Source organism: Pleurodeles waltl, chromosome 1_2 (assembly GCF_031143425.1).
Source record: "Pleurodeles waltl isolate 20211129_DDA chromosome 1_2, aPleWal1.hap1.20221129, whole genome shotgun sequence".
Lineage (NCBI taxonomy): Eukaryota > Metazoa > Chordata > Amphibia > Caudata > Salamandridae > Pleurodeles > Pleurodeles waltl.
The window spans coordinates 1,146,673,348-1,146,817,526 of record NC_090437.1 but is presented as its reverse complement, the minus strand read 5'-3'; the positions used below and the strand labels follow the sequence as shown (position 1 = coordinate 1,146,817,526).

General features: G+C 44.2%; 1 protein-coding gene across 1 annotated transcript; it reads left to right on the top strand.

Moving 5' to 3' along the window:
* The first annotated feature begins 47,691 nt into the window (after window positions 1–47,691).
* Window positions 47,692–117,940, top strand: ZNF518B (zinc finger protein 518B). The gene is made up of 3 exons (XM_069202808.1): window positions 47,692–47,837; window positions 72,504–72,576; window positions 112,494–117,940. Exon 3 carries the CDS (start codon window positions 112,661–112,663, stop codon window positions 116,927–116,929), a length of 4,269 nt encoding a protein of 1,422 aa, XP_069058909.1. The 5' UTR covers window positions 47,692–47,837; window positions 72,504–72,576; window positions 112,494–112,660; the 3' UTR covers window positions 116,930–117,940.
* The last annotated feature ends 26,239 nt before the right edge of the window (window positions 117,941–144,179 follow it).

Below are 144,179 nucleotides of genomic sequence, written 5' to 3'. Positions count from 1 at the left end.
CTCTGTATTTGCTCCATTTGTGTAGAAATCAGTACCTACATTTCTGTTTTTACTGGTTTTGCATGGGTCTATGTCTCTTTATTGGTGAAGGTGTGTATTTGTGCAATTGAGAGACATATGAGAGGTTCTATTTATTTATTTTCCATAATGGTGGTCTATTTCATTAGCCACTTCAACCTTTTCTGTATGTGTGTTTGTCTGGAATTACTTTGTGGATCGGGATGGGATTTAACAGTCTTTATTCTTAATCTTTTTTCTTCATTTTGGTGAATTTTGGAGATAGGGTTTATGAGTTAAGACTTGACAGTGGATAAGCTATATTGAGATTCATTTAGGATTTTTGTTTGTAGATGTGTTCGGCGTTAGGACCACAGATTCCTTTGTGCTTTCAAATCATTGGAGATTGTTGTGTGCCCTGAGGAAGGTGCGTGACCTCGAGGTCACTGAGCATTGAACCACATGTCGGCACAATATTGGCTTGACATCATTACTTCAACTTATCTTCTCTCTAGTAAGATCCATGTAGTTTGGACAATGTCGAAATGGATACCCCCGTTAACAAAATTATGGACTCACCATTTCTGGAAGATATACATGTATTAAGATATATATTACCAAGTCTAGGTTTTGAATATTGTGGCCTCCATATAGGAAGAGTATATATATATATATATATATATATATATATATATATATATATATATATATATATATATATATATATATATATATATATATTGTATAATAATATAGATTGATTTAGTGATAGATTTATGGGGATCTCCTGGAGAAGAAAGCCTTTTTGTATATAAAATGTTATTAGAGTGATGAGTGGGTATATGTGGTTCCATTGTATATGCTGCAGGTAACCCTGGGAGTAATACCCAGTCAATAAAACCAATATCGGCAGGGATGTCACTATGTGAGATGCATAGAACTGTATATTCAAACAATTCGGAGATGGATAGGACAGCTACTCTTATTCAACCTTTGATCCATACATAAATTACAGACCCTAATCAGATGCTAAATCAAGCAGAACCAGTATTAGATGGAAGATGTCTTCAGGGAAGTCCACTTCCTTACATAGCCACACCAGATCAGATCATAAGTGTACATTGCAGTGCCCCGCAAAACATGCCCCAAAGAAACAATATCAGTTTGAAAAGTTTTTCAGCAGAGCAGTTAACTGAGTGGTTAGATAATGCGACCCCGAAAGGAGCAACAGTTGCAGAAAATGGTAATGTTACAACATAAGAGACACCAGAGAAGGACAGAACAGTGAATGTGCCCAAATTAAAAACAGAATTAAAAGAATTGATTCTGGAAATGCTTGAGATGTCGCAATTAGAAGCACCTCGTCAAACCCCTTAAGAAGAAATTACAAGTTAGAGTTCAGTACCAAAGACATAGCAAACATGTGATATCTGGAATGAGAATGCACATTAAAGAATTAATTACAAACATCCAAACATAGGATGCATTAGATAAATGGGAAGGCAGATGGGCAAAGAAAAGAGATTAAAAAAAGCAAAGCACAACTTGCCTCATACTGTAGCAAATCAAGCTGATAACAAGTAAAAATGACGCCAATGAGATTCCAGGTGGAGGTTATGTACACGTCCCATGGAGCAGAAGTGACATACTGTCATTCACAAACGATTACCAGAGATTGAGGGAGAAGCCAGTGGAGTGGTATAAGCAGACAGAAAGATTTGTGAAACTTTCAAAATGTCTATGGGAGGATTTGAACACTTTATTTGAGATTGTGGTTCCAGTTGATTTGTGGGTTGAATGGGAGCAAAGTATTAATTGGCCTAATTGTGAACTGCCAAGAGATCCTTTAACTGGTGCGCCATCTGAGGAGGAGGTGAAAGGGTATTATAAAGCGATTGAATTCCTGAAAAACTAAGTTTCCCCAAAAGATGTTGATTAGCACAAGATTGATAGGACAGCACAGGAAACAAGAGTCGATTCATGCCTATAATGAGAGATTGTTGCAAGCTTTCAAACAGCACATTGGTTCTGAAACCATTGAGCCAAAAGATATGAACAATTCTGTATTCAAATTCATGCAAGGTTTGAAGCCTGAGGTTAGCACCATGATACAGCTGCATTTAATTTGTCAGAACAAGCTCATTGATGAAGCAAAGCCGTACGAAAAGTACTCTAGTGACGAAATTGAATTGAAGCAGAAAAAGTTGAAAGAGAAATCAATGGTGATTAAACTGATATCTATTCAGACAGGAAATCAGAGCCCGCAGATGATGGTACATACTAGTGGAATGCAAGGTGTACAACAGCAGGTTAACAGCGTGCCTCAGTCTAGTGGTAGAGGACGTGGTGTTTGGATCGATCAGAGTGGTAATGTGATTGATGTGCAAAGAAGAAAATGAGCCATGTCATGCATGCAAACATTTTGGACAGTGGAGACGGGTGTGTCCTTACAATAATGTGAATAATTTGGTGCAGAATGGTGGTGTTGCTCAGACTGTTAGCATTGATCAAGTTAAAATTCAGAGAATTCAAAGACCCGAGTTCAAAATGTGGCTGTTCCTAAAGGAGCACATCAGATGCAGGTCCCGCAGCAGATGCAGGTCCCGCAGCAGATGCAGGTCCCGCAGCAGATGCAGATTCCACAAGCCCCAATGACACAGCAGCAAGTGATTGTTCCTCAGCAAAGCACGAATCAAAGAGAAAATACGAATGTAAATCAGTTGGTGACACAGTTCCCCTTAATTGATTTGACTGATGAGGAGTTTTTAGAAACAGTTAACAGTGATAGTTCTGATGATGAGGATTGCATGCTAGCAGCATCTTAAGAGATAGATCAACATGGCCCTTATGTAACGCCAGTGTTATGGGACATGATGTTTCATTCTTGGTCGACACTGGACCTTTGCATTCCATTGTGAGAACTGCAGAAGTACCAAATGTGCGCTTGTCAGGAAGAAAAATTCAGGTGGTAAAGTAGCAAATTAACAATTAACAAATCCAATCACAGAACATGACCCAGTTAGGATAGGGTCATTTGAGCACCAGCACCAATTTGTGGTTTGCAATTCAAGTCCTGTTAGCCTGTTAGGTCGTGATCTATTGTGTAAGCTAAATTGTTCCATTAGCTGCACACCCAATAGAATAGAAATTCAAACAAATAATGATGAAGACGTGCCCTGTAAAATTGAAGAACAGTACCCACTTATGACATTGTTCCCCATAATGACAATTAAATATTTACCTGATGAGTTGCAAGGAACAGTTTTGCCAAGAGTTTGGGATTTTTTCAGGAAAAGAGATAGGACTCATAAAAGGGGTTGAGCCAGTAAAAATAACAGTGAAGCCAAATGCAGTGTATCCTAGAATACCACCTTATAACATGTCCCCAGAAGTTACTGCAGGAAAAACTCCCATAACTGAAAACTTTATTGAATAAGGTGTTCTAAAAGAAGTCTTGGGAAGCCCATATAATTCCCCTATTTTAGGATTGCGGAAGCCCAATGAAAAATACAGCATAGTTCAGGATTTGAGAAAAGTGAACAAGATTGTTGTTCCTTGTTGTCCTGTGGTACCGAATCCAGCAGTGATTTTGTTCCCGATTCCTTGTGAGGCTGAATGGTTTTCGGTCATTAACTTGTCTCAGGCATTTTTCTCCATTCCCCTTTATGAGGACAGTCACTTCTTATTTGCTTTCAAATTCGGACACCGTGTTTTCTCATGGTGTCATACACCTCACGGGTATAGAGTCACCATAAATTTTCAATCAGATTTTGAAAAAGAATTGGAGTCCCTTAAAATGGCTTTTCATTCCCTTTTGGTGCAATACATTGATGATTTGATGGTTGCATCAAACACGCATGAAGCCTGTAGGAGGGATACAATTGCCCTGTTAAACCATTTGGAAGAAAATGGACATAAAGTTTCCCCAGCCAAGTTGCAGTATTGCCAAAAAGAAGCAAAATACTTAGGTCACCACATAGAGAAGGGTGCAAGGAAGGTATACCAAGAGAGAATTTCAGTAATCATGCAGATGAACCCACCAGCGACACAGAGAGATGTCAGAATGTTTTTGGGAATGGTTGGCTATCGCCGGCAGTGGATTCTGAATTTTTCCCTTCTGTCCAAGCCTTTATGGTTTTTCCTTGTTTTGTTGCGAAAGAGATGGTTGTGCGCTTTCTGTTTTGACGCAGTTACATGGAGGTGTCAACAGGTCCATGGCTTTTTTTTTTAACCACACTTGATCCTGTAGCTGCTGCATTGCCTGTAGCTGCTGTGGGTGTCAGCAATAGACAGTGCGAAGATATTGTCAGGTCTCATACCTGAATGTTTTTGTGCCCCACTATGATAAAGTTCTTTTGACCCAAACAAAGACCCAGTATCTGACTAATGCCTGTTTAACCTGTTATGGACAGGTTATTTTAGGATCCCCCAATGTCCTGAATTTGCAACACTCTTACCAATTACTGTTGAAAATGTAAATGACCGAAAGGATGAGGTAGAGCATGACTTTCTTGATGTGATTGAACTATGCACCTAACCAAGACCTAATATTCAAGATACCCCACTAGACGAAAATGACCATGGGCCTGATTACAACTTTGGAGGAGGTGTTAATCCGTCCCAAATGTGACGGATATACCACCAGCCGTATTACGAGTTCCATAGGATATAATGGGCTCGTAATACGGCTGGTGGTACATCCGTCACTTTACCGTCACTTTTGGGACAGATTAACACCTCCTCCAAAGTTGTAATCAGGCCCCATGTCATGTTTGTTGATGGCCCCTGTTTAAGAGATACTGATGAGACGCTGAGAGCTGGTAATGCAGTTTGCACAGTCTCAGGAGCGATAGAAGTTTCAAGTAGTCAAATTGGTTGCTCTTACTAGAGAATGCTGTACTTCAGAACAGCTCAAAGCAACCATTCTTACTGATAACCAGTATGAATTTAATGTTGTTCATGGTTTCGGACAGTTATGGTCCCAGAGAGGCTTCATGACCTCTTCTTGATCACCTATCCAAAATGGTGACAAAGATTATCAACTATTGAAAGCATTACAGTTACTGGTAAAAATTTCAGTTGTTAAATGTGCAGCACATCAAAAGTCAAATGGTTACATCTCTTTAGGCAATGCCAGTGCTGACCAAGTGGCACGTTATTGTGCTTTCCATGGCACATCCTTTAATGAGGAGTGGGGCGATGGAAGCAGCACCAGAGAGACAAATCAAAGTGTCCATATGACAACAATTGATTCTTGGGAAGAAGTTAAAAGTTTGCAGGAAGAAGTGACAAACGAAGAACGAAGGGGATGGAGTAGAGCAGGTTGTGTTCAGAGAGACGAGGATGATGTTTGGAGTTCCATGGAAGGAAAAGCAGTGTTGCTCCATAGCTTGTTTCCTCAGATGGCTAGATATTATCACAGACAAGCACACACAGGCAGAGATGTAATGATCAGAACATTCAGACAAACATGGTACAACCTCCGATTCAGATTGGTTGCAGAAGCAGTGTGTCACAGATGTGTAACATGTCAACAAATGAATATATGGAAATGCACTGTGGTTAACTTGAGTCACACAGGTAGAAAAGGAGGTCCTTTCAGCAGAATGCAACCTGATTTAATTGAAATGCCTGTGCATAATCGATTGAGATATGTTTCGGTGGTGATGTGTGTCTTCTCACATTGGATTGAGGGTTACCCAACTTGCAGAAATGACAGCCTTACAGTTGCAAAACTTCTTTTGAGGGAATTGATTCCTCAATTTGGATTTCCGACTTCTCTGGAGTCAGACCAGGGAACTCTTTTCAATAACGAGATCATAAAATTGTTGTGTGCAGCTTTAGAAATTGAGCAAAGATTGCACTGCAGTTACAAACCAGAAGTCTCAAGATTAGTCGAGCAGATGAATGGAACTTTGAAGTCTCGACTGGCAAACGTTTGTGCATCTACAACATTGAAATGCCCGATGCCTTACCTCTTGTCCTGATGAGCATGCTCAGCACAACCGACAGAAAGACAAGATTGTCCCCTTATGAGATCATTATGGGGCATGCTATGACATTGCCAGCTGTGCCTGCAAATGCACTTGTAAACATTAAAGAGGACTCTGCGCTGGATTACTGCAAAGGACTAGCTGATGTGGTTTGCTCTTTGTCTCATTAGGTTGAAGAAACAACTGCTCAACCACAAAAACAGTGCTACGACGAGTCCTGGAAACAGGGTTCTGGTGAAGAACCATGTCAGAAAGTCATTGTTAGACTGTGTTAGACTTGGCATCCTTGGAGTGGTCCCCCCTAACTTTTTTGCCTCTGTTTCCTAGGTTGTTGATGTGTGCTGGACTCGGTTTTTGATACTCTGGGTACTTTACCACTGCTCTCCCGTGCTAAAGTGCAAGTGCTCCTATGTACAATGGTATGTGTAATTGGCTTTCCATGATTGGCATATTTGATTTACTAGTAAATCCCTAGTACGGTGCACTAGAGGTGTCCAGGGCCTGTAAATCAAATGCTACTAGTGGGCCTGCAGCACTGGTTATGCCACCCACATTAGTAGCCCTATAAACATGGCTCAGACCTGCCACTGCAGTGTCTGTGTGTGCAGTTTTAAACTGCCAATTCAACTTGGCAAGTGTACCCACTTGCCAGGCCTAAACCCTCCCTTTTCCTACATGTAAGGCACCCCTACGGTAGGCCCTTGGTAGCCCAATGGGCAGGGTGCAGTGTATGTTAAAGGTGGGACATGTACTTATGTATTTTATATGTCCTGACAGTGAAATACTGCCAAATTTGGTTTTCACTGTTGCAAGGCCTATCTCTTTCATAGGTTAATATGGGATCTGCCTTTAAATGTTATTAAAGTGCAGATTCCCTTAGGGAGCAGATAAACATATGGAGTTTAGGGTCTCTGAGCTCACAATTTTGAAAATGCATCTTTTAGTGAAGTTGGTTTTTAGATTGTGTGTTTCAAAATGCAACTTTTAGAGCTCAGGCATTTTGTTGCTTAAACCATTCTGTGACTCTGCCCGTTTGTGGATTCTGTGTCTGGGTCAGTTTGACAGTTGGTCTGTTTGCACCTCTCTCTAGACAGGACACAAAGGGAGCTGGGGTGTAGCCTTCATATCCTGATGAGCCATTTGTGTTGGGAGGAGTGGTCACTCACACCTAAAAGGGCTGTTCCTGCCCTCACACAATGCAGTCTCCAACTCCCTGGTGTGTGTATGGGGCCTGGCCTGGGCAAGGCACGATCTCATAAACAAGAGAGACTTTCCTTTTAGGCAGAAAGAGTTATGAGAAATGCACCCAAACCCCCTGAAAATTAGATCACTTCTGGAATCAAGAGGAACCTCTGCCAAGGAAAAGAGCTGAGGAGAAGTGCTGCCCCTGCATGTGACTGTGCTTTGTTGGGCTATCTTGCAGTTGCTGCTTCTGCCTGTGAAAGAGGACAAAGACTGGACTTTCTGGTATATTCCTGCTTGTGAAGAATCTCCAAGGGCTTGGACTGAGCTTGCCCCCTGTTCTGAAATCTTAGGGCCATCAAAGACTTCCCATACCAGCATCTGGACTCTCTGCTGAGACTACTGCCCAGACAAGTGGTGCCCTACCCAGTCCCTGGGCTCTTGAAAGAAGAAGCTAGTGAAAATCCAAGAACACAGAATTCGGACGACTCTGGCTCGACGCTGTTGCCGAATCCCTTGGCGATGCCCGCAACCGAGACTGTGGTCCTCGCTGGAGTGCGATGACCCTCGTAGGCCTGATACTGCTGCAGCCCAGCTGATGTCCGCGACTACGTGGAAGTCGCCACACCACGTTGTGACTGCTGGATATCGACCCTGCCCGTAGTGTGCGGATTTAACGCTTAGCACCGACGCTGCCTCGCCTCCACCGCTCCGCAGCAAGGGCCTGACACCTCTTTGTGATGCACCACGCCTTCGTCCCGCAGCACCGGAACCGACGCCGCCTGGGATCCAGCGATGCCACGATCCCTGACTTCACGCACCAGCTTGTTTTCACACTTTACTAAGGTACTGTACCTCGGGGTCTGCGTGACGCCGTACCCAGCGTCATTGGCGTCATATTGATGGGAACAACTGTCACAATGCTGTTTTATCACCTCATCAAAGCATTTTCTGTTTCTAAGCGCTATTTTTGAGTTTAATGTTTAAAAATTCATGACTTGTGTGTGCTGGATTTTTGTCGTTTTGGTCTTGTTTTGTTTAGATAAATACTGGCTATTTTTCTAAACCTGTGTTGAGTCATTTTGTGGTGTTTTTACTGTATTACTGTGTGTGTTGTTACAAATACTCTACACCTTATTTCTGAAGTTAAGCCTACCTGCTCGTGCGAAGCTCCCAAGGGGGTGAGCGTGGGTAAACTGAGTGTGATTTTCCTCTACCCTGACTAGAGTGAGGGTCCTTGCTTGGATAGGGGGTAACCAGACTGCCAACCACAGACCTCAGTTCTAACAGTCATTCTTAGAGTTGTGCTAGAAAGGGCCATTACAAGTTGTTCTAGTTACCACCACTGCTGTGAAGTGTGCTGGCTGGGTTCATGCAAGCCACACAAAGTTCCAAGTCCTCTTGATGAAAAAGTTCCTGTCCCTCACGGGTCGGATAAAGTGAGAGAAGAGGTCCAGGTTAGCCAAGCTGTGAAGACTGGATAAGTGACTATCACAGAACATGCATAGTCTGGTGAAAATCTGAGCGCTTCAAAAGCAATCAAAGTTGCAGGCGAGTCAATTCAAACTCCTGCTAGCTCAGAGAGCACTTAAATCCCAGCTGCACCTGAGAAAAGAATTGTGGTTGGAGACCAGTGGACCGCAAAAAGTCCAGACCCAGTAGTAAATGTGCCTCCTACGATTGCTGAAGTAACTGAAGAATCTCATCAGAGCGACAGTGAAGATCATGCAGCAAGAGGTCAAAAAGAAAAAGAGTGCCCAGTCAAAAATACTCAGCTCCTGAATGGACTTATTATGCATCTGATGATTGGGAAAATGAATTCATTGCCTTTTGTGTTGAGAATTAAAATCGAGCTGAACATTTTGGAACTTGAAATTGTTTTAGAACTGAACTTTGGAATTTTATTGCCGCTTGATGAACAGAGACATTATTTGCTGGAAGTGCTAATCAGTGATTACCAGATGGCTTATTAGAGACATTTGATCCTTTGCAAGTAGAAAGTCTTGATTAATGTTATAGAAGATCAAGAACTTTTTAAATAAATGCAACAACTTGAGAAGAGATTTTTGATTCGCTCACACAAAGAAGACACTGTAAAAATAGAGCTGCTTTTGCATTTTTTATTTTTGAATTTGATATTTTGCCCTGAATCTAGACAAGCAATGAAATCTGATCACGGTAAACAGAGTAAATGTAAATATATGTGTGTGTGTATAGGATTAGCAAGTGTGAGTGATCATCTTTTTGATTGTTGGATTAAGTCTGCCAGTGAAAGAAAAGATTGAGAGCACAATTACACTGATGTTAGGAGGTTCAAATACAGAACAAGATCCCCTGTATGAGGATGAGAGAATGTTTGACACAGACTACTCTAATGAAGATATGTCATTCAATGTATATCATAAGCTACTGTATGAATACATTGAAACAATGGAGGCACATGACTGTTATGTTTGTACACAAATCCCTTCATCAGCAATGGAAGGAATCACCTACCAGAGCTCGCCACTAACATGGAATTTTTTGCAGTCTGTTACTAGCACAGTTGTATCACCAGGAGTATATCCAATACTTCTATTCAAATTATGATCTTGTGTTTTCTTTTGTCCCTATTAATCAGAGTAGTATTGCTAAAGTGAAAAACATTGGCATTGTGTGAAGTTTCTTTGAACCAACCCTGACTTTTGGAACCGCAAATGTACACAAAAACCATTTAACATGCATTCTTACAATAGTACAAAAGGAATTCGCTGGACAAGTAGATGACAGAAGGAACGCAATAAAAAAAAAAAAATAGAAAAGGGAGTAGTTTTGCACGACTGGCAAAGAGATCCCGCACATGCTACAGGTAGTAATACACAAGGACACAGCCTTAGACTGGCAACATGTAGGTAAACTGTGTATATATAGACCTAAATGGCAGACAGACACTAGTGAATGCAGACATGTATTTTTGTTTGACCGTTTGGACTTATGCTCAATGGACAAAACTCCGCCATACCAGGTGTTTATTTAATTTGTGGAAATAATGCCTATTACAAACTGCTGAAAGGCTGGTATGGTACATGTTGCCGGAGAGTAGTGTTTCTGAAAAGGTATCATGTGGACCATTCTGACAATCCAGTCTGCAGAGAGAAACCCAATTCCAGATTTAAGCGAGGACTAGGTTGGACCTATGCTTTTAATGGATACAGAGATGGTTGCTGTGAGATCAATGGTTTTACAAAATTGTCTTGCGTCAGACATATCTGTGCAGGAGACAATAGTAAGGAAATAAGGAAGGTTATCTCTGACATCACAAATCTGAAAAATTACCTAAAAGGATTAGAAGTCACTGGTGCCTGGGAGGCAATAGGCAATGTATTTACAACCACTATGAAGTGGTTTGGAAATCTGCGAAAGGAAGTAGTAGGAATGATTTCAAGACCTGTGTTGGTTGTGGCTTTGTGTGCCTTAGTTGCATGTGGATCAAGCAAACTATGGAAAAAGAAAAGAGTTAAGAGTAGACAGAGGAGGGAAAAGAATGAAATGGAGAAGTGTTCATTATTCAAATTTCAAGAAGACTGAGAATTCCTATAGACCAAATTGTCAAAAGACATCAAGGCTTTGAGTTGTCTCATTGAAATTAGTGTGTGTCCTTTTTGTGACAGCATAGATTGGCAGTCAGAGGAGGGACTACTAGAGCATGAATTTTAATAATGCTTTTAGTGACCCAGACATCAGCTGAAGTTGACAAATTATGTTTCATGTTTAACAGCATAACGTAGAAAGCTGAACTGACACGTAGTTTCAAAGTGTTCATGTTTTCATTTGTGGTGGTCACAATTGTGCCTACCGGATATAACAATGTGCTGATAAGATATAAATAATGCAAAAGTATATTTTAGACATTAGGTTAACTGCTAGCATTAAAACGAATTAGCATCTTTTATGTTTAATGAATGATTTAGGAGTTTAAATAGATGTGCGCATAAAATTAAATGCACTTCTATGTTATATCTAATGTGATGCATTAACAAGTTTGCAATTTATAATTAAATGTTTTATTCTTTCGAATGGTATATTATTAATGTTGAACTTATAAGTTTGCATATTATGTGGGTTTATTAACAAGTATATTAATGAATTAATATTTCCTGTGGTAGCTTAACTAGGCCTGAAGAGCTTGTATTTGCAGTCATGTAAAGTGATGAATCATTGTTCTTTCTAATGTGAATTTTTCTACTAGGTTCCGTTCCCATGAGTAGATTCTTTGTTCAATTGCACAGAGACTTTTAGTTTAGTCACCTTGGTCCGTAACGTTTAGACTTGTAGACTTAACGTGAAATAAACTGTTTCAATTGACAAATGGATTCACATGGTACTGTGATGAGCATATTGTAAACCCTGGGAAGAAATTGGATTGTTCCAATCAAGAACAAATTGTTGCATGACTATTTGGAATGACACGGAAAGAAGAGGTGATCTCAGGCTAGACCTGGGAATTAAACTGACTGTTGCAACCTGAAAACACACTAATAATTTGACTGGACATTGCCCCTTTTGTGTGATGTGGTTCCACGGGATCAATGAATCAGAGTATAATGTTTTGATTAGGAGTGGACTTTGTAATGTTTAGTCAATCTTTCCTTGACTCTCAAGACCCCTCGACTATGTGCAGCTCCCTTTGCACCTTTCCTGATGATGCTTTGGACTAGATAGCTGCTGATCTACTTGTTCTGCTGATGAAGAATGCTGTCCCCTGTAGAAGTATATTTCTCCCCTGACATGTCTCTTCTTGAGAGTAGAAGCTGGCATGCTAACACTCACACTTTTCTATTTCTTTTTATTATTTACCTAGTTAGTATTCTGTAGTCCTAGAAATATTATTTTCCAAAATATTTGTGTCTCTTTTGTGTTGTGTCCACATATGTTAGCCTGTCCCCATACATGCATGCCCTGATTCGGTTAGCTGTAGGGGGTGACCCATGTCGATCCCAAATTGTATATTCTGCCTGACAAATGCTAACACAGTCTGACCTGAGATATGTATCTGTGTCTCAAATTATTTCCTTAATATTAACATGTCTTATTCGTCTTGAATGCCCAATTGTGTTGATGCTAATTAAAATTGTTTCGCCGCTTTGGACAACCTATGGTGTTTATATATCTTAATAACTTGATTTTGCACACAGTGTTCATGCCATTAGTTTTGTGGAAGACACCTGGATGCCAAGACCATTCTTGTCATACATTATCATGGTCTGTTTGCTGAAGGACATGCTTTGTTCCATCAGACTTCTGTCTCTGTTGTTTTACATATAACACTAGTGACACACTTGAAATGAGAGGAACAGGATGGCAAACACTTCTTGTGTATCCACTCTTTGGTTGCTGGGAAACCCTGTTTTGTTCTTCCAGACTACTGTCTTTGGTTATAGTGATGTGTACAGTGACTGGCCCAAACCAGATATTTGTGTTAGATGTGGGAAGTCAGTAAAATTACTTAGTACACTCCCAACCCTCAAACCCAAGTTTAGTGTGGTCGAAGACTTCTGACACCTTAAAAATGCCAAAAGTGGGTAGGCTTGGCCCTAGGAAATTTGGTCCTGTTGGTTAGGGTGTGGCCAGGAGTCATTCTCACGCACTAGTTCATGCTAGGCCTAAATGTGACATCTCCAAGCATCCAACACAGAACACCCTTGGACCTGTGGAAGTTGAGAAGAGGACTAGACCTGGACTGGACTGGACTGGACTGGACTGGACTGGAGGCTCAGTTTGGATAGTTTTGTGGAGCTGGTAGTCAGAGAGTGTTCAAGTTGTTTGAAGTCTGAAAAATCCTTGAAGACCTTAAAACCTTAAAACCACCTTTGTGTAAGCATGAATGTCCAAAAGCCCTCTGGGAAAGTACTGCTGTAGATATTAGTAGGTGCTATGCACAAGTTCATTACAGTAACAATAGATTATTTCTCGAGACTAGTACCAGTGGTGACAATACTTGAACATTGGGGGTCAAACCCTTGATGGGTAGGAACATTGCAAATGACCCCTTTATAAATTATTATACAGCAGCAGAATTGTTACGTGTATATTGATAGTACAATGCTAGCCCAACAATAGTGCAGAGCCAGAAAATTCGATGCACATCTTATTTTTAAACGCAGCTCATCCTCTGCTGTCTCCGTGCACCGTTAGTTTTGGCGCAAACCAGGTACTGTGTGTAATAAAGAGACAACTGTTTACTTTTAAGGTTTACGACTCTTTTAAACATTTCAAAAGTGATATTTCAACTTGTACTTATTGGATCGTTGTCGTTTTTACCTTATTTTATCAAGAAAAATATTATCTATTTTTCTAAACCTGTGTGGTGTATTTTTGTGGTGTTTTCACTGTGTTACTGTTTGATTTATTGCACAAATACTTTAAACATTGCCTACTAACTTAAGCTTGACTGGTCAGTGCCAAGCTACCCGAGGGTGGGCACAGGATAATTTGGATTGTGTATGGTTTACCCTGACTAGGATTGTGGTCCCTACTTGGATAAAGGTGTATACCTCTGCCAACTAGAGACCCAATTTCTAACAAAAAAATATTTCCTAATGTTACGGGGGAAAAAAGGTAACAGATTAATACAACATTCTTCACATCGGCTGAAACATTTAAGATACATGGAGGCAAGTGCTATTATTACTTTTCATGACTGGATATAGCACTCCTTACTTTCCATGCAGGCCCTAGACCATCCCTTAGCTGGAGTATTGTCTGTTTCCCGCTTCTTAAAACTCTTGAATGACTCATTCTAATCCAAGTAAGGATGCACCATTTGAGGCAAAGGTTTGTTGGTTACTTCAAAAACACACAAAGTCCAGCAGCAACATCTATCTCACTGGGAAAATGCAGTTTTCTTAGAAGGTGGACTGAACAAGGAATACTCACACTACAAGTAAGGTAATGAAAAATAATCTATCCTTTTAATTCTATTTTCTGGTTACAAACAGTGGAAAAGTAACAATGTGAAACAAAATGGTCTTATGATTCCTCCAATGTTTCAGTTGGCCCCCTCATCTTTCCCAAAATTGATACTCATCATTGTTTGTGCCATTTTTCAGGACCTGATGTGGTGAGCAATATAGCATAGCCAGTTTTTCACTATATATTTGCTGAAATTAAATCTCTGAATATTCTCACTTTCCCCGATTGCACAGCAGGCTTTCCCCACTAGCTCAGCCTGCTGCCTCCACATGCAATGCACAAAGCTGGAGCTTAGCGAACGAAGCCAGAAAGCCTGCAATACTCAATGCAAGTTCTCTCCCACAAGAAAACTTTCAAATCATGGCATCGACAAACCGAATTTGCACCTTAATTGCTTTAAAAACTATAAACTAACAAAGATCACTTTCAAAGGGCACTCAGGGAAAACTCTAGTACTTATATGGTCCCTTTCGGAGGAGGGGAGGGCTAGAGGACGTGAAGAGTTGCTTTATCCTTTTTTTATATTAGTTCAAATAAAAGATTAACCTTAGGCATCTATAATGTGACCATACAAATGAAACCAGGGTAAACACATTGAACAGTTAAACTGAGTGAAATTAAATGGAACATTTGTAGGAAAGAATCAGTTTCAAATTCATAGAGGAGTTGCTGTTTTGGTGGTGGACTCCACCTCTTTATTAATGCTTATGACAATGATTAAACAAATTAACAGTAATACGGATCACTGGTAACTAGTCAGCTCTTGTGTTGTCTTCTTTAATCTCCCCAAGCTTCTAGGCCCATTTTCTCTAGTGCTTTTTAGAAGTCACTACTAACATTTACTATATGCTGGTGTTCTATTGTGCGACTAGTATTGATTGGAGTTCAGGGGTACCGCACCATACAACACACGGCTACTTTGGGGCTTTCACCACAGTTTTCCACATGTTCAGTCATGGCCCACCAGCCGTGCCTGCCCCAGGATTCAAAACACTCTCTCTGAGACTCTCCTGGGCGTTGGATAGTCCAGCAGGGCTCTCTTTAACAAAGAGGCCACATCAGGCATTCTCCCCAACCTGAGATCTGGCAAGGGGGTACGAGTTGGTCCAGACAATCAGTCTGTTGGGTAGTGTACCCTTACAGGTAAGGCTACCATTCAGGGGACCAGCAGCCACCTCCTGTGCAACAGGCCGCCTCTGCCACTTGTGTTTGGCAGTACGGTGAGCAGTAGGGAGCCCTGTCCTGTCCTGTAGGTGTGGAGCTCCTCTCTTAGTAGTCTCTTAATAAAAGGATATCACCCGGAGAGGGCACAAGGGCTCATTTCCAGAGGGCCATGCGGGCCCAAAAGGTCTGCCCATTCAGGTTTCCCACACAGCGACATGGTGGCTCCCTTTATGCTGCCCCTCGCAGAGACTGCCCAACCAGACGCGCAGTCCATGGGTCGCCCAAGATTGTACTGCAGTTGCAGCCCCAGGTGTGCCCTTCCTTTCGTTGCTGTGTGGGGCTCACAAGATGGATGTGAGTAAAAAATTTGTCAGGCCCACACAGCTCTCAAAGAAGCCGGCATGACAGCTCCAGGATTCACTAGTCAGGCAACCATGCGCTGTGCTGCACCTCATACCTCTGTGAACATTACTGCAGGACGCTTACAAATAGACTCCCACTGGGGCGCTCCACAATACATTTACGGGGTGGAGTACCCAGCACACAGGTTCCTTGAGTGATCAGCACCTCGCAGAGAAGATGCTCCGCAGCCAGGCCACTCCCCTTGAGGCAGGCCCCGGTCCAATACACAGCAATCGCTTGTCGGCCTGAGCCAAGAGGCTCAGTTCACTTACTCTAGACCGACTGACCAGCCACAGCCTGCTCCGTAGCACAGTCCAGCTCAACAGCACCCGGGGGTGCAACATCAGCCCCACCACAGTCCACAATTCCCTCACCGGGTAGGCAGGAACAAAAAGATCTGCACCGTGCCGCCACAGAAATTGACCCCAGTGCGTCCATCACCAAGTGGGGCAGTCAGCGCAGGCCGCTGAAATCTACAGTGGCGCCTCAGGCGATGTCATCAGACAACAAGGCCGGTCTGCTGCTCCCCCGAAACCAAGCAGGCAAGGGGCGGAGGGAAAGATGTTCTCAGACGAGGGCGGATTTCACAGGATTCTAAAGGGACTGGTAGGAGCTCTGTGAAGAGTGACTAGTCGCCATCTTGCTTGGCAACCCACCGTCCACTACTGACAGTTGCTCTGCAAAGCAAAGGGCAGCTGCTGGTGACAAGGTGATTGCTTGACTAGTGGACAGATAAAGGACCTCTGGTAAAGATTTGACTCGAGGGGACCACAGGGCATTGTAGCACGGGCCCAGTGAGGAACAGACTCAATGATAAAGGGTGCCATTTTGGTGGGTGACGGTCTACACATCCTTCTAAGGATGTCTCCAGTGACATGAATGCAGTCCTCACAAACAGCTTTTGTTCCAAGTACCCATACTGCGGAACTGCACACTTTTCTTGTGAAACAGTATTGACTGGGAGGGAATGTGCTGGACTGTGGTAATTCCTCTCAGTCCCCTTTTCTTGTTTCCTGCACCAATAGGAGTAGTCCTGTCTGCATTATCGAGCCAGGTCCCTCTGAACCGGAACACAAACAACCCAAGACCCGGTAGTTTTGCCCCGATTGTGGCTCATCATGCAGGTGAGACTTGGTTACAGTGTCAAAGTGAGCAAGAGACCCACATCTGGGCATACCCATGGCCATTTAGGGTTTTTACATTAAACACACAAATGTTGATGGGATGAATGCTTTATTTGTCTAACCACTGGCAGTGGCCTGAGTAGTGTTCCAAATCGTTGTTCTTTTCCCCACCATGCCATCTCAGATTAGACACAGCCATATGCAAATCAGCATCGACCCTGCTCCAAAAAGAACAGTCCAGCCTGAACTGCCAAGACAGGGCCACTCTGAACAAGAACAAAACAACCAAAGTCTAGTTTTGCTCTGATTTGGCCCATCAGTCGGGTACAGTGAACAAGCTACCCTATACCCCAAACCTTAAACCCTATATATTAAGCCACTTACTTTTAACCTTATGCCCTTAAATACAGCTTTAAACTCTACAGCACTACTCTATACCAATAAAATGTGACTCCAATTAATTAAACCTACAACCTAAACTCATAACCCCTGCACTCATACCCCAATACCATAAACTCCTAGACCCCAATTCTTAACCCTAACCCCCAAATCCTTAACCCTGTTGCCCAATCCCGCATCCCTAAATTCTACGTCTTACACTTTAATCCTGTCACCACACTTTGACCCCTTATTCATATACCCCAATCATTTAACCCTATATATTTATTTTACATATAATGTATTAGTTGTCATATTTACTCATCACATCTGATCTCATTTGCATTTATTCCGTGCTTAAGATTAGTGCAACAAACCACATGGTCTACAGTCTTTTTTGCTCTATCAAATAACTCACAGATCTCTCAAAACTTCCTAGCACCTTATGCTATAACTCAAGATCCCTATATCCTAATCACCCCTATACCTCAAACACTTGACCCTACGATCCAATCCATATACCTCTATCCCCAACTCTAAACTCATACCCACAATATCATTAACCCATTTGACGCCATCATTACTTCAGCAAGTTCTGAGAAGAACACTTTGAGAAGTGCTCCCTTTTTTGAGAACTGAGATTTAAAAAAATTACTTTTAGAAATGTTGCTTTTGAGGCAATACTGCTGATTGATTCTTCAACAAGGACATTTTGGGGGTTATTACAACTTTGGAGGAGGTGTTAATCTGTCCCAAAAGTGACGGTAAAGTGACGGATATACCACCAGCCGTATTACGAGTACATTATATCCTATGGAACTCGTAATACGGCTGGTGGTATATCCGTCACTTTACCGTCACTTTTGGGACGGATTAACACCTCCTCCAAAGTTGTAATAACCCCCTTTATGTTAAATGCTGTTTACATAATCTAAAGGTATTTCTTGGCAAAATCACCATCTGACTGGGCACTTGGAGGAGATGCTAAAAGAACATCCAGATCTTTAACTGCCTCCATCTCATCATGAGTACTCCCTAAAAAGAAGGAACATTCTGGCGAGTTGGAACTTGTATCACAAAGGACCAGCAAATGTACTAACACAACAGGCTCTGATTTTGCCATCAGATGGTTCGAGTAGTGATATAGGTAGAGGAGATGGCCATAGCTGAGGCAGGACCAAACGATGGCTGCAACAGTGGACCACTTGCCATCATTCGTCATATATGGTAAGATTTTCTTTAGAGGCTACTGATGCAATTTGTGCAGAGAGCAAGCAATCAAATCTGAAGTCAAGATTATTCATTATTTAGTCTGGCTTTGAGCAGTCAAACAAAACAAGCAGGCCAAGGCCGTTGCTAGCACCCACTACCCGTGGGTGCAGTCAATGTCGACTCCATTTGCCATAACCTTAAAAACCTTGAAGGGAGAGTTCTGAGAAAAACCATGCCCTGTGGTGTTCAACGTGCAATGCTTGAGTGCATGGCAGAGTTTTAGTTATTCTACTAAATGGGAGGGATCAACGTCGGGTATGTACTATGGCTAGGATAGAGTGGACAGTCAATGTACTTCACCTTGAGACTCCGGAAAACATATAGTGAAATATAAGAAGGTGGTGTTTGTTCTGTAGCACGATAGGTATTAAGAAGGTATTGTGAGAGACTCTAATCTCACAGAAATCATGTAAGATATGTTGGGTACTAGACATAAAAGGTAGAACAGAGACTAGCTATACACAGATGGAACAAAGGAGGCTAGCCATAATGCTACCACACGGATACCAGCTCTTGCTAAGTAGCTGTCAAATTAGTATGGTGTCAAAAGCAATTGACAAATCTACAAGCATCCAGTCACTAAACCCAGCATCAGCAACCAAGCATGGCCATCGTCTGGACAGGTGGAACAAGAATGAATATGGTGCTCCGATTAGGATAAAGACCATCTGGGCTTCCTTCAGCCTATTCTATTCTTAGATAAAATGTTCTTGACTGACCATCCACATTACACTGGCAACCAAGAGTGTGCATCATCAACATGGATTGAACTAGAAACAAACATGGTGCTATGTGGCTGCAGAAACATATAAGCTCAGGAATAGCAGACAGCTGAAGCAGAAACTCTATGTCAATTGTACTGTTGGTTAAAGTTACTCCGTTGGAGTGTTGAGCTTCAGAGCCTTGCTTTTGGGAGAAGGGGAGTCCTGTAATGACAGAGAAAAAACATTTACTAATTTGGATCTCAGCATGCCACTTTGAAATCAATCACTCTCCACACATCCAGATTTTGGTTTCATCAGAGAAAGAAGGGCACAGACATAGGCTTTAATACATGGAGAAATGCTAGTCCTTCTCAAAGGTAAACTAGTATGTCCAACAGCTTGATCTGTGTGTTTGTATTTTTAATCAATTGGCATTTTTTGCAAATACATTAGCCATTAAGTGTGTTTTGACATGTGCAAGAGCTTTCATCTCTAAAGTCATTGTTGAAAATATTAAACCACTTCCTTCAACTCTAGTAGATCTCCAGTGGCAGAATCCTAAAATTATTACTATTCCAGGTCTACATGGTACGAAGCGGCAGCAATTAGCAGTCACAACTTTCTTTTGTCAAGGTCATTCATAATAGTCAAAACAGTCACAAAGGAAAGATCCTAATGCTTTAATCTATGTAAATCTGTTTTTTATTTTCATTTTGGATTCTTCAACAAAACATTAAAACACCAAATGCGGGGGCATGGTCTGGCCACGATTGATGATGGCTGCCTGACTCCGTAGCAGAGAAATTGCTGTTGAGCCTGGCTAGTGACTTCAACATGTGAACATTAGACACAGTAAACAGGTGTTATGTCAAAGACGGTGTTTTCTGCCCTGGGAAGACACACCAAAATTAGTTTGTGGGGCGTAATGTTGTCTCTGGAGCCGGGATTACCTATTACAAATAGGACCCAATTCAGAATCTGTAATTGTGCTGTACTGAGTATCTTTAATTTTGGATATCCCTGAATGTTTATACATATCACATTTGAATTGCCTCACCCCTGCACTTATGAGCACTGTGCCATCTGCGCATTTCTTCTTTGGACTGACTAAGAACCTACTGGAGGGATAATAAACAAAATTGTGATTAATGTTGATAATCAACATTGGAATACATTTCAACTTTACAGGACAGTGTGATTGAGGCCTACAGAACCATTTATGTTTATGCCTTTAAATAAAACCCCCCACCAAAACAAAAAGAACCCCACCACAAAAAGGTCTCTGTGGTCGTCAGAAGAGCCACTGTGCAGGCTGCTTAGGACACAGTTCATGCCCATGGAGTGCAACAGACAAATTAAGACCCACTGGATTCATTTCTTATTTCAATATAACAGACTGTGTATTGAATTAGTGTTCACTACAGACTCTCTGAGGTTACCCACAACTTTCTGGTCCTATAACTAAAAGTCTACTGGTCATGGTTGTGCTTTGCAGTAGCACAGTCACCCATTGGATTCACTGGTTTCCAATGGAAATTGGATGTAGGGTCAAGGTCTCAATTTTGACTTTAAGATTTAGAATTTCTGATGGTTCGAAATATATACTGGAGCGGTCTTCACCTCAATATTACTGGGGTCACACGCGGCCAATCTTTTTAGCCCCAGTTGAAAAATTTTAATTTTCAGAGAAAAAGAGAATTGACCAGTGTCTCTCAGTCCTCTTCTACTGAACTATGGAATAGTAGGAGTCAGACAAACTTGTCAAGATTCTCTTATCTGCAGGTGATGATAAAATGAAGGCCCACCCATGTACCCCCAAAATCAGAATAAGCGTATGCACGCACACACACAAAATGGTTGATATTTTAGAATCATGTCATCATTTATTTTGCAGTACTCACCTACAAATCATGTGTCCAAATTATTATTGTAGCTATAAATTATTTTAAACAACCAGGCAGATAACATACAATTTAGAGCAAATGTCTGACACGCCCCAACCATATTCATCACATATACCTAACTGGTTAGTTGACTTCCTACCAAAAGTTATGATCTATGTGTTTGTAACACGCACTGTCACATACAAGGGTATCCTGTTGCTGAGCAGGAGGCTGTGCCTTGCCCTGCCTGTGGTAGGTTTGTTAATTGAAAAAACAGTCTTCAGTTTCTTGTGGAATTCAAGAAGAGTCAGACTGAGCAATGAACCTTAAGGCACTCCACAGATGAGTTTGAAGGCTGTCATCAAAGAGGCAGCTTTTGTTCTATCCATTAAGGAGGAGCAGATCCAGTGGGAAGGAGGACCTTGGATACCAATCTGAAGTAGGCACCTAATGAGGTTGGCATGTAAGACTGTGTTAAATACTGCAGCAGTCCAGGAGAATGAGGGCTGCAGTGTTTCCTCTGTCAAGAATTATGTTGTTGTCCCCCGTGATGGCGAGGAGTGCTGTTTCTGTATTGTGATTGGGCCTGAATCTAGACTGCATGACATTGAGGAGATGGTTGTCGGTGAGGAGTTCGGTGAAGCATCAGTTGATCAGTTTCTTTTAAGACATTTTCTGGGTATGTAGGAGGGAGACCATTCTGTAGTTTGAAAGTCCTTACACAGGACGGTCATTGCAGCCTGCGTGAAATAACGCACAGGTTATTTCACAGCCATTTTCACTGCACATAAGTAACTGACCATAGAATTGTCCCCACATTCCAAATCTGGTATTGGGGAGCCAATTCCATGCATCCTGGGGGCTCCACTATGGACCCCAGTACTGCCAAACCAGCTCTCTGAGGCTTGCACTGCATCTACAGCTACAGCTGCTGCCACCTCACAGACAGGCTTCTGCCCTCCTGGGGTTTGGGCAGCCCAGTCCCAGGAAGGCAGAACAAAGCATTTCCTCTGAGAGCAGGGCATTTCACCCTCTCCCTTTGGAAATAGGTGTTACAGGCTGAGGATGGGTAGCCTCCCCCAGCCTCTGGAAATGCTTTGAAGGGAACAGATGGTGCCCTCCTTTCATAAGCCAGTCTACACCGGTTTAGGGAACCCCAGTCCCTGTTCTGGCGTGAAACTGGACAAGGAAAAGGGGAGTGACCATTCCCCTGTCCATCACCACCCCAGGGGTGGTGCTCAGAGCTCCTCCAGTGTGTCTCAGACTCTGTCATCTTGTTTTTAGAGGTGTGAGGAAAAAACACTGGAGGCCTCCGAGTGGCCAGTGTCAACAGGGGATGTCAGAGACCCCTCCTGATAGGTGCATACCTGGGTAGGTAGCCAATCCTCCTCTCAGGGCTATTTAGGCTCTCTCCTGTGGGTTTCTCTTCAGATTACGACTTGCAAGAATCCATCAGGGCTCCTCTGCACTTCTCTCTTCGACTTTGCCAAGGATCGCCCGCTGACTGCTCCAGGACGCCTGAAAAACTGCAACAAAGTAGCCAGAAGACTACCAGTGACATTTTAGCACCTAATCCTGCCGGCTTTCTCGACTGTTTCCTGGTGGTGCATGCTCTGTGGGCTGCCTGCCTTCACTCTGCACTGGAAGCCACGAAGAAATCTCCTGTGGGTCGACAGAATCTTCCCCCTGCTTCCGCAGGCACCAAACTACAGCTTCACTGGTACTCTGGCTCCCCTCTCATCCTGACGAGCGTGGCCCCTGGAACGCAGGTGGTGGAACCAAGGGACCCCGACTGTCCAGTGGCCCAACTGTCTGAATTTGGAGGAGGTAAGTCCTTGCCTTCCCTCCCCAGACAGTAATCCTGTGCACCGTGTGATCTGCAGCTGCAAGGGCTTCTGTGCACATTTCCAAGAAATCATGCATGCACAGCCGAGCCTAGGGCCCCAGCACTCCGTTCTGTGATGCTCAGCTCCCTCAGTTGACCTCCGGTATCGTGGGACCTCTCTTTGCAGTGTTGAGACGACCGCCGTGTTCAGTCTTCTTGAACCCGTGTGCAAGGACTTCTGTGAGTGGTTCCATCCTTCCAGTGGGCTCTCTAAGTTGGTGAGGGCCCCCTCTGTCTTCTCTCCTGAGTGGCGACATCCTGGTCCTGCCTGGGCAGCACCCTTTTTCTTCAACCGTGACTCTTGCAGGTAGCAAGGCTTGTTTGCGGTATTTTGCCAAGGAAACAACTCTGCATCCACCAATACACCGTGGGACATCTTCTGCACAAAGCAGAACCTCCTTTTGTTGGTGCAAAACCAGCATCTTCTTCCAACCGGAGGCAGTCATTTTACACCTTCTTCTGGGGTTTAGTGGGCTCCTGTCCTAACTTTTCGGAATCCCACAGTCCCAGATACTTTCTTGTGGACCCAGGTGCAGAGCCAGCGGTCCATCTTTATTGCAAGCCCCCTGGGGGTCTGAGCTCACTACCCACTAAGTGTTGGTGCAGCTCTGCTCTCTGTCCATCAAAATATATAGCCCCTTGTAATCTTTCACATCGGTGCCCTTCATCCAGCCATCCGATGCCATGCAAAAGTGATCCACATAATGCACCAAGCACTGGTGGGGCAGCTTCTGGTTGTCAATAAACTTCTGCCTCTGCTGCTCATAAGTGAGTCCATACTTCCTGACAAGGGTGTCCTTCATGAGAGGATACCTCATTCTGCCCCCCACCCTCCCACTTCTGTGGGGCCAGTAATGTAGTCCTTCCTTCATTGGGAATGTGCCTCCAGAGACTGGCACCTCAATCCTCCTCAAGGACCATGTGCATCTCCAAGGCAACTTCGTAAGCCTCATACCACTTGTCAGTATCATCATCCACAACAACACTAGGCACCAGATCTTTGGGGATGTGTACGCTCATGCCTCCAATGGGTATTGCTACCATCACTACTGTTGGACTCTGAGGCTTGTTTTGCTATTAACTGGATATTGAGATTGAGGACCCACTTAAATAGTGTTGTAAAGATAGTACTGCATGATGAAAAATTATCAGCAATCCAAAGTTCCTCCAGTCCATCAGTTGTGATTCAGATGAACAAGTTACTTACCTTCGGTAACGCCTTTTCTGGTGGATACATTAGCCACCTGTGGATTCCTCACCTAAAGAATTTCCCCCATGCGCCAGCATTCTACGGACATTTTCTTCTAGCTCTGCACGTCGACGATGACGTCACAATTGCCCGACTCCCACGCAATCCCGTATGACGTCATCCAGGCAATAAGAGGTCCTCGTCGACGTGCAGACGTCCGTTATCACCATTTTTTATGTGCCTTTGAGGCGAACAGGAGAACATTGACACAACAGATGTGATATGAACACATCAATGAAACCTATATACCAACATTTATTTTCACTAATATGAAACATAACCAATAGAAATAAACAATACGAAATATATGCATAAATATATCTATATATATACACACGTCTTTTTTTTTTTTTTTAATATAAATATACAGAAACAAATATATATATATACACATATATAAATCATTGCATCAGTATATAAATATGTACAACATACGGGTACTCACCCAAGGAATTCGTGGTAAGACCAGTCAGGCAACAGGGAGGCGGGTGGGACCGTGAGGAATCCACAGGTAGCTAATGTATCCACCAGAAAAGGAGTTACCGAAGGTAAGTAACTTAGGGCCTGATTCTAACTTTGGAGGACGGTGTTAAACCGTCCCAAAAGTGGCGGATATACCACCTACCGTATTACGAGTCCATTATATCCTATGGAACTCGTAATACGGTAGGTGGTATATCCGCCACTTTTGGGACGGTTTAACACCGTCCTCCAAAGTTAGAATCAGGCCCTTATTCTTCTGATGGATACAACTACCTGTGGATTCCTCACCTAAAGAATAGAGTCCCAAAGCAGTACCGCCCCCAGTGGTGGGTGCCTGAATGGTCAAACCAAGAAATCCTGCAGCACTGAGCGTGCAAAATGGCCATCCCTCCTAACTTCAGAGTCCAAACAATAATGCTTGGCAAAAGTGTGGCCGGGTGCCCAAGTTGCCGCCTTGCAGATGTCAACCACAGGAACACCTCTAGCTAAGGCCGATAAAGCCGCCTTAGCCCTGGTGGAATGGGCACGTAGCCCCACAGGAGGTTCTTTCTTTGCTAAAGAAGGACACAATTTGATGCAAAGAATGACCCACCTGGAAAGCTTTCTCTTGTGGACAGCTTTGCCTCTCCTCTTCCCCACGTAACCGACGAAGAGCTGACCTTCCTGCCTGAACTCCCTTGTCCGGTCGACGAAGAAGCTCAACGCTCTTCATGGGTCAAGTCGGTGAAGCCTCTCTTCCTCTTTGGATGGATGAGGTGGAGGATAGAAGGAAGAAAGTGTGATGGACTGTCCTAAATGAAAGGATGTAACAAACTTCGGTAGGAAAGCCGCCTTGGTCCTTAACACCACTTTGTCCCTGTAAAAGGAAGTATATGGGGGTTCCACACTAAGAGCCTGGAGCTCACTCACCCTTCTAGCCGATGTTATGGCAACCAGAAAAACAGTTTTTAAAACTAAAAGCCTCAATGGGCAAGAATGCATCGGTTCAAACAGTGAACCCATAAGAAAGGTCAATACTAAGTTCAGATCCCACTGTGGCATAACGAATGGAGTGGGCAGAAACTTGTTAGTGAAACCCTTAATGAACTTCAAAACAATACGGGACTTAAACAAGGAGGGTTGATCTGGAAGGTACAGAAAGGCCGTCAGCGTGGATAAATAACCCTTTAACAGTGGCAACTGCACAACCCCTCTGTGCCAAGGATAATGCAAACAACAGTATGTCAGATAAGTGGGCACTCAAGGGATCAATTTGATTCTCTCCACACCAATTCAAAAATTTAGCCCACCTGCTTGCATAGATAGATTTGGTGGAGTGTCACCTGGCCGATAATATAACTTTTACCACCTCAGGCGGGAGAGAAAAAGCACTCACTCAGATTGCCCTGGCAATCTCCGGGCATGCAGGTGCAGGCTCTGGAGGTGGGGGTGTAGAACCTGCCCCTGTTGACTGCGAGAGGAGGTCTGCCCTTTGAGGGAGACGGAGCAGAGGGCACAGAGAGAGTTGGAGAAGGTCTGAATACCACACCCTTCTTGGCCAATCCAGAGCTATTAAGATGAATTGAGCCCGGTCTTGGTGAATCTTCCTCAGGACCCGAGGAATCAAGGTTATGGGGGGAAATGCGTAAAGCAACTGACCGTTCCAGGACATCTGAAACGCATCCCCCAAAGCTCCTTGCACCGGATACTGGAGGCTGCAGAACGACGTGCAGTGCGCGTTCTCCCGAGTGGCAAACAGATCCACCTGAGGAAACCCCCACATCTGAAAGATGAAAAGGACCAGGTCTGGATGAAGACGCCACTCGTGATCAGTCGAGATGTGCAGACTGAGAACGTCGGCACGCACATTCAGAACTCTGGCCAAATGGTTTGCTTCCAAGCAAATCCGATGGTCCTGAACCCAGGACCAGAGCCGTAGAGCTTCCCTGCAGAGAAGATACGACCCCACTCCTCCCTGCTTGTTTATATACCACATTGGGGTAGTGTTGTCCGTTAGGACTTGAACCGACCGACCACGAATGGAAGGAAGGAAGGACTTGAGAGCCAGACGGATCAGCCGCAATTCCAACAGACTGATGTGAAGCCTCTGTTCCCCTGGAGACCAATGACCTTTGACCCCCTAGGTCCCCCAGATGAGCACCCCACCCTAAAGTGGAGGCATCCGTTATCACTGTGGCCACCGGAGGGGGCAGCGAGAACGGTTTTCCTTGGGAAAGGTTGCCGTCCGCAGCATCTCTGGAGATCTTTATCGATTCCTCGAGATCTCCTTTGTGTTGAAACCACTGCCTGCAGATGCGCCACAGAAGAGCCCTCATGTGCCAGCGTGCATGAGTGACCAGCAGAATGCAAGAAGCGAACAGACTGAGCAGACGAAGGACCTTGAGGACTGGAACAACCGCTCCATTCTGGAACATTGGAATCAATGCCTGAATGTCCTCAATCCGCTGCGGCGGAGGAAAGGCCTGATTCAATGTTGTGTCCAGTACTGCCCCTATGAACAGGAGGCACTGAGAGTGCTCAAGGTGAGATTTGGGCACGTTCACCGAAAAGCCCAGATCGAACAACTGAGTCGTCGACTGCAGGTGACGCCACAGGAGCTCCGGAGACTTGGCTTTGATCAACCAATCGTCCAGATAAGGGAAAACTGCTATCCCCCTCCTTCTGAGCTCTGCTGCAGCCATCACCTTTGTGAAGACTCAAGGTGCCGAAGTAAGACCAAAACGGAAGGACCGCAAACTGATAGTGTTGCGACCCCACCACAAACCGGAGATACTTCCTGTGCGACTTGAGGATCGGGATATGAAAGTAAGCATTCTGCAAGTCGACAGACACCATCCAATCTCCTTTGTTCAACGCCAAAAGAACCTGCGACAGGGTCAGCACCTTGAACTTTTCCTGCTTGAGGAACCAATTCAAAATCCTCAGGTCCAGGATTGGCCTCAACCGACCATCCTTTTTGGGGATCAGGAAGTATCTTTAATAGCAGCCCTGACCCCTCTCCTGCTCTGGAACCAACTCCACTGCACCTTTAGACAAAAGGATTAGCACTTCCTGTTGTAGTAAAAGAAGATGGTCTTCCGAACAGAAGGATGGGCGGGGAGGTATGGGAGGGGGAAACTCCCGAAAGGGAAGAGTATAACCTTTCCCCACAATTTTGGTAACCCAGGAGTCCGATGTTATTGACTCCCACATGTGAAGAAATTGAGACAGTCTCCCCCCTACAGGAGATGCATGTAAAGGGAGTGATGGAGGACTAAGGCTGCTTTCCTTGCTGCAGCCCTCTGGAGGAAGAGGAAGAGGCAGAGTGCTGCTGGGCGGCCCCTCTAGTACGAACTCCACCCCTGCCCCTGAATGATCTATAAGGGTGAGCTGCTGTAGATTGCTGTCCTGTTGCCTGGAACCTCCCTCGAAAGGAAGAGCCACGCCGAAACCCCCTAAACGATCTAAAGGAAGTGGAGGTGGATGCTTGCAGTCCCAAAGATCTTGCCGTGGCCCTACTCTCCTTGAACCGCTCCAAGGCAGAGTCAGCTTTCGCTCCAAATAGTTTGTCCCCATCAAAGGGCAGGCCGAGTAGGGTTGTCTGCACATCGGGAGAGAATCCTGAAGACCGTAGCCAGGCATGTCATATTGTCGCTATGGACGTGCCCATAGCCCTGGCCACAGAGTCTGATGTGTCAAGCCCAGATTGAATAACCTGGGTCGTTGCCGCCTGAGCGTGAATGTTTGTCTTAAAATCCGCAGCTGGAAGACGAAGGTCAAGAAAATCCGCCGCCTTCCTCACCACCGAATGAAAAGAGGCAGCCTCCTCAGTGTACTCCCCCGGAGAAGCCAAGTCCCACTCCGGGGAAGTGTCCAAACCACTTTCTCTGTCCAAGCCTTTCAGATCTCCTAGTGGCTCCACAATCTCTCCCTCCTCCAAGAGCTGCTTCTAATACTCCTGCTCCTCTAGCAGCCTCAGAGCCAGCCTCCTGGAGCGGAGCCTGGATTCAATCCCCGGCGTCGATAAGGCATCAGCCAACGCCGAAGACCTCGGATGGCGTCGACAATCGGATTAATCCGACGCCGGATCCATCTGCGCCGTAGGCTTCTTTAAGGTAGATTGAAGCTGTGGCAAACTCATCGGCGCTGGGGTGGTGGTCGTCAGCGGCGTCACCGGTCTTCTAGGCGACACCATTGGTACCGGTGCCGAACCAGCACTTCCCGAAGGAAGGAAAGGCATAAAGGGCGTCGGTCTGTATGAAGCCGGAACACTCATTTCGTAGGCCAAGGACCCGAAGGCCCCGAATGCACACCGCCAGGAGCCACGGTGGCAAAGATGTTGAACATCGCATTAAGAAATGCGGCAGGGTCTGTGCCTGGCGCCGGGAACGCCGGATAACTTTGCAGCGCCGGTGTATGAGGCGAAGCTGGCGTCAGCTCGTGCATCTCTGTCTGCGCCGGAGAGACCATCGGCTCCTGATGTGGATCAACTTCAAAGACCGACAGTGGCGACGCCGGAGAAGCTGGAGTCGTCAGAGGCAGACATGTAACAGTTGGACTGACTTCCCAAGTCGGTCGATGGCGAGCTCGAGCGAGAACGGTCCTTACTTGACCGGCGCTGCGATCCATGCCGGCGTCGGGAGTCTCGATGATGCTGGTGAGATCTCGAGGACTTGGAAGAAGACGCACGGCGATGATGCTTCTCCTTCTTCTTGGACGTTGCCAGGGACAACTTGGCCTCCAGCTCCTTCGGATTCATGCACAGACATGAATCGCACGTCTCGACCTCATGGTCAGAACTCAGACACCACAAACAATTCTCATGTGGATCTGTGACCGACATTCAACCTCCGCACTCCCTGCAGGGTTTAAAACCCGACTTCCTTGGCTGAGACATTGTTACACACGAAGTGACACAGTAGCTCCCTGGTAGCCTCAAAGAAAAAAACGTTACTCGGAGGCACGGAAAAAAGGGAACTGACGCCTGCACATCGACGAGGATCTTACTGCCTGGATGACATCATACGGCGGCGCGTGGGAGTCGGGCAATTGTGACGTCATCGTCGACGTGCAGAGCTAGAAGAAAATTTCCGTTGAATGCTGGCGCGTGGGGAAAATTCTTTAGGTGAGGAATCCGCAGGTAGTTGAATCCATCAGAAATATTTATTAATTTATTTGGTGATGTTCAATCTTTGAAAAAACTTGGCGGTTACACACTGAACACAGCCAACACGTGTTTCGCCCTCTGAGGTGTGTTCACCTGGGGCTTTCTCAAGGCTGCAAGTAAATCAAGAATGAGCGGGTCAGTTATTGAGGTGAACCTTCCAGATATATATGGGTTAGGGACATTTGAGAAACATGCAGGGCTCTCACCAATCAGTTCAATTATTCCCAAGACTCCGTGAAGAAAGTAAGAGTTATATGTAAAAGGGACAGTCAGGAAGTGCATCTTGTGACCCTGTTTTAAGGCAACATTTTAAGACAAAGTGGCTAAAAGAAGAGTAAAAACTTTTTTGTGTGTTGGCTCCATATAGCCCTTGTCCTATGAGTAATTCGAAATTGGTATTGTCTCATTTAAACAACATTAAGAAATGTGTGCTTGGCAAATACTCCCTGGAAAATTATTTAGACTTTTAATAATAGTTAAAGCGCCTTTACTAAGTTATGTGAAACTCATCCAAATACCATTCGCAATGTCAAGAAAAAAAAATAAAAATAAAAAAATCGGCACTGACCTGCCGAATCGGCGTCTTGTTACGCCATATTGAAAGAGTCTTGAAAAAAGACACATGCGGTACTGCTAAAAATAAAAGAAGGACTTGCTAACTTACGCTCTATTTATAACTCGTACCGCGTGTGTCTTTTTTCAAGACTCTTTCAATATGGTGCCGTAACAAGGCGCCGATCTGGCAGGTCCGTGCTGATTTTTCTTGACATTGCGAATGGTATTTGAGTTAGTTTCACATAACTTAGTAAGGGCGCTTTAACTACCATATTAAAAGTCTAAATAATTTTCAATGGAGTATTTGCCAACCACACATTTCTTAATGTTGTTTATATGAGACAATACCAATTTCGAATTACTCATACATTAGCTAATTGTTTACTGAATCAGTTCCCTGTTCAATACCTTTTCTGCGAAAGTGTTAATTTGTAATCTGTTTCGATTTATTATCAAATCTTTTCTAAATGATCATAGTATTAAGTTCTGACATAATGATTTATGAATTTCCAATGTTTACTTGCCATTGATGAGACATAATTTTGTTCTCTTCATATATAGACCATATACGATACTATGTTCTACTCGATATGAACATTGCTTTGGTATGATTTTTCTTTGCTTCTGCTGAATATCATCAAGTGTGCTTGACTAACTAATCTTGTGGGTTCCTTGGACATTCTAGTACTATCTAACCTCGCATTTTACTTTAGCTTGATGTGCCAGCACCACTGTTAAATCTACACTAATCCACTGATTGCTTAAATCCACAAGTTCGTATTCTTTATGTATAGGTTTGCTTCTGATTTTTCATGTAACCCTGACTAACAGGACAAGGGCTATAGGGAGCCAACACACAAAAAATTTTTTACTCTTCTTTTAACCACTTTTTCTTAAAAGGTTGCCTTAAACCAGGGTCACAAGATGCACTGCCTGACTGTCCCTTTTACATATAACTCTTGCTTTTTTCATGGAGTCTTGGGAATAAATGCACTGATTGGTGAGAGCCCTGCGTGTTTCTCACAAGTCCCTAACCCATATATATCTGGAAGGTTCACCTCAATAACGGACCTGCTTCACCGCTGCCAGTACACCTGCTGATTCCCTTTTCCTTATGCATCCTGTCTCAGAGTGGTCCTCCTCTCTTCCAGTGTTGACCACCCTCCACTCTTTTCTGGTGTCAACCTTTTCTTCCTCTCCTCCTGTGTCAGTAGTCTTTTTTCCTCCTCTTGTGTTGACTTTTTCTCCTCTAATAGGAACACTTTTCTGTTGTCATTTTTTTGTGTTTTCTTCACCCTCTTGTGCCTGTAATAGAGAGTCCTTTCTTACTTTGTGTTAGGTTGTTGTCCATTGCTTGGAGATCAAGCTGGACAGGATTTGCTGCTGTGAAGGAGATTGTAGCAGGAGCTACAGGGATGTCAGGCTGACCAGTGATGCACCGGGGGCTTATTGGCTGGCAGGTAGGTAGGTCCTAGTCTTCTGTCAGTTCTTCCGGCACTTTTTAGTGAAAAGTTTTTCAAAAAACACATTTTAGGGTTAGGCAGGAGCAGCACCTTCAATACCACTTTCAAGGGTCCAGGAATTGTGGGCAACTCATTGGGTGGGGGGGCGCAAGGAGAGGGGTTTGGAGCCAGGTACAGGGTTCAAGGTCTCTGTAGCTTATGGCCCTGGAGATCACACAGGAGGGCAGTCAACTAACGCTCTGAATCATTCTGGTAGTACTGGGTTCCAGGAGATGGTCCACTTCTACTTCAAATATAAAGCAAAGCCTTAAATAGTATTGCAGTCCACTGGGGAGCAAAGCAGGCCTCAAGCAGCAGGGCAGTCCTCTGGCAGCAACAGGACACTTCTCCGAGGAGCTTGGGGGGCCTCAAGCAACAGGGCAGTCCTCTGGGGTACAAGGCAGTCCTTCGGAATTATTCCACAGGTATCAGAGTTCACTGAAGAAGTGTTCTGAGGGACCAATATTTATATGTTTCCAGCCTTTGAAGTGGGGCATTCCTATGCTGCCCCCGCATCTGGTTCTGGAAAGTTCTTCCTTTCCCCTGCCAATGTTCCAAGAAGTCTGGGATGACATGAGGCTAGTGTCAGGTTTCTTTGCGTGTGTGCTGGAGGCAGCCCTTTGAAGTGCAAGGGGGGCAGGGAACCGCTCTGCCCTCGGTCATCTTGCGAGGATGGCCCACCCTGCCAATGCCTATTTCCCTTTGTCTCACTGTCTGGGAGGAATCCACAAATCCCAACAACTAAGCCATTCATAGGGATATGACCAAGGTCACTGGCGACAGACACCAAAAGAGTTAGGACAAGAAAATGCTAACTTTAAAATGGCATTTTCAGAATTTTTAATTACAGTTCATTTGATTTCAAACTTGACTTCCCTATCTGTTAACACTTATTAATTGTAATAAGGTACCCCAAACAAATGTATAATTTTTTCACTACTAAGACATGTAAAACTTAAAAACATGTCCTCCATTTAAACACAATGCACCATGCCCTACGGGCTGTTTAGGTCCTACCTTAGGGGTGACATATGTATTAAAAAGGAAGGTTTAGCCCTGGCAAAAATGTTTATTTTGCCAGGTTGAATTGCCAGTTTAAAACTGCAGTACAAGCTGCAATGGCAGGCCTGAGGCATGATTTAAATGGAGACTGTAGTGGGTGGCACATGTGCTGCAGTTCAACTAGTAGCATTTAATTTACAGTCCCTGTGTATATGTAGTACCATATACTTGGGACATATGAGTAAATTAACTGTGCCAATCAGGTGAAAGCAAATGTTACCATGCTTGAGCGAGAGAGAACAAGCATTTTAGGATACAGAGTCCAAATACCAACAAAAAATCCAGGAAACAGAAGGAGTGAACACAAAATGTTTGGAGGACAACCACACCAAGCACATGAGGTCTAACAAAGGGTTCTGAAGTAGGTTTTCTGATACTATACACAGGGTCTTACGAAAAACGGTGCACTGAGAATATGAAGTGTCAAAGGGCTAGAGCATGATGTGCATGAGAAACTGGAGAAGGCAATGCAAGTAGGACGCTGGGCCCCTTTCAGGTGAAGTTCACCAGAGGATCTGCTCAGAAAAGCAAAAAGTAAAAAAAAAAAAAAGGGCAATAAATTCATAATTTGACATAGCTAGAGGTAAACTTGATTAATGTACTGTATAGCAGCTAAAGAATGTTGAATTGATAACCCTGGTAAGGTGATGCAGGGTAAGAGAAGACATAGAAAAACATGTGTAGTCAGCCTTATGGCTGCAGCAGGTTAACCTACCAGATTTTTCCATTAGGGATACAGTTTCAGTGTAGATATCTTGTTGACAAGCAATGCCTATGGGGTGCTCATTGGCCTGTGCAGTTTTAAAAAAACGTTATGCAGTTTTTGGAACAGGTAGTGAAGGCAGTAGTGCAGAATCAAATCCAGCACAACCTCAGTGACTTTCTGTTTGTAGGCAAGGCCAGATGGCACAGCAAGTCTGCACAACTGGACATAGAACTTGATGGTAATAGTATCCAGGCTACCTACGGGCAATGTGTGCTGCTGCAGGAGGCAGTCAGAATGAAAAACTGCAAATTAAGGAAGGTGCTACAGATCCTGGGTGTAGCCGGGCGCCGGGACGCCCTGTTGCCCTTAGCAGCGACCCGCGGGAGCAAGGGTACCCCGGGGGCACCGCCGGGGATAACCCGGGAGATGACGGAGGGAATCCGGAAATCCGGATTCCCTTGGAAACAAAAGACGCACCCCAGTACGACCCGCGTTGGAAGAGAAGGACGCAGGAGGAGGAGAAACACTGCGGCGCGCACCAGCAAAGGAGGACGGAAGACTGAGAAACCGCAAGGGAGAAGAACATCAAGACGAAGGGCAAGGAGGCCCTGAGACGCGCAGTAACCGCCATGTCCCTGGAGGGGCGTGACTCCAGCAGGTACGGTCCTGCATTCACAACGGGTACAAAGCTCTGGTGGGGAGGGAAGAGGGAGCGGGAGGTGAGAGGAGAAAGGGGGGGGAGGGGAAACAATCTAAATTAAGTATAGGGTTGGAAAGGTAGAAAGCCCTACTTTGACTCCATATACAGGGGTTGTGTTTAGAGTTCTCTTGTAATTTATTTTTTCTTTCCTTTCTTTTTTTCTCCTTCGTCTTCTCCCTCTCTGGGCATATTTTTTTTTTTTTGTTTAAAGGTGATGGACTGAACCCCTATTCCCCAACTAAACTCACAGACCCTAATGCCAATGATTGTTTTTCCTCCACGTACTGTTCAGGGATAACTAAAAGGGCGTGGGCAGGAGAATATACATTACCTTAGAGCTCAAGACCCGCGTGAAAGACTACACTAACGGGTAATACACCCTTCGGGTTATGGTGTACCCCAGATTTCCTACCACCTCACTGCACGCCCTCAAACCCCCCTACTAACACGATCCCCAGAATCTAGATTAAAAGTCTTACCTTGCTTTCTTTCTTTTCCCAGTTCCTCTGCTGACACCACCCCACCACGAGGACTCCAACTGGTCGAAGAGAACCTACCAAGGAAGGCACATTAATAACGTGTGTTGTGTCTGCTGAGGCTTAGTGTCTGAGTTGGGTGAGAGTGTATGTGTCCCAAAATATACATATTTCCAGGAATTGACAGACGTCTGTCTTGTTTTGTCCCCCCATGCTCTTGTGTCCTTGTGTACATTAGCATTATCTGGACCCCATCCCCTACCCGGTCCACAACACCCACACACTCACATCCAAGTCACCTGCATGTCCACAATCCCCCAAACAAATCACCATCCAGCCCCCTGTGCACAGTCACCAACCCTTGCATCGAATCCCAGTGGCACTACAGCACCCACAATGCACCATTGTCTACTTGAAGGGACCTTGCATGCCACTAAATGGGAATTTAACCATCAATTAGTGCTGACCGGTGCTGCAAATGACAAAAAAAGTACATCTTTACTCTCTCACACACAGGCACTACCACCCATACACCCCCAGACGGAGATGTCAAGGATTGCCAGTCCTCCACCTGAAGACGGAGGAGAGTGCAGAGGGATGTCTGGACACAGATGAAATCCCTAGCCCATCCAACACCGCTGAACAGTCACCCCCTAGAAGCCCCACCAAGGACACCACTGTCAGCCACCACCATCACTCCTGGTCAAACAACCCCACACCAGTGTCACTAGGCCGCGGACTGGCTGCCCACATATACAGAGGCCAGAGTCTTCACCCACCAACAGGCAGGATGATGAAGGGCCAACTGCAAGTGGGACTGCCAGACCTGTGCAGGGGACACAGGCATAGAGGGGTGGCCAAAGGATGGATGCAGTAGCCCAGTAGGTGATATCTGAGGTCCTGGGAGCATACCACCATTCCCAGGACAGGATGGGCCAGATCGTGTCCACCGTGGAGCAGAATCAGAGGCTGCAGATAGCATACCACCAGGAGGCCATGGAGCAATGGAAACCGCTCAATGCTACCATGGTCTCCATTGCAGGGGTGCTGCTGCGTCAGTACCACAGCCAGCCTGAGTCCTCCACCCACCTGCAGGCCCAACCACTAGGCAGGACACTGCCCTGCAATCTACATCTGCAGCATCCACTGGACTGGTGGCACTGCAGAGGACAACAGCACCCCTACCCATGCATCCCAGCTGCACCTTCGCAAACATGCCCTCAGACTCAGATATCCCACTGAAACACCAGCCAAGAGCAAGCCCAGCGCAGCGCCAGAAGTGACTCTGCCCTGAACTGTTTCCCTTGTATGCCACTGAGCATCCTCATTGACATGCCACTGCCATCTCACCATCTTCCAATGGCCCAATGGACGATACCGCTGTGCAACCAATAGCTGATCATATGTACCTGAGTATGTTGTTCACCATGTGCCCACTCCCTTTCACTGTCCCAACACTCATGTATATTATGACTTTCAATAAATACACCTGTGCACTCAAAATATCCGTCCTTAATCATTAAGAGAGATCAATTGTGAATGCATTAGCCAGTTACCATCATAATGCCACTTTTATTGCAGGATGGGATCCAACACATTGTAGTGTCTGAACTATGTCACACTGTACATCCCATTGCGTGCACTGGCATCTGCCACTTCACTCATGATTTTGCAGTTTCACTGGTAATGAACAGCAGAGTACTCCTTACATGAATCAGACTGAAACAATGCAGTGGAGACATCAGCATCATAGAACAGTAACTGAGAGTCACTGGAAGTACAGGCGGATTAGCTGGGTCCTGGAGTTGATATCTTCCCACTCTTCTTCCTCACCATTTCTCTCATCCCTCCTCTGAGGGTGCAGGGCTGGTTCGACAGCACCCTCTGCTTCCAGAAGTGGGATAGCTCTCCTCACTGCCAAGTTGTGCAGCATGCAGCAGGCCACCACTATCTTACACACCTTGTCAGGGACATAACACAGAGATCCTCCAGAGAGATGGAGGCAACTAAATCTTGCTTTCAGGAGTCCTATGGTGTGCTCTATCACCCTCCTAGTACAACCATGGGCCTCATTATAATTCCTCTCTGCATCTGTCCTGGGATTCCTCACAGATGTCAGGAGCCATTGCGTGTTGGGGTAGCAAAATCCCCTGCAAAAGAGGACCTAAACACACATTTAACTCGCGTACAGCCTGGCTGTCACCTATGTAACTGATCCAGTGTCATACACACTCACCTATGAGCCAACCTCTGTCCCCCTGTAGTTGTCCCACCACGTGTGGCACACTGCTGTTTCTCAGGACAAATTAATCATGGACTGATCCTGGGAACCTTGCATTGAGATGTGAAATTTATTGATCAGCAGTACACACCAATTAGACATTCATGAAGTGATAGTTCTTATGATTACGATACACCTGTTCATTCACTCTTGGGGGTATGAGGGCGATGTGGGTTCCATCAATGGCACCTATCACATAGGGGATATTAGCAAACGCATAGAATCCAGGTTCTATGGCAGTGAGATCAGCCCTTTGAGGAAACTGGACACAACTTTGCAAGTGTCGAACGAATGTATCCAGGAAATTGGACAGGATGTGGCTGAACATTGTCTGAGATAGCCATGCCCACTGTTACTTGAAATGAGCCTGTGGCCAAATAATGTAGCACAGATAGCACCTGCATGGCATACTGATTCCGATTTGCCGGCTTCAGAACAGGATCCATTACTGAACAGAGCTCAAGGATTGTAGCTTGATTAAATCAGTAAGTTACGATGATGTGACGTTCCTCCATGGGGCCAGATCTACTAGGGGTCTGTAAACAGAAGGGGCTCTCCCTCGCCACATGTGATTGTACCTATGGGTGATGAAGGAACACATTTTGAGTTTGGCCATACACTTGCATCACATGTTGTCACTATACATTTCTACAATGCGACTCATAGGTAACGCACACACAAACAATGAATGAGGTAGTCTGTCAGGATAGTGTGTGGTGAGGTTTCTCACTCACAATGGCATCACAGTGTAGACACACTTCCAACCATGAGTACATGTGGCGAACCAGTACTCATGTCAGTAATCGACGAAGGGGAGAGGGAATAGGGCCATGAAGGAGGCCCCCGGCCAGGCTATGGAGACGTGGTGGAAGCAAAATGGCAGCCTCCTGCCATCCAGGTATTGTAGTGTGGAGGTGACTTCGTTCCGCTGGTGTTAGTCGTCATGGCGGTAGGCGGTGTTCACCGCCGTGCACCTGATCGTTGGATCACATGGTTGTCAATGGGGAACCTGGGCCAATAGTGATCGGCAGTGACTGTGCACACCGCCGCGGTACCTACCACCATTTTGACAGACACTTGACTCCTGCATTACGTGAAGGGAAGAACTCCACTGCGTGTGCTGCTGTGTCCTGACTCTGGTCCCTGAGATGGTGCATGTGACAGGGGAACGGACCCCGGCCTTCACTGTGGAGGAGCTTGAGAAGCTTATGGACGGGGTCCTACCCCTGTATGCCAAGCTGTATGGGCAACCAGAGGAGCAGGTGAGTTGCTATCTGTCCTCCTCAGATGTGTGTTATTGTGGCTGATGCCTGTATGCGGTTTTGTTCACTGTGTGAATGCTCACCCGTAGTGTGTCTGGCAGTATCTGCTTGTTATTTGTTTATTTGCAAGTCTCCATTGGCCATGTCAGTATGAACGGGCATGGCATTTGTGTACGGGGCACCCACATTGACGTCTGTTTGTTTACTCTGTGTGTCTCATGCAGGTCAGCGCCCATCAGAAGAGGGGACTATGGCAAGCCATCACCAAAGAAAGTGCAGACCCTGGGAGTTTACAACCGGCGGAGCACCCACTGCAGGAAGCGGTGGGAGGACCTGAGGCGCTGGGCCAGGAAGACTGGAGAGGCCCAGCTGGGGAAGGCCTCCCAACGAGGAAAGGGTGTCCGTCAGATCCTGACCCCCCTAATGGCCCGCATTCTGGCAGTGGCATATCCGGATTTGGATGGGCGCTTGAAGGCACCACAGCAGCCACAAGGGGTGTGAGTACCAACACTGTTGTGATGTCACTATGGTGAGTGTAGTTAGATGCTAAGGATTGCATGCATTGTAGTGCCAGGCGCATAAACAGTTGTGTCCCTGCAAACCTGATCCCCCTCCACGTCCGTAGGATAGTGTCAATGATAGTTTTGGCAGGGTCTGTAGGCCTACGAGGGGGTCCCCTTTTTGTACTATTATGTTAAAATGTAGCCTCGTGAACTTGTAGATGTGTTGGCTTGGCATAGTCTCTGATGGGTTCACTTCACAAAGTGTATCGGAGTAGTGGTTCAGAATGGTAATGTAGTGTATTCTCGGGTCATGCATACTAGTTGGGGGCACATTCATAACGAGTGTTGTGTCTGCTGAGGCTTATTGTCTGAGCTGGGTGGGAGTGTATGTGTCCAAAAATGTACATATTTCCAGGAATTGACATATGTCGGTCTTGCTTTTTCCCCCCCGTGCTCTTGTGTCCCGGAGTACATTAGCATTATCTGGTGAGGGAGCGGAGGCACTAGTGAGTGGGGATGCAGCTGCCCATGGTTCCAAGGAGGCAGAGTCGACTGACACCAAGTGGACCAGTGGGTTGGAGGGCGTGGGGAGTACCATGGGGGAGGCAACTACCACTGGAGGGAGTGACTGATACCTCCTCTGATGGCAGCTACCTGGTGGTGGCAGACCCTACTGGGCCCACCCATTCTTTGTCATTTTCTGCCACCCCCATACCATTACCGCCCTACCAGTTGCTCCCCACTGAGTTGCCCGTGCCCCCTCACCCAGGAGGGTGGGCATCTCCTTTGCCCACAGGCACCTCAGCCCCTGCCCCAGTCAGCCCTGCTACCGTCACGGAAGAGGCTATTGACCTCCTGAGAATCATCTCTAGGGCAGACAACCATTGTGAATGCCATCCAGGGGCTAGCATCCCAGATGCAGAAATGCAATGCATACCTGGAAGGCATTCACGGTGCCATGTCTGACCTACAGAGATCTTTTCAGGCTCTGGCCTCCTCTTTGACGGCAGCCAGTGTCTCTGGTCTTTCCGTCCCTCCCCTCCCACCACCCTCACCAGCACCCCACTCCCTTCACCCATCCCAAGCACAAAGACAGACAGTCATACACACAGATCAACACACAAGAAGCACACTGAGAAACACAAGCAGCACACTTCCCACCACAGGCATGCACACACCCAACATACCAAGGCACACACACAACATCCACCTCCCCCACTGCTTCTGCCGCCCCCTCCTGGTCTGTCGCCTCACCATGCACACCCACATGCACTGCACCCTCAGTCACTGCTGCTGCCCCCATTCTTGCAGTCACCACACAAGCTGACATCCAGTCATGCACCCCAGACACCACACCTGCACTCACCACAACTACATTCAATTACACTTGCAGCACACTCACCAGACACCCACACACCATCCATCTACACTGGCAGCCTGTCTTCACCCACTGTGTCCACCGCCCCTCCTCCTAAAACACTCAAATGTTCACACTCATCCACACCACACACATCCACCATACATAAGCATACTAAACAGGCACCTGCATCTACGTCCAGCACACCTACACCTCATACGATCACTCCCGCAACCTCCACTCCCAGACCTGGCTCTAAATCCCCTCCAACTGCACTTAAGAAGCTTTCCCTCCCCCGTGTTAACCTGTTTGAACCCACTGGCCCGCCCAGTCTTGTCCCTAAACGTTCCCATGCCCAAGCCCAGTCCACTCCTTCCTCCTCTAAGTCCGCCCCAGCCTGCCCTTCCCATTCCTGTGCCCCTTCCCCAGGGAGGAAGAAGCCCTGTGTTGCCTCAGGTCCCTCTGCCGCCCGCAGGTCCAGGCCCAATCTCCCTCTTTCCAAGGGAAGCCCAAACCCTCTCCACCTCCACCTCCTAAACCCAAAAACCCCCTTCAAGACCCGAGTACCCACCCTGCCAACCCCTGCCCCTGTTCCCGGAGGTGCCTGGCTGCCCCATTGATGTCCCTTCCCAGTGGAGTTTCCTTTACACATGTAGGGGTCAAGTTTGGGCTATAGTTGCCCTTACGGGACTTTGCAATGGACTGGCCAATGGCCCTATTTAAACATTAATGTTTTTTTGGTACTATTAAATTTGAGTGCCCAGAGGTGCTGTTGGCACAATGTAGAGATGTTGTGTAGAGTTTCACTGTGGTGGTGTGGTGTGCACAGGTGTGTGCATTGGTGCAGGTATTTGTTGGCTTGTGTCTGGTATGTACATCTTGTTATGGTATGTATGGCTTGAGATGGTGGGAGGGATTGGGAGTGTTTTGCGGGGTGCGTGGGGTGGATTTGTAACTGTGCCAGGTCTTCCCATGTGTACTAGGCTGCGGTACTTACCGTCGGCAACGGTCATGGTCCTGGAGGAATATGGCGCACCATGTCAGCGTTGGCGTGTTCTGTGTGCCTTCGGTGAGTGTTTTCCTTTATACGGGTCGTTTCCACCATACTTTGCCTGCCGATGGTTCCCGCCCTGGAACTGATGGCGGTGTGGTGGTTCATTATTTGGTGGGTGGTTAGGGACTTTCCGCCAGCCTGAGAGCAGCCTCCTACGTCGGTGGGACTACAAAAATGGCAGTGTGTGGATGGGCCGCTACTTGTTTCTCATGTGCTTCACTGTAGGAAGGTGGCTCTGTATATACTGTTTCAAAGTAAGAAATAGTGTGCACAGAGTCCAAGGGTTCCCTTTAGAGGTAAGATAGTGGCATAATTATATAATTCTAATACTCTATTTTTGTGGTAGTGTGGTCGAGCAGTAGGCTTATTAGAGGGTAGTGTTAAACATTTGTTGTACACACACAGGCAATAAATGAGGAACACACATTCAAAGACTTACTCCAGGCCAATAGGTTTTTATATAGAAAAATATATTTTCTTAGTTTATTTTAAGAACCACAGGTTCAAGATTTGAGGTAAATACTTAAAATGCAAGGTACTCCACACAGGTAAGTTAAGAGCTTTGAATAAAAGCGATATCATATACAGACTTTGTTAAAACGGCAATAAGCTATTTTAAAAGTGGACACAGTGCAAAAATCAACCGTTCCTGGGGGAGGTAAGTAATGATTAGATTGTGAGGTAAGTAAAACACTTACAAGTCTCAGTTCCTGGGCATAGGCAGCCCACTGTTGGAGGTTCAAGGCAAACCCAAAGTTACCACACCAGCAGCTCAGGCCCAGTGCAGGCTTTCTTCCTGGCCACAGAGTGACAAAGGCACTCTCCCCATGTGGCCATCAACTCGTCTGGTTGTGGCAGGCTGGCAGAAACTGGTCAGCCCCACACTAGAAGTCGGATTGGTATTCATGGGGCATCTCTAAGATGCCCTCTGGGTGCATGTTACAATAAATTGCACACCGGCATCAGTGTACATTTATTGTGCTGAGAAGTACAATACCAAACTTCACAGATTTCAGTGTAGCAATTATGGAACTGTGGAGTTTGTGTTTGACAAACTCCCAGACCATATACTCTTATGGCTACCCTGCACTTAAAATGTTTAAGGTTTTGCTTGGACACTGTAGGGGCATATTGCTCACACACATATGCCCTCGCCTGTGGTATAGTGCACCCTGCCTTAGGGCTGTATGGCCTCCTAGAGGGGTGACTTACCTATGCCACAGGCAGTGTGCGGTTGGCATGGCACTCTGAGGGGAGTGCCATGTCGACAGTCATTTTCTCCCCACCAGCACACACAAGCTGTGAGGCAGTGTGCATGTGCTGAGTGAGGGGTCCCCAGGGTGGCATAAGACATGCTCCAGCCCTTAGAGACCTTACCTGGCATCAGGGCCCTTGGTACCAGGGGTACAAGTTACAAGGGATTTATTTGAGTGCCAGGGCTGTGCCAATTGTGGAAGCAAAGGTGCAGTTTAGGGAAAGAACACTTGTGCTGGGGCCTGGTTAGCAGGGTCCCAGCACACTTTCAATCAAAACTTAGCATCAGCAAAGGCTGAAAGTTAAGGGGTAACCATGCCAAGGAGGCATTTCCTTACATTCAATATTTGGCGGTAACTACCGCCAGCCTGTTGGCGGTAGTTACCGCCACTGTGTTTCCCGCCATGTTCATAATAACCACCTAAGACTGAAACACCTGCACTGTTCCACCTTCAAGAGGTGAGTGAAGGAAAATGAAGGAAGCTGCATACAGAGGAAGCACACCTCACTAAGGCCCCCATCCATTGCAATACTGTCACCTCCCCCAACATCAGAAGAGTTGTGGCTGGCAGGGGCTAGACTAGAGTCTTTAAGGGGAGAGAGACTAACCAGGTCCCCAACTGTACAGCTTCCTAACCTGCAGCAGATCACCCTGACTGCTGCGCCTTCAGTGAGGCTCAGTACTACAACAGTTCTTCTCATGTTAGCTTGCAGCATTTGCCAAGCCTTATACTCTGCCTCAAGAATTTATCAGCCTATCCCAAAAGCGAAATCATAAAATAAGAGTGTGATGCATCCCTCCCTCCATACCACAGCTGCTCCCTCACTCTGACACAGAGATGTCTACAACGAAGATAAAATGAGTAATAAATAAAGGTAGGAACACAAAGCATCAACCAGCCAGGTGCCCTGCAACTGCACTCAGCCCCCAGTGAACAAGAGACTTAGGGGATTAGACAACAAGGTTGAGCCTCCTTCCCACTGGAAAGTGGTGAGTGGGCACAGAATGCAGGGGCATGCAGAAGCACCATGAAGCAGGCCTCCAGCGCTACCACAAGCATGCCTGTTTTTTCATACAGCTTTAAGTCACCTTTTGCTCCAGACCATGAAGCCATATTACCACACACCTCCAAGCAATTAAAATTACCTGATGAGTAAACTTGTGGCATAAGGCACACTGGGCAATTATGACTTGTTAAGGGAAGGAGGATCGTCACCTGCCCAGAGGTGCTCCTATTTGTTACTAAGGCTGAGTTTGATGCATTAAGGTCCAGTGGAATATTACAGGAAAAGGTGCACATCTGAGCACCAAAAAGAAAAAAATAAGAGGAAGGAGTGACAAGCCAGTCCACACCGGAAAACCCTAAGACAGGGCCACGGACCCATCAAGAAAGGAACCTCTACATTCTACAGGACTGATCACACCTACAGACCACCACTGTAATCTATACATACCACTGACTAAAAGTGCACCCAATGACCCACAACAGGCAGGCCATTAACATAGTGATGAACACTTGGTGAAAGCCTAGCAGGAGACCCAGAATAAGAAAATAGAGCCTCCAGCAACAGATTCCCAGAGCAACTATTTAGACACAGTCACCAGCTGCTTTACAAACCATGCCACCTGTGCTTACAAAAAATAAATTAAAAAAAAAAAAAAAAAAAATACCTTAAACAAGCAGAAAACTTTCAGCACTAGCAAGTCAAAGAGCCATCTGCTTACCTCACACCAACCCTCAAAACATCTTGAAAGTACCGCTGCAGCGCAAAATAGGTTGTAAACTTTCAAATGTATATTCATACTAGGACTAGGGATCGCACACATGCTCAAGATGCTAACCCAATCCCTACAAGGCCCTGCACAATGAAGAAACAGCATACATCAACAAACGCCTGACTTTCCACCAACTGGCAGACACCCCACAGATCTGTCGAGCCAACAGCAGAGGACGTTCCTTCTCGCACCAGGTAGCCAAGTTTTAGATAACCTCCCCCTCCACCTCAGGGTCGCACCATCACTCAAGTGATTCAGAAGAGAACTAAAGTACTACATGTTGAATTATCATACCTCCACGCAGCAGCATACAAATCTAGCATCTCAAGACCCTTACAGGTGATTTGCAGCTCTCCTTAGATGTTTCATTGATTGATTGAGACTGGAATCTATTTTACTGATGTGCCAAGGGCAGGCAGTGGTACTAAATTTGGTAATGTAGTTTCCAACAGAGTTCTGCCTCTCTCCACGAACAACCGCCCCTCAACTCCACTGCATCACAGACAGTCACCCACATGTTCCTTGTTCTTGCAGGAGTGGGTGGGGATTTATTGTAGGGTTTCACCCTGCCAAATTGGTGATTCTTGAACAAGTAAATCTGTGAAGTCTATGTTCCGACACCCCACTTCACTCAAAATGAAAAGAATGATGGTACGGTGATTCGAAAGCACTGCTGGTTAAAGAGACACTTTCTATGCTGACTGCTGCGTTTATGTTATTTATTACTTTAAATTGCAGAGCTATATCAATATTTATTGTTTAATAATGTTTCAAGCCCTGCTTGGTTTGGCATGGGCCACTTGAAACTCCCAACCTGAAGGCTTACCTAGTCTATTAGTACACAAGTCTTGCTCAATGCTCAGGAAACATAACTCTGAAAAGGACAGGTTTAGCTTTGCTATTATATTACTTGTGCTTCTCCAGTGTTTATTTTATGGAATCTCATCTACTAGTTTTCTAGGTATGTATTTCTCATACTGTGGAAAAAGGATTACAAATTGAATGGTGTTGTGCAGGAAAGTTGATCTGGTTTAGAATGCATTGTCAGTAAAATGTACTATACGATAGCACCACCCTCTGGCCGATTCCTGGAATATTGTGTTCACGGAAATAAACAAAGACAACCAACAACATAGGTCAAAGAGCCACACAAGTTACCAGTGTAGTGCTGATTTGAAAAAAAAAGTGTGTAAATACAACATTGCTTCATGTCAATTTAATAATAAATGTGATTGCAGTAAAGTGGTGTGGCTGGTATATGAACAACGTACTGAGCTACAGCTATGCATGAAAATGATAATCGGAAAGTTTGAAATTATTGTTATATGAAATAATTAGTTATGAGGATATTTGAAGTTGTGGTTTATGGAACAGCTCGCTCAAAGTGATAAATGACTAAAAAAAATTGATGAGGATCGTCTGCAGGAGATGCACTGGGCAGGAGCAGGTTTTTTTTCTTGGATTGCTTAAGACATGTCGGAATGTCTAACAAGCACCATAACTCATGAGGAGGAATAGAACCAGTTGGGTGTTTCCAGAGTTGTTTGTTTGGCTGGTTTGTAGCGTTCCCAGTTTTTGCAAATGATGGTGTGGGTGGCCTAGCAATAACTTGGTGCCATATTCAAAAGATTTGGTAAAATAAGAACTGTAGTCATCTGGCGTGAAAGAGCTGTAACTATTACTCCACATCTTCCCCAACACTAAAATATTGTTCTAGCACTAAAATGAAACATGATTCATACTGTGAAGTAACCAGTGTTATTCACTACCTTCTGTTGACATCCATCAGCATGACATTGTACTTACAACGTTTAGTAGAGGAAGATGTAAGACAATAAATTAGTCATTTGAACTCATCAAAAATGCTTTCAAATCAGTTCCTTGTCTTTATGGACAGAAACACTCAAACATTTTCTGACTTCATCAACTGTAAACGTTTAAGGAAATATAGTGTTTCGCACAGACGATATCAGCTACAACTGTTCATGAATATTTACAATAGTACAATAGTCAACAAGCTATACTGAGTGTGGTAAATGCTTGTAATTTTAAAGAGAAAAGACTGTGACGATTGAAGAAGGGACACAAACTTGTCTTTTTTTATTTTTTATTAAACCGAGTAGACCAATGTGAACAGCTGCCAACCAATGCTATCAATCAGATCCCTATGTCAGGAAGTTATATGTATTCAATGTTAAATTGGTATGCTCTTAAAACAATTGTTGAGGCGTGGTTAGTTTGCATGTACAAGCATGGTGCCAAATAGGCTGATATAACCTCAGGTGAGGAGTCTTTGTGGCATTATTGAATAACACAACGCTAATGAGTTGTATTTAACGTCATAACAGCCATTAAGGAATAAAGGAAACACATAAATCACATTTAATTTGAGCAGTACTAAAAGCTATTCTTCATGTCTTACGTTGTTCTATGTAAACTTTTTTAGGGGAATAATGATTATTCGTCACTCTAGATAACATTTAACAAGCATTGACGATGTAATAGGTTGGGTTTAATGTGCAAAAGCATGCAGCTGGTACTTTACAATGAGATACTTTGGAAGGAGAAAGAATCAGTGGACATAAAACGCTATAGATGTAAATCAGTCCTTCTTGCAGTTGGACTAAATTGGAGGCAGAATCATGCATTCAAACAATCAATGTCAATACCTTTATGTGTGAAATAAGCCATTGGTGGAGAGGGACAGACGCAAAGCCCACTCTATACAGTGTCTAGAAGTAATTAGGTTGAAAGGAGCCTCAAACTCACTCCATGTATTTTTTTTAGCAATATGTCTGCTAGCAGTCACCACACCCCTGACATCATGCATTGTAATAACTCGGTGGATTGGAAGGAACTGGGAAACAAAACACACTGTTCAAGAAAATCGGCCACCCATATTACGCTAGATATATATCTGTCATGGATAAACATCTCGACCGTACCTTAATGCGTAGCTGTATTTTAACATCTATCGAACACGCTGGAATAATTTAATAACTACAACCTTCAAATACTGCATATGTGGGAGCGACAAGCAATGTACCATCGGCATCAGAGATAGTCCGGTAAACGTCTTCCAAGAAACCAAACGTTTCCAATGCCTCCATTGAACTGGCTTCAACGCGAAGTCAAAAAAACTCGTAGTTTCCACGAGCTCTCCCCGCCATCTCTTCCCATCGTATCACGTCCAGTGTAAGTAAGCTTGGATCTCGTATCTTTGCCGTAGCCTAACACGCTGGGCTCACAACGACCCCGTCGACATGGCTCATTTATGCTCGTTCGCCATCTTTCCAGATACAGGTTACAAGACGTTCGCAGGGATGTTCGGCTCCAGCGGATGGGATCGTCCTCGCAACTTCCGGCCACGGGCGGCGCTAGACTCACAGCGAAGGCTCAGTAGAGTTCTACCGCTGCTCTAATCTGGGAAGAATCCCTACCCGCCTGTGGCGTGACGTCACAGCCTGCGCGTTCGCTTATTTTTTCAAAGCGACGATCAGCGGTTCGGCGGGGATGAACCGTGCGGGCTCAACGGGTGAGTTAGTGCGAGGGATGGACTCCCTTATGAGGGCGGCCGTGCATCAAGGTAGCCTCCACGGCAGAAGCTTCTCGCTGTACCCGCGGGGAATGTGCGTGATGGCTCTACGGACTATTGTATAGTCAGGGAGCGGTAGGAACAATGGGAGGCGGCGCCCTCACCTCTCATTGCTGAGACTGTTCTACCCACATGTATTTTTGGTGTGGAAATCCTCTTTTTTATTTCGCTGCGTGTCCAATACGTTTTGTACTTGTCTCCTTGGGATGCGCTGGAGCAGTATCTGTTTTTGCCTTGGTTGTATATCGGTTTTTCTAATTCTAGACTCAATCGTTCGCGCACACATTGCGCGTTGGCGCCCTCTGTAGCCGACTGTTGTATCAGTAATGATAGAATGGCGACAGCTACGTGGTTTCGGAGACCATCATTACTAGAACATCAGCTATATTAATAATAATGAAAACTGTGTCTGTCTGACCTGCACGTTTAGTCAGATATCTTCTGATCGACTTTTTTGTGGTTCATTGTCCCTTTCCTGCACCAGATAGCACAAACGTGTATATGGAAAAGTATCTACAGCAATATGTTCACAAAGATGTTACACCGTTACGAAGAGATTGTGCGGCTATTGGAAGGCGAGGTCACAGGGTGTGCATTTATAAATTCATGTAACGTCAATCACGACGTGCAATGTTTATGTTCAGTATATTGATGGGTATGTCATTTCGTATAAAATATTGCACCACCCTACTTTATAAAACTGCTCATTATGTTTTTGCCGTTTCTCTTTACCCATTTTCTGGTTGATAAGTAACTTGTTTGTGTAGACACTCCATCTTTCTTCGTTTTGCCTCTCCTCCTGTCAACCCGCTTCCATCTTGCTAAATAGATTTTTGCCCTTTGGAAACCTGCTAACTGGTATTCAATCTACACTTTTTTATGTCGCTAAACTATCAAAAGCATCTGTTGCTTACCCACTCTTCCAGTTTTTAAATGCTTGAGTTTGAAGGTGTTAGTTAGGTTGTCATTGCCAGCACTCCTTGAATATTTATTTTTGTTTTCTTGAACTTCAAGAGCAAAGAGGCAACCAGTGACATTAGAATGATACTTCTACATCGAGCCGCACAGCTGGATGGCAAAATAGAAAGTATGACCATAGGGCTAATGAACTTATACACTTCTAGGACCATTTTGTTTTCTCCCTGGGGATTCACCCAATATATGATGCAACCACACTTCATTTGTCAAACAATCCTACCAACTTAAACAGATCAGTTTTTTTTTTCCCTTCAAGTGCTGCATATGGCACCAAGCATGGTTCTTAACACGTCTGAAAAGTGAACTCGTCTTTTTTCGCTGTACATTGTTGCATTCGCTAAGCAAGAATTTAGTGGTTTTTTTGGTTGTCGTTCCTACCCACAGTTAGTGACAGTGGGTTTTATGCAGTAGATACAAAAAAACACTTAAATATTTGTCATAAATTGTTTTCTTTCACTTTTCAATCAAGTTCATGTTTATATTTTAGTGTTTACAAATCCGCAAATAATTGAAGTAAATACTTGGAGTTTATAGAATCTAAAACATTCTACTGTACAATACAATACAAGCAGGCTTGTTTTTTGTTGTAAAGAGGCATCAAACCCTGAACTTTAGACAAGTTTAAGACATAGGTTTTCCTCTAATGAAAGGAGTGTGCTCTACTTACAATACAGAACTTTGGGATGTAGAAAGAATACCATGCATGGATTTCCAAGAAGGTAAAATTATTAATTTTTGACAACTAGCATTTTGAATGGAATCTGTAGGTGTATGGTTGTTTCTACAGCTGAGCTGTCAGTTACGTACATATGTGTGTTAAATTTGCAAGATAATACCACTGAGTGATGGATGCAGTGCTTAAGTTGTTTACTTTGCAAATGAGATTGTCTTTCTTTGCCATACAAGTTATTCCGCCGTTCTGCGTACATCGGTTCGGCAATTATTCTGGTGGTTTTGACGGTAACTTGCTTGAGAGCAAGAGAAATGAGAGCAGTTGCCAGAACCCCTGCGATCTTATCTGTTTTTTAACAAGCAGAACTGAACACCCATCTTCAGTATTCTACCTGCTGAAATGCAAACAAAATGATTGTGTACTGGGAATGAAACAAACATGCTCCGAGTTGTATTGTTTGTTTCAGAAGCCTTTCAGGGTCGTGATCATGAGGATAACAGACACTACCGAAGTGGAAACATCCAGATTATGTGCCAGTAGTGTTTATAATGTAGCATTTAGGAGACGGGCCAATATTCTTACCAACAAACTAAATCTAATCTGTTAATGCTACAATGCAGTTCTAAAATAATCTCTGCTCAGCCCCTTGTTGTAGAGTCAGAAGCAGGAGGCCGCGTCCTAGAGAAATACATGTAAAGTTGAAGCATTATGGCATTTATTAAGCAAAAGGACACCAAAAAGTCAAAACTGGATAAATTGAGCTAGAGGTATGGTATTTTTTTTATTATTTAATGTTTTACGGTAAAACGTGTCTGGAAGTAAAATGTAGATCAAGAAGCCACTGTTTGCGGTTGAACAGGACCTAGGTGCTCTTTCAAGCCAACTGTGATGGAGCAGCCTAAAAGGTTGCAGCTGTCAGTTCTTTTTTAACCCTATAACTTGCTCTACATATGGAGCTCTTCGAGTAATTCAGCAGCTCAAAGCCTGAGGCTGGTGAGGGTATGCATCGTTGTCGTGCTCCACTGAAACCTTTAACTTTGGTACCAAAAGCTGAGGCACCAAGCAGCATTCCTCAGCTGCAGAATGTTAAGAAGGTCGACCACAGGCCGGAGGAAGTAAACTATATATTTTTTAAAGATTGAACATGAAGCATAGCATGGCAGCCTCATCCAACTGACTCCCGCAGAATGTTCATCTCAGAATCTCCAGAATAGCTCAAGGTCTTAAAGGAGTGAATACTGTAAATCAGTGGTTCCCAACCTTTTGACTTCTGTGGACCCCCTCTTTATCATTACCGGAATCCAGCCCCCACCCCCCTCACACTGAGTCATTACTGGAAGCGACGGCCCAGGCCTATACATTATTGATGATTTGAACTGCAAAACAGTACACAAAAAAATAAAGAAATAAGGGTTCATTAAACACATACACAAGTGATGACACATTTATTTAATTTGCAAATAAATACAATAAAAAAAATGTTAAAGTTCATAGGAAGGTGGAGCTTTTCTAAATTCAATTGAAATTCCAGGAATCGTTTTGGGGATACTAATTTCATTTTTAGCCTCCAATTTCAAATTCCTTGACATTTACAGAAACTTGTAAACATTTTCAGTTGTGCATTTAGCCACTTTATTTATATACACTTTATTGGTTAATCTTCAAAGCAGTCACAGGCCCCCTTAGGAGGCTTCGCGGACCCCTAGGTGTCCCCGGACCACAGGTTGTGAACCACTGATATAAGTAACAGTAATGAAAAAAATTAAACATACTGACACATCCCTCTTCCTAATATTACAAACATGAGTATTCAAAACAAGAGATCAAATGGTATAATAATAACCACATGATTATACAAGTACATAATAAACTTTTACTGGAATTAAACATAAGAATAAAAACAGCAGGTAAATAATGTAAAGCACAGTGACACATTCTTACAGGAATACGTTTGGGACTTTTACCTGGCCAAATTAAACGGCAAGCATCACTGATGAAGTCATCATCCGTTCTAGGTTTCCTTATATGATGACCCCTCATAGTCCTCGTGAATTTGTCTTCCCTCTTCTCATCGTGACTCCTTTTTTCAACACCACCACACAGCGTCACCTCCTGCACTTTCCATCTCCTTCCATCATCATGTACCACATTGTGAATTCTCACTTGCACCACTCACTTCAAATGAAGGCTTCAAGCCTCTCTCGATGAATTTCGCCCTTCCCCTTACACCATCTTCATCATCGTCTGAGCATAATTATTCTGTACACAATACATTCTTTCTCAGATTCATATCATTCACCCTTTGCCTTGGCGTCCTACCCATTCATGCTGGAGTAGCCACTGTAAAAGGGACTTTTTCCCTTTGACACAAACAAATTGTTCCTCCTTAGTCACAGAATTTGGTATTATTTTATCTCCACAGCCTCTTTCTTACCTCTTCCTGAAGTCGCACCAGGCATATAATTATGTTAAAAAGAGCACTATAAATGCAATGGAGTTGAAGGCTTATGATCTGTATGATTGTGTGTTTGAAGGCAGGCCAGGAAAGATCAGTGCAATTTGCTTAAAAAGCTCTCAGGGGAGCAGAAGTAAGTTACTTTGTGCTAGAAAAAGAGTCTCTTGCTTGGTGAGGGGGTAGAGCACTTTAAGATGTGTGCAGAACTTCCTTTGATTTAAGGATGGATCGTCGGCCACTCAGATCTGTTCTTCACAAAGGGCTCAAGTAATGCAATTCCCTCCATAGCTTAAATAGTTGGATTGCGTGCAACAATACCCTTTGGAGATTAAGTATGATTCTGACATGATGAATGTGAATGCAGACAACTTATTAGACTGCTGTAAGAGGACTGGGGGAGGGAGGAAGAGAATGATGGTAGACATGGATCAACCGTATTCTTGGTCGATCATGGAGACATGGTAGAAGGAGAGGTTGTCTGTGATAAGGTTCTTCAGAAAGTGGTTAAGCATTTGACTAAGGGTTGGCAAAGGATATGGAATGACAAAGTGGAATTGATTGGCTTCAAGACAGTGTGATTGAGGATAGCTGTAGATAACAGATTAGTGAGAATAGCTGAGAGGTTATTGGTACTGGAAGCTCTGCATGGAATATACTGATTAAAGAAGTAGGCCCATCATGCTTGATGACTATTTCTGCATCATGCTTGATGACTACTTCTGAGGCATTGCAGCTTCTGATGATCAATTCAGATCTCCAAAGGTTCTTGAGCCCCATCAAGAGATGCATCCAACCAGCTCAGGCTAGTTTTCTAGCCAGAAGTTCTCTCAGAGACTGAATAGTTTCTTTCTGCATTTGGTAAAATGTGAGTCAAGTAGAAAATGGGGTATCTAAGCCATCATCCTCTTCAAGCTGTAATAGAAGTGCACCAATGACTCAGTCAGAGGAGTTTGTTTCCACAATAAATGTCTTGGTTGGGTGAGGATGACGAAAAGTAGACGATTTAGTGAACTCAAGTTAAAAGCTTCTTCAGCTAGAGCAGGGTTCTCCAAATTTTTCTGTAGTGAGAGCTACTTGTGATCATAGGAAATCATCGTGAGCTAGTGAAGGCTAAGTAACCCACACATTACTACCAGACATCCCCACATGCAGCTTCATTGATTTTAAGCCTAATGTCCATAGAGCCAGATTCTATGAACAAAATACTTTGATTAGGGGCGCTATGACAATGCTGCAACATGTCAGTGAGAGCGTGGTTCTTGTGGATGTATAAATGTGTGAACGGGATATATGTGGATGGGTGACTGAGGGCCTGTGTTATATGTATTTTTGGCACAGAACATACCTTTCACCATATGTGGCACCCTTAAATGTATAACACAAATATAGAACCATTTTTTATTAAATGGGAGACATTTTAAGTGCAAAAATGTTCATAAATTTCCCCCACTTAAAATGTATGACTCTATTTTTCAGTTATAATTGTGGCACAATGTCTACCAGTCCCTGGCAGCAAGCTGTCTGTTGTGATTAAAGGCAACACTTTGAAATAGAAGAAAATTAAACAGAAAAGTTAACTTTGTTTTTATGGATCCCATAAAACTGTTTATTTAAATTGTATCCCATTTCCAAGTGTCGCATTTACAAACAGCAGGCGTCTTGTTCCCGCTGGCCTGAGGACACAGGGCCATATTTATAACTGGAAAACACAGCCATTTGTTTAAATGGGAAGAATATAAAGTGAAGAAACATGCTGTTAGAAATTGGGTCTTTGGTTGTCAGTCAGGTTACCCCCCGTCCAAGCAAGGTCCCTCATTCCTGTCAGGCTAAGTCAGACACAATCCAAATTATCCTGTGCCTGCCCTCTGGTAGCTTGGCACTAAGCAGTCAGGCTTAACTTAGAAGGCAATGTGTAAAGTAGTTGTGCAATAAATCATGCAATAACACAGTAAAAACACCACAGAAAGACACCTCTTTCACCACAGGTTTAGAAAAATCTTAGATATTTATCTGATTAAATTAAGGTCAAAACGAGTAAGATTTGATAATCTCTAGTTGAAAATATCACTTTGATATCAATAAGAATAGTCTTAAGTTCTTTAAGCAACAAATGTCTCTAGCAAGCACAAAGTACCTGATTTTTGTAAAATTACACACACGGAGACCGCAGAGGAGGAGATGTGTGGAAAACAAAGGGTGTGCGTCGGATTTCCGTGTGCACACAGACGATGTGTTGATTCTTTTCCACGCAACAAGGGTTTTGTGCGGATTCCTATGGGCAGGGTTAAATCCTTGCGATGCGGGGTCTTTTGACGCATAGGGACGATGCAGAGAAATCCTGGACAACAGGGGTTACGCCTATTTGGTGGGTGATGCGTTGGAGTTTCTGTTGCACAACAGACGCTGCATCGATTCTTCACGCACAAAGTCGGGTTCATCGTTCCGGTTTGGCGATGCGTCGATCTGGTGGGCTGTGTCTCGAAGTTCCGGTCGCAATGCTGGTGCTGTGTCGATCTCCACTCAATTCTTTCACCGTGAGGCAGGCTGTGCGTTGATTTTCACTGCGCAAGGAATATCTTTGCAGAGTTATAGTCTGTTTGGCCCCAAGACTTCAGGAACAGGAGGCAAGCTCAATCCAAGCCCATGGAGAGCTCTTATCGGCAGAGCCAGAGGCCAGCAAGGCAACAGCAAGGCAGCAGCCCTTCTCAGAAAAGCAGTCCAGGTGAGTCCTTTGGGAAGCCAGGCAGTTCCTCTTGGCAGGTTGCAGGTTCTGGGACAGTGTGTCTGTCCCAAGTAAGTGTCTAAATTGGTAGGGTCAGGGACCAAGTTTATACACCCAAAAGTGCTTTTCAAGTGGGGGGAGACTTCAAAGTGTGGGTTTGAAGTGCACAAGGTCCCTTTTCAGTACAACCCTGCCTGCCAGAGTCCCAGTAGGGGGTTTGGCAGTCCATTGTGAGAGGGCAGGCCACTGTCCTTTGAAATGTGTCAGGCCCTTCACTCTTCCAGCCCAGAAAGACCCATTCAATATGCAGATGTGTGCAGGTGTGACTGAGCGTCCTGTGTTTGTGGTTGTCTTGGTGAAATGCGAAAGGGAGCTGTCAACCAGCCCATCCCAGATGTGAATTGTAAGGCACAGAAGAATTTAAGTGCAGAGAAATGCTCACTTTCTAAAAGTGGCATTTCTAATATAGTAATATAAAATCAGACCTCACCAGTAAGCTGGATTTTGTATAACCATTCTGGCCATACTAAATATGACCTGTCTACCCCTTTGTGATCAAAATCTACCACTCAAAACAGTATATGAGGGTAGCTCTAATATTCGCCTATGAAAGGAGCAAGACTTACAGCAGTGGAAAACGAATTTAGGAGTTTTCCACTGTCAGAACATATAAAACACACAGATATGTGTCCTGCCTTTTACCTACACAGCAGCCTGACCTCTGGGTTACCTAGGGCCTACCTTAGGGGTGACTGATATGTAGAAAAAGGAGAGTTTAAGGCTTTGCAAGTACTTTTAAATGTGAGGTCGAAGTGGCAGTGAAACTGCATACCTAGGCCCTGCAATGGCAGGCCTGAGACATGGTTAAGGGGCTACGTATGTGCGACCCGCAATCAGTGCTCCATGCCCCCCAGTAGTATTTAATTTGCAGGCCCTAGGCACATGCAGTGCCCATTACTAGGAACTTATAAGTACATTAAATAGTCCAATTGGGTACGAGCCGATGTTTCCATTTTTTAAGGGAGAGAGCATATGCACTTTAGCAATGGTTAGCAGTGGTAAATTGCGCTGAGTCCTAAAACCAGCAAAAACAGTGTCAAAAAGTGGAGGGAGGGAGGCAGGCAAAAAAGATGGGGGTGACCACCCTAAGGCTGTCAGGTCTAACACATGCTCTATAAAAGATTAAGACACAATTAGCTCAGTTGAAGGTGGTTAAAATATTAAGTGCCGGATTTAGATCTTGGCGGTCTTAATGCCAATCCGTTGCGGTGGCAGACTCAGAAACACTGTCAAGTCAACGGTGTTCCACACACCGTATTTAGATGTATTGCAGCGGAGCTGCAGACTGCCACAATGGAGTGCTTCTCCTAGCCGTGAGGCTGATGAGCTTCCTCCGACCAAATCCAGATGTTAGTTCTGCAGGCGGTGACCTGGCTGTGGATTGCTGACAGAGACAGACTATCGCTGGACCCAGTGGGCATCGGAAAATGGCTATGGAATACAGCCAAGTCTTTCTCTCTCTTTCTCTTTCTCTCTTTCCTTCCTCTCTCCTCTCTTTCCTTCCTCTCTTCTCTCTTTCCTTCCTCTCTTCTCTCTTTCCTTCCTCTCTTCTCTCTTTCCTTCCTCTCTTCTCTCTTTCCTTCCTCTCTCCTCTCTTTCCTCTCTCTCTCTCTCTCTCTCTCTCTCTCTCTCTCTCTCTTTCCTTCCTCTCTCCTCCCCCCCCTCTCCTCTATCCTCTCTCCTCCCTCATCTCTCCTCCCCCCTTTCTGCATTACAGGACACACAACACCACATACACACTTGTATCCAATGCCATTCCATCACAAAATGTATATGCCGCAAACACACATTGACCTACATCCATGGCACATCATACAACACTAGTGAAAGTGCACCCACAAACACACCACTGCACACTCGGCTACACAAGCACAACTACACACATCACAACACTCACCTGAATGTTGCACGCAGCAACACAACATTATCAAACCCATATGCATGTGGCACACATTCTGACTCAACCACAACGCCAACTCCATCTCCCTCCACCTCAACCAGCCACTCGCATCAGACACACACATTCACTTACTGACTCATATACACACCTTGAGGCACAACAGCACAGGTACAGGTCCACTTGTAATGTGCACACATGGACACAGTTGACAAGTGTGATTGTGCTGTTATTGTGGTGCCAGCAGTCATTCGGCAATAGATACTGACACCAAAATGTCAGTTGTGTGTGTGTGTGTGTGTGTGTGCGCGTGATAGGTATGTTCCCATTGATGTCTGACCTATTCGTGTCCTGACATATGTATAGCACAGTAATTAAAAAAAATACTGTGACTTGTATATGATTGCAGTGGCCCAGAGCTCATATGCGTTGCCCACACAACATACACAGGCTATGCGGGTTCCCTACCTTCGAGTCTAGTTACGGGGGAGGGGTCGTGTTTTCTCCATGGTCCAGTGGCAGATGAAAGTTTTTTTTTTTTTTTTTTTTTAATTTTTTTTTCCAGTCGAAAATGGAAGTAGATTCTGGATAAAAAAATAGGCTGTTCCCCACAATTTGCTCCGTCAGATGTGGAGTTCGGACCATCACAGATGGCTTGGCAAAATGACACATCCAAATCCAAATCTGCATGGCAGTAAAGGTGGCTGGGGTCCCATTGTCTGTCACTATTTCTAATGATGACAGAGATGGTAATCCTTGGCGGAGTCTGCGGTACTCAAGCGAGCTTTTGCCTTTGGGACCACCAACATCTAAATTGTGCAGATGGAGAGGTTTTCAGTCAAAATATCGACTGCCAAGCCTAAATCAGTCCCTAGAACTTAGGCCCTCATTACGAGTCTGGCGGTCCTAGGACGACTGCCAGACCCGCGGTGGTAGCTTAGCAGACAGTGAAAAGTGTGGCAGGTGCTTTTGCACCTGACACAGCATAACATTGCCGCCGGCTTGATTACGAGCCGGCATCACTTTTGTGGGCTATTGCCCGCTGGCCCAGCGGGAAACACGTAATAGGGGCTGCTGGAGGGCTGACGCATAGGCTATAACCCGACCTCGGTTGTTTGGTTGACGGGCTTTTCTGTCCACCAAACTCATAATCAGTGCCTTAATGTTCCATAGAAATTTTTTCCTTCACTTTAAATTCCCCCCATTAAAAAACAATAAAAAACAACTGTATTTTCAGCCATAAATATGCCCAGTGTCTACTCGCTTCTGAGAACAATAGGCTTGCTGTTTGTAAATGCAAAACTTAGAAATGGGAGAAAATTAAAAGGAAGAGTTAATTTAATCATTAATGTCAATTTCCATTTTATTTTTCTTCCCTTTCAAAGCATTCAGAAACGTAATTTTGTTCTTGCCCTCCAATAATGAGTTGATTAGGACTTTTATTTAGGAATGAATTACATCAGTGCTTCAGTTCTTCAACTCTGTGCCTTGGCCTGGGCCATAACCCTGACTGATCACTGTTCCTTATCGGGCTGTACTATGTGCAGCCTGATAATAATTTTAAACAAACACATTAAAAGGTAAGGTGAACCTGTGTGTTAGAAATTGGTTTTTTGGTTGCCAGATGTATGCACCCTGTCTAAGCAGGAACCACAGTTCTAGTTAGGGAAACACTAAAAGTCAACCTGTGCTCACCCTCTGATCAGTTATGCTTAACTTAAGAAGCAATTTGTGAAGTATTTGTGCAACACAACACACAAAACACAGTGGGAATCAACACAAAAATGCTCCATACCAGTTCAGAATAATAGATTATGATTTTATAAATAGATCAAGTCCAAAACGACAAAAAAAATTTAAAGAACAAAAGTGTTTATAATACTTAGAAGTAATAAGCGCCAATGGGGGTGCTGGTTGCGCTGGAGCGGTGCAAAGTCAAGAGTTCAGGCCAACCGTGATGGAGCACGCGCAAGATACAGGAGCAACGCAGGCCTGCTGAATGCAGTACCTTCATCCTGGTTGCAACAGTGAGATGCGGGGTGCATCACAGTGATGCGTTGGATTCAATCCTGCCTTCAAGGTGTTGTATGGATTTTCTTCATGCACTGACTAGGTTCCAAGCAGAGTCCAACTCTCCCTAGTGCAGGGTCAGAGAACAGCAGACAGCAGGGCAGCACAGCAGAAAAGCAGTTCTTCCAGATCAGCAGTCCAGCAGCGTGACGGTCCATGTAACAGTACAGCCGTCTTTCTGACAGAGGTTCTTTACAGGTCTAGAAGTGTTTGATTTGGTGGGGTCAGAGACCCAGTACTTATACCCAGTTGCGCTGGAATGTGGTGGGCACTGTAAGCCTCACCATGCCACAGTGGGAATGTTTTGTTTGATTATGACAGGTTCCACAGTGGTTTTGTGGCTTCCCATAATCATATATGCACCCTGCACAAATATCTTGATGTTCAGACTGATTGGAGTTTGTGTACTTATCATTATTGTTATTATAACTTTTTTCTGATAGTTGAGGTTGTCCTTCCATTCTTTTCTTCTTACTGTTGTAATACCAATACCAATGTGTTTTGTATCTATCATATATTCATTTATATTCCTATAAGAACCACTGTGTTTCAGTGTATGCGTTCCCACTAGTCGCATTTAATTTATATGCCCTGGGCACATGTATTGCTTTTTACTATGGACTTACAAGTAAATTAAATATGCCAATTGTGGCTCTACCAATCAAACCATGTTTAGGGGAGAGACCATATGCTTACTAGCACAGTAAAATGCTTAGTGTCCTAAGTCCAACTAAAACGAGGTCAGAAAAAGGGGAGGAAAAAGGCAAAATGTTTGATGTGACCCTTCAGAGAGGGACATTTTCCAACACAGAGTTATTTTAAAAATGAATTCAAAGCTGGGAGCTACTCTGAAGGTGTCTATGAGCTACTGGTAGGTCGCAATTGATAGGATGAAGACAACTGGGCTAAAGAGTGCCACTGCAATTGTTGGCTGAGCATCTCTTTTCTTATAACTCAGGTTATGTTGATGGTTAGAAAGAAAAGATCACTAATATAATGCAGGTAGAAATTGGCAAACCCAAGGGAACACATTTTTATTTTTATTTAATGTTAGAAGGAATTATCTATTATAGAATGAGTGGTACCTTTTGAGGATCCATTTTTGAACCCCTGACATTTTAACCAGAAACCCATCTGCTGTATCTCGGATTGACCAAATTCACTTTTTTCCAGCTCACTATAGAGTTGGCTCTGTTATAATCTTTCCAGTGCTTGGATAACATGTAAATAATGCAACCAAAGCTTTTCATTAAAAAAAAAGCATCTGACTAGATGACAGAAAACTAATTAAGGATGTCAGCTTCAATATATTCTATACATCTTTGCAAGATCAACTGGGCAATACTTTTTCCAAATGGCATACCTTGATATTTATAATGGCCCAGAGGTGTTCTACAGGCGGTTTTCTATTGCCTCCCTCCTTTTTACATATGAGGTGATAAGCACTACGAAGATCCAATTTGGTAAATATTTTGGACTCGCCCACAGACTCTAAAATGTCCTTAATCAGAGGAAGGGGATGATTATCCTTGGTTTTGACTTTGCTCAAGCCCCTGTACTCTACCAAGGTATCAACTTGTTATACTTTTTGGACAGAAAAAAACATTGAGCCACTAACGGCAGAGGTTGTTAGGTATGAGGCCATTGCGAAGATTCTCCTTCATATATTGCCTAAGAACATCCTTTTTGGACACAAGGAGGGAATAAACTCTTCAAGTAACAGTGGTTTCAGGCTCAGGTGGAACGGCACAGTCAAACTCTCTGTGTGGAGATAAACTTTCTTGGGTTTTTCAAAGAGTTCTAAATAACGATGATAAAGAGCAGGAACTCCTTGAATAGAATGTATCTTTCCTGGGTCAGGACGACTGATGCATTCAAATTCTTTAGGAATCCAGTACTATTCAGATGGATAAAAATGTTGATAGCAAAATAAAGAAGCTAGATAAATTGTGTCTCCCAATTTATGTAATGGTTATGGGGTATTATAGCAGGAATTTGGATTAGGATGAATCTGATGATAATGAGGAAGTGGAGGTACTAGTGTTGTGTGAGGCAGATGTATCCCTTAAGGAGTTTTATAGAGTGGATGGATGCTACTATCTTCCAAGTTGCTTATTGAAAGGATGCAGTACAGATATTCAAACGGGGGCAGATTTGAGTATGCTGTTGACACAAGGCTATGGGAAAAGATGGAGGAACTGAATTTGTTAGAATCTCCTTTGGAACCAAGAAGATTATGGAGACAGGCTGCATATGATGATATATTTTTCTATATAATTGTAGTACAAGGGCAGACATGCTTAGGGCAAAGTATGTGTAGAACAAAGAGGAAAAACTTTGTTAGAAAGCTGAAAATGGTGAGCTTTGGGAATCTCACTTGACCCCAACCATCAAACATAAGTGTTAAAGATGATGAATGATGATGCAGAATAGTTGGTGTGAAGATAAGCAAATTGGTTTACTGACAAATTGGGTGTTCGAATAAGCTCATTTGTTGTGCTGTCCTGTAGAAGAAAGCCCACCCAAAGGTTAATAAGATGCAGATTGTTCCATGGCCTTAAGGGTGTTATTGAGAGAAGAGGTGGGACAGGCTTTGTGTATCAAAGGTATAATACAAATGGAATTGTCACAGTGGCTAAACCTCATTGTGATAGCACAAAAGACAGAGGAAAAGATCAGGATGTGTAGTTCTTGAGATCTCAATAGGTTCTCGGTGGATCAACTGAGGTAGGAAACACAGTACCCCTCAGAGTTTTGAAGAATTAACTGATATTAGGTAATGAATTGTTATTCATGACCTAATATCAGGTAATTCTTCAAAACTCTGAGGGGTACTGTGTTGCTTACCTCAGTTGATCTTTGTATGCTTTTGGCATTATTCTTCCTTAAAACTTTAAGAAATCGTATTTCTGGATCCACTTATTGGATGTTTGCTATTTTTTGGGGCATTTTATTTATAATTTTTTCTCTGTTTTTCTAAATCAGTTTGGTATTTTAATTGTTTTGCATTTTTACTTTATTACTGTTTTTGAGTGCCAAAATATTTACACGTTGCCTAAGTTAAGCTTGTCTTCTGTGCGCCATAAGTATTGGGGGTTTGAGCTCAGATCAATTTTGTGACTTTGAGGGTACACCCAAGGGTTGTTATAACTGCTTGAGGTAGGTAGCAACCCACTCCAAAAAACAATCTAGTTTCTCACTTTGCTTTTCAGCTGTAGGGTCTGGGCTTGTGTTTTGCAGTACCACTCAGTGATTTAACTTTGAATTATAAATGCCTTTTAAAATTGACAATCAAAATTTACTTTCTGGAGTTTTAATTAGTCTTTGGTTTTAATTTGGTAATTTTTACGTCTCTCCTTCCAGACACGGTGGGCTCTGTCTGTTGCTAGGCTCATTGTTAGCAGACAGTAGGCTTAGAGCCCACCCATTCCCTACCATTGGTTGACTTTATTGTTACTCTCATTTACTTTCTTCTTATTCATCTGCTTATGTAGGCTTTTCTTGTGTTTGTCCATCCCCCGAAGTGTGGTTCATTACTTGTCTTTCTGAATCTTGCTTTTCAACCACTACTTTTTTCTGTTTTGTTACAGCGATCACAAGGGCGCATATGTATTTCAAGTTGCCTTTCTTGCCAAGCCCAGCCAAACGCTTGTGTTTCTCTCTCAACGATGTGCTTGTATCGACCCCTCTGTGTCGTTCCACCCTCTGTGTACTGCTTTACCCCATATCCCACACCTGCATCCCTGACACCCTCCTCCATTTCCCCACTGACCAAACCTCACAGTCCTATTTCCTGGGGTCAAGCTGCTGTCTGGTTTAGAGATTATCCTGCAACCTGCGTGCATGGCTGCAAAAACTGCTCTGATCCACTTGTGACAGCAGTGGGTCAGGGAAGTCGTGACCATGCTAATACACTCATATGTAATGGAAGAATGTTGCACTCTTGTTTTTAAAAACAAACATGTACATTATTTTCAAAATATGGTTTGTCTTCAAGCAGATCTGTACCACAGTGAATTGTGTTCTTTTTTTCCTCGATTGATACATGTTTAGAGATATTCATGTTTGCATCAGCACTCTCTGCAGTTTTTCATCCTCCCTTTATGTCAATTATATTTGTGCCTCTGGCAAAGCACGTACCAGTTGTAAATTTTGCATCTGTAAACAATTTTAGTATGAGTAATCCCAATAGTGACGTAACCTTTTGAATCTCCCCCTATTTTCACTGTAAATTCTGTGTGTTTTGGACATGGTTTCCTGCAGCTCCTCTGTCCTGTTGTACCTATGATTCCATTATGTTCACATTCTTGTCCAATCTCTTGAAGTTTACAGTTGCTAATCATCCCTAACCCTTCCAGGTGCATTGGAAACATTGTTTGAAAATGCTATATTTATATTTTCATGCAGTGTCCAGAACAAGCGCATTAACCCATTTGTGTTCTGGAAATTGATAGTCTTGCAGTTTACCGCCTCAGATACACTATTTTCATCATTTGAAGAATTTAATGTTTGTGCGTGACTTCTTTATTTAAAGGAAGTGCTTGTTTCTCTTTAAGCACTCTTGCACGTTATGTTTTTAACCCCTCAGGTGCCAGGCCTTTTTTTTGGCTATTTGGGGCAGTTCGCACTTATAACTTTATGTTCACATAAGCTAACCACGCCAAAGTTGCACCCTTTTTTTCCAACATCCTAGGGTTTCTAGAGTTACCCAGACTTTGTGGGTTCCCCTAGAGGAGACCAAGAAATTAGCAAAAATACAGCAAACTTTTTTTTTTAATGGGAAAAACAGGCTGCAGAAGAAAGCTGGTGTTTTTTTTATTTTTTTTAATTTATTTTTTACCCTGCAAATGGCATCAACAAAGGGTTACCGGTGCTAAAATCCCCATCTTCCCAGCTTTAAGGAACAGGCAGACTTGTATCAGAAAACCACATTTTTCAACACAATTTTGGCATTCCATTTTTACTATGTTTTGTGCTTTCAGACTCCTTCCAGTTAGTGACAGAAATGGGTGTGAAACCAATGCAGGATCCCTGATAGCTATACATTTTCTGAAAAGTAGACAAAGTTCTGAATTCAGCAAGGGGTCATTGTGTAGATCCTGCAAGGTTTTCCTACAGAAAATAACAGCTGAAATAAAACAAATATTGAAATTGAGCTGAAAAAAATTAGCCATTTCTCTCCATGTTTTACTCAAACTTTTTCCTGCGAAGGCAGATTTTCAAAAGCAATATACTGTTACGTCTGCTGGACTCTTCTGGTTGTGGGGATATTTAGGGCTTGTAGGTTCATCAAGAACCCTAGGTACACAGAGCCAATAAATGAGCTGCACCATACAATGGGTTTTCATTGTACACCAGGTATACAGCAGATCATTTGGTGAAATATAAAGAGTGAAAAATAGGTATCCAGGAAACCTTCGTATTTCCAAAATTGGCACAAGATAAGGTGTTGAGAAGCAGTGGTTATTTGCACATCTCTGAATTCTGGGGTCCCCATACTAGCATGTGAATTACAGGGCATATCTCAAATAGACGTCTTTTTTTTAAATATTTTTTTTTTAACACACTTTCTTCTATTTGGAAGGAAAAAATTTAGAGGAAGACAAGCGGCAATAACACTTGTTCTGCTATTCTGTGTTCCCCCATGTCTCCTGATAAAAATGGTACCTCACTTGTGTGGGTGGCCTAATGCCCGCGACAGGAAACACAACATGGACACATCACATTTTTACATTGAAACCTGACGTGTTTTTTATGGAAAGTGCCTAGTTGTGGATTTTGGCCTTCAGCTCAGCCGGCACCTAGGGAAACTGACCAAACCTGTGCATTTTTCAAAACTAGACACCTAGGGGAATCCAAGATGGTGTTACTTGTGGGGCTCTCACCAGGTTCTGTTATCCAGAATCCTTAGCAAACCTCAAAATTTGGCAAAACCACCCCCACTTTTTCCTCACATTTCGATGCTGCAAAGTTCTGGAATCTGTGGGGAGCCCCAAACTTCCTTATACCCAGCATTCCCCCAGGCCTCCCCGCTAAAAAATGGTACCTCATTTATGTTGGTAGGCCTCGTGCCCTCAACAGGAAATGCCCCCAAAACACTACGTGGACACATCAAAATGATCAAATACAAAACTACCTGTTTTTGAGGGGGAGGCGGGCCCACCTGCGTTTTTGGTCCTGGGCTCAGAGACTTCAGGGAGGTGTGACTTATGTGAATCCCCCAGTGTTTTCTTACCCAGAATCCTCAGCAAACCTCAAAGTTAGCTTTAAAAAAATCAAATTTTTCCCACATTTCTTTGTTGGCTCACTGCACCATTTTCCTACCCACAGTGCCCTGGAAACCTTCAACTTAGCTTGAAATCACACATTTTCCCCACATTTTTGTGATGCAACCATCCGGAATCTGCAGGAATCCACAAATGTCCTACCACACAACGTTCCCCTCAGTCTCCTGATAAAAATATTGCCTCACTCGTGTAGGTTGGCTGAGTGCCTGTGACAGGGAAGAGCCAAACACATATCAAAATTGAGGAACCACCAAAACGGGTCCAAATGGCCAGTTTGACAAAAAACGTTTTTAGGATGATCAGTGGTGCAGAATGTTTATCGGTATAGATGTGACAATGCTGGGTGGTAGGAATTTTGTCGTTTCCTGCAGATTCTGGAAGGTTCCATCACAAAAATGTGTGGAAAATGTGAGATTTCAAGCAAAGTTGGAGGTTTGCAGGGCATTGTGGGTAGGAAAATGGTGCGGGGTACATGTGAAGCACACCACCCTGGACTCACCCAGATGTTATGTTTTCAGATGTGTCTAGGTCTGGTGGATTTTTCTACATGGCAGTGTCCTAAAGTCCAAAAAGTGCAGCCCTCACCATTCGAAGTGGGACGATTTTGAGAGTTAGACAAGCTCTCATGGCCCAAATGTAAAACCAAAACCCAAAGTAATCAAATGTCCTCTTGCTTGCCTGTGGGATAAGATCTTTTTGTGTGCAGGGGGAGAGCTGAAAGACTGTTACCCCCCCTTTAGTTGGGGTGGGGGCATAACCTTGTCCATACTGATTGGTAGCCACCACCCCACTATTTTTTTAAATTCCCTGGAATCTAGTAGGATTTTTTGCTCCCCCCCCCCCGGGAGTGGATCGGGGGTAATTGCCCCATCTGGCCACCAGTGGGCAGAACAACTTTGTCCCGATTTATTTGAGGTGGAGTCATGGCCATACCCCACCATCTCTTTTTTGAAAAAAAATCTTCCCTGGTCTCTGCTGGGCTTTCTGCCCCCAAGCAGGGCAGATGGGCGTTCCAAAAATAGTCCGATCTGCCGCCAAGGGGGGGCAGAAATGGCCAACAGTAATGTGCCCCCATGGTGAGCGACCCTTGCCCCCCAAACAAAACACACACACATCCCTGGTGCCTAAGTGGTTTCTGCTCTCCCCCCCACCCCCCCGGTCGCTACCATTGCATGAATCTGACGTTAAAAAAAATCCCTGGTGGCTAGTGGTTTCTGCCCCTAGTTAAAATAGGCTGATGGGGGCAGAATTGGCTTAAAATAAATTTGCCCCCCCAGGGGAGCAACCCTTGCCTAAGGGGTAGTTGCTCCCCTTGCATGAAACTAAAGTAAAAAAAAAACCCTGGTGTCTATTGGCTTCTTGGCCTAAGAAAAATAAGTCGATATGGCCTAAAAACAATTTGCCCCCCCCGGGGTGCGGCCCTTGCCAAAAGGGCCACTCCTGTTATACATAAATACACCCAACCCCCCCCCCCCCCCACACACACTGGTGTCTGGTGGGCTTTTCCGCAGCCCGATCGCTTCACGATCAGGCTGTAGGAATGCTCAAAGACACAGGAAAGGAAAGTCCTTTCCTTTCATGTCTCTGTGCCACGCTGATCGCGCACTGATGTCATCAGACATCACTAGAGGGGGGGGTGGGGATGGAAGGGGAAGCAATTTACCATTCCATCCCTGCCCTTAAGGCTCATGGGGGAGTGCTGGCGCTCCCCTAATGAGTCGGTCCCAGGACGTAACGGTTACGTCCTTGGCGACTCAGAGCTGCAGCCAAGGATGTAACTGTTATGTCATTGGCGACAACGGGTTACATGTCAGGTATGATTGTGAACTTGGAAACACAATTAAAAAAAAACTGGTTTTATGTCAGGCACAGGGAGCTTAGCACAGACAATTTGTGGGAGTGGTTTGTCCTTGAAGAATGGTTCTTTCCCTAACAGTATTGACATTCTGGCTCCTGAAGTTGGTTCTTTCCCTAACAACACTGATGTGCAGAGAGTGTTTGCAGGCTGTGCTCTCCCCTTTACATATGCTAGTTGTGCTGGGCTGCCTTAAAACATTGTTTTTTCATTGGTCTAGCTTTCCTTTTGTCAAGCTGTACAGGCTGCGTCTCCTGGGTAAGCATCAGAGCACCCTTGTAACATCTAGTTTAAGAATTTGGAACCTGATTTAAAAAGTTTTATTACTCTGTTACAAACGTGACAGTTGCCCTTCTGGCTTACCACAACAGTGCGCTTGTAATAAGGCTATGGGTCATTTAGTGAAGGATTAACCTTTCCGTCAAACTCTAAATCTGGCCCTTAGTTTTATGGTGGAATCTATTTATTTGTGCTGTCCTTTGGCTAGTGTGCCGCTGAGACAATTGACCCAAATCACCTTTGTAGTATCAGTCTTCCTATGCTTCTGCTTGTGTCAGCTCACTGTGGTTGTGGTCCAGCAAGACTTGTATACATGTCTCCTCAGTTCCCAAACCTTTGGTTCAGTCTTATGAAACCATGTAGCTTGTTTGGAGAGACTTGTATAGGAAACTCTATACAATTACTAGGTAATTCAGTCAAAACTGATGATTCTTATAGTTTCAGTTACAGGGATTTTTAGGTTGGAGTAAATTCTACTCTGGCTTGGTTGTGCAAATTGCAACTGATGAGCTTGCTTTGTGGGGCACAATGTGAACTTCCATACCACTGTTGTTGTTTGTAATAATTATATGGCTCAGCTTATGTTTTTTTTTTTCCTTTGACGTTAGGCATGTTTTACCCTTTTCACATACATCTGTCCAAACTATTTCCCTAATTTCCATAATTGTAATTGTATTTATATAGCGCTTACTACCCCTGACGAAGCGTTGAAGCGCTTTTGGCGAGTAGCATGCAACTCCGGAACCTAAAATGATTAGTGGTGGATTAGTATAAGTAAATATGAGTACAGTATTAGTATGAGTTGATTTGAGCAGAAGGATATAAGAGTTTGTTAGTAGGTTTGAATAGAATAATGGAGGCATAGAGGACAGAAGAAAGCAGAAGTGTTAATTGGGAGTTTATAGTAATAGGATGAGGCTTGGGATGTGTAAAGGAGGGATGGAGGAGAGAACCTGTAGAAAGGGGTTAGTGAGATCATAGCCGTAGAAAGGGCTTTGGCTGAGTCAAAGATAAGTGAGGGAGAGTGTAGTAGGGTTGCTTGGGAGATCATAGTCGTAAACTGAGGCTTGGGGTGAGCCAGGAGCAGTAGAGGAGGGAAGAGCTTAGGCCGGGCTATTTTGGAGATCATAGTAATAGAATGGGTTTGGGATGAGTCAGAGTGGGGATGGAGGATAGATTGATAGAGGTGAAGGGTGATGGGGTGACAGAGTAAACCTTACAAGAGAATTTGTTTAAATATTTGTTTTCCTCTTGTACAGTAGGATTAAAGTAATAAATAGATATGTAAATACATAGTAATGGAATATATGTCTATGGAATATAAAAATGGATATAATATTTTGAGATTTAAAGTTGTGTTGTATAAACACAGAGTTTTAATGGTGAGCAGTATTTGAGGTTAATTTATTTGTGTACCTTTCTAGCATTATTTTATTTTTCCTCAATTTTCCATAGCGAAATGCTTGCTGATAAAGTTAGGATTACATTTGCTCATTGTGATAGCTAAAATGAAAGTAGGGATTCATAAATATCTAATCGAACAACTTATCTTGGAACTGTGCAATGACCTATGAACGTGTTAAGCATAGTATAATAAACACATATATGTATACATTGACATATATACATGTATGCAAATATATGCGCACACACACACACACACACACCTATTTATGTTTAACTGTGAGTAAATATACATTTGTTAAACAGGCTTAAAGAGTATGTACATATTTTATTATTATGAAATAGTAATAATACACATTTCTTAAAGAATTGCACAATATTTATCGCGCTCTCTCTCTCTCTCTATATATATATATATATATATATATATATATATATATATATATATAATCAAATTATAAATGTTTACCAACAGAGGCATATGCAGTCCTTTGCTGTTTGGATATGGTGGTTATGAAGGAAAGAGACAACTTTTCAGTAGTCTTCTAAAGATAAGATCCATATGGATCTTGTATTTGGGGGTAGTGAATTCCATAGTTTGGCCAATTGAACAGAGAAGGATGTACCACATGTAGTCCTTTTTCTTGCATGGAGGTGTTTTAAGGCCGGGTGCAAATCTTGAGGGGAGGTTGTGAAGCATATGCCCGCCATGCATATGTTGAGTTTTTGTGTTACTGTGGCTGTTTAAGTGGGTGAATGCGGGTATGAGCCAGTGGGCGAATAAATGAATGCTTGAGTGCAATGAGGAGTGCAGGGTGAATGCCTGACTTACTGAGACCCTAAAGCAATCTGTGACAGCAGAGGCCCTTATAAGCCAAACTCATTGTCCATTGCTAATGCTTACTAGTGAAAGGATCCACCACACTTACCTTTTCAAGTGCAATGCGTGTATGTGTTCAGTACACTCCAATCGTGTACTCTGTTTGAATACCCTGAACTGTTAAATCCCATAATAACACAATAATATTGATAGGTTTTACATTTGACCTCAAGAGTCTAGACTGCAATAGTTTGTGACGTGCATTGCTTTCCTACTCTTACCCCATAGTTCTCTCCATAATGTTCCATCTATTCACAAGGTATCACTGATATGGGTATTTTGGCATCTGCAACTTAGACCTGTGAATACGAGTTTCCCATCAGTTTGATTTTATCGAAAGGAACCAACCAAGCTAAATTGTCCAAAACCAGGAGTTTGTCTGTTCTTTTTTTAGGAGTGGTAAATATTTTTTTTATGTGTTGTATGTTTATTATAACAAAATAACTTGCTTGGGTTTACAAAATATGTTGCAAAAGTCTGTCATATTTTGTTTGAAAGTATTAGGCTCCCATTTGCCAGTCAAGCAGAGGGTCCATTTGAAATTAGTTTGTACTAATTAAAAAACTTCATTTTTACAGTCTTCCCTGTAAGAGATCTCTAATAGCCCGGTAAGTCTGTACGTGTATGGCCTTAGATATTTAAAAGTGAGCTATTAAGAAAAAACCTGCCATTAGACTCCGCTTTCTGACCTAATACTTGGATACTAATAAGCTAATGAAATGTCATAGCAACCGCATTCCTCTGATATTCAGCTGCGAAGTCGATGGCACAAGAGCAGAATTATTATGCTGAGATATTGCATTTCTCTGCAACCATTACAAATCTCTCTCAGAAGAAAACCACACCCAAGCCTCTTTATTGATTTCAAGACCTGATATTTTTTTGCTTAGTTGTGAAGATCCTTGCTACTCAAGGAGTCATCTCTTTTGATTTGAAAAGTGCAATATTGGTTAGATATATGAAACCCTTATCCAAGCGAAACTAAACTCTTAACGTGGTAGGTAATGACCATTATTTGTGACCATCCCTTTTAGACAAGGTGAGGGTAATAACTATGCATACAGGGAGTGCAGAATTATTAGGCAAATTAGTATTTTGACCACATCATCCTCTTCATGCATGTTGTCTTACTCCAAGCTGTATAGGCTCGAAAGCCTACTACCAATTAAGCATATTAGGTGATGTGCATCTCTGTAATGAGAAGGGGTGTGGTCTAATGACATCAACACCCTATATCAGGTGTGCATAATTATTAGGCAACTTCCTTTCCTTTGGCAAAATGGGTCAAAAGAAGGACTTGACAGGCTCAGAAAAGTCAAAAATAGAGAGATATCTTGCAGAGGGATGCAGAACTCTTAAAATTGCAAAGCTTCTGAAGCGTGATCATCGAACAATCAAGCGTTTCATTCAAAATAGTCAACAGGGTCACAAGAAGCGTGTGGAAAAACCAAGGCGCAAAATAACTGCCCATGAACTGAGAAAAGTCAAGCGTGCAGCTGCCACGATGCCACTTGCCACCAGTTTGGCCATATTTCACTGGAGTGCCCAAAAGCACAAGGTGTGCAATACTCAGAGACATGGCCAAGGTAAGAAAGGCTGAAAGACGACCACCACTGAACAAGACACACAAGCTGAAACGTCAAGACTGGGCCAAGAAATATCTCAAGACTGATTTTTCTAAGGTTTTATGGACTGATGAAATGAGAGTGAGTCTTGATGGGCCAGATGGATGGGCCCGTGGCTGGATTGGTAAAGGGCAGAGAGCTCCAGTCCGACTCGGACGCCAGCAAGGTGGAGGTGGAGTACTGGTTTGGGCTGGTATCATCAAAGATGAGCTTGTGGGGCCTTTTCGGGTTGAGGATGGAGTCAAGCTCAACTCCCAGTCCTGCTGCCAGTTCCTGGAAGACACCTTCTTCAAGCAGTGGTACAGGAAGAAGTCTGCATCCTTCAAGAAAAACATGATTTTCATGCAGGACAATGCTCCATCACACGCGTCCAAGTACTCCACAGCGTGGCTGGCAAGAAAGGGTATAAAAGAAGGAAATCTAATGACATGGCCTCCTTGTTCACCTGATCTGAACCCCATTGAGAACCTGTGGTCCATCATCAAATGTGAGATTTACAAGGAGGGAAAACAGTACACCTCTCTGAACAGTGTCTGGGAGGCTGTGGTTGCTGCTGCACGCAATGTTGATGGTGAACAGATCAAAACACTGACAGAATCCATGGATGGCAGGCTTTTGAGTGTCCTTGCAAAGAAAGGTGGCTATATTGGTCACTGATTTGTTTTTGTTTTGTTTTTGAATGTCAGAAATGTATATTTGTGAATGTTGAGATGTTATATTGGTTTCACTGGTAATAATAAATAATTGAAATGGGTATATATTTGTTTTTTGTTAAGTTGCCTAATAATTATGCACAGTAATAGTCACCTGCACACACAGATATCCCCCTAACATAGCTAAAACTAAAAACAAACTAAAAACTACTTCCAAAAATATTCAGCTTTGATATTTGAGTTTTTTGGGTTCATTGAGAACATGGTTGTTGTTCAATAATAAAATTAATCCTCAAAAATACAACTTGCCTAATAATTCTGCACTCCCTGTAGTGATGAACAACTAATGTGAGGTCATAGTAGAACTGTAAAAGACTTCAAAAGGTGGTGGCTTGGAGTGGGGCTGGTAGAATTATATGCTGACAACTTTGTTTACCAGGATTATGTATGCCAAAATGAAGGACACTTTGATCATATTAGATCAGTCAACTAATTCTCCCCCAATTCACAACCCCCTAAAAAAAAAAAAAAAACGTTTTAGGTTTTTGGACCTTACAGGTTTTGTAACAGTGGCCAACTAGTTCTGCTCTGGATGTAGAAGGGTTTTGCGTTTTTGTGTGTGTTTTTTGTTTTTCCTGCTAAGGCTCGAGAGTGCAATTGCTGTTGTGCTTCCTTGTGTTGTTAAGGGATTTAAAAATGTTACTTTATTACACTACCTTTTTGTAAAGATACTTATCGATTTAACCATTTCTAATTTTATATCCGTAGTATGAACTTGTTGATAGATGATCTAGCCATCTCCTTTCCCATTGCATTTGTGGCCCCAAGCTTTCAACTGAATGTAAGTATTGTGTGTGTCTGTTCTCATTCAATCTGCAAAGTTACATTTGTGAACAGGCAATGACAATGTCAGTTCTTATAGTGTTTACAAAGTAAAATCTTTTTTGTATTCACACCTGCTCAGTCTCAAGCAGTCAAAAGGGGGCTGTGATGGAGGTTGAAACTGTGAGCTTTGTAGTAATAGGCGTGGTTTGAAACTGCGGCGTGCACAAGAAAATGACTCTCTTTAATGCCCATAGTTTTCCTGCCCCCGAGTTTTGTCACTCTGCAGACTAGAAATGTTGAAACAAAACATATAGAGCATGATGCATAATATACTTTGTCAATATAACGTAATGAAAAATGTCCTAGCTTTTGTAACAAAAAATGTCTGTCCCATCAAGGCCTCTGAGGCAAGGAATATGCTACTTTCTTTGTTTTATTTTACAGCAGCAGCCATGTTCCCCACAATGATTGTTGGAGGCTGGCCTGGCTTATAGTGGGTACCATGTGGTACTTACACCCTGTGCTAGGTCCAGTTATCCCTTATTAGTAGAACAGAGGTGTTTCTAGCAGTTTAGGCTGATAGAAGGTAGCCATGGCAAAACAGCTTAGGCTGAACTAGGAGACATGCAAAGCTCCTACTATACCACTTATATCATATAGCACAATATCATAAGAAAACACAATCCTCAGAGTTACTAAAAATAAAGGTACTTTATTTTAGTGATAGTATGCCAAAAGTATCTCAGAGAACACCCTCACTTAGGAGGTAAGCAATATACACAAGTTATATGTACACAAACCCAAAACAGGTAAGTAACAGTAAGAAAAGTAGTGCAAACAATGTAGAATCACAATAGGATGCAATAGGTGAACATAGGTCCAGGGGCAACACAAACCATATACCCCAAAAGTGGAATGTGAATCACGAATGGACCCCAGACCTTTGGGAGATTGTAGAGGGTCGCTGGGACTGTGAGAAAACAGTAAGGGTGTCCAAAATACCCCAGCCCAAACCCTAGAAAGTAGGAGTAAATTTACCCTACTACCCCAGGAAGACACAATAGTCGTGATAGGGGGATTCTGCAATAACCACAAGCACCAGCAAAACACTGAAGACGGATTCCTGGACCTGAAAAGGAAGGGGACCAAGTCCAAGAGTCGCAATAGTGTCCAGGGGGGGCAGGAGCCCAGGAAACCCTGGATGAAGGTTCAAAAGGGCTGCCTCTGGGTGGAAGAAGCCAAAGATTCTGCAACAACCAAAAGGGCTAGGAACTTCTCCTTTGGATGGAAGATGTCCCACGGCGTGCTGGATGTTGCAGAAGTGTTCCCACGCAGAAATACCGCAAACAAGCCTTGCTAGCTGCAAGGGTTGCGGTAGAGGTTTTTGGGTGCTGCTGGTGACCATGAAGGACCAGGATGTCGCCCCTTGGAGGAGGAGACTGGGGGGGGGCGCTCAGCAACACAGAGAGCCCACTCAGAAGCAGGCAGCACCCGCAGAAGCACCTGAACAGGCACTTGGAAGTTCTGTGAGTCACAAAAGGAGGGTCTCACGAAGTTGGAGTCCAACTCAGAGGGTTGAGCACTGCAGGACGGAGTGCTGGGGACCCAGGCTAGGCTGTGCACAAAGGAATCCTTGGAGAAGTGCACAGAAGCCGGAGCAGCTGCAAATCACGCAGTACACAGGTTTGATGTCTGGCGTGGGGAGGCAAGGACTTACCTCCACCAAATTTGGACAGAAGGGCCACTGGACTGTGGGAGACACTTGGGCCCAGCTCCTGTGTTCCAGGGACCATGCTTGTCAGGATGAGAGAGCTCCTTCACACCACTCTCGAACTCCAGAGAAGGAGTGAGGGTATCAACATGCCACTCAGACTCTCTCCCGATCTCCTGAGGAGTCTGTTCCCAGCTTGGTCCAAGTACAACACACATACCTGGGTCCATTGGCGATGTCTTAGCAATTTGAGGCTTTTAGGGAAGCCATGCTGTATATCTTCAGCACTTTCTGGCTCCCTTTGGCGTGCCTTCAGGCCTCAAGATACCAGAGCAGAGTTCAGGCCTTGCCAAAATTTATTTTGCACTGATTCAGACAATGACAGTTTGGATGAAAGGGATGATTTTGTCCCACAGTATGATGAATGCAACAGGTATGCAGAACTACAGAATGCCAGTAGCCTCAATATTACTCCAGACACTGGCTTTGTCTTATCTCCTGGCCCTGCAATTGAGGAAAGCATCTACTTGCTGTCATTATGCGACCTGCAGCAGAAGTACTTGACCTATAACTAACTACTATGAAGATGCAGACTAACGTTCTGACAGAGGTCTGCCAGACTGGCCAGGCATCTGCTATTCAGTGAGATCCACACAGATACATTCTTGGGCACTTATACAAAACCATGATCTGGTCCTCCATTCAACAGGCAGATCACCCATTGCTATAGACCATCACCAGGTGACCTTGACTTTCTTACACAACATCCCATGCTGGACAGATTGGTGGTCGAGACGTTCACCAGTAAAGCTGATGCCTTCCCTACCACCATATCTGACTGTGAGGCTGAAAGAATAGAGACTTTTAGCAACTCTTTGAATCACTTTAGTAAGTTGAGTTCTGGTTGTAGTACCCCTCATTTTTTTGCCTGTTGTTCATATGTTTTGGACTGTACTGCACCGGGATCCTGCTAACCATGGCCCAAGTGCCAGTGCTCTCTCCCTAAATTTGATTGCAAGTAAACCTTTTTACACCCTCAATAGGCATACTGGTGCACCTATGTAAGACCTTAGTATATGGTACCTAAGGCAGTGGTGCACCAGATGTCCCCTATGGGCTGCAGCATGTATTATGCCACCCATAAGAGCCCATGCAAACTGTGACTGCAGGCCTTCCATTGCAGCCTGCGTGAAAGTGTACATCCACCCTTTCAGTGCCAAACCTAACCACTGCACTTAGACATTATAAATCACCCCTCTGGTAGGCCTTTCAGCCCAAGGCAAGGTTCGAAAAATCTACTGGACCACTCGCATTGGCAAGTTTTATTTTATGAGGTCGAGCTATTTTTAGATTCCACTAGCCTTCTGGCTAGTAGACAAAGAAAAGGTTTGCTGTTCAGTCTGAAACGGAATTAGCGATTAAGATGCCTCTTATTCTTGCACATTTGCTCTGTGTTCAGAGACAGAGGTCAAATGTCAGTTTGTCTTCTTGCAATGGAAATACTTTTCCTTGTGACTGCAGAGTTCCAGGATTGTGTAAAGTGAACTGTCTGACCTATGTGATTTGAAAGGGTTTTTGTATGGCTTTTTCCTAACACACAACATTTATATAACAAAGTCGAATTAAAACATTTCAAAATATATTCCAGTAGCTGTGAAAGACCTTTTTTATGTACTTCTGTGTGATGAAAAAAGTATTTTAATAGAATGAAAAAAAAAAAAAGTCCGAACAAAATGATAAATGTTTTCGGAGACCCAATTTTCACAGATTATAGTTAATACGTTATATAGTTTTATCAGTAAAGCTGCAAGTTAGTGGGACAGTTTTTGGACATTTCTTGGAAATTTACTGTCTGTAAATGACAGTGCGCTACCACATCATGCTTTAGTAATATATTTATTAAAAGTGAGTGTTTAAACATAAACTGAGAAACACTCCTGCCCTATTGGCAAAGCTATTAGTAAACTAACAGGAAAGTCATGCATGGATCATGTGTACCCTAAATTTGTGCTAGATTTATTATGCATGGAGCAAAGGTTTAGTATATTTAATCAAACAAGAGTTTTTTTTTTTTTTTTTTTTTTACAGCAGAAATGCTGAACTCATATTTGAAGGTGCACTCATGAGAATGAGTACAAAGGCAACTGTAAAATACAATATTTGCCTAGGATCACACAATTTGAGACCTGTTTCCGGGTCAAGTACATTACAGTTGGGTCGAGTAGATTATTTAAGCTACTCGACCTGCAGGTCTAGTAACATTTTTATTTTTATGATTTTTCAAGGCCTGCAAGGGCAGGGTGCCTGTCTCCAAGTGTGATGATACCCCTGCATGAGCAGGGTACCACTACAGACTCTAGGCCAATCCTGGACTCTGTAAGTGCAGGAAAGCCATCTTAAGGTATGTAGTGGACACTGGTCAACACGAGTGACCCTACTACAAAATGGCTACTCCAAACCTAGGCATGTTTGGTATCAAACATGTTGGTGTTAGTTTCATGGTACCATGTACACTGGTGGTTCTCTACGAGATCCCCCAGTTCGGCCTGTGCAGCCTGTCATTCCTGCACCATCTTCTCAAGCACCTCAAACAGTAGACTCTCCACCAGAGGATATTGGTAGTTTTCACACACATGGAGAGAGAGAGAAAGAAGGAGAGAGAGCGAGAGCAGATACATGATTTCAGCTTCTAATCACAGTGAAGCAATCGTTTTTCTTCCTGTATGACTTTAAGGAGCATTCAAGAAAGACAGTGAGAGGCAATCCCTGTAGTTGACTATATCTCTATATCTTGGAGAAAGGGATAAAAATAATGGCAACCCCTGCCACAGTGACTGAGGTACTTCAGAGAATCAACATGAAGTACAAGGCCTCTGGAGATTCCCTGGCATGTCTGGTAGGACACCTAAAACCAGTCTTAGTTATTATACAAGCTGCTCAGTGCCGGTCAAAAAAAACCTTTTACGTCCATCTCAACATTGCCTGACAAGAAGGGCAGGCATCTTGACTACATAGGCTAACGGTTTTCTACCATCTCAAGCACTACTATACCTGCTCTGAACTCTCTAGTGATCCTGGGCAGGCAATGCCGCTAGATGTGGTCAGACATTTCTGCATATCTAGATTTTCTGCCAGAGGGCAAGATAAGGGAAACAAGGAAAATATTCCTAGAGGTAGAAATATCAGCATCCAAAATGATCAATTACACTATGAACATGGCTTCCCTTGAGTTTTGTCACCTCGCAGGACCATAGGTCCTTAGGTGCCAAGGTTGGCTTAAGGCAACAGCATTTCATCCTGAAATGCAAACGAAAATCTTAGACATGTCATATGATGGCAATGCCTTACTAGGGAAGCACATTGTTGACAAGTGCAGCGATCAAAGCGGACACAGAAACCACAAGGTCATTGGGTACCCTTCAGTTCCAGAAGACGCCTTTAAGAGGTGCTGGTGGAAATGGTACCTATTCCTTTTCTGGAGGATATCAACAAAAGCAATTGTATCAACCCTATCAGCCCTTTCACCCTGTCTATCAGCAGCATTAGCTGTGCCGCCAACAACTGCATACACCAAGTAACAGCCACGAAGAAAGCAAACAACACCGCAAAGAGACTCTGGCAGGAAGCAGTGACAACATTTTAGTGTCGACTACACCTCCCCCATCTTCTCAAGAAGGAAGTGCTACCCTTGTTGATCACGAGTGCCATAGGAAAAGTTCCACACTCTCAGAAGGGAGTGGTTTTCTCTTCTTGCTTTTCCTCATAAAGAAAAACCGGGAGAATGCAGGGGTGTGGGATTTCATAAAATATCTACTTGTCCATGGGACAGGTTGCTTTTTAAATCTACTTGTCCTTTAAGAAAATCTGCAAATCGTTGGTGCCATGTAGTGTGGCTACAAATTATGGTAGTAGTCAAATTATGTAAGAACTTTGATAACAGCCTCTGATTATGCCAAGGCTAATACTATAGTAGGGCTTGAATGCTAGCAATGTTCCTTATTTTGCCACCTTTCCGCACATCTACATACTGGGGCTGGTGGAAGCAAATACCAATAGTTCTGGGGCTGAAATGCCTCTGAGTCTTTGCAAACCTACTAGCTTGCATGTTTTAAATATTTTCAGAAGCTCTTCCCTGATCGTTTCCCATACTGGGAAAGGTTGATAATTTACTCCTGACAAGGGCAGAACCAGAAAGTTCTTCCAGGGTTGGGAACAAAGTGAACTTGTAAACGCTCAATAGATTTTCACATGAGCAAATCTACACATGCACACTTGCTCATGCTAAAATACAGCTCACAAATATTTTTTAGGAGTACAATTTCCTGGTCTACTTTTGTAAATTCTTGTGCATTCATGAAAGCCGCTAATGCAAAGACATATATCCTGGGTGCCCTTTTGTGACTTTCTTTAAGAATTGAGCCCCCAATTAGGTCTGGCGATAAGCAAGGCATTTTGTTTTTATTCAAATTCTATTTCTCTCTCTATCCATCTATCGGCTGGCTTTACTGTGATTGACAGCATTCTGCTCTTTTACAACCAGCATATTGGTACACAAAGTAGTTTTGTTTAGTGCCAGGAACTACTGTGACAATGTCTGCTTTTTGAGGCCAAAAAACGTTATTTGCTTTTTCTCAATGTTTGTTACAATGTTGAGGGCCTGACAGCTCCCACAACAACAAAGTGTTACAGAAGGCATGTCAAAACAAGACATGCAGTGACAAAGCTAAAAACTGACAACCAATGTAGGCTCTGTTGGCTTTGCCAGTGCTTATTTTTCATGTTTCCCATCATCTTGCTAAAAATGATACACTGATTTGTAAAGCCTGAATCAGCACACTTTACTAAATGATGCTTCAAAGCAATATTACCTAAAATGTCACAGTAATTTGCCAAAACGTTTTTTTTCCTATTTGCATTTCTTGTCTGAACATTTTATTGTGAAAGCAAAGAATTGTCAATCTTGCTTACACAGTTCTGCAAACACTTGCATCTAATCAGAGCATTCTGGGAGCATTATACATAGCCTCGTATTGTTAAACTTTTCAGACATGTGTACACTTTTTTATTTTTTTATTTTATACTGGAACCACTCAGTAGCGCAGTGTAACCGTACAACATTTATTTAGAGTGCTCACCCTAATAATAAAAGCTTTGCAATAAAGAACCATAAATACAAGTTCGAACAGTATTTACATATGAACACAAAAATTACCTCAACTGCAAACAGTTCCCTTTCCCGTAAACTGGCAGCCAAATGGTTTGTGCTGCATGGTGTTGGTTCTTCTTGTCCCAAGCACAAAATAAAAACAAGCATTTTCAGTGCAGTAGTGTTAGAGCTATTGGCATTGTAAATTCATGACTGGACTTTGCTTGCCCTCCAAATTGGTCAACTCTGCCTCATAATTTTGTCTTTTCCTGCCATATAATTCCAGTGGTCCTGCATCTAACGAAAGCACTTCCATTTACCTGCTTCCTCTGTCTGCACCAAAAAATGAAAATGTTGCCATTTAGCATCTTAATTTAAATCTACCATGCTAACTCTAATAGAATACCACTTTCACCAGCCCACCATGAGAGATACTGGTTGGCTAACACAATCACCCCCCCCCCCCAAAAAAAAAAGACACACGACAGCCAGAGAGGATTAATATGAGAAATAATCTAGAAGGGTCACCCAAACCTATCAAGAGTTTTCAAACAGTCATAGTATAATAAGGGTGATAAGTTGGCCTGAATTATGGTCATAATTGTAATAATGAGATATTATTAAAACATACAATTATTATGTAAACCTTTATCGGAAATAAACTTTTGGCATTAGGCTGTAATGCTCAAAACAGCCCATAGATGACACCATAACAAAAATATAATTTGTAAGAAACATGGTCACCTAACCATATTGTAAGCCCCAAGAGTGGATACCCCATGAAAAAATATAGGAGAAAGTAATGCAGTGTAACCATATACTTAGCCCCTAGAAGGCATTTGTAGGGCTAGCAGGCCTACTTCAATGACATTACAAACAAGGCCTTTAAAACAAAACTTCTCCCAGTTGTAAAACAAAAGCTGTAGCCATGAGAAAGCTTACAAGACAGTGAAGGGTGGGAGGGGTTATTATTTTGGGGTCCCCACTAACCTAGTATGGGAACCCAGAGATGATGTAGACAGAGCGTTTTGAAGGTGGTCCCATTGTCCTAGGACCACCACAGCTGAGTTATGAGCCAAAATGTTTTGTAAAACTAATGCCCTGCGAAGCATTAGGGGGTGAGTTTTTGTGCCACAAGTATTATAATATGTTGACTGCAATGCTCATAACAGCCCCTAGAGAACACCACAGTAAAAACAGCATTTGGAAAAAGCATGGTCATGTAACCATGCAGTCAGCCCTTCAAGAGCATACCCACATGAAAAAAAGATTGAGATAAAGTAATGCATTATAACTATATATTTAGCCCGTAGAGGACATAGGGCCTCATTACAACCCTGGCGGTCAAAGACCGCCAGGGCTGTTGTCCCAGCGGTTTTAATCTGCCAGCAGCGCTGCCCAGGGGATTACGAGTCCCTTTCCGGCCAGCCTGTCCATGGTGGTAGAGACTGCCATGGAAAGGCTGGCGGGAAGGGGAGTCGCGGGCCCTTGGGGCCCCCTGCACTTGGCATGGGCAGTGCAGGGGCCCCCAGGCACAGCCCCACCCTGCTTTTCACTGTCTGCACAGCAGACCGTGAAAAGCGCGACGGGTGCAGCTGCACCCGCCGCACGGCCGCAACACCGCTGGCTCCATTAGGTGCCGGCTCCAGTGTTACGGCCGACATCCCCGCCGGGCTGGCGGGATTGCAGCTGCTTGGCGGTAAAACCTTGGCGGGCGGCCTCTGCGCCCGCCAAGGTTGTAATGAGGGCCATAATGCGTTACACAGGCTAGCAGAACTATTACAATGATATTATAAACAAGGTCCATAAAACAGATCTTCTTTCAGCTGTAAAACAAAAGTTCCAGCCATGAGAAAGCTTAAAACAATAATTAAAGGTGGTAGGAATTATTATTTTGTAGCCCCCACTAACATTGTGTGGGTACCCAGACTGTGGTCAGCGTTTTGAAGGTGGTCCCATTGTCCTAGGACCAGCACAGGCTGAGTTATGAGCAAAAATGTTTTGTAAAAGTAATGCCCTGCAAAGCATTATGGGACACGTTTCCTGCCGCAAATATTTTAATATGTTGATATGACTGTAATGCTAAGAACAGCCCCTAGCCGACCCCACAATGAAAATAGCATTTGTGTAGTTTGCCCCCAGAGGGCATAATCACACAAAAAATGCAGAATGTAATGAAGCGCAACCATATATGTAGCCTCTAGAAGGCATAGTACATTACACATATTCAGAGCTAATAGGCCCATAACAATGAGATTACAAAGAAGGCCCTTAAAACACACCCTGCTGTCACCTGTAAAACAAAAGCTCTAGCCATGAGAAAAGTTAAACAGATACTGAATGGTGGGGGGTTTATTATTTTGTGGTCCCAACTACCCAGTAACCTAGACAGTAAGAGCACATTGTTGTGAATGTTTTGGTGGTGGCCCCGTTGCCTAGGACCATCAGACGCTGAGCTGTGAGCAAAAATGCTTTGTAAAAGTAATGCCCTGCAAAGCATTATGGGGCAAGTTTCCATGTCGCACATATTTTAGTATGTTGATATGACTGTTTAGAAGAGCAGCTAGACGACCCCACAATGAAAATAGCATTTGTAAGAAACATGGTCATGTAACTGTATAGTTAGCCCCTAGAGAACATAACCACACAAAAATGGCAGTAAGTAATGCAGTGCAACCATAAATTTAGCCACTAGAGGCGTAGTACATTACACATATTCAGGTCTAATAAGCCTATGGCAATGAAATTACAAAGGCCCTTAAAACACAACCTACTCTCAGCTGCAAAACAAAAGTTCCAGCCATGAGAAAGGTTAAACAGATACTTAGTAGTAGGGGGGGATTTTTTTTTTTTTTTGAGGTCTCCATTAACCTAGTGGAGGGTTGGGGGGGCAGAGATGATGTAGACAGAAAGAGCACATTGTGAACGTTTTGGTGGTGGTCCTATAGTCCTATGACCACCACTGGCTGAGTTATGAGAAAAATGTTATGAAAACAAATGCCCTGCAAAGGATTAAGGGACGAGATTCCAGAGTGCAGTGAGTATTGTAGTATCAGCTCTCCCGCTGTGCCAGTAAAGCCGCTTTCACTTTGAGGATTTATGTTCCAGTAAAGTATTCACTAATTTCAAGTGTTTTAAGGGCAGAGCCACAAGAAATTACTCTTATAAGGTAACTGTGAACAATATGACCAGTGCTCTAATACCGCCAATTGAGTTCACGCTGTTGTGGCTGTTCTCGCTGTGTGTATAAAGTTTCTTCAATTCACAATATCTGGCACACACAATCAATTCCAGGTTCTTCCCTTTCGTTTCAGGTCAGTTCCCTGGATTTTCACAAATTGTCATGCCCCAGTGGCAGCACATCTCAAACAGAAAGGCCTGCAGGTATTTCCATATCTCAACGTCTGGCCAGCAAACGCCTGAGACTACAACAACCTGCCTACAATTGTTCATTTCTGTCTGTCTTCTCAGATAATTTCACAGCATGATGTCATCAGCCATTCACCTAGTGCCTTGTGCTAATGTCAATATGAGACCTCTCCAAGAAGAACTGGACAAACATTGGGTTCATGCGACAATGTCATTCACATCACACCAGCTATAAGAAAAGGGCTTCCGTGATGGCTAAACTCCAACAATCTCTAAATGGGGGTATCATTCCTTTCAATGATTACCAAATACGTAACCACAATAGATGCTTCTCTAGAGGGCTAGGGAGCCCATCTACAAATAAGTGGCAAGGAGAATTCCTCGCAATCCAAAATGCACCTAAACTTCCTGGAACTCAGGGTGATTCCCCCCCCCCCCAATTCCTTCTCATTCCCAGGGTTCTCAGGAAAATGTAAAGGGAACCATGCCGGCTGATCCACTATGCTCCACAGCCCAGACAGCACTGTTTCATGGAGCTTCTGCTGCTATCAGAAGAAAATCATATTCAACTGGAGCCTGGAAGGATTTGCTCTCCATGAACCATAAGCATGTCCGTCATCAAGCTGGACTTTGCTACGTTTATTGGCCTGGCTCCTGAATTCTGTGAGCTGCAACACCTAGATACCCCAGAGGGCTGTAGTGAGAGCTTAGCAAGAGCCAGAGGTGACACTACCATAAAAACTTGAAAAGAAATGGAAACGCTTTTGCCTATGGTGACAACAGTCCAACTTCCATCTGATCTCAGCACCTCATTAACAGGTTTTCCCATATCTTCTTTCTCTTGCCAAATCTGGCCTAGTACATTCTTCAATTAGAGTGCACCTTGCAGCCATTTCAAGATACAGAAGAACGTCTGCTTCCTCTTCTCTGTGGTGAAACAGATTGATCACGCAATTTCCATAAGGCCTATTCAGGGTTTTTCCTTTGATAAAGGCACCTCCACCAACCTGCCAACTTAGCACAGTATTGTTGCAACTCATGAAGAGCCCGCAAGAGCCTGTTCACAGGGCAGAACTTAGATTCCTCACTTGGAAGGTAGCTTTGCTTTTGGCCTTCACTTCCGCAAGGAGGGTAAGCGAACTTCAGGCTTTCATAATAAGAACCTTTCTTGCAATTCAAAAATAATACTATGGTTCTCCGAACAAACCCAAAGTTACCTAATACCTAATGTGCCAACAACTTTTTATCTCAACAGACCTGTTGTGCTCAAGGATTTTTCCCCAGATCTACACACACCTGTAGAACGAGCATTGCATACCCATGACGTTAAAAGGTGCTTGAAATTCTATTTGCATTGCACAAAGCATCTCTGTACTACGAAGCAGATATACGTGCCATATGAACACAACAAGGGAGGTCCGGTCTTTAAAGCTACCATAGCAAGGTGGCTCTCAGCAGCAATTTAGTTCTGCCATTCTAAGGGCGGGCAACCTTTAAGTATCTACATCTTCAGCCCTATTTGCTGGAGTGCCTATCGAGAGTATATGGTGTGCTGCAACATGGAAAAACAGGCATCCGTTTAACCACCATTATTGCCTGAATTCAGTGCAGCACACTGATTCATCTGTAGGACAAGCAGTTCTTCAGCTTCTTGTCCAATGAGGTGAGCATTCCATCATTTAAATGTATATAGATACATAGGTATGTTTGTACCCACAATCCACTACTGGGTTGTGTAGCATATGACAATGTATGGTTTGTTACTGCTAGCTAGTCTGATCGAAGCCTGTGAATATATGAAAGATCCAACAATGGGAAAAAAAAAACTTCTTACTTACCTGTAACTATTGTTCTCCAATATTGGTATCTTTCATAGATTCACGTGACCCACCCTCCTCCCCTTGGAGGCTCACCTTCTTGATAAGTCATGACTTTTCCCACTAGTGCTTGAAAATCTGAAGGAAGATGCCTTTGCGGGGAGTGTTCTAAAAGTGTTAGCGCTGGAGTTTGGTTCTTTATAAATGATATAGTTAAGCTATTAAGGTCAACGTTTTGTGCCAATATAAGCTATGTATGACGGGGTTGATTCAAGCATGTGAAACTATGATAGATACCAATACTTGATAACAGGAATTACAGGTAAGTAACAAATAATTTTCAAAGCATTGACCACGGTCCGCAGCAACTGTCGCACTGTTGAGGATGAGATCCCTATCAACGGCAGTAAACCAAAATCAACAGCAACACATTTACAGTTGAAGCAGAAAGATTAGGTTTGGCGGTGACAAACGTGGAGTCGTAAAAGGGCAAGATTGACATTGACTGTATTGCCGCTATCGGCGAGACAGAAAACGTTTTTTTCCTCCATCCGCGTCTCCCAGTGTGGTCTTTATTACCACGATCAACCCAGTCTGAGTCATCATCCTCAGTTAGACCATCACCAGACTTGAAACCCCCACTGTCTCCAACAAAAGGAGCCGAGAGAAGAGGCTATAACTATTTTTGGGCATTCCTAAAAGGCTACATCACTAGTTCTGACTTCCTTACCTTGTCACCCAATAAAACCAATCATTCCATTTGATGAGCCAGTGCAAACTCTTCTTAGCCTCTTGGTATTTCTCAATTTAATCATCTAAAGCAAGTCCATGTCTTCAATTAGAAAGTGAAAATCTACTCCTCCAATTTTTCTGTAGAGAGGTGAAGGAGATTGCATACCAGATCCTTCTCTCCTTTTTTCCTCATTTCACTGTGTCTCAAACATCGTACACACTTGTATAATCTCCTCTGCCTCCAGCAAGGGCTTCATGGAAGCCAGGGCTTTTATGGAAGATTGTTTGTTTTCTTATTTACATTTTATGCAAGAAGCATTTTGAATTACACACTATCAGCAGTAGTGCCATTTACTGTCTTTATCTCTAATAGGGTTGTACTAAGATTTCACCCTTCTTTCTTACCAAATCTTTTACTGAATCTCCACATCAATAAGACCATTACTCTACTGATGTGTTTTACCTAACTGATCTACTCCAGCCAGAGAACACTACACTTATATGTTAGAGTAATGAGATTCTATGTACACAAGTCTAAATATGTTAAAAAAAAAAAACAGTTCTTAACAAGGAACACAATACAAGGTGTAGCTGCTTTCAAACCTTTAATAAAGGGATGTTAACATGTATTTTATGTTGTCTGTAGCAAATGCAATTTTACCTGACAAATCCAATGCCCATTCTACTAGAAAAAAGCAGCTTGACCAGCTGTGACTAGAAGACATTGTCTATACTAAGATACTACGGCAGGAGCCAAAGTGGGTCAGGAAGCACTCTAGAATCTTTTCAAATGAATTCTTCCACAATCCAGACTTCTGTTACTTGCACGCATATATATTGTTCTCATACTGTCCAGTAGCCACAAAATATATTATTCGTTGGCTTGCTACCCTGATCAAGCTTTTATAACTATGAATAAAGATGGCAAACCACTTAAGGCATGGCAGCCTGCACAATAACACTCTGCATCATCGTTACAAGTGATTGAGGGAGCTTGCAGAGCTGCAAAGGCAGGGGGGCCGGAGACCTGACGGGATCCCCTTAGACACTACCCCCTAATTGCTACCTGAAACATATGCAGGGCCCTCACAATGTGAGGGAGCTGGGAGTAAAAGACCTTCAGAGCTCCAAATGGCCTTCAGTGGAGAACAGGGCCCAGGGACTCTAATGTTGACAACCTAGTGGGGGAGATAGCGCAGCGGTCCCACCGGCGGGCAAAGCGACCAACTTAGACAGCCTGAGGTGGAAGTGTTCCTGGGCTCAGGAAACTGAAAACGTGACAACCTGACAACACAACTCTAGGGGCCCCCTGGGTCCATGGCACTATCACAAGGACACATGACCTAGAGAGTCTAAACCATGGATACACAAAGTACGGCCCGCGGGCCTCATGCGGCCCCTCTGACCTTTACATGCGGCCCCTTGGGCAACAGGAGCACTGGCCAGCTGTTTGCTCGACTCCGCACTAACTATAAAAATATTAGACACACAATCATTTATTTCAAACTTAATTGGTGTTAAAGAGAGGAAGTAACTAGAGACTCCTGCACCTAACTTTAGACACACCTTCATTTTTTAAGACATCTTGCAGCACAAGTTTAAAACTGACAGTCTCTTCAAAATTACAAAAAAGTGTATTTAGTTAACATGCAGAACCTTTTCGCCCTAGTACTATTTATTTTATCAGTGCATTGAGATGTATTCATTTAAAAGTGATAGTTTTCAAACATAAATTTGGAAACATTAATTTGGAAACCTTAATTATTTCCCTTACCCTGAGAACACCACCAATAGTAAATTAAAGAGACAAGTCACTTGGTATGTGCACTGTTCGGTGATGTACACTGGGTAAGTGACATTTTCCTTATAGGTGGCCTGGGTTCCTATCATATATGAACAACATTATAGTATAATAAAAACCAACACAGAATCAGGTTTTGTGCAGCGCACACCATGAATCATGTATTTCAAGGTCATCTTAAATGTGATAATGCAAAACAAGCATTTACAATGCATCGGGTCTCGCGTTTGCTCATGTTAGAGCTGATCGCGTTGTAAACTCCTACCCCGACTTTTCACCTATCGGGCAAAAGTGCATTTATGTACATAACCCAAAAAAGTGAAATCAAGCATGTAAAGCGCTCGACTTCTGCCAAGCGAGATCGGGCTCGTAAATTAGAGAAAAAGAAGTCCACGAGCCCGATGGAAAACAGCGAGCCTCGCATGTTTTCTGTACTTGGTCGCTGCGCTCGAGGAGGGCTAGCCACCGGAAAAGGCATGACATATGCGTGCCTTCGACTAATGAAAGCAAGCAGATTTTATTAGGGAAGCCCGCCAACCAATAAAAAACACTGACGTGAAGTTGACAGGGCTCCAAGCCCTTTTCTAAATACAAAAGAGTCTTGCTGCGAAACGCATGCGCGAGCGCATGCAACGCAGGCTCGACCCTAAAAAGGAGGGAAAGTGAGACTAAACAATTGCCTAGGATCACACAATTTGGAAAAGTGGGTAAGTCGGGATTAATTCCAGGTTTTCTGGTTTCCCATTGTTTATTTCTGCCACTAGATGTATATTATTTGCTTCTCCTACACCTTCCTTGCCACCAATCTCCCCAGCCACCCCACCCGACCGCCACTGAACTGGCATCAGTGCGTCCCCCAGGCACGTCACAGACCAAACCGTTGGCCCCTGGGAAAATGTTTGCTAGTACCCATGGTCTAAACCATAACCAGTATGTGGAAAACTATCAGGAAAAAAGAAAGTGGGAGCAGAGACCACACTGTATGCAGGCGATGAAGGGGGCCTCACCCAGGAGAATGGGGTCCCATCCTTGGGCCAGGGTCTGCCAGAAGGTCCAATGCTCCAGGACATACCACAAGTCATAACGGCTACAATGGCAGCACTAGAAACCAAACTTGACACCTTGGTGATGGATATGGGAATGCTACGAGATTATCACAGATGCCTTGCGGAGCGAGTCACCATGGTAGAAAGGGATCTGGATGAGGTACTCTCGGCGCTGTCATCCGCAAATGAGCACCTAGCTACCTTGGAGGTGAAGATTCGGACACTAGAATTCCAAGTGGAAGACGCAGAATATAGGCTGTGTTGAGATAATATCCGTGTGGTCTGACTGTAAAAAAAAAAAAAAAAAAAGAAAGAAATATATAAATGAAAACGATGACATGCTGTCGTATCTGGAGCACAGGCTGTGGGAAGAGGTTGCGTAGGAGGGTCTCTTCATTCTATGCTCTGAAACGGGTGCACGGAGTACCGCAAGGCCACTGCTCCTGGGGGCTCTGCTGTGCACAGTTGTGGCAGGCTTGCTACATTACAAAGACCAGGACCGTATCCTCAGCCAGGCCTGATGGAGACCTCCCATTGAACAGTCTCATACGCATTTTTCCAGACTTATCCAGAGAAGTGCAATGAGCTACCATCCTCGAGGTGAAGAAAAAGCTCATGGTGCTGGGCACGCCCTATGCAATGCTGTTCCCGGCCCAGCTGAGAGTGGCAGAGGGAGCACTGTTTGTTCAGTCTCTGCAGGAGGTCTGGGACTGGCTGGATCGGTAACTACAGGCTGGAGCAGGAAAAAGTCAACAAGGCAGACACCCTCCCAGAGCCAGATTAAAACTGAAATTGTCCCGTCACAGAGGGGCTGCCCCACCCACAGCAGAAGTACGCTGAAAAAGACAAAGTGATGGAGGTTGTGGCGTTCATGAGCATAGGCCGCACTAGCCCCACAGTAAAAGATGAGGAAGAACAGGATTCAGGCTTATATTTGAGTTTCAGTTCTTCTGGAACCCTAAGCAACAAACTGCCAATAGTAACATCTGGGATCTCTGAGGACCTCTGAGGGCATTATTTGAGAATGGACATGACTGCCACATCTGCCTGAGACAGAAGAAAATATGGCCTTCCTCCAGAGTCAGAGGGTTTCCTCCTGCTAATGGTTTGCTGGGTGGGGGTGACTGTCTGGAAGCTTCACACAGCCTCAACCCTCACTTGGTATTGCATGTGGGTCCTCCCACAAGTGCTTGCGGTGTGCTTGAAAGTGTGGATGGGGGAGTTGTTTCCTTCTTGTCCTGGGGTGTGAGAGTTGGGTTGAGAGTGAGCCATGACCCCTGGAACTCCATACACTTGCCTTGTACCTGGGAGATTGTAATGCGCAGAGTTCGGAGTAAATGTCGCTGGCCGCATGGATGGATAAGCATGAATGCTGACTTCATTGAACTACATTGTCCTGTCCTGGAACATTAGTGGGGTGCATACAATTTCTAAACATGATAGGGATCCAAATTGCAATGCTAAAGGAGGCATTTAATGGCTAAGGAGGGAGCAGCCTTACAGAGAAGGTGGATAGGACTTATTACACCACTTACTTTGCCTACACACGGGGGACTCTAATATGGATAAGAGCAGGGGACCTGTTTCAGTGAACTGGGGAAGTGATACACCCAGCGGGTAGATATGTGGTCGTAACAATATGAGGGACTTTTGCCACTCATTTGATTCAGTCTCAACAGTGGTCGAGGGGACTTCAGTTGCATAGTTGAGCCTACTGTTGACAGATCCCACTGCTCCTTAGGGAGCTCCCAGTTTATTACTCAGCTCGTTTGTGGACTGGCAGACCAGGTGGGCCTCATAGGCACTTGATGACGGTTCTATCCACAGGCACAAGATTACTCCTTTTTTCTCAAGCTTACATGAACTGCACGTATGACTCAAAACGTTCCTTTGTTTGCGCACCGCATTTGACAGCTTAGAATGGAGATTTTTGTAAGGGGTACAAGGAAGCCTGTGGCTGAGCCGTGGCTTTCTCGTATTGATGAAGCTGCTGTACACAGACCCCACAGCTAGGGTACAAACGAACCAGCCTATATCTGAGAGTTATAGTATAGGGCAAGGGACAAGTCAAGGATGCATTCTGTCTCCATTGCTATTTGCACTGACAATGGAGCCAATGGGCAGTCATGCGAGAGCCGGGAACTAGTACCAAGGCATACAGATTAGCACTCGCCCCCACTGTATTGCACTATATGCAGATGATTTGTTGATTTTATTGAGGAACACGGCTATCGCTTAAGTTGGCACCGTTTGTCTCGGAGCTCCCCCATCTGATAGGGGTGCTACTGAAAACCAGCTGACCATCAGCTAATGACGCCCAGGAATTTCGAGTAATGCTGAGATGCTGGTATAGATGCCTCCATCTGCTAATACAAAGACCTATCTCTCACTAGGAGATAACAGATTAAATGGTCCATCAATAACTAAACCCTATTGATACCAAGGTTCTTTAGGTTGGACTACAGAAGACCACTGAGCACTTGTCAATTTCAAATGTATTTATTAAAGTGCAAAAACCATTGCACCATCGAGTAAATAACCATGCTCATGAATACAAATTTAGTATAAGCCCATAAAATCACTTAAGACTCAGTATGTAAGTTTAAGCACAAAAAATAAATAACTACTAAGCATTCTACCATCTAGCCTTTACCATAAAGTGGTGGTTTTAAAGTGTCTCAGTGCATCAACTATAAATCATATATCTGCCTTGATTTTGAGAATTGTTGTAAGGCTATAAAAGCAATAGTTTCAGAACTTTTAAAAACATTTATAAATACATTTAACATTCTGTGAAATTGATCACCTCATTTATATTCATATTGCTTTGTGCCTTCAATTTTTTTGATGCAAGGTGTAAAAATGTTGTTGTTACTCTCGAATTTAGAATAATGTCGCATGATTTAAAACTGGCAATTACTGCTTGCCTACCCGTTTGTATGTCTCTCTGATTAAAAGCATCCTTCAGAAATCTTCTACGTTCATTCAGTAACCCCCTACGTAAACAGGCCAAATTAATAAACTTTTCCACCTCCGAGCCACCCAGGATATAAGGGGAATTTTAACCAGAGCGTTCCCAGGAGGCTGTGTCAGTGCGGCTTCGAAGATTGCCGAATCGATATTTGATAAACAGATCTTTATCTTTTTTTTGACCAGCCAGACTCCAGATAAGATTGGCATTTCAGGGTTTTGTACTCATTAATTATCGTCCATGAGTGAGATCTTCCAGCAAGAAGACCTTTATCCATAAGTAAAGATTTAGGCCCTCATTATGAGTCTGGCGGTCATCAGACCACCACATAATGTGGGGTATGTCAGAAGTTAAACCTCCACAACGCCGCCTGGTCCGCCGGTGCTGTCGCACCACCAAGGCTGGCTGTGAGCACCTTCAACCCATCTCAGCCTGCGGGTCGGATTACAAGGCTGCTTCCATGGCGGTCACCCCCGCCATGAAAACCCTGGTGGTAACGCACCCCGCAACAGGAATCCCCATTCCTGTTACTGGCACACACATGCACACCTGTCCCCACATCTCCATGCACCCCCCCAACCTGTCCACACACTTAAAACTCCCCCACCCCTTCACACAATTTCAAACACCCCCCCACGTACACATCCAACCAAACACCCACACTGACATACACACACCCCCCCACTCTCACATTCGCACCCCCCTCTACTAACATTCACACCTCCCTACCCCCTGCACCACATTCATACTCACCCACCCTCCCCGTTCACTCACACACATTTGCACCCACAGCCACCCTCCTCCCCTATCCACAATCATTCACACCCCCAACCCCTCCATGCATTCAAACACTCCCCCTCTGCATATGCACACATACACCCCCATTCATTTGCAGACTTGAACCCATGCACCCCCACTTACACCTTACACGCAGACTTAGACACATTCACCCACGTTCGCACACATACACACGCACACCACACACATGCACCCAACACCCCCCCCCCCCCAAGGCAATCAATTACCTTCTCCTTTGAGGAGGTCGTTCGGGAGGGGATGGGTCCAGGCGGTCTTGCACCACCACACCAGACTCTGCCAAGCCGTATTACGGCTCATAATATGGCGGGCGGAGTCTTGCTGCCTTGGCGGTGCTGGCGATGCAACCTCCTCTTCAGGAGTCGGACTTTCGCCTATGGCTGCAGCAGCTTCGTCATAATGAGGGCCTTAATCTTCATTGTGTGGGTTATGATTTTCTTAAATGCATTGAGGGGGTAAACTTTTATCCCACAATGACTGAGCTCCCAAATCGTCCAAGGCTTGATCAAAATATTGCCGGGATAAAGCCAAAGGATTCGGACTCCTCTCCTTCCAGTGTACCTGACACAGTTGACTCCCCTTTGCATGTTGTACATGTTTCTAAGTCTTGATCTAGCTACCCTTCCTTGCTATAGTTTGGTTCAGATATCCAAACTCTAGCCTAACCTGGGCCTGGGAGGAATTTCCTGAAAGATGGAACAGTGACCTGAACACTTTTCCAATAATCCCGTTCAGAATACAAGCATTTCTACCTCGCAGAGCTTAACTTCCATAAGTAATGCTTGGTGCTAGTTTAGTGGCTATTACTTGCAGCAGTGGTCGATAACTGGGGCCATCTTGCGTTCTTTGCCGAGTACGGAAAACAAGCCGCATTGCATTCCCTTTCCGCTATAAGTAAGATTTTTGGGTAATAAAAGATCCCCTCTCATAAAATAAAACCCCCAAATATCCATGAGATTTTACTTGTTCTAGTTCTTGCCCTTGAAGGTGCTACCTATATGTTTTGCAAATTTTTTTGCTTACTTCCATAATTTTGGTTATCCTCTCATTTATTATCATTCCATTCACTTTTCCAAATTCGGTTAGGTTAGCGATAAGTCAACATAATCCAATTTTGTTTTGGCTTAAAAGAATTGTGTCATCTGCATAAAGCAAGTTCGTGATAAATAAGTCTCTATTCTTTGGAAGATGCGCATTTACCTCGTTTAACTTAATGGTCAAATCTATTTTTTTTTTTTTTTTTAAAACATGGTTTAAAAGATATGGCGCAAGCATGCAACCCTGTTTGAGACCTTGTGTTGTCTCAATTTTCCTTGATAAAAAGGAGCCGTCCCCTATCTTCACTCTAACCCATGTATCGGTATGTAACATCTGTATGGCTTTAAATAACCTGATGGGAATACCCCAGGAGGCTAGCTTTGCCCATAGGTGACTATGCTGTACCAGGTCAAAAGTGGATTTAAAATCCACAAAGCCAAAATACAGGGGTTGATTCCTTTGCTTACATTTATCTATTATAATAGAGAGGGATAGTATATTTACTGCAGTTCCTAGCTGTTTAACCCCTTCGCTGCCAGGCCTTTTCCCCCTCCTGTGCCGAGCCTTTTTTTGGCTATTTGGAGCAGTTCGCGCTTAGGCCCTCATAACTTTTTGTTCACATAAGCTACCCACGCCAAATTTGCGTCCTTTTTTTCCAACATCCTAGGGATTCTAGAGGTACCCAGACTTTGTGGGTTCCCCAGAAGGAGGCCAAGAAATTAGCCAAAAAACAGTGAAAATTTCGTTTTTTTAAAAAAAATGGGAAAAATGGGCTGCAGAAGAAGGCTTGTGGTTTTTTCCCTGAAAAGGGCATCAACAAAGGGTTTGCGGTGATAAAATCACCAGCTTCCCAGCTTTCAGGAACAGGCAGACTTGAATCAGAAAACCCAATTTTTCAACCCAATTTTGGCATTTTACTGGGACATACCCCATTTTTACGATTTTTTGTGCTTTCAGCCTCCTTCCAGTCAGTGACAGAAATGGGCATGAAACCAACGCTGGATCCCATAAACCGCAACATTTCTGAAAAGTAGACAAAATTCTGAATTCAGCAAGGGGTAATTTGTGTAGATCCTACAAGGGTTTCCTACAGAAAATAACAACTGAAAAAGAAAAATATTGAAATTGAGGTGAAAAAAACATCAATTTTTCTCTAAGTTTTACTCTGTAACTTTTTCCTGCAATGTCAGATTTTCGAAAGCAATATACCGTTACGTCTGCTGGACTCTTCTGGTTGCGGGGATATATAGGGCTTGTAGGTTCATCAAGAACTCTAGGTACCCAGAGCCAATAAATGACCTGCACCCTGCAGTGGGTTTTCATTCTATGCCGGGTATACAGCAATTCATTTGCTGAAATATAAAGAGTAAAAAATAGCTATCAAGAAAACCTTTGTATTTCCAAAATGGGCACAAGATAAGGTGTTGAGAAGCAGTGGTTATTTGCACATCTCTGAATTCCGGGGTGCCCATACTAGCATGTGAATTACAGGGCATTTCTCAAATAGACGTCTTTTTTACACACTGTCTTATATTTGGAAGGGAAAAATGTAGAGAAAGACAAGGGGCAATAACACTTGTTTTGCTATTCTATGTTCCCCCAAGTCTCCCGATAAAAATGATACCTCACTTGTGTGGGTAGGCCTAGCGCCCGCGACAGGAAACGCCCCAAAGCGCAACGTGGACACATCACAGAAAACAGACCTGTTTTTAGCAAAGTGCCTACCTGTAGATTTTGGCCTCTAGCTCAGCCGCCACCTAGGGAAACCTACCAAACCTGTGCATTTCTGAAAACTAAAGACCTAGGGGAGTCCAAGATGGGGTGATTTGTGTGGCTCGGACCAGGTTCTGTTACCCAGAATCCTTTGCAAACCTCAAAATTTGGCTAAAAAAACACATGTTCCTCACATTTCTGTGGCAGAAAGTTCTGGAATCTGAGAGGAGCCACAAATTTCCTTCCACCCAGCGTTCCCCCCACGTCTCCCGATAAAAATGATACCTCACTTGTGTGGGTAGGCCTAGCGCCCGCGACAGGAAACGCCCCAAAGCGCAACGTGGACACATCACAGAAAATAGACCTGTTTTTAGCAAAGTGCCTACCTGTAGATTTTGGCCTCTAGCTCAGCCGCCACCTAGGGAAACCTACCAAACCTGTGCATTTCTGAAAACTAGAGACCTAGGGGAATCCAAGATGGGGTGATTTGTGTGGCTCGGACCATGTTCTGTTACCCAGAATCCTTTGCAAAGCTCAAAATTTGGCTAAAAAAACACATGTTCCTCACATTTCTGTGGCAGAAAGTTCTGGAATCTGAGAGGAGCCACAAATTTCCTTCCACCCAGCGTTCCCCCACGTCTCCCGATAAAAATGATACCTCACTTGTGTGGGTAGGCCTAGCGCCCGCGACAGGAAACGCCCCAAAGCGCAACGTGGACACATCACAGAAAACAGACCTGTTTTTAGCAAAGTGCCTACCTGTAGATTTTGGCCTCTAGCTCAGCCGCCACCTAGGGAAACCTACCAAACCTGTGCATTTCTGAAAACTAGAGACCTAGGGGAATCCAAGGAGGGGTGACTGGCGGGGCTCGGACCAGGTTCTGTTACCCAGAATCCTTTGCAAAGCTCAAAAATTGGCTAAAAAAACACATGTTCCTCACATTTCTGTGGCAGAAAGTTCTGGAATCTGAGAGGAGACACAAATTTCCTTCCACCCAGCGTTCCCCCACGTCTCCCGATAAAAATGATACCTCACTTGTGTGGGTAGGCCTAGCGCCCGCGACAGGAAACGCCCCAAAGCGCAACGTGGACACATCACAGAAAACAGACCTGTTTTTAGCAAAGTGCCTACCTGTAGATTTTGGCCTCTAGCTCAGCCGCCACCTAGGGAAACCTACCAAACCTGTGCATTTCTGAAAACTAGAGACCTAGGGGAATCCAAGATGGGGTGATTTGTGTGGCTCGGACCAGGTTCTGTTACCCAGAATCCTTTGCAAAGCTCAAAAATTGGCTAAAAAAACACATGTTCCTCACATTTCTGTGGCAGAAAGTTCTGGAATCTGAGAGGAGCCACAAATTTCCTTCCACCCAGCGTTCCCCCACGTCTCCCGATAAAAATGATACCTCACTTGTGTGGGTAGGCCTAGCGCCCGCGACAGGAAACGCCCCAAAGCGCAACGTGGACACATCACAGAAAACAGACCTGTTTTTAGCAAAGTGCCTACCTGTAGATTTTGGCCTCTAGCTCAGCCGCCACCTAGGGAAACCTACCAAACCTGTGCATTTCTGAAAACTAGAGACCTAGGGGAATCCAAGATGGGGTGATTTGTGTGGCTCGGACCAGGTTCTGTTACCCAGAATCCTTTGCAAAGCTCAAAATTTGGCTAAAAAAACACATGTTCCTCACATTTCTGTGGCAGAAAGTTCTGGAATCTGAGAGGAGCCACAAATTTCCTTCCACCCAGCGTTCCCCCACGTCTCCCGATAAAAATGATACCTCACTTGTGTGGGTAGGCCTAGCGCCCGCGACAGGAAACGCCCCAAAGCGCAACGTGGACACATCACAGAAAACAGACCTGTTTTTAGCAAAGTGCCTACCTGTAGATTTTGGCCTCTAGCTCAGCCGCCACCTAGGGAAACCTACCAAACCTGTGCATTTCTGAAAACTAGAGACCTAGGGGAATCCAAGATGGGGTGATTTGTGTGGCTCGGACCAGGTTCTGTTACCCAGAATCCTTTGCAAACCTCAAAATTTGGCTAAAAAAACACATGTTCCTCACATTTCTGTGGCAGAAAGTTCTGGAATCTGAGAGGAGCCACAAATTTCCTTCCACCCAGCGTTCCCCCACGTCTCCCGATAAAAATGATACCTCACTTGTGTGGGTAGGCCTAGCGCCCGCGACAGGAAACGCCCCAAAGCGCAACGTGGACACATCACAGAAAACAGACCTGTTTTTAGCAAAGTGCCTACCTGTAGATTTTGGCCTCTAGCTCAGCCGCCACCTAGGGAAACCTACCAAACCTGTGCATTTCTGAAAACTAGAGACCTAGGGGAATCCAAGGAGGGGTGACTGGCGGGGCTCGGACCAGGTTCTGTTACCCAGAATCCTTTGCAAAGCTCAAAAATTGGCTAAAAAAAACACATGTTCCTCACATTTCTGTGGCAGAAAGTGCTGGAATCTGGGAGGAGCCACACATTTCCTTCCACCCAGCGTTCCCCCAAGTCTCCCGATAAAAATGATACCTCACTTGCGTGGGTAGGCCTAGCGCCCGCGACAGGAAACGCCCCAAAGCGCAACGTGGACACCAGCAAAATTTTGGAAGAAAACAGAGGTGTTTTTTGCGAAGTGACTACCTGTAGATTTTGGCCTCTAGCTCAGCCGGCACCTAGGGAAACCTACCAAACCTGTACATTTCTGAAAACTAGAGACCTAGGGGAATCCAAGGAGGGGTGACTGGCGGGGCTCGGACCAGGTTCTGTTACCCAGAATCCTTTGCAAAGCTCAAAAATTAGCTAAAAAAACACATGTTCCTCACATTTCTGTGGCAGAAAGTTCTGGAATCTGAGAGGAGCCACAAATTTCCTTCCACCCAGCGTTCCCCCACGTCTCCCGATAAAAATGATACCTCACTTGTGTGGGTAGGCCTAGCGCCCGCGACAGGAAATGCCCCAAAGCGCAACGTGGACACATCACAGAAAACAGACCTGTTTTTAGCAAAGTGCCTACCTGTAGATTTTGGCGTCTAGCTCAGCCGCCACCTAGGGAAACCTACCAAACCTGTGCATTTCTGAAAACTAGAGACCTAGGGGAATCCAAGGAGGGGTGACTGGCGGGGCTCGGACCAGGTTCTGTTACCCAGAATCCTTTGTAAAGCTCAAAAATTGGCTAAAAAAAACACATGTTCCTCACATTTCTGTGGCAGAAAGTGGTGGAATCTGGGAGGAGCCACAAATTTCCTTGCACCCAGCGTTCCCCCAAGTCTCCCGATAAAAATGATACCTCACTTGCGTGGGTAGGCCTAGCGCCCGCGACAGGAAACGCCCCAAAGCGCAACGTGGACACCACCAAAAGTTTGGAAGAAGAAATTAGCCAAAAAACTGTGAAAATTTCGTTTTTTTTAAAAAAATGGGAAAAATGGGCTGCAGAAGAAGGCTTGTGGTTTTTTCCCTGAAAAGGGCATCAACAAAGGGTTTGCGGTGATAAAATCACCAGCTTCCCAGCTTTCAGGAACAGGCAGACTTGAATCAGAAAACCCAATTTTTCAACCCAATTTTGGCATTTTACTGGGACATACCCCATTTTTACGATTTTTTGTGCTTTCAGCCTCCTTCCAGTCAGTGACAGAAATGGGCATGAAACCAACGCTGGATCCCATAAACCGCAACATTTCTGAAAAGTAGACAAAATTCTGAATTCAGCAAGGGGTAATTTGTGTAGATCCTACAAGGGTTTCCTACAGAAAATAACAACTGAAAAAGAAAAATATTGAAATTGAGGTGAAAAAAACATCAATTTTTCTCTAAGTTTTACTCTGTAACTTTTTCCTGCAATGTCAGATTTTCGAAAGCAATATACCGTTACGTCTGCTGGACTCTTCTGGTTGCGGGGATATATAGGGCTTGTAGGTTCATCAAGAACTCTAGGTACCCAGAGCCAATAAATGACCTGCACCCTGCAGTGGGTTTTCATTCTATGCCGGGTATACAGCAATTCATTTGCTGAAATATAAAGAGTAAAAAATAGCTATCAAGAAAACCTTTGTATTTCCAAAATGGGCACAAGATAAGGTGTTGAGAAGCAGTGGTTATTTGCACATCTCTGAATTCCGGGGTGCCCATACTAGCATGTGAATTACAGGGCATTTCTCAAATAGACGTCTTTTTTACACACTGTCTTATATTTGGAAGGGAAAAATGTAGAGAAAGACAAGGGGCAATAACACTTGTTTTGCTATTCTATGTTCCCCCAAGTCTCCCGATAAAAATGATACCTCACTTGTGTGGGTAGGCCTAGCGCCCGCGACAGGAAACGCCCCAAAGCGCAGCGTGGACACATCACATTTTTTCATTGAAAACAGTGCCTACCTGTAGTTTTTGGCCTGTAGCTCAGCCAGCACCTAGGGAAACCTACCAAACCTGTGCATTTCTGAAAACTAGAGACCTAGGGGAATCCAAGATGGGGTGACTTGAGGGGCTCTGACCAGGTTCTGTTACCCAGAATCCTTTCCAAACCTCAAATTTTGGCTAAAAAAACGCATTTTTCACACATTTCGGTGACAGAAAGTTCTGGAATCTGAGTGGAGCCACAAATTTCCTTCCACCCAGCGTTCCCCCAAGTCTCCCGATAAAAATGATACCTCACTTGTGTGGGTGGGCCAGGTGCCTCCAACAGAATAAGGCCCAAAACTTGTAGAGATACAGGGGATAGTACTGCGAGTTTATAAGGACATATTCTTTTATACATCTTTAGACTGACTCTGCTTTGGGGACCCACATACGTGAGGTGTCATTTTATTTGGGAGACTGAGGGGAACACTGGGGAGTAGGAATTTTGTGCTGGAGTGGTGATCGTACGAAGAAAAGTCAGGAAAATATGCTTTTTTTAAGCACATTTTGAGGTTTACAGAGGAGTCTGGGTAAGAAAATGTTGGGGGATCCACGCAAGCCACTCCTCCCTGGACTCCTTGGGGTGTCTAGTTTTAAAAAATGTCTGGGTTTGGTAGGTTTCCCTAGATGAAGGCCGCACACAGGACCAAAAACATAGGTGCCCTCTCCCCCCCAAACACAGGTAGTTTTGTAATATATCGTTTTGATGTGCCCACATACGTCCGTGATGTGCCAAACACTAAAATTTTGAAAAGAAACACACTTAGGTTATGTGAAAAAGACCCCTCACCCACCAACCAAGTTGGTGGCATGCTTCATCATCGGGGTCCCACCTGAGGCACCTAGCGTGTCATAGGTGTGCTGCGACGCCTGATTACAGCGGAGCAGGTTTGGTCATTTTTACCACACATACTGGTTGGATTTGGCACGAGGGTGAGTGATGGTTCAGTGGATCAAATTTTACTAACAAGAGCTTTCACAAAAATGAAAAGCACTGTTAGTAACTGAAAGGCAAAAAACTGAACCAATGACTCACAGCTCGTGAGCTGTAAAGCCGCGACAAGGCACCAACCGCTTTACAGTCCATTCACACAACTTTCATACATGACACAGACAAGGCCATTCACACCGCCAGCCACGGGCCCAGCACATTACAACACTCACATCGACAGACAGCGCCACTCAAGGGCCCATCACTTACATACGCCCACATGCCTGATACAACAATCACACCAGCTGATGGGAGTGTGTGGACTGGTGTTTGGCTGGCAGTGTGTTGCAGTAGCCAACATCAAGTCAATATGTACAGTCTCAGCCAAGCCCCACTCCACACACAATGGCATCATATATATATATATTTTTTTTAAACAGAGTAACCCCTAACTAAGTAGAAAGAATTACAAAACAACAAACACAAAAGCTCTAACTAAGAACATGACAGAAATGCTAACCATGAAACTAAACACATGAAAATACAAAACAGACATGAGTTTACACTCATGGTTGTTCCCAGAAATTCTTCTGGGTGTGGTAATTCTTAAAACAAGCACCGACACACAGCCCAGGCTTTGAAGGACAATCTGGGCAGTACATTCGAGACTCCCTCCGGATACCTCTTCGAAAACACACTCTACATTTCTTAGCTGGAAAGTCTTTTTTGGGTGTGGGAGGAATGTGCTCAGCAAAGTGGCGATCTTTCAATCTAGCCACATCCTCCACCACTGCTTCTCTAGGAACTCTGGCCTGTTCCACCACAATAAGGCTCTCTATCACTGACTCCTGAAATTTCACAAATGTCATCTTTGAGTCTGGAGACCTATCCCTAAACACAATAAAAGCATTGAAGGTTGCTAAGTGGAAGAGGTGAAGTGCTAACTTCTTATACCAAACATAAGACTTACGAATAGCAGTATAAGGTTCCAACCTCTGGTCAACTCTATCTACACCTCCCATGTGCTTATTATAATCTAAAATGCACACAGGTTTGCGCACTTCAGCAACCTGACCCCAAACAGTCACAGGGGAAGTACTCTCATCATGGATGGTACTTAGCATGTAGACATCCCTCTTGTCTGAAAATTTCAAAGCTAGCAGCTCCTCGTTCCGCAAGGCACAGCACTGTCCCCTCTCAAGTTTTTTACAGACAAGCTCCCTTGGATAGCCTTTCCGGTTAGAACGGATTGTGCCACAAGCAACTGTGTCCACTCTAAACAATTCCTTGAACAACTGCACACCAGTGTAGAAGTTATCTACATACAAATGGTGACCTTTGTTGAACAGTCGTCTACCAAGATCCCACACTATTTTCTCAGTAACTCCAAAAGTGGGAGGACAACCAGGGGGGTCAATATTGGAATCCCTACCAGTGTACACACGGAAACTATACACATATCCTGTCCTACTTTCAGACAGCATATACAATTTAATTCCATATCGTGCCCTTTTGCTAGGAATGTACTGCCTAAAAACCAAACGACCCTTGAAGAGGACCAAAGACTCGTCCACACTTATCTCTTTGCCTGGAACATAGACCTCCGAAAACCGATCTACAAAATGATCAAGGACAGGCCTAATCTTAAAAAGACGGTCAGAATCTGGGTGATCTCGTGGCAAGGCTAATGCATTGTCAACAAAATGCAGCATCCTAAGAAGAAGCAAATACCGATTACGACTCATGGTAGCTGGAAATATAGCTGTTGCCGTCAAGGGACTAGTAGACCAATAAGAAGCCAGTGACGGCTTCCTTATCAACCCCATCAAAAAAGTCAAACCCAAAAACTGTTTTATCTCCTCCAAATTTGTGGGAATCCACTGGGCAGCTCTAGAGTGTGGCCTAAGTCTAGCAGCGTTGTCCCTCAAATGCTGCTCCGCATACAAATTAGTCTGCTCAACAATCTCTTCCAAAAACACATCATCCATGAATAACTCAAAGAAATTGATAGGCATAAAGTTCTCTGTATTGGCGTTACACCCCGGGAGACCAGTAAAGGCAGGCAACTCTGGCTGCTCCATGTTTGGGGCAACCCAGACATCAGGTCTTCTAACGGGAAACCTTTCAGCCCCAGGTTGCTGCACTATTGGCACATCAATGTCCTCCTCTAAAACAGAACCTTCATCTGCACTGAGTGTGGCTTCATCATCAGAAGATTCCCCTCCAACAGAAACATCACTGCCAGAATCTCTGACTTCCTCCTCTGCCTCAGATGCAGAGTCCGTCTCATAGTCATGATCAGACTGTGACTCAAAAAGCATACCAACCACCTGCTGAGCGGTCATCCTACGGCTAGCCATGATCTCTCCTGCTAAAATTAACTGGACAAATTCACCACCAACAACCAGCACTGTGTAAGACAAGTAACAAAGTGTAGCTTTGTTAGTAAGAGTTACAAACTCAAACTATACCGCTCACTTGCCTGAAAAAGCTTGATTCACCAGCAACTACACAGCAATCACCAATGATATCCCACTAAAAAGAAAGAAAGAAAGGCAAATTAGAAATAAGACAAAACAAATATCATTGTGCACAAACCTAAGGACAATTTCACACACAATCCTGCATTTAGTACACCCCCTACAAACATGTCATTCATGCATGGCAACAATACTCCTTTGGAGTAAATTGTTTTTACTTACCTAAAACATGCAACTGTGCAAACTGCAGGTCAACCACCGCCAAAACCGCAAGGAGCCACAGCAAATAAAGCAAAAGCTTTGAACTAGAACAAAAAGGAGGAAAACATTTATTATCACAAATGCAAAGACTTCTTCAGTTGACAAACACCCCACCATCAAACATTTTAGAAATTGGTGCCTAAGTGGATTCTGCCATAGGGGCAGATGGGCCTACTAAAAAAATAGGCCTGTCTGCCCCAAGGAAGCCAAAAAATACCTTTAGTACTGTGTCCCCATGGAGAGCGACCCTTGCCAAAGGGGACAGCCCTCAAACAAAAAAAACACACACAACACTATCCCTGGTGCCTAAGTGGCTTCTGCCCCCTTGGGGGCAGGTGGGCCTAAGAAAATAGGCCCATCTGCCCCCAGGGGGTGTAGAAATGGCCAACAGGTCAATGCCCCCCTTGGGGAGGCGCCCCGTGACCAAGGGGACGCCCCCCCCACAAAAATAAACAAATAAAAAAAAATCCCTGGCGTTCTAGTGGTTTCTGCCCCCCTTGGGGGCAGATCAGCCTAAAAATAATAGGCTGATCTGTCTCCAAGGGGTGCAGAAATGGCCTGGGTACATGTGCCCCCAAAGTGGGGGGCGACCCTTGCCCAAGCCCCCCCCCATCCACTAACACACACACACACACACACTATCCCTGGTGTCTACGTGGCTTCTGCCCCCCTTGGGGGCAGGTGCGTCTAGAAAAATAGGCCCATCTGCCCCCAGGGGGGGGCAGAAATGGCCAACAGGTCAATGCCCCCCTTGGGGGGGCGCCCCGTGCCCAAGGGGACGCCCCCCCACAAAAATAAACACATAAAAAAAAAACCTGGCGTTCTAGTGGTTTCTGCCCCCCTTGGGGGCAGATCAGCCTAAAAATAATAGGCTGATCTGTCTCCAAGGGGTGCAGAAATTGCCTGGGTACATGTGCCCCCAAAGTGGGGGGCGACCCTTGCCCAAGCCCCCCCCCATCCACTAACACACACACACACTATCCCTGGTGTCTACGTGGCTTCTGCCCCCCTTGGGGGCAGGTGGGTCTAGAAAAATAGGCCCATCTGCCCCCAGGGGGGGCAGAAATGGCCAACAGGTCAATGCCCCCCTTGGGGGGGCGCCCAGTGCCCAAGGGGACGCCCCCCCACAAAAATAAACACATAAAAAAACATCCCTGGCGTTCTAGTGGTTTCTGCCCCCCTTGGGGGCAGATCAGCCTAAAAATAATAGGCTGATCTGTCCTCAAGGGGGGCAGAAATGGCCCTAAAAGACATGCCCCCCAAAGGGGAGCGACCCTTGCCCAAGGGGGCGCCCCCCCATTCACTACACACACAATCCCTGGTGCCTAAGTGGCTTCTGCCCCCCTTGGGGGCAGATGGACCTAAAAAAAATAGGCCGATCAAGGGGGGCAGAAAAGGCCAACAGTTCTCTGCCCCCTTGGGGGGGGCGCCCCTTGCCCAAGGGGGCACCCCCCCAACATAAATGCACAGAAAATATAAATCCCTGGTGATCCAGTGGTTTCTGCCCCCCTTGGGGGCAGATCCGCCTAAAAAGTAGGCCAATCTGCCCCCAAGGGGGGCAGAAATGGCCGTAACTAATTGCCCCCACAAGGGGAGCGACCCTTGCCCAAGGGGCCGCTCCCCGCAAACAAGAAAGGGTGAAGAACAACAAAAAAAAAAAATCCCTGGTGTCTAGTGGGCATTCCTGCTGCCCGATCGCAATGCGATCGGGCAGCAGGAATGCTCAAAGAGACACCGGGGGAAAGGAAAAGCCTTTCCTTTCCCCCGGTGCCTCTTTAGCCCAAACCCCCCACCCACCGGGAAGAGGAACTCACCTCTTCTCTCCACGCCGCACAGGAAGCAAATGGCTTCCTGTGCGGCGAAATCCCCATAATGAAGTCAGCGCGCGATCGCGCGCTGACGTCATTATGGGGGGGTCGGGGGTGGAAGGGGAAGGGCTTCCCCTTCCATCCCTGACTTTGGGGGGTGGGGGGAAGCACACAGAGGGAGCGAGAGCGCTCCCTCTGGGCTGTGTGCCGAGGACGTAGTGGTTACGTCCTCGGCACAGCAGCACTGTGCCGCAGGACGTAACCACTACGTCCGCGGCACAGAAGGGGTTAATAAAACCTGACTGGTTTGCCGGGATAACATTATTTTCAGTTGCCCAACTCTGAAGGTCCTCCAAAAGTGAACCTGCATAATATTTTGCTTTAGAGTCTGTCAGGGTAATTAAACAATTATTTTCCGCTTTAAATATCGGATGAATAATTGCGCCCTTCCAAGAACTTGGGATGGTTTCGAGCTCTAGGGTTTATTTTAAACCGCAACCATCCTCTCTGCCCAGAAGCCCAGGTTTGTTTTGTACAGGGCATTTGGAATCCCATTTGGACCTGGGGCCCCTGTCTGCCTGCTCTCACTAATTACATTAGTGATCTGACCCACTGAAAAATTTGGTTTTATAGAATCCTTTTGACCTAAATGGGCCATATTGATATCCTCTTCTGGGCACAAAACCCGCCTTGAACTACCCGATTGTCAGAATCATGGGGGCTTTATTTATTTTCCAAAACCCCTGCTGGTTACTTTTTTTACTTAGGAATAAAGTTTTTACCCAAAAATCATCGCTTATTAGTGCCTTAAGCTCCCAGATTTGTTTTCGATAGGTGTTATTTATAATTTTTAGTTCATTTTGGGTTTGGCAATCTGTTGGGTGCTTCTTGGCAAGTCTCAGCAATCTATTCTGCTTTATTCTTAGTAAAGCAATGGAAGCTGAGATTTTAATACTATTTTTATTTTTTGCCTTTTCGAGTACAGAACACGGATAGGGTTTTTGAGGGTTACCAGTAAGAAAATTGGTTGTGAATTTATCTAAAAAAAAAAAAAGTTGACTATGTGATTATTGGATCGTCGGTTGCGTCGCTCCTGCATTGATTATGCAGCTTAATTGAGTTTGCTCCTATAGTATTAATTGAATCTTCACACTGGCGAAGTTTCTTATAATTAATTGTAGTAATGTCCCCAGGAGGTGTAACTGCAAGTTTGTACTGAGGGAAACAGTGATTAATTTCCATTCTGTGTTGACCATGGTCACTCTTATCAGTCTTTACAATTTTATAGTCAATTACTAAATATAATAGTGGCAAAGAAGCCGCTGTGTAGTCAATTATGGATTGTGTTCCAGAAGCATAACAGGTTACTGCCTTGGGGGGATATCTTGTTGAAATCTCCCATTTAGAATTCTAAGTGCAAGGGCCTCCAGATTTTTAACAAAAAATATCTTCTTACCATCATTTATGCCTGTTCTTATTGGCACCATAGATTGTTGTTTAACTGCCCACATATGATTCTGTTGCACAATCTGATCCTCCCTTTCATAAGGTGGTGGTAATTTCATATTAAAATCACCTGCTATTAAAAGCTCTGGAGCAGCAAGTTCTTGTAAGCATGTTAAAATTATTTCTGTCAGTTTGGAGGTCATACGCTTCCTAGAGTGGGCATCAAGATGGCTGTAGATGTTAATAAGCAAAATGCGTCTCCCTATCTTTTTATGCCAATCATGCACTTGTCACTACTTGCACAGATCCAACTGTCTCTCACCATGTTTTCTGTTTGTCTATTCATGTTTGGCCACCAATAGTTTTCTCTCACCCTTGCCTTAGTGCAAGTTCTGCCAAGGTGTCTTTTATGAGCCCCATTCATAATCTTGTCACTTAGCTCTCTTGGTGGTATTAACTTTTCCCTTCTGAACAATCTATCATCAATAATACAAAGTTCTTCCTTTATTTCCCAGAACTTATTTTCATCTACAGACAACATCTTTCCAGGCCGAAATTTCACAATATTCTTTTTCATTTTCGTCCAATCAGCATCTTTCTCACATTCTTCACTCCATTCAATGTCATTGGCTGCTGTTTCTTTCACCCATGATATAGAAACGTCAGCCTCTGGCAACCCCTGTTCTTCTAATGGTAACGTGGAAAGACAGTCCACTTCAGCATTACGCAGACCTGGAAGATATTCAACCTTAAAATTAAATTCTAACACACTTTCAATCCATCTTTTAATTCTGGGTGTTGCTCTTTCAATGCCCTTGCACGTAAACACCTGGGTCAAAGATTTGTGGTCTGATCTCAGAGTAAATGGCAGGCCCCCCCCAAAAAAACTTGAAATAATGAAAAGCCCATACATGTGCAAGTGCCTCACGATCAATGATGAATATCTCTCTTCTGCCCCTTTAAGGGAGTGTGAGGCAAATGCTATTACGTTTTCTTCTTCATCCACAATTTGAACTAGAACAGCTTCCAATCCATTGAGACTTGCATCAGTGGTAAGGATTGTTCTTTTAAGTGCATCAAAATGTCCTAGACGTGGCATAATTCGAATCTCCTCCTTGATCCTGGAGAAAGCTTCACCACACTCCTCGGACCACACAAATTTAGTCCCTATATTCAAAAGTAATCTTGGCGACATCACCACATTATTCGATTAAGCCCAAGAATGATCTAACCTCATCTTTGTCTATTGGAGTTGGTGCTTTTACAATGGACTCTGTAAGATCAATTTTCAGTTTTATGCCTTCTCCTGAAACCGTGTGTCCTAGATACAAGACTCTGCTCACTCTAACTTTGCATTTCTCACACTTCACTGTCAGACCATTATTCTTTAACCTTTCTAAAACTTGCTTCAGTGTGACATGGCTGGTTCTGTCTTTTCCAAAAATAAGTATATCATCCTGGAAGAAAAGCATATTATCAACACCCTCAAGTACCTTTTTCATCTATCTTTGAAAACATGCGACTGCTGAAGCTAGGCCGAAAGACATTCTTTTAAGTCTGTATGCTCCTAAGGGTGTCTCAGAGATACTAAGTGACATGAATCTTTATGCAACATTACTTGATGAAATGCAGCAGAAAGATCAGTGACACAAAAAATAGTGACCCTATTCAATGTAAACAATGTTACTGCTATGTTGGGTATAGGTTGACGATCCACCCAAATACACTGCTTGAGGTCCCTGAGGTCCACACACATTCTCAACTTGGACCCTCCATCTTTGGGACCACTGGAGCCACCCATTCAGAGGCTTTAATTTCTTCCGCCATGTTCAATTCTTTGAGTTTGTTCAGTTCCTCCTTTAGAGGACCTAACATGAGATTAGGACTCTTACGAACTTTGTGCACAAGAGGTTTGGTAGAACTAAACCTTCTTTAAAAACTTCAGGATATTCCTTTATTATATCCTCATCCTCACTATGGTTAGCTACAAGCATGACCTGATTAGGGGCATTGGGATTGAGTGTGATGCCTACATTCTTTTGGTGACGCCACCCTAAGAGGTTATCCCCCCTCTTTGCCACATACATTTTCCAACAGTCTCCCAACCTTTAAAATGTATATTGGTTATAGTTTATAAAATCTGATCAATTTTAGTACCACCATATTCCCCCTGGAATGATGTCAGGGATATTCAGGTGGATGTTCTCCTTACCAAAAGTATTTTCACAATTTGTATCACCGATAAGGGTATTCTGAGTCAGCCCAAAATGTAATTTCCTTGCCACCCACCAAAATGTGGCATTCAGGCTTCACAATCCAACTCCTCACATGGCCTATTTATTAAAACATTTTCTTCTTGTGATACACATAAAATGGCTTGTTGATGTAAATCGGGTCGATCGATTACTGTCTGTTCTTTAGCATTTTTACAAACACATGCTAGTTGTCCATTTTTCTACACTTCCTGCAAATTAAATTCCTCGCATAACAAGTAGGACTGTTTGATAGATGATTGGGATTACCACATCTATAACATTTAGCGTTGCTTGTTCTCATCTCCTTAGAATCTTTACTACTGCTTTTGACAAGGTTTCTGTCATCACCATCGTAACCTTTGGACTTGGTGCTATTCACTCTATGTATTGGTGCTTCACATTCTTCATTTTCCTGACAGTTCATCTGCAGATTAGCTACCTTCTCAATAATACCTGGAGAGTTCTCTCATTTCCTTAACCCATCCTGTAGTGTGTGTTCCGTACCTTTTACAATATCAACAGCATCTCTGAAAGTTTGATTTTTTTTATTTATAACTTTTCTTGGACTCTGAGATTGTTCGTACTAGGTGATGCCTTATTAGAGAGCCAGTTAAATCCCCAAATTTGTATGTGCCTGCAAGACTCTTTAATGCACCTATCTAGTTCCCCACTTTTTCATTTTTTCCTCAAATTCACATGAACAATTTGTGCCTTTCCATTACCACATTTATCATGGGGCGAAAATGTTTTTACAGCATTATTATGGATATCTCAAAAATATCCCTATGCTCACCTTCCACATTACCTATGGTAATTTAATTCAAACTTCAGTGCCCAAATTGTGTGGTAACATGTCTTGTTTTCTAGCTGGAGTGATTTTTTCTCCACCAATGGCAATCAAGTATGAATCAAACAGTTTTTTTCCATTTCTTCTAAGGTAGGATGTGATCACCTGCCTCTGAAAGAAATTGCAGTGGTGGAAGCATAAATCCTCAGACCTTGGAACCATTGATGTGTACGCCTCTTTTATAACAGTCTGTTCAGATGCCTGGATCTCAGTTGGGACAGCACTAGTCGGTGGAGTGAAGGAAGACTTTTTCTTCTCTAACCAGAGTCCACCTTATCTCCATTCTCTTCATCAAAGGAAAATGCCTTCAGCTTGATCTTTCTGAAAAAATCAGCTAGTTCTCTTTGCAACCTTAGTTTGTGTACGGTGAGGGTGGAAACAAATCCTAATTCTCTATTAGGCACTTTAGACTGAGATCTAATCAGGTGTTCACTAGAAAGGTTTAACACTAGGTCACTGTACTCGTGCCTGGGGTTGCCTCCTTTGTCATACTCCTGGTACTGGCCCTCGTTGACCGACCCTCCCACTGTACTTTTGCTCCCTTTTTTTCCCCCCTTCCTTTGCTCTTTCCCGGGCCTCTACCTGAAAAAGGGAGGCTGTTGTGGGGGTTTTGGAACCCCTGATAAGGAGATGGTGCATATGAGTTTTGACATCCAGAAAACTGAGGGAGTGTTTTGATAAAATGGTGGGACATTTGGTGGAACATTAAAGTAGGATATTTTGAAGTCCCACTCTGAGCTACTAAGATACCCCTTTTTCGTTATTCCATTGCTCATACTCACTGCTCCAACTTTCAGATCCTGAGGACCGTCCCTCCGAGCTCAAATCGTCCTCTCCTTTGGTAGTAGTACTCCCTGCTCTGCTGCTGTGATACTACATAGAATATGGATACATCTTTTCATGTGTAGATTATTTAAATGTCCTTTTTGTAATTTTTGAAGTTTGTATTGGGTGAAAAGCTCATTAAAATCACCCAACTCTGTTGATTTTATTAAGTCTTTTCCAGTAATGTTATCTGTATAGTTGTCTTCAGGTTACTCTCTTAATAGCTGTATTCTGACAAGTATGCCATCTTGTAGTTCCTTGGCCATTTTAATGAATTAATTCCAACCAATTGTGTGTGCACCGCAACATAACCAATGACTACTCTTTCCTGAAAACAGCATGATCAAGGAACAGCATTGGTTTGTTTCCTACCCTTGGTTTATCAGAGCAGTGAATGACAAGATTTAGAATCTAGTTATCCACGCTAAGTGCTCTGTCAGATCTATACGGTTTAGTGTTGGGTAGTCTGGTTCTATCCAGTGGATCTAATCAGGCAAGTGTCAGTGGATGATGTAATTTACTGGGAGAATGGTAATATCTTTGACAGGGGATTCCAGAAGTGCAGGTTGGTAAGCCACTGTTGTTAGCATCTACCATTTTGAATTTGGGAAGCCATTCTTCATATCCTGCTCTACGGTACCTCCAATCATAAGCTTCAGAAAAAAATATCCAGTTACTCTGTGCCACAGTTGATCGAGACTAGCTAGAAAGAGTCAGGGGTATGGAATGCCTACTGCCCGATGTCCAGGACATTGTTTGCGGTCAAAGACAGCAAGTTCTCATGTTTTTTTGTCCTTGGGACAAGTAGGCCCAACCCCCTGTAGCACAAACCCTTTGGCTGCCAGTTGACGGGACCACATTGTGGAGCAGGAAAAGGAATTGTCTGCAGTTGAGGTAATAATTGTGCCCATATGCTAACTCTGATTGAGCTTGTATTTATGGTTCATCAGTGCAAAGCCTTCATCATTAGGATAAGCTCTCTAAATACATGTTGTAACCTTGGAATGCAGTACGAACAGTGGTTCCAGAAAAAAAAAAAAGTAAAAATGTGCATATAGGTTTGAGTTTAACAATATGAGGATACTTGTAATGCTCCCAGAATGATTTCTGATTAGATGCAATTATTTGTAGAAGCTTGAAAGCAAGATTGATAATCCTTTGCTTTCAAAATGAAAAGTTCACCAAAAAAGCAATTAGGAAAAAATGTTTTGCTAAATTACTGTGAAATCTTAGGTACCATTTCTTGAGGCATCCTTCCAGAAAACATTTTGATGCATGCCAGTGTATCCAAAATATTTCATAATGGAAAATCAGTGAAATCAGTTTAAACACAACTTTGGGAAACATGAAAATAAACCAGCATTGGCAAAGCCAATTAGTCTGACATTGGTGGTCAGTCTTTTGGGTTTGTCTGCGTGCCTTATTTTGACATGGCTTTTGTAGAACATTATTGTTGTGGGAGTTGCCGGGCCCTCACCTTTGTAATAAACATTGACAAAAAGCAAAAGTATTTTCTGGGCGCAAAACGCACACATTGCTTCAGTAGTTTCTGGCACTGAACAAAACTACTTTGTATGCTGATAAGCTCCTTGTGAAAGAGCAGATTGCTATCACTTAAAGTTAAGCCAACCGATAGATGGATAGAGAGAAAGAGACTTTTAATAAAAACAAAAGGTCTTGGTTAAAGCCACACCCAATTAGGGGCCTCGTTTAAGAAAGTCACAAAAGAGCACCCATGGTATATGTCTTTACATTAGTGTAGATTTAAATTTTTCATGAACTCACAAGAATTTACAGAAGTAGACCAGGAAACCATGCTCCTAGAAAATATTTGTGAATTGTATTATAACCCGAGCAAAGATGCATGTGTAGATTTACTCATGAAAACATGTTAAGTGTTCACAAGTTCACTCCCCCCAACCACTTTTTTCTCCAACCCTGGAAAACGTTTTGCTTCTACCCTTGTAATGAGTGAATTTCCAAGCTTTCCCAGCATGGGAAAAGATCAGAGAAGAGCTGGTGAAAACACATAAGACATGTAGGTTAGTAGGTTTGCACACACGCAGAAGGGCATTCCAGCCCTGGTACTTTTGCTTACTGCTGCCTCCAGCCCCAATATATATTAGCCCTGGCATAATCTGAGAGGCTATTATCGGAGCTCTTAATTAATGTGATTGTTGCCAAAATGTGTTGACCCTCTACATGGCACCAAAGGGGCAAGCTGATTTTCTTTACATGACAAGTAGATTTATGAAGGAACATGTCCCATGGGCAAGTATATATTTTATTAAATTTCACACCCTGAAAGAGAATCCTTCATTAACGTCTGTGAAAAAAGACAATGGTTTGGTCTACTGCAGGCATTTGATGATTTGCCATGATCCTGCCTAGCAGACTTAGTTAGAACTGGGTTACAGAACTTTAGTTAATGGTGCATGCAATTCAAGTGTTCATAATGTACTTTAATGCATAGTTAAGTTACTCATCCGCATTATTATGTTTTGTTTTATTTATCAGTAAATTGTTTTTTTAGGTTTCTAGGATTACCTTTACGAAGGCTAAAATAAAGTCCATACCATAATGAAGAGCAACACAAGAATTACATTGAAGCTGTGGACCAGTAATTCAGTTTGATGAAATATTGCTGGGGTTTTTCTGTAATCTCTTTTGGAATGGTAAGTCAACTGAAAACCTCCAAAAATGCAAATGAAGAACCCTAGCACATTTTTGCCAGAGTTGGATAAAGGAGATACTCCTTTGATTGCTACAACAAATCCAACAAGCTTTGAAAATGGAGAAGATGGTAAACACCCACTGAATTGTAAAAGTTGCCACTGCCGAATACCTGAACCAATGCCAAACACATTGCTAAATCCCAAACAGCTGATATGTACTGAAGACAAAGAGGCATTTCCTTGTAATGACTGCCCTATGGCTAGACCCGGAGACTATGTTAACGGTATAAGAGTAGAAAAGGAGGAATTTCTTGAATTAAGCAAAACTTTGAATAAAAATAAAAAGAAAGACAAACACTACTGTGATAAATGTCGCTTTACATCAAAAGACCTTGAGCAGTACAAAAAGCACATTTTGCAACATGAAGAAATCAAGTTTATATGTTCCTATTGTAGTTTTGTGTCTTATACAAAAGGGGAGTTTCAGCGTCATCTAGTGAAACACACAGGCACTTTTCCGTATAAATGCGAATATTGCGATTATGGTGCTATCCGGAATGACTATGTTGTGAAACATACTCGAAGAGTGCATGGAAATGCAACTAAAAAACAGCATACAGGTACTTGTGGAAAAGAAGAGCAAAGCAGCAAGGATTTGACAGTCTCTTTAAATGCTGAACAGTTAAAAGAGGATAATGCTAGTTTCCAAAAAGACCTTTTAAATCCATCTTCAAATGCAAGTTTGGATGAGGCACCGTTTGAAATATGCACTGTAGTGAGTGTATGTTATATTGATAGTGATGAACCTGTCCAAAATACAAATTTTAACAAAGTGGCACCATGCTGTGATAATATAGGTACTCATGTTTGTCATTATGGTAGTGTTGAAGTTGAACTTTATCCAGAAAGCAATATATTGCAACCTGGATTACCATTAACTGTCATCGCACCTCCACAATTACACATTGTACCTAATTCTTTTGTCCAAATAATGGAGGTTAAAATGGTGGATGGTACTCAAAAATTAGTTCTTAAACTCTTTCAGAATATTGAAAGCCATTCTGAATGTACAGTTGGCAGTTCAGAAGAATCTATAACTTTAGATGTAAATCAGAATGGGTTAGTAACTAAATATTCTTGTAATCAGGCAAAACCATTAGTGGCTGCATATCCATCTATGGAAGAAAAAACAAACATCAACCCTGATTGCCCAAAATCTAAACCTGACTTAATAAAGAATTCACCAATTCATAGTTCTTATAGTTCTCATGATACTGTTGAGCAATTGAGTGTACCAATACCCACGCATGATCCCGGTGGTGAAGGTAAGATGCTAGCAAATAGTGATACACATGTAAAAAATAAATCATTCTTTAGCGACCCTGATCTGATACCTGAGGGGGACAATAGAAATGTAGAACTGAAAATGCCTTCTTGTTTTTCTGTAACAAAACCAATACAAAAGGAGATGGATTTCTCTGAAAAGTCACCAAATGTAGCTATATGTACCTCTGTTTCCGATTCCCATAAAGCAGCATCTGACCAGTATCAGTTGACAGAAACATCCTATGATATTAATTGCTCCTTTATAAGAGACAGGAAGTTACCAGTAATCAGTGATCAACTTGACACACAAACATGTCTTGAAGTTAGGGAGTCTTGTTTTAGCAAAGTATTGTCTTCTCAAAACTGCGATAAAGTCTCAAGTCTACATACAGTTATCACTCAATGTCCTGAAAACAGCCCTATTTTTGAATCTTCCAAACCACACGATCTTGACAGTGTCAGTAATGAGACAGAGGGGCCCTTCATTTTATCTGTTTTTTCTCTAAGCTCTGGTGTTGAAAATATCCCAGAAGGCATTAATTGGGATGATGTTTCTTCGTTTACCACAGACTCTGCCGCTTTATCACAAAGCAACATTTCTCCCGTGTTTGATATAGAAGACTGGAAAATGCCCTTAACAATGCTTGGTGAAAAAGTACCTTTTGTAGCTATGAGGTCAAACCATATTGATTTGGATACAGCTGATGCAAATGGAAAACATGGCGCCCCAGAGAAATTTTTTGAAACTACAAATATGAGGACTGTAACGGATCACCTTGAGAAATGTGCCCAATTTTCTCAAAAGCACATGGAAGCGACTTCTGAAACAATATGTAACACTGCTGTTCTGTCAGCTAATTTAGACAGCAGTAAAGGCATGTTTTTATCACCAGATGCAAATCCTGATATTTCTTCTTTAAAGCAGAACTGTAAGACTGAATTGTTTCAAAGAGATGCATTCCATTTGCAGAAAAATTGCAAGATTTTAGAGCTGACCAAAAAGTCAAAAGAGAGGGTTTCGTCCAACGCCAAACAAAATGTTTCCGATTGTATAGCCAAGACAGAAAATTTAAAAGGCAATCCAGATATTGAGTCCTGTTTTCAGAAATCGCGGTTGCAGAAACATTCAAATTTTGTGCCCTGTATCACAGAAAATGACAATCCTCTTGTATGTCCGAATATTCTCTTTGAAGCTGTTTGTTTGCCGGTCAGTGATATGGCTAAAAAAAGCTGTTTAAAACGCAAACAAATCTCAAAATGTGCAGATGCAAACCATAAATCAAGGGGAATGCAAAAAGTATGTAAAAAAGAGAAAAAGAATCGCACCTGTAAACGAGATGCAGCCATTTATGAAGCAAATGCACCCCAACAGGAGCATAATTCTCCAAATCGTACCCCGAAGAGAAAATGTTTTCTTAAAAAAAAGCGAAAATCTGATTTTACTGAATCTGTTGTTCCAGAAAATGTTCATTCTGCTTCCCCTGTATTTATTCCAAAAGGAACTATACTTACCGTTATTAACTCTACTGTCAGCAAGGCTGCTTCAAAAAATGGTGACTACTCAAAACGTTCAAAGAATATTGCACATTGCAATGAAACGTTTCTTCCAAGGCCTGTTCTTTTTCACAACTCTCCAACAAAAAGGCAAAAACCTCCAGAAGATAAATCATTTAAGGGGTCTGGCTGTAGAAATTCTAACCAACAAGTAAATGCTAAAAAGCAGTCTAAACTAAACAATAGAAAACATAATGTAGTAAATGATGGTGATCGTGACTCAAATTTGCAAAGAAGTATTTTGAAAGGATCACAACTGACAAAGAAAGTAAAAAAGGAGCCTTTAAAGGGCTGTTTTCAGAAGAAGAAAATCAAGTCTGGCTGTGGAAATTCTGTGCAAGAACCACACTCAAAAAAACAGCCTAAATTAAACATCAGAAGAAATAATATATTACTAAATGAATGTGGACGCAAGAGCCATTTGCAAAAAGCTGTTTTGAAAAGACCACAGTTGACAAAGAAAGAAAACAAAGAACATTTGAAAGATTGCTTAAAAAAAAAGAAAATCAAGTTTGGCTGTAGAAATTCTAAGCAAGAACTAAACTCTAAAAAACAGATGAAACTAAACATTACAAAAAAATATATATTAATGAATGAAGGTGGTATTGCGAGCCATTCGCAAAACACTGTTGTGAAAAGACCACGGTTGACAAAGAAAGAGAAAGATGAACAAATGAAAGTCTGTCTTAAAAACAAGAAAAACAAGTGTGGCCGCAGAAATTCCAAGCAAGAACCAAACTCTAAAAAACAGCTTACAGTAAATGTTAGAAAAAATAATAAGTTAGTAAAGGAACAATCTCTTGACAAGCATTTACAAAAAGCTGTTTTGAAAAGATCACTGTTGAAAGAAAAAGAACATTTTAAAGACTGTTTTCAAAACAAGAAACTCAAAGTACAAGATGAACACAGTATTCAAAATGAGTCGAAATGTGCCATTGTTCAAGAAAGGCATCTTCAGCTTATTCCGGTTTTTGATGACCAAAGGATTAAATGTCCTCGACTTAACCAGCCTGTAGTTGTAATGAACCACCCTGATGTTGATTCCTTAGAAATAGTTAATATAATGAATACAATTAAAAAATATAAAGGGCGTGTACTCAGAGTGTTCCTTTCAGAAAGGACAATGCAATGTCTTCGTGTCAAACAGCAGCTCAAACGTCTTATCTGTACAAATGTGTCTACTTCAGTGAAGGAACAGCCTATGTTGCAAGTGAAACAAAGCACAATTCACAGAGTTAGTGAGCAGACTGTAGATGTTATTACAGATGAATCTCAACAGAGTGCCGTTTTATTCCACATTCATGATGGAGACTATCAGCCTCAGAACTCCTGGATGGGTCAAGGACTACCACTCCCTTTAGAGTCAACAGTGCACTGGAGCAGTTGTTCGCTTTCAGAAATGTCACACAGCTGAAAAATGTTTTTGTCTGGATTGTTTCATTTCGGGTAAAAATGCTGTACATATTGTTATATCCTTCAGTTTTGAAGGACTTTGGTTGTGTATTATGGAATCCGGGGATGGTATTTGAAGGGCATGTAGTCTAAAACTGGAATCCAACTGTATTGAGCTATTCCAGTACCATAGCCACCCCAATAAGCTTAAGGAAGTATAATACATTTTAGTATTACTTTGAGTTCCAAAATACTATTATTTCTTAGCTGGCAGTTGTTTATTTGTGTTAATATGATCAATATAGGTCATTTAAGTCAACCAAGTTTTTTATATTCTATTTTTATGAAGATTATTTACCTATTAGAGATGTTGAGATCCGCTTCACAGCACACTGGCCTTTTATATATGTAATTTAATTGAACAAAAATGGATGCTAGGAACAATCGTAACGTATCAGTGGGTAAGAGTTATATAAGACTGAATTGTCAGTTGCTAGGAAATCTGATTTAGTTGCAGTACTATTTACCTAACAGGTGAATAAAGAGGGATTTCTAATACTTTTCAACTATGAGATTTCATACAACCCCATTTTAAGATGCATTAAGCAGGGACCACCTTTTTCACAACACTTAAAGGTGATTTTTTTTGTTTGTTTTGTGCAGTGGTATGAAGTTGGTCATGGACTCCATTTTGACCACCTTCTCATTGGAAACAGGTTCTCCTAAAGCATTAAGAGATGCTACAGTTGGCCAAAAGACATTTCTTTCACCATTAACTCTTTCCTGCTGATAACACTTTTCAAACATTTCTAAAATTACAGGTGGTGAAATGAATAGTGAACTAAGTTATGCAAATATGAATAGTTGAGGAGGAAACAAACTGTTGAGATGTTTAGGTGTGCATATCTTTGTTTGTTATGGCAGAACATGACTGTGGGCTTCTAAATTGGCCAGTTAGTACAGAAACATGAAATCTATTTTGCCTTATACCTAGATAAATCCAAAAATAAAGAATATTAGCACCCACTTGAAATTAGTGTTATTCTTTTTCTTGTATCTTAACTTAAGAAAATAGTTTTGTTCAGTACACAACTTGCCTTTCAGCGAATGGTATATATTTCTAACATGTCTAGGCAGGAATAACTGATTCGTAAAGGGGGAGGAGACCCCTCCACTTTGGGAATGATGGTGGCAGCCTTCGGCCAAGGGACCACTGCCTGCTCCCTCTAAGGTTTTCCAAATCAGAAAATGTTTTTCTACTATCTATAAGCAGCACTTTAAGGAATGTGGGCTTTTTATTTAAAAAAAAATGTTTTTCTGATTATTTTCTACTCGCAGATCCTTTATCTTTAAATTATCCCCAGACGACATACTCGATGAAGACCTTTTTCAATAGTTCCCCTTCATGCTGGTAGGTGGTGTTATTTGGGTCTGCATTGTCTGCATCTGAAGTGACATACATAGTACCTATATAACGGCCACCTCAGCACACTGACATCAGCGCTTTCCTTTCCATGCCAGATAGATCTGTGAAGGGCTACCCCTCAGTCCCTTTTTGGCTGGCTTTTTTGATGTTTTGTCAACTACTTTTGATAAAAAATCCTTTCTCCTGATGTGATAGGGATGTCTCCCAAGAAACAGGCTTGTTTAAAACATGAAAAGCCTGTCACAGGCAGATGTTGGTGGTAGACCCCCAACTAGTCTGTCTATGGTGCCTTGAGAAAGACCATGACTCAAAGGCCTGCGAGGATTGCTGTGCCAAGCACCGTAGGGGGATGAGGCAGCACTCCCTCAAGCTTCTCAGCACCTGACGATAGTGGACCCCCTTTTTAGGTCAAAATCCTGGTTGCGTGTAATGTCGTGGGAATGTTCATGGAGCTGCATCTGATGTTCGTTGTCATGGTGGAAGTCGTCATGTAAGCCTCACAAGAAAAATAAATCCAAGAAATTGAATGAGCTCCATCCAAATCTTCAGCCGAGGCGAGTGAGTGTCCACACTCCAGGCCCTGTGCCTCTGCAGAGTCCCAACCAGAGTTGGCTCCGTGCCTCCCAGATTCTTCCGGAGCATCCCCTGCCCAACTATGTGAGTTCTAGGAGCCCATGTACCTCAGTATTTTGGTAGCCCGACCCCTCTGGAGCGCCCTCAGGCACTATGGATATGGTGCTTGATCTGAAGCGGTGCCACTAGTGAGACCAAGCTCTTCTCAGGTGCCTGCTCCCATGCCAATGCCCTTGGTTCTGTCTATGACCATCAACGTTATCCCATCATCCTCAACTCAAACCTGGAGCAGGACCAGCATCGCATGATGTTGGTTCCAGGGACATGCGTTCCGGGTCTGAGCCCAGGCCCCATGTCTTTGACAGGCTTGGTACAAGGGATGAATGGGTGGGGTACTGCGACCCTGATGAATATCGCCACCCATTGGATGATACCAAGGACTCTTGGTATGAGGATCTGGCGGATGCCTATGGGTTAGACACCTCACCTGATACTGACATGGCCAACCCTCCTAATGTGGTTACGGAGAAGGGGTGCTCTTTCACTATGGTAGGGCAACAAAGATCTTTAAACTTGAGCTACCCTCTGTGGCAGTCAAGCCTAATGTCTTGATCTTGGTGCTTTAGCCAGGGACTGCCCCCTTCTGAACCCTTGGTCCCCTTTAATGAATCCCTCACCAACATCCTCCTTGGGGCCTGGCCTAAGCCCTGCACAGGGGCTCCTGTGCACAGTATGATTGCCCACCACCCCACTGGAGGGGACCCCTGTTTTCTCACCCAGCACCTTACTCCAGGGAGCTTGGTGGTCCAGACCTCCATTTCCAAAATGATTCCTGCTACATTCCCTCCCATGCCAGAGGACAGGGAATCCAACAGGCTGGATACCTTTGGCAAGAGAATGTTCTCTTTTGCCAGCCTAGCACTGCGGTCAGCGAACACCACATGCCTCTTGGACCGTTACTGCCACATCTGGGACTCGGTTGCACAAGTTCTGCCCGTGGTCTCGGAAGAGGCCCAAGCAATACCCTCTCAGGCTATTGCTGACAGGTGAGATGGTTCACCATTTGTTGTGGTCTGGCCATGACCAATCTGCTGGGAAGAGTGATTTCTTCATCGGTGGCCCTTCAGCACCATGTCTGGCTGATGACTACAGGCTTTGCCAGGAATGCCAAGCATCACTTATGGACATGCCGTTTGATGGCTCCTGTTTCTTCAGAGACAAGGCAAACTCTGTGCTAGAGCACTTTGAGGACTGCCATGTCCTTGGGCACTAACTGTGGGGTCCCTCACCAGTCCCATTGTTAGTGGCCACAGAAGGGGTTTCGAACTGCGTCGATAACTTCCCAGCCACCATGAACAGCAAGCTTCCACTCTTTTTGGTACCCATGGGCACAGTTCCCACAGACCATGTAGGACAGGAAGCCAGAGGTCAGGCCAGTCTACCACTCCGCCAGCAGCCGCAGCCGCAGCCTCCAAGCCCCTTTAGTATGCCCTCTTAGCATCATGAGTATCCAGTGATGGGTGCGGGACAGTATACGCCATCACCTTCCCCACTGGAGGACAAAATGAGACCATTTGGTACCACAGATTGTACAAAAGGGCTGCACCATACCATTTGGGGCTGCTTCCTTACCCATACCACCCACTTACAACCGGTTGACAGAGGATAATCTTTACTTACTCCACCTGGAAATGTTGGTTCTCTTGGCCACAGCAGTTATATGGAGGATGCCACCATCAGAAGTAGGTTGTTGTTGCTATTACTCCTTGTAGGAAGTTGGCTCTGTATGCACTATTTCAAAGTAAGGAATAGTATGCACAGAGTCCAAGGGTTCCCCTTAGAGGTAAGATAGTGGCAAAAAGAGATAATACTAATGCTCTATTTTGTGGTAGTGTGGTCGAGCAGTAGGCTTATCAAAGGAGTAGTGTTAAGCATTTGTTGTACATACACACAGGCAATAAATGAGGAACACACACTCAGAGACAATTCCAGGCCAATAGGTTTTTGTATAGAAAAATATATTTTCTTAGTTTATTTTAAGAACCACAGGTTCACATTTTACATGTAATACTTCAAATGAAAGGTATTGCAGGTAGGTACTTTAGGAACTTTGAATAATCAAAATAGCATATACATTTTTCACATAAATCACATATAGCTATTTTAAAACTAGACCGTGCAATTTTCAACAGTTCCTGGGGGGAGTAAGAGTTTGTTAGTTTTTGCAGGTAAGTAAACCACCTACGGGGTTCAAGTTTGGGTCCAAGGTAGCCCACCGTTGGGAGTTCAGAGCAACCCCAAAGTTACCACACCAGCAGCTCAGGGCCGGTCAGGTGCAGAGTTCAAAGTGGTGCCCAAAACGCATAGGCTTCAATGGAGAAGGGGGTGCCCCGGTTCCAGCCTGCCAGCAGGTAAGTACCCGCGTCTTCGGAGGGCAGACCAGGGGGTTTTTGTAGGGCACCGGGGGGGACACAAGTTAGCACAGAAAGTACACCCTCAGCAGCACGGGGGCGGCCGGGTGCAGTGTGCAAACACACGTCGGGTTTGTAATAGGTTTCAATGGGAGACCAAGGGGTCTCTTCAGCGATGCAGGCAAGGGGGGGGGCTCCTCGGGGTAGCCACCACCTGGGCAAGGGAGAGGGCCTCCTGGGGGTCACTCCTGCACTGGAGTTCCGATCCTTCAGGTCCTGGGGGCTGCGGGTGCAGGGTCTTTTCCAGGCGTCGGGATCTGAGAGTCAGGCAGTCGCGGTCAGGGGGAGCCTCTGGATTCCCTCTGCAGGCGTCGCTGTGGGGGTTCAGGGGGGACAACTTTGGTTACTCACAGTCTCGGAGTCGCCGGAGGGTCCTCCCTGAAGTGTTGTTTCTCCACCAGTCGAGTCTGGGTCGCCGGGTGCAGGGTTGCAAGTCTCACGCTTCTGGCGGGAAACGCCGTTGCCTTTAAGTTGCTCCTTTGGAAACAAAGTTGCAGTCTTGGGTGAACAGGGCCGCTGTTCTCAGGAGTTTCTTGGTCCTTTTAGAGCAGGGCAGTACTCTGAGGATTCAGAGGTCGCTGGTCCTGGGGAAAGCGTCGCTGGACAGTTTTCTTCCGAAGGTGGGGGGGACAGGCCGGTAGAGCTGGGGCCAAAGCAGTTGGTGTCTCCGTCTTCTCTGCAGGGTTTTTCAGCTCAGCAGTCCTCTTCTTCTTAGGTTGCAGGAATCTGAGTTCCTAGGTTCAGGGGAGCCCTTAAATACTAAATTTAAGGGCGTGTTTAGGTCTGTGGGGTTAGTAGCCAATGGCTACTAGCCCTGAGGGTGGGTACACCCTCTTTGTACCTCCTCCCAAGGGGAGGGGGTCACATTCCTATCCCTATTGGGGGAATCCTCCATCTGCAAGATGGAGGATTTCTAAAAGTTGGAGTCACCTCAGCTCAGGACACCTTAGGGGCTGTCCTGACTGGCCACCTTAGGGGCTGTCCTGACTCCTCCTTGTTATTGTCATTATTTCCTCCGGCCTTGCCGCCAAAAGTGGGGCCGTGGCCGGAGGGGGCAGGCAACTCCACTAGCTGGAGTGCCCTGTGGTGCTGGAACAAAGGGGGTGAGCCTTTGAGGCTCACCGCCAGGTGTTACAGCTCCTGCCTGGGGGAGGTGATAGCATCTCCACCCAGTGCAGGCTTTGTTACTAGCCACAGAGTGACAAAGGCACTCTCCCCATGTGGCCAGCAACATGTCTCGATTGTGGCAGGCTGCTAAAACCAGTCAGCCTACACGGGTAGTTGGTTAAGGTTTCAGGGGGCACCTCTAAGGTGCCCTCTGGGGTGTATTTTACAATAAAATGTACACTGGCATCAGTGTGCATTTATTGTGCTGAGAAGTTTGATACCAAACTTCCCAGTTTTCAGTGTAGCCATTATGGTGCTGTGGAGTTCGTGTTTGACAGACTCCCAGACCATATACTCTTATGGCTACCCTGCACTTACAATGTCTAAGGTTTTGCTTAGAGACTGTAGGGGCACAGTGCTCATGCACTGGTGCCCTCACCTATGGTATAGTGCACCCTGCCTTAGGGCTGTAAGGCCTGCTAGAGGGGGTGACTTATCTATACTACATAGGCAGTGTGAGGTTGGCATGGCACCCTGAGGGGAATGCCATGTCGACTTACTCGTTTTGTCCTCACCAGCACACACAAGCTGGCAAGCAGTGTGTCTGTGCTGAGTGAGGGGTCCCCAGGGTGGCATAAGATAGGCTGCAGCCCTTAGAGACCTTCCCTGGCATCAGGGCCCTTGGTACCAGGGGTACCAGTTACAAGGGACTTACCTGGATGCCAGGGTGTGCCAATTGTGAAAACAAAAGTACAGGTTAGGGAAAGAACACTGGTGCTGGGGCCTGGTTAGCAGGCCTCCGCACACTTTCAATTCAAAACATAGCATCAGCAAAGGCAAAAAGTCAGGGGGTAACCATGCCAAGGAGGCATTTCCTTACACAACCCCCGCCCCCCCCAAATGAAAGAGGATGAGACTAACCTTTCCCAAGAGAGTCTTCATTTTCTAAGTGGAAGAACCTGGAAAGGCTATCTGCATTGGCATGGGCAGTCCCAGGTCTGTGTTCCACTATAAAGTCCATTCCCTGTAGGGAGATGGACCACCTCAACAGTTTTGGATTTTCACCTTTCATTTGCATCAGCCATCTGAGAGGTCTGTGGTCAGTTTGAACTACAAAGTGAGTACCAAAGAAGTATGGTCTCAGCTTCTTCAGGGACCAAACCACAGCAAAGGCCTCCCTCTCAATGGCACTCCAACGCTGCTCCCTGGGGAGTAACCTCCTGCTAATGAAAGCAACAGGCTGGTCAAGGCCATCATTTGTTTGGGACAAAACTGCCCCTATCCCATGTTCAGAGGCATCTGTCTGCACAATGAACTGCTTGGAGTAATCTGGAGCTTTTAGAACTGGTGCTGTGCACATTGCTTGTTTCAGGGTGTCAAAGGCCTGTTGGCATTCTACAGTCCAGTTTACCTTCTTGGGCATTTTCTTGGAGGTAAGTTCTGTGAGGGCTGTCACTATGGATCCATATCCCTTCACAAACCTCCTGTAATACCCAGTCAAGCCAAGGAATGCCCTGACTTGAGTCTGGGTTTTTGGAGCTGCCCAGTCCAGAATAGTCTGGATCTTAGGTTGGAGTGGCTGAACTTGGCCTCCACCTATAAGGTGTCCCAAGTAAACCACAGTTCCCTGCCCTATCTGGCATTTGGATGCCTTGATAGAGAGGCCTGCTGATTGCAGAGCCTTTAAAACCTTCTTCAGGTGGACCAGGTGATCCTGCCAGCTGGAGCTAAAGACCGCAATATCGTCAAGATAAGCTGCACTAAAGGACTCCAAACCAGCAAGGACTTGATTCACCAACCTTTGGAAGGTGGCAGGGGCATTCTTTAAACCAAAGGGCATAACAGTAAACTGATAATGCCCATCAGGTGTGGAGAATGCGGTCTTTTCTTTTGCTCCAGGTGCCATTTTGATTTGCCAGTACCCTGCTGTTAAGTCAAAGGTACTTAAGAATTTGGCAGCACCTAATTTATCAATCAGTTCATCAGCCCTTGGAATGGGATGGGCATCTGTCTTGGTGACAGAATTAAGTCCTCTGTAGTCCACACAAAACCTCATCTCTCTCTTTCCATCTTTGGTTGAGGTTTGGGGACTAAGACCACTGGGCTAGCCCAGGGGCTGTCAGAGTGCTCAATTACTCCCAATTCCAGCATCTTGTGGACTTCCACCTTGATGCTTTCCTTAACTTGGTCAGACTGTCTGAAAATTTTGTTTTTGACAGGCATGTTGTCTCCTGTGTCCACATCATGGGTACACAGGTGTGTCTGACCAGGGGTTAGGGAAAAGAGCTCAGCAAACTGTTGCAGGACCTTCCTACAATCAGATTGCTGTTGGCTAGAGAGGGTGTCTGAATAGATCACTCCATCAACTGAGCCATCCTTAAGGTTTGATGAGAGGAGATCAGGGAGAGGTTCACTCTCAGCTTCCTGGTCCTCATCTGTTACCATCAACAGATTCACATCAGCCCTATCATGGAAGAGTTTTAGGCGGTTCACATGGATCACCCTCTTGGGGCTCCTGCTAGTGCCTAGGTCCACCAGGTAGGTGACCTGACTCTTCTTTTCTAGTACTGGGTAAGGGCCACTCCATTTGTCCTGAAGTGCCCTGGGAGCCACAGGCTCCAAAACCCAGACTTTCTGCCCTGGTTGAAATTCAGCCATTGCAGCCTTTTGGTCATACCAAAACTTCTGGAGCTGTTGGCTGGCCTCAAGGTTTTTACTTGCCTTTTCCATGCACTCTGCTATCCTTGAACGAAGGCCAAGTACATAGTCCACTATGTCTTGTTTAGGCTCATGAAGAGGTCTCTCCCAGCCTTCTTTCACAAGAGCTAGTGGTCCCCTTAGAGGGTGGCCAAACAGAAGTTCAAAGGGTGAGAACCCTACTCCCTTCTGAGGCACCTCTCTGTAAGCGAAAAGCAGACCTGGCAAGAGGACATCCCATCTCATTTTGAGTTTTTCTGGGAGCCCCATGATCATGCCTTTCAATGTCTTGTTGAATCTCTCAACAAGGCCATTAGTTTGTGGATGATAGGGGGTAGTGAATTTATAAGTCACTCCACACTCATTCCACATGTGTTTCAGGTATGCTGACATGAAGTTGGTACCTCTGTCAGACACCACCTCCTTAGGGAAGCCCACTCTGGTAAAGATACCAATGATGGCCTTGGCTACTGCAGGGGCAGTAGTCGACCTAAGGGGAATAGCTTCAGGGTATCTAGTAGCATGATCCACTACTACTAGTATGTACATATTCCCTGAGGCTGTGGGAGGTTCAAGTGGACCCACTATGTCGACACCCACTCTTTCAAAGTGGACCCCCACCACTGGAAGTGGAATGAGGGGGGCCTTTGGATGTCCACCTGTCTTACCACTGGCTTGACAGGTGGTACAGGAGACACAAAACTCCTTAACTTTCTGGGACATATTGGGCCAGTAGAAGTGGTTGACTAGTCTCTCCCACGTCTTGGTTTCTCCCAAATGCCCAGCAAGGGGAATATCATGGGCTAAGGTCAGTATGAACTCTCTGAACTCCTGAGGCACTACCACTCTCCTAGTGGCACCAGGTTTGGGATCTCTTGCCTCAGTGTACAGGAGTCCATCTTCCCAATAGACCCTATGTGTTCCAGTTTTCTTGCCATTGGACTCTTCAGCAGCTTGCTGCCTAAGGCCTTCAAGAGAGGGACAGCTTTCTTGCCCCTTACACAACTGCTCCCTTGAGGGTCCCCCTGGGCCTAAGAGCTCAACCTGATAAGGATCTAACGCCATAGGCTCAGTTCCCTCAGAGGGCAGAACTTCTTCCTGAGAAGAGAGGTTCTCTTTTTGTTGTTGTGTTGCAGCTGGTTTCCCAGTTGTCTTTCCTTTCCTCTTGGTAGGCTGGGCTCTTTTTCCAGACTCCAGCTCTACTTTTTCACCCTGAGCATTGCACTGTGCCCTTGTCTTGACACACACCAGTTCAGGGATACCCAGCATGGCTGCATGGGTTTTCAGTTCTACCTCAGCCCATGCTGAGGACTCCAGGTCATTTCCAAGCAAACAGTCTACTGGGATATTTGAGGAGACCACCACCTGTTTCAGGCCATTGACCCCTCCCCACTCTAAAGTTACCATAGCCATGGGATGTACTTTAGTTTGATTGTCAGCATTGGTGACTGGATAAGTTTGTCCAGCCAGGTATTGACCAGGGGAAACCAGTTTCTCTGTCACCATGGTGACACTGGCACCTGTATCCCTCAGGCCATCTACACTTGTCCCATTAATTAAGAGCTGCTGCCTGTATTTTTGCATATTAGGAGGCCAGGCAGCCAGTGTGGCTAAATCCACCCCACCCTCCGAGACTAACGTAGCTTCAGTGTGACACCTGATTTGCTCTGGGCACACTGTTGATCCCACTTGGAGACTAGCCATGCCAGTGTTAGCTGGAGTGGAGTTAGAAGTGGTACTTTTCTTGGGACAGGCCTTGTCTCCAGTTTGGTGTCCAGGCTGATTACAGCTACGACACCAGGCCTTTTTGGGATCAAAGTTTTTAACCTTGTACCCAAAATTGTTTTGTGAAGAGGCTCTGGGCCCACCCTCCTGTGCAGGTTTTTGGGGGCCTGAAGAAGACTCTTTACTATTTTTGTTTTTGGATGTCTCCACACTCTTCCCCTGGGGAGGCTTTGTGACCCCTTTCTTTTGGTCACCCCCTGTGGAAGTCTTGGTAACCCTAGTCTTGACCCAATGGTCCGCCTTCTTTCCCAATTCTTGGGGAGAAATTGGTCCTAGGTCTACCAGATGCAGATGCAGTTTATCATTTGAACAATTACTCAATAGGTGTTCTTTCACAAATAAATTGTACAGCCCATCATAATCATTAACACCACTGCCTTGAATCCAACCATCCAGTGTTTTCACTGAGTAGTCCACAAAATCAACCCAGGTCTGGCTCGAGGATTTTTGAGCCCCCCTGAATCTAATTCTATACTCCTCAGTGGAGAATCCAAAGCCCTCAATCAGGGTTCCCTTCATGAGGTCATAAGATTCTGCATCTTTTCCAGAGAGTGTGAGGAGTCTATCCCTACACTTTCCAGTGAACATTTCCCAAAGGAGAGCACCCCAGTGAGATCTGCTTACTTTTCTGGTTACACAAGCCCTCTCAAAAGCTGTGAACCATTTGGTGATGTCATCACCATCTTCATATTTAGTTACAATCCCTTTAGGGATTTTCAACATGTCAGGAGAATCTCTGACCCTATTTATGTTGCTGCCACCATTGATGGGACCTAGGCCCATCTCTTGTCTTTCCCTTTCTATGGCCAGGATCTGTTTTTCCAAAGCCAATCTTTTGGCCATCCTGGCTAACTAGATGTCCTCTTCACTGAGGCTATCCTCAGTGATTTCAGAGGTGCTGGCCCCTCCTGTGAGGGAAGCAGCATCTCTGACTATCACAGTTGGAATACGGGATTGAGGGTCCCTGGGTTCCCTAGTTAGGACTGGAAGGTGGGAATTCTCCTCCATGTCACTAACATCATCCTCTGGGTTGTCATCCTCAGAGGGGTTGGCTTTTTCAAACTCTGCCAAAAGCTCCTGGAGCTGTTGTTTGGAGGGTCTTAAGCCAATTGTGATTTTCTTTATTTTGCAGTGTGACCTTGGCTCCCTCATCTTAAGATGGAGGTAAGGGGTGAGGTCGAGTTCCTCCACATTCACATCTGCACCAGGCATTATGTTTCTAAAAGTTGGAATACTTTTTAAGAATCTAAAACTAGTTCTAGAATCTAATTCAAACTTTCACAAAACTTTTAAACTCGAAAAGAAATGCTAACAGGGACTAACACAAGGCCCTAGCAGGACTTTTAAGAATTTAGAAAAATAACTCAAATTGCAAAAACCAATTTCTAATGACAATTTTTGGAATTTGTCGTGTGATCAGGTATTGGCTGAGTAGTCCAGCAAATGCAAAGTCTTGTACCCCACCGCTGATCCACCAATGTAGGAAGTTGGCTCTGTATGCACTATTTCAAAGTAAGGAATAGTATGCACAGAGTCCAAGGGTTCCCCTTAGAGGTAAGATAGTGGCAAAAAGAGATAATACTAATGCTCTATTTTGTGGTAGTGTGGTCGAGCAGTAGGCTTATCAAAGGAGTAGTGTTAAGCATTTGTTGTACAAACACACAGGCAATAAATGAGGAACACACACTCATTGACAAATCCAGGCCAATAGGTTTTTGTATAGAAAAATATATTTTCTTAGTTTATTTTAAGAACCACAGGTTCAAATTTTACATGTAATACTTCAAATGAAAGGTATTGCAGGTAGGTACTTTAGGAACTTTGAATAATCAAAATAGCATATACATTTTTCACATAAATCACATATAGCTATTTTAAAACTAGACAGTGCAATTTTCAACAGTTCCTGGGGGGAGTAAGAGTTTGTTAGTTTTTGCAGGTAAGTAAACCACCTACGGGGTTCAAGTTTGGGTCCAAGGTAGCCCACCGTTGGGGATTCAGAGCAACCCCAAAGTTGCCACACCAGCAGCTCAGGGCCGGTCAGGTGCAGAGTTCAAAGTGGTGCCCAAAACGCATAGGCTTCAATGGAGAAGGGGGTGCCCCGGTTCCAGTCTGCCAGCAGGTAAGTACCTGCGTCTTCGGAGGGCAGACCACGGGGGGTTTTGTAGGGCACCGGGGGGACACAAGTTAGCACAGAAAGTACACCCTCAGCAGCACGGGGCGGCCGGGTGCAGTGTGCAAACACACGTCAGGTTTGTAATAGGTTTCAATGGGAGACCAAGGGGTCTCTTCAGCGATGCAGGCAGGCAAGGGGGGGGGCTCCTCGGGGTAGCCACCACCTGGGCAAGGGAGAGGGCCTCCTGGGGGTCACTCCTGCACTGGAGTTCCGATCCTTCAGGTCCTGGGGGCTGCGGGTGTAGGGTCTTTTCCAGGCGTCGGGATCTGAGAGTCAGGCAGTCGCGGTCAGGGGGAGCCTCTGTAGGCGTCGCTGTGGGGGCTCAGGGGGGAAAACTTTGGTTACTCACAGTCTCGGAGTCGCCGGAGGGTCCTCCCTGAAGTGTTGTTTCTCCACCAGTCGAGTCGGGGTCGCTGGGTGCAGGGTTGCAAGTCTCACGCTTCTGGCGGGAAACGGCGTTGCCTTTAAGTTGCTCCTTTGGAAACAAAGTTGCAGTCTTGGGTGAACAGGGCCGCTGTTCTCTGGAGTTTCTTGGTCCTTTTAGAGCAGGGCAGTCCTCTGAGGATTCAGAGGTCGCTGGTCCTGGGGAAAGCGTCGCTGGAGCAGTTTTCTTCCGAAGGGGGGGGGGACAGACCGGTAGAGCTGGGGCCAAAGCAGTTGGTGTCTCCGTCTTTTCTGCAGGGTTTTTCAGCTCAGCAGTCCTCTTCTTCTTATGTTGCAGGAATCTGAGTTCCTAGGTTCAGGGGAGCCCTTAACTACTAAATTTAAGGGCGTGTTTAGGTCTGGGGGGTTAGTAGCCAATGGCTACTAGCCCTGAGGGTGGGTACACCCTCTTTGTGCCTCCTCCCAGGGGTAGGGGGTCACATTCCTATCCCTATTGGGGGAATCCTCCATCTGCAAGATGGAGGATTTCTAAAAGTTGGAGTCACCTCAGCTCAGGACACCTAAGGGGCTGTCCTGACTGGCCAGTGACTCCTCCTTGTTATTGTCATTATTTCCTCCGGCCTTGCCGCCAAAAGTGGGGCCGTGGTCGGAGGGGGCGGGCAACTCCACTAGCTGGAGTGCCCTGTGGTGCTGGAACAAAGGGGGTGAGCCTTTGAGGCTCACCGCCAGGTGTTACAGCTCCTGCCTGTGGGAGGTGATAGCATCTCCACCCAGTGCAGCCTTTGTTACTAGCCACAGAGTGACAAAGGCACTCTCCCCATGTGGCCAGCAACATGTCTCGAGTGTGGCAGGCTGCTAAAACCAGTCAGCCTATACGGGTAGTTGGTTAAGGTTTCAGGGGGCACCTCTAAGGTGCCCTCTGGGGTGTATTTTACAATAAAATATACACTGGCATCAGTGTGCATTTATTGTGCTGAGAAGTTTGATACCAAACTTCCCAGTTTTCAGTGTAGCCATTATGGTGCTGTGGAGTTCGTGTTTGACAGACTCCCAGACCATATACTCTTATGGCTACCCTGCACTTACAATGTCTAAGGCTTTGCTTAGACACTGCAGGGCCACAGTGCTCATGCACTGGTGCCCTCACCTATGGTATAGTGCACCCTGCCATTGGGCTGTAAGGCCTGCTAGAGGGGTGACTTATCTATACTGAATAGGCAGTGTGAGGTTGGCATGGCACCCTGAGGGGAGTGCCATGTCGACTTACTCGTTTTGTCCTCACCAGCACACACAAGCTGGCAAGCAGTGTGTCTGTGCTGAGTGAGGGGTCCCCAGGGTGGCATAAGATATGCTGCAGCCCTTAGAGACCTTCCCTGGCATCAGGGCCCTTGGTACCAGGGGTACCAGTTACAAGGGACTTACCTGGATGCCAGGGTGTGCCAATTGTGAAAACAAAAGTACAGGTTAGGGAAAGAACACTGGTGCTGGGGCCTGGTTAGCAGGCCTCAGCACACTTTCAATTCAAAACATAGCATCAGCAAAGGCAAAAAGTCAGGGGGTTACCATGCCAAGGAGGCATTTCCCAGGAGTGGGAAGATCCTTGGTTAGATCTATTCACCGCCACTGAGGACACGTGGTCAGCAGTTCTGCAAACTGGAGTTTCCAAGGCAGATCTTGCTGAGAGAGCCTTTTCATCTTGAGTGGAGCTCCGGCCTCATGTACCCCTTTCTGCCAATACCACTCCTGCCTAGAGTTCTCAAGAAGATCTGGAACGACCAGGGCCCAATTCATTCTTGTGGCTCCGGATTGAGCACAGCGACAGTTGATAGCCTTCAACCTTCCCCATGAAGTCTGTGATGTTATTCTGGCAGCGAGATAAACCTCCACCAAATCTATATACGCCTTCCTCTGGGACAAGTGTGTAGCATGGTGTGTATAAAAAAAATCTCCTATCTTTGTCTCTTTCTCATGTCCTATTATTTTTTGTTCTTTCTTTGGCCGAGCAGGTTTCTTCTCTGGGCACAGTTAAGGGCTATATTTCAGCAATTTCTGCGTTTACAATTGCCGGACCAACCTTCCTTATTATGTGATGAGATTTCTCTAGGGGTTGCAACACATTTCCCTCCAGACCATTTAGTATGCCCAAGTGGGACTTGAACGTGGTCCTCTCTTTGCTGATTTACATGTGTTTTGAGCAGTTACACAACTGCCCTCTTCATTTATTAACCATTGAATCTGCCTTTCTTGTGACTATTACATCAGCCTACTTATCCTTCCAAGGCAAAGGAGAGACTCCACCATCTGCATCCAAAATTAGCATTTTCATTCTACCTTGACTGCACAAAAGAGTTCTTACTCATTCTAGAAGAGTTAAAGCTACGACCACTGAATTAACTCATGGAGTTCTGTCCTGGATATCTGTCAGGCTGCAATATGGGCTTCACTGCACATAATCACAAAACATTGTTGCCTTTATAGAGAGGTCCGCTGGGATGGGCATTTTGCACGTTTGGTCATGCAGGACTTTCTGGTGTAAGTTAGGTTTGCAGCGCTGCCTCTGGGTAGGCATTGCTTGGGTATCTTTTCTAAGGTAAGGGATCTACAGTTAAAAGTCTATCAGATTCACAATGAACAGATGAGCATGTTACTTACCTTAAGTAACACCTTATCTAGTGGAGACTCTATCTAGCAACAGATTCCTTACCGACCCTCTTATCCTTCCCTCTCTGATTAAAGGATTAGGGTTTCCCCTTACAAAGAGCCCTAGAAACTCGCCCCATTGATCAGTCTTGATAGTGGCTCTGTGCTCCTGGTGTGGAAAGCCGCTAAAATGAACTGACATCAGCACACCAAGGTGATACATATATAGGTATTTTGTATGTCAATTCCGGTGCAGCCATTGCACACGCAGAACTGAATAGTGGCACCTTCCTGAGTGCAGGAGTACTGCTCGAAAATTTCCATATATAGTCTGCCACATGGGGCGATAGTTCTAAGGTAAGGAATCTGCAGCTAGATAGTTTCTACCAAATAAGGCATTACCAAAGGTAACTTGTTCTTTTAATAAAAGGGATGGTAGTCTACTGTTCCTTGCAGGCCACTATTCCTGTGATTGTAGCCAGTCACAGAGGGTCGCAAATTGTGACCTTTCTAAAGAATATTAATTAGTCAGGTAGTTCTGCGACTCCTTGCGATTTGGTATTTTGGAACCAACGTGACTTGTTAACCCACTTTAAGACGAAGAGGCTTATTTACAGTTTGGTGAATGTATGAAATGCCTGCCATATTTGCTGTTTCTTCTGTGTGTTTAGATCCGGGGAAGCACTGTTTCTGGTTCACTATCATTTGACTGGCTCTCGTGCCATGGAATCCCATGCTCCACCTCACCAAATGTAAGGCACTTCCTTTTTATGCTGATGCATCTTTCATTCCTCAGGTCAGTGCCATGTTACAAGCTGTAAACATGCATCATTTTCCTTCATAAAGGCATTCCACTTCTTTTCACTGACCACTGAATCAAGCTGACTAGGGTCCTCATCCTTGCATTCTCAATTATTTTAACATCATCTCTCTGATAGAGACTTCTAGCCTTAGATTACCTACCTTAGAATATTCCCCAGGTGTCAGCATGGATCTGGAAAATCCTGAGCATACCTCTGTGTGCCAGTAGGTGGTGTTGATCGGCTCCTCGTCAGTCCCTGTGCCGGTAGTGATGTGTGCGGTGCCTATATAGGTGCCATCCCAGTGTGCAGTAATCAGTTCTTGTCTTTCTTAGCCATCAGCTCTGATCCGGAGAGAGTTACCTCAGTCCATTTGTTTTGCAGATGTTTGTGACAAAACCCCACCTCGTTTGTTTGTGGTGCCTGGAGCCGGGCCACAATCCTTAAGGCCTGCCTGTGCTGTCACATAATGAATCCTAAGGTTGTCTGAGAGCATGCCCTGAAGCATCTGGTCACCCGGCACTGGACGACTCTGCACTTCATGTCCCAGTCACGAGGAAGGTTTCAGACCTGCTCTCTGAGTTGTTCCCATCTATCATCATCGCATTCTAAGTCATCGTCGGATAAATCCCACAAAAGAAATCCAAGCAGTTGAAGCACTCTTCACCACGCTGAGCCAAGTCTTCAGATTAGGCATGGGAGTGACTCCACATATCAGCGATTGAGCCTGAATCTGGGTCCGCTCTGTACCTTCTAAAATTTCCTGGCGCTAGAGCGCCCCCTGCCAAGCTGAAAGAGTTTTGAGGCCAAAGAGCTCATATTTAGGCTGGCCGACCCCTCTGGTGTGCCATTGGCCCCACAGGTGCCCCAACTGGGCTCCTGCTGGCTGGTTCACCCTCTGTGCCGTTCGGGCCCTTTGGATCTGTGCCCAGATCTGGTTTGGCTCTGATTGCAAATTTGCGACCTTCCCTTGAGCCTGTCCCAATGGCACGGACCCTATTGTTATACCTGACTCCGATACGGCACTGGACCCGCATTGCCAGCTATCACCTCTGGAGTCTATATGAACATGACCCTCCGGGTCAGAAACAGTGCCTCATTTTACTGATGGGCCCTGTGGGGAATATGACTAAGGGAGATCTGTGGATCGTTATGGTTATCCCTATCCCCTGGAAGAACCCAAGGAAACTGGTATGAGGAACTTGCGATGCCCTGTTGTATAGATGCCTGTCCGGACCCTGGCCTAGTCTCTCCTAGCATGGCTATGGAGGAATGGGTTTCATTTGCCATGGTGGTGAGGAGGGCAGCTTTAGTCCTGGACTTTTTGCTGCCCTTGGCCCTTGAGACGAATGGCTTGATAGATGTGCCTCAACCCGGGAGTAGCCCCCACGGAACCTCTTCTCAGGCTTTATGCAACTGTCAGTATTGTCCTCCTCGGGGCATGGGCCAAGCCCTTGCACAGGGACTTCCGTTCATAGGACAGTTGTCCCCCACCACCACACTCCTAGGGACCCAGCTTTCTTCACCTAGCACCCCTCCCACAGGGAGCCTGGTAGTCCAGGCTGCCACGTTGAAGGTTAACTTTTGTGCTTTCCCTTCCATGCCTCTGGATAGGGTGTCCATGAGGCTGGTTACCTTCAGGAAGAGGTGTTTCCTCTTCTACCTGGCTTACATTTTGGTCTGTGAACCCAGCATGCCTTTTGGGCGACGATTCCTATGCAGTTTGGATTCGGCTGCGCAAGTACTGTCCATGGGCTCAGAGGAGACCCGAGCTATCCGAGTCTACTGCTGGTGGCGGAAACGCAGCAAAGGTCTTATACGCTGTGGACTGAACATGACAGCGTCGCTTGGTAGAGCGATTGCTTTGTTGGTGAAACTTCGTCACCACTCCTGGCTGAGACAGCTGGCATTTTGGGGGATTTCCCGTCATCCCTATTGGACATGTCTTTCAATTGCACTCACTTGTTTGTCAATAAGGCAGATTTGATGCGGTCGTTGCACTCTCATCATGAGGACAATTCTGCTGGATTTGGGCGGCAGCACCACCGTGTATGGGGGAGTGAATCATATCCCACACTGCCAAGCAACTGTCTGCCTAACCCTTTCTACTAGCTAGCAGCACCTCACCAAAACCTAGAAGTAAAGGTGATTTGTGGCAGCCTGATGCTTGACACTGTGACTTCTCAGGGAAGTCATTGTGGAACAGATCTTACCCTTTTCTCTCAGTTACATAAGTCTCTCACATGCAAAGGCAATCAGAATCAGGATTTGGTCCAATATATATTTATTGAAGCAACAATGTTCTACTTAGAGGCATGAAATATGATTATAAAGATGATAAAACATGACACTATTATTATTGTGACAAAAAATGATAAACAGATAAAAAGTCCCAACATTCTGTCATACTAGCAAATCTAAAATCCATACCTGCACTACTAGAAATCTACATGAGGGCAATAGCAGTGTTAGCCCTAATCTACCTGCACTTAGTCTCTGCAAGTAGGACCCATCCTGGGTAATACAAAGAGGAGTTGCCTGTTGGTCTGCTGGCAGTCCTCACAGGTGGTTAGAGTGACAAGCAGAGCTGTGATGACAGGATACAGCATAAGATGACTGACTGGCTGAAAAATGCCCCTCTAACCTGGTTAGGGGCAGTCTGTTGTTTTTTTGTAATAAAATGTGTTGTTGTTCTGAGAACTGCCCTGATGTTATAAAACATATTTTCTCTGTAGGGTAGACAATGAACTCTCATCGAGAGCACCAGCAGACTCGCATCCAAAGAAGGTATGCACTGCAAAGCAAGAGTCACTTCTGGCACATGTTTGAATGAGCACTATAAGCATCGAAAGGCAGGCTTCCACAATACAGAACCAGTCTGAATGACAGTGACCAGTTTGTCTCCAGTTCTTCCAGGAGTGGTACTCCAAAATACTGCATCATGCGTTCATGACACAGTTGGTCTGGAGGAAGCACCATCATTCCTCTTTGTTGTTATGGGGCAACCATTGCAAAAGAAAAACAGCAATAGCAGAAATTTGACAATTAATTCCAAAATTATTGGGAATCCCCAAAGAGTGGACGGCTGATGGTATTACTCAAAATACAACTTGAAAGGTGCTGACAAACCCAGGACCACCAGCCTTAAAAAAAGCATAAATCCCAGCGGTGTTAGACACATTAAAGATGCAACAAATTAATTCACCTGAAATGTTTTGGAAAGTTGGTATTTAAAAGGATGACCTTGCTACTTGGAGATCATAGGTCTTGCGGGTGGATGTAAGCGCCTCTTGTTTTTCAAATAAAAGAGCCTTTGATCTGCTTAGTTTGTCAACATTTACATTAGAAGTAGCAATATCGGGCCATATTTATGCTACTTTTATCTCTCACCTGCAGGGAAAAAGCACATTGCCACAAAAAGTCACTATTTGGAAGACCAAAACTATTTTGGCGATTCTTCAACAGCTCCATCGTTCAGCATCTCCTAACTCCTAATCGAGAGCGCCTGGAACGCTGAGCGAATCAAAGGGACTTGAATATCCCTCCGATAACAAGCTAAATTTGCTACTGAAACATTCCATGCTTCATGCAAGGACAGCTGTTTACAAATCATTGAATGGCTTACATTCAATGCCGCTAAGAAAGACCTCCTTCAGACCATTAAAACATCTGTATGTAAAGGGTAGCTGCCACACCTTATTTATATTTCTATCTTCTAGCAGTCCAAATCCACCTACTGGAATGTGTTTTAAGCTCATCGTGAATTGGAATGTTGAAATGGGCAGATTACTCACCCGTGTATTAACCATGCTGCAGATGGAATTTCTGCCACAGTAAAAGGAAACGTTTCTAACTTTTCTATATTAAGTATGGTATAAGATGCTTCTTTATTAGCCCATATCTATTGTTTTTGTGTCAAAATAAATGTGGCAAACATCTCCCTGGAATTTACGTATTGCCAGGGCACTCGGCCACATCCAACCTAACTGCATAAAGGACCTAAGTTGACTCTGTCCATGATGTAAAAATGGCATGTTGTGTTGAATAATGTAAATTGCAGATTAAATTATGTGGTTTAGGGTGTAAAAGTGGTTGGACAATGTGTTCATACTATTATCAGCAACGGCTAGAGCTTCCTGCAAGTTTTCCTGATCAATTTTCCTTAATCCGAGTGCTGCTTTCTTTTGGAAAAGCTTCCAAATTTCATTATATATTGCATATTGCATACAAGAAACATTTTCTACGTGGCTTTCTAGGACCTAACAGGAAATCTTCCAAGCCTGTATCTTCTGACAGGGGACTGAGGCATGTTAATGTGGATGTACACTAACTTGACATTATCATGAAGCAATATGTCAGCACAATCAAAAGAGAGAACACCACACGTCTGCTTGTCATTTCTACTATTGTCTTACAATGACTGTTTAGAAATGCATTCCTTCCCACCCATGTGGACGTTTTTAGCCATTGGGAACAAAGTTTACCCATGCTGTATGTGGTGACATTACCTGAATGTTGTATGAAAATGTTACAAGGGTCAGGTTGGCTTGCTCTAAAATTCCATGTGGAGTTTACAAAACACACGTCAACCATTTGTGTTCTTTAGCCATAATGACTACCCGTCCGGACCTGAAAATGTCAGATTAAAGGTGCCATAATGGACCTACCTGTTGACCTGTTCTTCTGTGGTGTTTGAAATCATTTGCCATTTTTCAGATTTGGCTAATGAGGGACTACTGGGTGCATTTTTTTTATTTTCACTTAGCCTAAACAAGTAGCTTGTTGTACAGTGTCATTGGAAATATAATTTGCTCTAAATAAAGCCTCCCTACCTTGTATATGACAATCTCTAATTTCCCCACACACTTTTCAAGTCAATCGACTTTAACCAATACTCATAGCATTCTATAGCCAACCTGGAAACAAATGAATCAGAATGAATCAATTTGGTATCAGGTAACAAAATGTTCCATAATTTTGAAGGTGTCAATTTAAAATAATAAGACTCAGCATTTTGTTATCATGCCCAGTAAAATATGAAAACTTTTCTCCACATGTTTCTGATCTCCCCTCTGATGGTGTTGGACAATTTTCCCATTGTGTGTAATTATAAAGAGTTCTCGGAGTACTGGTTTTGTGCAAAAAATGTCCGTAATGATGCTAACAGAACATTTCCCCATAATTCACAGTTGCTTGATAAACATCTTCACTTTCAAATACAGTGTAATATTCAAGCTCAGAACGCATGGAATCAACTATTTTTTTATCCCTAGCACCAGAAACAGCCCCTGGTGGTGTAATATAATTCTTAGAAACTTTGAACACATGGAATTTGAAGCATTTCTGTAGGACAGAAGATATTGAACGGTACTTTATCCCAAACAATCCCTTCAGGTTTGGAACAGCTGAAATGTTCACTAGGGACAAGTCTCTTCAGGTCTTATGTGAGGATAATGTTTTAAAACCTCATCCACCAGTTCAGCAGCAGAGCTTTCAGAAAAGTAATGCCCATTTATCAGCAAAAAGAAAACAACAACAAATCCAATCCAAAGAAGAAAGGCAAGCAAACTCAGAAATATCCAAAGATAATACCATGGATGAATCAAATAGTTGTTTTTAAGCCAGTTGGAAATCTTATGTGATTTTGATACAGGTACTGCAGAAGACGCTGAAGAATCTGAAAATTATTCATTGATGTCTGCTAAATAACTAGAAACAGTTCTTGCAAATACTTGAGCTGGTGCAGGTGAAAGAGAACTGGCAGATCTATCCTGTGGTGGTTGGTAGTAAACTATCCCAGCTGTTTGTGTCAAATTTGAATAAAATAGATAAGAATTTTTTACATTTCTTGTTGATGTGCTGATCAATGAAAGATCATTTTCCACCCTCCTCAAGATTGCGGAAGTTTCTTCAACATTATTTAATTGTTGTAGAGGCACATCCTGCTTGGCAGTCAAAGGGGTACAGAAACTACAGAGAAGTACTCTTGGTCTACTGAGCAGGACTGGCCACATGGTTTAACTTAACATTGTAAATTTAAACAAATCGGGATTCTGTAGAACTAAACAGCGGTGGCAAAATGACAGTTCTGGTATAGTGTATTCCCAGGACTGGAACCAGTGCTCTATTGGCTGGACTAAATTCCTTTTTTACAGCAATTGTTTCATGCACTAGATCCCCACCTTTAGAAATCCAGCCAGTGGATCTTGTTAGCAATTCCCTCGTTCCCAAGGTGGTGGCATGTGCAGGTCAATTTTCATCACAGAGCTGTTGTACTTCCTGCAAGACAGTGACACATTCATTTATGTCAAAAGGTGTTTCTGACCCCCACTGTGCCAGAACAATCAAGATGTTGGACCTACATAGGTGTCCCAAACATGCCTTTGTATGGTGCCCCCCCTCCTTTCAACCCTCCTCCAAAGACATTCAGGGCAGATTATTTAATGCTTTGTGGACTCCATACAGATAGTGTAGCCAACTATGACGTGTACCTAGAACTCTTGTTGTTAAAGATCGCTTTAAGTCTTGTTTTTTCCACTTCATGATCACATTTCCCTCAGGATGATAGGGAGCCGAGGAATGCAGTTGAACTCACAATGCTGCCATGGGTTCCCTTATTTCCTCTCGAGTAAAAGACAGTGCCCTGGTCTGGTTATAATGCTGCAACAGAATATATCCTGAAGAAGAGTTGCAAATATTTAATAACAATTTGGGTGTCAGCTCATCATTGTGGTCATACCCATAGGAATCTAGAACAGGAATCAACAGCGACTAAGATGTATTTGTATGCACCTTTAGGTTGTAAGGGACCACAATGCTCCAGGTACACACATTGAAGTGTTTTGTTGGAAACCAAGAGAGGTGTCTGGTAGGTGTTTGATGGTAAACTCCTTAATTCGCTGACATATGTCACAGCAAAGGACATATTGTTTGTTTAGATCTGGCCATCAGTAGCGTTTTTGAGGTTCGCCCTTAATCGGAATTACATGATAAGGTGAATCCCTATCCCACCCCATATGATTTCTATATAAGGCGGGTGCTTGTGCCAGAGCCCATTTAATGCTATAGGACTCTGCAAGTTCTCCCGGAACAAGTGGTGAGAATGAAGGTGTAATAACCTCTTCCCCAACCGGACAGTCGCGAACAAAGTCAGGTGGCCAATCCTGTTCAGCCAGCAAAATGTCATATATCTTGACTACACGATCCCAAAAGATGGCGTTTATAGTGCGCTCAATGTCCCCTTCTAATTGTAAAGTTACTATATAAACTCTATCGGGATCAGAGACACGCATATCTGCTGTTTCGACTTATATGAAGTCATCAGTTGCTTTCACCTCCAGATGCTCTAGAAGATTCCGGCGAACTATTGTGACCTCTGCCGCTCTGTCTAACAGTGCTAGTGCCCATGTCTTGTTCTTCAAGAGAACTCTCTTCCTGTGTTGCATGTCTAACCAAGACTGCTGGCACTTTTTTCTTTTTAAACTGCTGTTTTTGTTTGATCGGTTTCTCTTCCTTCTTGACAGAAACCTCCGATGAGCGTTGTGAATCCTGTCTTGGCTTCACGTACTCTGTTCTCCACTCTGATCGCCCACCTCTCTCATTTCTCTTTTCCGATGAGTCCTGAAAGGAGCGAGATTGGCGTGTATCAGTATATTGATATCTATCAGGCGTCTTCAAATTATCCCTATTTCTGAGATTATACCTTGTCTGTGGGGTCTCCGTTCGCGGAGATTCTCCCCTTTCTTTCTTAGGTGTTTGTTGTTTTTTCTCCCAGCGCTTTTTCGTACCCTCGGGTTGCTGTTGTTTAGTAGCATCTTTACTACCCTTTCCCTGAAACTGTGGTCTAGCCCCTAGGCTACCACGACCGATACTGGAATATGTTTCCGCTATTCTTGGCAGTTCCCGCTCTTGATCTAGCTGCGGGACGTCACGAAGACTCATACGCACCGCTAGTGCTACTGCCTCCCCCTTTAGATTACTCAATATGATGGAAGAAACCGTGGCAAAATTACCTATCAGTTGCATCCCTAAATCTAAGGCCGGGGCAGCCCCACATTCATCTTGAATTTGTTTGAGCACTTCCGGTAAATTAGCCAATGTCGGTGTACCGTGTGCTGTAGTGTAGAGCGCGGCAAACACCGTGCCCCATGTATTACAATGGTCCACTGTAGAAACCATACCAAACGGTAAACACATCGTTAATATTCTATGTTTATCCTGAGGTCCCGTATGGGGAAATACTGCCTCCAGCGTATTAATTTTTTGCGCCAGCCAAAATGGAGTTTCCTCTCATTTAGCCGGTACTTTGCCCATTACAAAGTGCACAGTTGCCGGATTGATACCCGGAACTACTGCATGTGGTTGAGCTGGAGCAGCACGCGCTGGTTTTGTGTTTAGTGTCTGCATCACAAATTGTACTAAGCGTCTATATGTAGCCGTTAATTTTGTATATAAACGACGAACTTCAGCCACCGCTAACTGAGCAACCGCTGGATGTGGTGTATATGTAGCTAATAAAGGCCAGGTAGGACCATCGTTACTTAGTGGACCTAGCCTAACAGGTGCTATTGTGTGGGGTAGGGTGCCATCAAGCCAATTATTATGTTCTTGATAAGATAGAGGTATTTCTAAATATGCATATGCCCTGTATTGTCCAGGGATATTCGCAAGAGTGTATTCATGAAATGTGTTTGAATTCCCATCAACTGCTGGAAATATGACCCAAGAATAAAAAAGTTCTGTTCTATAGGCTGCATGAGCGTCCACCAAAAACGTGACTGGATCCCCCTGGTTTGTTAGACCATGTGCTAGCAAATGAACAGTGAGCGGTTGTCGCAATTTAACTGCAATGTTCATTAATTTGGGATTCGCCATTTTGAAAACAGTGCTAGTTCAGAGAAGGCACACCAATATCGGGGTTTTCCTTTCAGAGTTCAAGCTTGAACAACCAACCGCTATAATTAGGATCTACCTATATCGCGGTGGCGGAAATCCTCAGTGCCACGGACGTCTCCGTAAACGGAACCGAGGAGTCAATATATATATGAGACCGAGAGAGTCAGCCGGACCTGAAAATTAGAGCCAGACCAATCGTTGGCGGCACCATGTCGCGTTGGCTCTCATTATCCTAAATGAGACTACTGGGTTTACAGGTAGCAGGGTCTTTCCTGGTGTGGGGGACTGAGTTTGACCCACTAAGAAGGACCTCTGTCACATTTAATCCGGTTTTGCTCTGGCTAACTAGCAGTGCCTCATCTCTCCCACGGGGAAGGGATGATTGGGCAGCCGAGGGCATGACATCTTTAGAACTTCTCAGGGAAGTCGTGGTCACTCAGATCCCAACCAGCTCTATCATTTACGGTATGATCTCATATACAAATGACAAAGGCAGTTTAAGTTTTATAGATTGATTTTAATAAAACAACTGCATTTTAGATATTAAGGCGTGAGCCGCAATAGCCAGAACCATACAACACAGTAGGATTGAAATAGTCACGAGGAGAGTGAAACATAAGAATAACGCTATCATAGTGTTAATAGATTATGTTCTCTCTAGGTAAGTTCTATTTCGAGCACAGCATGTTAAGCTCTAAGCTTGCCTCTCAGATTCCCTGGGAAGACATCAACCCTCATACCTGAGCAAAGGCCTGTGATCTGGATCAGCATCTGCAACAGGGCAGTCAGCATCTAGTTGTGGTTCCCTGGTCGGAATCTCCCTCTTGCGTGTATTAGGACAAGGAAGTGTTTTTATAAATAATATGTCGATGTGATAACAAACGTCCCTACACTGTATCCTTGACTGAAGCACAGAGTGAGCAAGAATGTGTTATTGAGAACTCCAGTCCTGAAGTAGGCTAAACAGTGGGATATAAAAAATAAAACAAGACCGTAGAACTGGCTATTTGAAAAATAAAAGTACGAAGCTGAATAAAATGCAATTAGAGCAAAGTGCACTGAGGCCCGATGCTGCAAGCAAAGGAATAAAATACATCCAAGGCAAAGTGCACAAAGGCCTAACGCCTGAAGCAAACGCGCAAAGGATACATAAAAATGACCACACTACAATAAGAAGAGGTGCTGACACGACTCTCTACGTCGTTCTTCTAGAGGTCGTTCTTGGTCTCGGTCTCCATCCAGACACCGTCGTACGAAGTGGGAGGTTAGTGCCACTGTAACTCCCTAGCCTCAAAGTCCTCAGGCTTCGCTCATATAGGTGGTTGAGTCTCCAGCAGGTCCTCACTTTTCACCTGGGGCTCAAGAGTTGGATGCCACAGGTTCTGGTCCCAGGCACCTCATGAAGATCTGAGGTTTCCTACCTTCCCGACTCCAAGGGGGAATCCAGCAGCATTTCTGAATGCCATGTTCACTATCTTTAATAAGGCTATGGCCCCTGCTGGTGCACCGGCTGGTTCCACGGGTCTTTTGGCATTCTCCTTGTGCTCTCCGGCTCCATACAAGTCAGCACCATTCGTGCCTTTTTATCAGGCTGAGGATGCTGGTTTGGCTCTGATGACGTCACCTCATAGGCCTCCGGCACCATTGACATTGTCGCTTGGAGAGATGCCGCCGATGACAGTGCCTCATATGCCATCGGCGCCAATGGACTCAACTCCAGCACCGGATGGATCCCGGTCGGGACAGAGTGCATCTCCTTCTTCTCCCGGTCTGTGCCCATCGCTTTTGAAACGTGCGTCGTTGACGTCGGTTAACCCCATGTCAATGCCTAGTTTAGAGGCCAGGTTGAGGTCGCGGAGGAGAGCGTTGAGGCTCTTGGAAGAGCAAGAGTACCAGAGACAATTGATGGAGGAAGGAGAGATTGCTGAGCCCTTGGGGGACTTTCAGGGCCTAGACTCACCTAGTGGGCTGGACACTTCCCCTGAATGGGATCTTTCATCTCCAGGGGAGTTTACGGAAGAGGCGGCTTCCTTCCACTCTGTTATCAAGAAAGCTGCAGAATTTTTGGACCTTCCATTGCCAGCTGCTGAAGTTAAAACTAACATTTTGACTGAAGTCTTACATCCTTCTTCTACTTCAGCGGAGCTCTTGCTCCCATTCAATGATGCTCTTACGGAGCCTATCTTAGAGATCTGGAGAAAGCCTGTTACATCACCAGCTGTGTCCAGAACTGTTGCAAGAAGGTACAGGGTTTTTTGTCACAACATCCGACTCCGGAGAGCTTGGTGATCAGGCTTCTTGTTCTGCCAACCTTTCAT

Coding starts and splice junctions, on each gene's coding strand:
- ZNF518B (XM_069202808.1), top strand. CDS start 112,661: ATGCAAATGAAGAACCCTAGCACATTTTTGCCAGAGTTGGATAAAGGA.